General features: G+C 59.4%; 7 protein-coding genes across 16 annotated transcripts in view; 5 read left to right on the top strand and 2 right to left on the bottom strand.

Moving 5' to 3' along the window:
• WNT3A (Wnt family member 3A) overlaps positions 1–36,016 on the top strand; it is a 41,261-nt gene extending 5,245 nt beyond the window's left edge. The window contains exons 2-4 of the mRNA XM_087430259.1: positions 11,665–11,906; positions 30,411–30,676; positions 35,532–36,016. Coding sequence (XP_087286385.1) covers positions 11,665–11,906; positions 30,411–30,676; positions 35,532–36,011 — 988 coding nt within the window. The 3' untranslated portion in view covers positions 36,012–36,016. The remainder of the gene's footprint in view (positions 1–11,664; positions 11,907–30,410; positions 30,677–35,531) is intronic.
• Positions 36,017–53,160: 17,144 nt separating this feature from the next.
• ARF1 (ARF GTPase 1) lies at positions 53,161–70,716 on the top strand. Its single transcript, XM_004420496.3, has 5 exons — positions 53,161–53,267; positions 68,705–68,889; positions 68,961–69,071; positions 69,143–69,267; positions 69,437–70,716. The coding sequence occupies exons 2-5, from the start codon at positions 68,742–68,744 to the stop codon at positions 69,596–69,598; spliced, it is 546 nt and encodes a 181-aa protein (XP_004420553.1). The 5' UTR covers positions 53,161–53,267; positions 68,705–68,741; the 3' UTR covers positions 69,599–70,716.
• Positions 70,717–72,933: 2,217 nt separating this feature from the next.
• Positions 72,934–75,483, bottom strand: C4H1orf35 (chromosome 4 C1orf35 homolog). Of its 7 annotated transcripts, none has more exons than XM_087430251.1 (8): positions 75,320–75,483; positions 75,011–75,161; positions 74,839–74,884; positions 74,659–74,741; positions 74,388–74,460; positions 74,141–74,244; positions 73,378–73,518; positions 73,070–73,296 (listed from the first exon to the last, which is right to left on the bottom strand). In XM_087430251.1, the coding sequence occupies exons 1-8, from the start codon at positions 75,411–75,413 to the stop codon at positions 73,221–73,223; spliced, it is 768 nt and encodes a 255-aa protein (XP_087286377.1). In that variant the 5' UTR covers positions 75,414–75,483; the 3' UTR covers positions 73,070–73,220. The 7 variants fall into 7 exon arrangements, with proteins under 7 accessions (XP_087286378.1, XP_087286379.1, XP_087286380.1 ...); XM_004420557.3 differs by having other exon boundaries at positions 74,141–74,226; XM_087430255.1 differs by lacking the exons at positions 74,659–74,741; positions 74,839–74,884.
• A 2,350-nt stretch (positions 75,484–77,833) lies between these two features.
• Positions 77,834–81,595, bottom strand: MRPL55 (mitochondrial ribosomal protein L55). Of its 3 annotated transcripts, none has more exons than XM_014779806.2 (4): positions 81,433–81,595; positions 80,595–80,685; positions 78,394–78,595; positions 77,834–78,055 (listed from the first exon to the last, which is right to left on the bottom strand). In XM_014779806.2, exons 2-4 carry the CDS (start codon positions 80,618–80,620, stop codon positions 77,906–77,908), a joined length of 378 nt encoding a protein of 125 aa, XP_014635292.2. In that variant the 5' UTR covers positions 80,621–80,685; positions 81,433–81,595; the 3' UTR covers positions 77,834–77,905. The 3 variants fall into 3 exon arrangements, with proteins under 3 accessions (XP_014635292.2, XP_087286384.1, XP_087286383.1); XM_087430258.1 differs by having other exon boundaries at positions 81,429–81,579; XM_087430257.1 differs by lacking the exon at positions 81,433–81,595 and having other exon boundaries at positions 78,394–79,017.
• A 163-nt stretch (positions 81,596–81,758) lies between these two features.
• Positions 81,759–90,332, top strand: GUK1 (guanylate kinase 1). Of its 2 annotated transcripts, none has more exons than XM_004420494.3 (8): positions 81,759–81,909; positions 87,757–87,870; positions 88,100–88,141; positions 88,636–88,732; positions 89,419–89,557; positions 89,628–89,712; positions 89,858–89,943; positions 90,048–90,332. In XM_004420494.3, the coding sequence occupies exons 1-8, from the start codon at positions 81,849–81,851 to the stop codon at positions 90,081–90,083; spliced, it is 660 nt and encodes a 219-aa protein (XP_004420551.1). In that variant the 5' UTR covers positions 81,759–81,848; the 3' UTR covers positions 90,084–90,332. The 2 variants fall into 2 exon arrangements, with proteins under 2 accessions (XP_004420551.1, XP_014635284.1); XM_014779798.2 differs by lacking the exon at positions 81,759–81,909 and adding an exon at positions 82,191–82,359.
• An 8,463-nt stretch (positions 90,333–98,795) lies between these two features.
• On the top strand, positions 98,796–100,441 carry GJC2 (gap junction protein gamma 2). The gene has a single exon (XM_087430250.1). The coding sequence runs from the start codon at positions 98,922–98,924 to the stop codon at positions 100,182–100,184; it is 1,263 nt and encodes a 420-aa protein (XP_087286376.1). The 5' UTR covers positions 98,796–98,921; the 3' UTR covers positions 100,185–100,441.
• A 9,901-nt stretch (positions 100,442–110,342) lies between these two features.
• On the top strand, positions 110,343–120,663 carry IBA57 (iron-sulfur cluster assembly factor IBA57). The gene is made up of 3 exons (XM_004420555.3): positions 110,343–110,698; positions 118,725–119,068; positions 119,459–120,663. The coding sequence occupies exons 1-3, from the start codon at positions 110,358–110,360 to the stop codon at positions 119,848–119,850; spliced, it is 1,077 nt and encodes a 358-aa protein (XP_004420612.2). The 5' UTR covers positions 110,343–110,357; the 3' UTR covers positions 119,851–120,663.
• The last annotated feature ends 14,872 nt before the right edge of the window (positions 120,664–135,535 follow it).

The following is a 135,535-nucleotide window of genomic DNA, read 5'->3' as shown; positions in this document are numbered from 1 at the left end:
CTCCACCAGGCCCAGTTTTGGGTCGTTTGGCTCAATTTTTAGGTTAGACACGCACTGCCCGCGTGGAAGTTCCTGGGCGGAGCCCTGCAGAGAAGGTCCCGCACAGACAACAGGCGGGGACCCACCCAGCATCCTTTGCCCCCCCAGCCCGCCTGCCAGCATGCCCTCCCCACCTCCTCGTGCCCCCTGCATCCCCTCGCGCTCCCCCCAGCCCCGCTCAGCCAGGCCCAGGCTCCCCACTCCTCACCAGGCTGGGGGCTGCCCGCTCCAGGGTGCCCTGCCCTCTGCAGAATTGGCACAAGGACAGCACTGTGTCCCCAGCTGTGAAATCCATGGGCCCCGTCCTCCTTCCCCTTCTCCACCCTTCACCCCCGGCAGCTGCTGGGTGAGACTCTGTTGAACAAACCAATGAACAAATGAAGGAATGAACTAGTGGAATCTTTTCTGTGAAAAACAGAAGCTGTGTTAGGTGCCTGTGCTGGGAACACAGGACATAGCTGACCGTTTCTATACGCCCCTCACTGGGTCCCCAGGACGCATGGGCAGCACTGCCTCGGTCTCCCTCCTGGCCTCCCCAGGTGACACCCTGGAGGTGTCTCGAGCTTTGGCGCTTCCACATTCCTTCCCCGACGAAACGTGCTGCTGCGCCCAGGGAACCGGCAAACGCATGGCCGCGGGCACAGGCCTCTGCCGCCTGCTCGGACTTGCTGAAGTATGTGTCAGTAATCCTGCGCCCGGCGGGCGGGATGGGGCTGGGACGGCTGCAGGCAGGGCGGCGGGGGGGGGGGGGACACACTGGGACCCGGGACCCTCCCCACGGGCCCTCCCAGCTCCTGCGGAGGGGTCTTCCAGGCAGAAGAGAGGGAGAGCGAGGAGGCGTGTGGCCCCTTCCTGGGGACCCCACGGTGGGAGGAAAGAGGAAGCAAGACCTGGACGGCCTGCAGGCAGGTCAGCAGCCCTGGCGGGGCCTCGGCCCATGTGGCTTAAGGACAGCCCGCCCATCAAGCTGGGCCGTCACCCCACAGGGTGACCAGCCTCCCCCGGGACCTGGGGTCTGAGGATGGGAGCCTCGTTCTGGATGGAGAGGCCTATCTCAGAAGACAGCCATTCAGGATGGGCCAGGCCTGCCAGAGGCCTCTCTCGTCACCCATGGGGAGGCTCACAGGACCTACCAGGGTGCCTCTGCAGAGACCCCCCAGGCCTGGAGGGCGGCACAGCTCCCTCGACTCCTCCTTCCCCTGGGCTTGGGCAGAGCTCTGCACCGAAGAAGGACGAGAAGACGTGGCCTTGCCGTCCAGGCCGTGGCACCTTGCGGCCCAGACTGGAATTAGGAGGACGCTGGGCAGGAGGTGCGGCGTCAAGCGGCTCGCAGGCTGGGGGCACAGGGCGCTTCCTGGAGAAGGGGCCCGGGATGACGTGTGGGTAGAACTCGTGCACCGGCCCCGCCACGGTGCTGATGGACCCGCCGTGCCCACTGGCCACCTCCCCTCCAGGAGCCTTGGATTAAAGGTGGTCCCACCACCTCCCTGGACAGACAGGGAAACAGGCCCAGGAGGGGAGGGGCAGAAATGGTGAAACAGGGGAATCATGGGGTCAAGCCCCTGCCCAGAGCCCCTCTGTCCTTGAGAACTGCTGTGAGGCCCCTGCCCCCGAGAGCCCTGCCCACGGTGCACCGGCCCCTCGCATTTGCTGGATTTTACTGCAGAAAGAAACTGAATCAGGACTCAGGAAACCTGAGAGCCTGCCCCCCATCAGGACCCACAGGGAACGGCGTCCAGGCAGGGGAGCAGGGCCCCCTTCGCCCTCAGCCTCCATTCTGGGGAGTGGCTCCCGTCCTCCGGCCCCACTGCACGGTTACAGTCAAATCCACGTGGACGAAGGCCATCTGCCCAGGGGCCCGGAGCTGGGCCAGGCTGGGTCCTGGGCGGCCTCCTTCCCAGCGCGTCACAGCCAGGCCTCCGCTCTAGCCTGGCAAGACGGTCTGGCGAGGCGCCCGGCCTTTCAAAGGGCCCTCCTCAACAGAGCAAGTGAGCGAGGGAGGAGGGAGAAAACCATTAGTGCTGGCGGGCGGCAGGCGTGGCTCACGTGGCCCCAGCCACAGGCTGGAACTGGAGTCTAGGGGCCACTTTCCGAACTGCACGTGGGTGTGTTCTGGGTGGAAGGTGATGCCCCCTTAGAAACAAGTTATTACTAGAAAGTTAGCCGACAGCAGGACTCACAGGCGTCCGGGGACCGGCCGTCGTCTCACGACCTGGTCTAAGCATCTCTGGCTGCAGCTCCTCCAGGCTCACTTACCACCATGGGCACGGTGTTCGAGCAGCCTGTGTTCTGCTTCCTGAGGCTCGAGTTGTCCTCTGCACCTCGGGGGCCTTCTCGACGACGGTGCTGGCAGTTACTCAGGCCCATGGTGTGGACGTGCCGTAATCGGCCCGCCTGACCCTCGGCCCTTTTGCTGTGTGGTCGTCCGTGTCTCAGGGCAGGGGTGCATCCAGTTTGGGCCCCTCTGGTGTTGAGGGGCCTGCGGGACGTCAGGTGTGGCGTCCAGCTGGGCAGTTAAAATTCTAGCTCCCTAGCTGGGCAGCAGCTAAAGGTGGGTGAGGGCTTCTCCTGGGCCATCCTGCACTGAGGGGTGGGCAGAGGAAGGGAGCTGCGGCAAGTTCCTCCTGGGGTGAGTCACGAGGCCAGGTGCAGAGTGAAGGAAACGGATGCGGAGAAGGCAGGCCGGCCTTGGCCTCTCCCTCGGGCTGGGTAGGGCCCTCATGCCCTGCGGTTCCCAGGACCAGCGCCCGGTTTCCCCATCAGGCCAGGGCTGGCCCACCCCTGAGGTATCGTCAGCCAGAACATCCTGCTGTGACGATGGCCCTGAGGAGAGGAGGAGACACATGGTGTCCCTGAGGAGGGGTCATGACCTCCCATGACCCACATAGACAGGACCGGGGGACTGATTATGGGGTCCCCACCCCCAGCACTCCCTGGGCCAAGGGCAGGAGTATGGCCATCGTCGAGCCAGGACACCACCGTCCCTTGTGTGAGTGACCCTAAGTCAGGCCCCTCTGTCCCTGTCTGGACCCCAGCAAGAGGTCAGCGTGAGCTCTTGGGAGTTGATGAGGCCGGGTCCACACTTGCAACCCCTCCAGAGGGCCCCTCTCGGAAATGAAGCACAGAGACCCTGGGTGCCTCCTGGGCCCTGGGAGTGGCAATCAGTACCCTGCCAGGACGTCACCCTTCCCACCACACGGTTTCTGGAGTGTTCACTGTCCCTGCTTCCTTCTCTGTCACTACCTTGCTCTCTTTAGGATCCTCCCCACCTCTGGACGGGAGACGTGGAGTCTGACCACCCGGTGACCTCGCTCATCACTGGCTCCAGGACGCTGGGCTGGGGGAGGCGGGAGGGCCAGCCACCTGGAGACAGATGGGCCAGGGAGGGCGGGGCTCACATCCCGGGCCCCATCCTGACTAGTATCATGAGGACGCCGAGCGTCGCCCTTCCCAGATCCATAACCGAACTCATGTTCTCAAAGGGCAGTGCCAGAAGTTTCCAGAAGCCTTGGGCCCCTGGGAGCAAGAACCAGAGGAAACCCTGACGCCAGACCAAAGGGTTTGGACTTGAAGGAGCCTCAGGTGGCTCCTCGCCAGCAGGGAGCCTTTGAAGTCCCAGGACTCGAAGCCGGATGCACCCTCGGCAATCCCAGAACCGGCGTTCTTCAACAGCACAGCCCCTGCCATGCCTGTCGGAACAGGGTCCTGACTCAGCCGCCCGGGAACCCGCATCTGACTGTCCCTGTGGCACGTGCTGCCTGCCCAGGGCCCCCGGGGAGACCCAGTGCTCACCCAGCCACCTGGCATGTCAACTGGGGAAACCGAGGCACAAAGGATCCCAAAGCAGCGGGAGAAGCTGCCTGGCCAGGGGCAGGTGGGGCCACACGTGCACCCCTCAAGGACCATTCCATGATGGAGATGGGGCCACGTGGGTCCTGTCCTGCTCTGTCTCTGGGTGAGTGGTGGCTGCATGGGTTTTGTGTATTAATGGGGTGTGCATCTTAGGTGTTGTCACGGACTGCATGTCATGTCCCCTGATTCACATGTGGAGGCCCTGACCCCCAGTGTGATGGTCTCAGGAGTGGGGCCTTTGAGAGGTGATGAGGTTTAGATGAGGTCATGAGGGTGGGGCCCCCATGAGGGGGTTAGTGTCCTTATAAGAAGAGGAAGAGGCTGGAGATCACTCTCTCTCTGCCATGGGAGGATCAGTGAGAAAGCGGCCCTCTGCAAGCCAGGGACAGAGCACCTGCCGGCCCCTGATCTTGGAGTTCCAGCCTCCAGATGTGAGAAATAAAAGTCTGTTGGTTAAGCCACCCCATCTGTGGTATTTGTTATGCAGCCCCAGCTCACTGAGACACCCACTCACAAATGCTGTCTTTATGTGCTGGCATTGAATACACTTTGAGGGCTTCGTGGTGTATTGGGAAGGGGCACCGTCATGCCAGAACTCGTCCACGATATTCATGTGCTGACCATGGCAAGAGGTCCCTGGGGCACCACCCATCCAGGTTGTGTGGGGTGGAGGGAGTCACACAGGGGCCAGGCCGGGTCGGGAACAGTCATCGGTAACCCCCACCTGAGGTCACAAGGGTGATGGTGACAGGGCAGGTGGGGCAGGTCAGCGGCTGGACAGTGATCAATGGCAGGCACAGGCCTGAATGAGGCCAGGGACTTGGAAGGGATAAATAACCAGCCTCCCCAAGAGAGAGGCACTGAGACGTGGGGCGGGGGAATGGTGGGGACACAGGCTGGTGGGAGGCAGAGAGCTGTCTGAAGGCCACGGTGACTGGCCAGCAAACATGGCCATGGCTCAGATCCTCAAGCTGCACATGGAGGGGCTACCAGCCCACGGGGTTCGGCCCTCTGGGCCTGAGCAGCTCAGCGGCAGAAGAGAAGAGCCGGTGTGAGCAGAGGAGGGAGTCGGGAATACGTCTGTTTTCTCTGGGCAATGAATGCCCAGGCGTCGTGGCTTCAAACAGCACCTGTTTATTAGCTCACGAGGCTGCAGGTTCCCTGCCCAGGGTCTCGCGAGACCACAATCAAACTGCTGGCCAGTTTGGGGAAGAACGTGCTCCAACCTCACCCAGCTGTCAAACTCAAGTCTTGCGTTAGAGGAGCCAGTTCCCACGTACTTGCAGGCTGTTGGCCGGGACGTTCTCAGCTCCTAGAATCTGCTTTCTGGTCCCGGAACACTTCCCCTCATCTCAGATCCATCATCAAATCCCTGGATGGTCCCGACGTCTGACTTCTGCTGCCAGCTGGAGGCTCTGCTTTGGAAGCACACGTGAGGTTAGATGAACTCGGGCTGGTGGCCCAGATTCATATCTGCCATCCACTGCAAGTCCTGCAGATATTGCCAGCGTGATCCGTCTGCATCACTGTCCCAGGCGGCAGGGTGGGGCCTTGGTGGTGCAACAGGGAGAGCGACCCTTCCCAGGGCGAAGAGCCCTCTGCCACCCTTCCCCCACACCACACATGCCCTCCCGAAAGCGCCCGCACAGCCCGGAGGGCCAGGCCCAAGGGGCAGGGACATGACGTCTTTATTTGCTCCCGCCACTAACTGCGCTCACCTTCAGTGGTGAATGGAGGCGACAGGCTGAAGTGGCATCGCAGTTCCTGATGGCACCAGGAGAACGCGGATTCTTCCATCTCAGGTGACAGTTGCGGAGATGACAAGAGGCCCTTGTCATCTGAGGTGCCCTCAGCCCACGGCGACCTGTTGGCTCAATAAGGAAACCGGCTCCCGAGTCACAAGCCTGTTCGCTGCCGTAACTGCTTCCCTCTCCTCCACTCGGTTTGGGCTGAGACAGGGCCGCAGGCTCCACTCCCCGTGTTCACCTCTTACTACTACCTGGCACGTCTGTTGGCAGAGGGGCCACCCCAGTGCACTGCGATCCTGAGCTTCACCAGCCTCTCCATGGGCGTCCTTCCTCTGTTCCGGGATCTGACTCAGGAGCCCAGGCACCTCTGATGCCTTTGCATTTTCTCGTTCTGAGCACATGGGGATGCGTAGAGGACCAGGGTGAGGACTGGGTGCCCCCGCCCCCCACTCATGCTGCCTCCTGTCCCTTGGAGACCCTCATCAGGCCAGGACGTGGTCCCCCAGGACACTGGGGTTTCTGCCCACTCCCGGTCCAGCCCAGCCCCTGGCCGGAGCGCCCGTCTCCTCCCACAGGCTGGAGGAAGGATTTACAGACAGTGGCTCCCAAGCCTTGGTCGGTGGGGGCGTCTGCCTTCTCCTCGGGTTAACTATCTGGATCCTTGGGGGCGGTCCCTGGCTTTGCTCAGATATGATTGACACGCAGCAGTGTGTGAGCCTCAGGCGTGGGAGGTGACAGTGTGATGTGTGTACACATTGCAAAATGATCCCACGAGGTCAGCAAACAGCGTCCGGACTTTTACATGATTTCTTTAATGACCCAGTTTATCCTTGAAGGCCCAGCTGAAATCCAGGGCCGATGGGCCCCTTTGACCCTTCCCCACCCCTCGTTTCCCGCACACCAGCCCCTCCCCTCATCCGGTGGGAGCCCCCAGCCCTCTGTCCTCCTTGCCCTGGTCAGGGTCTGCATTGCCCATGCCCGCCAGCCAGAGCAATCTAAGGAACTAAGCGGGCCATTGGGTCCAGAGGGGTGAGAGAAGCCCCAGAGGTGAGAGAGGATCCAGCCGGGGCTGGCGGCCGGCACCCTGGCCTCACTCGCTCTTCCAGGAGGTGGCAAGCCGGGGCCTGCCAGGGAGGAGGGCCGGGAGGAGGCGGGGTGGGAGCTGACTCAGCACCCCAGGAGGGAGCTGGGGGGAAGCTGCGAACTTGGGAGTCCCCTGTCTGCCTGCCCTGGAGCCGTGGCCTGGGGGCATGCGGGAGGCAGGGACACTGCGCAGGAAGGGCCGTCAGGAGGCCAGGCGGGCGCAGGTCTGTGCTCTCTGCGGGAGGCCGTGGGGTTCTGGGGTGCCACCTCGTCCCCCCACCCAGAATGAGGGTGGCAAGACCAGCACCTTGGGACTGACGGAGACGGAGAGGCCAAACCTTTTTCCTCCTGCCTGCACTCTGTGGCCCTTTTCTTCTCCACTCGCTCTGAACCTCCGTGCAGACAGGCCCATTCAATCAGTGAAGACAGATCCACTTGGAGTGGATTTTCCTCTCGCAGACCCTCCTCCCCATCCCCACTGGAGCTGGGCTGCTGGCAACAGAAGAGGAGGAGGAGGAGGAGGGGACCCTGTGAGCCTCAGGAGCCAGACCCCCCAGAAACGCTCCGAGGGCAGAGTCATGACCATCACCTGTCCCCAGCATTCCATCAGGAAAATGTTCAGCAGCCAGAAAAGGTGGGGAATGGGGACAGGCACATCTGCACGCCCACAAACCACGGTTCACTCTGCCGGGTTCATCACGTACCCACCGGGCCCTCCTCTGCCCATCTGTGACTCTCACGGTTTGTGAGGCCTCGGCCCGCTTTGCCCGTGACACTCGGTGGCTCATGGTTAACTGGAGTCCACGTCTGTTTAACAGATCACAGCCCACGTGGAGCATCAAAATGAGGACCGGGTGGCCTGAAGCGTCCTGGTTCCTGGGCTGCAGGAGTCGGAGCCTGTCAGGGGAGCCTCACTTTCAGTGACCAGTTGGTCCTGGCTTTCAAACAGAAGCCCCTTCAGTCCCGGGCAAACTAGGACAGTTGGTGCCCAGCCTCACCCCACACACGGGCCTCTGAGGCACCTGCGCTGGGGCTCCCGGGTGCTCCAAGGTGCATGGGTGGAAAACCATAGCCTGGCTCCCACAGTGACCTCCCTGGCCTGGCATGGCCTCCAGGACCGGCCACGGCAGCCCTTTCTGGGTCTGAGGCAGAAGCAGCCTGGTGAGTGACCGGCCAGGCCACCCAGAGGGAGGAGAGAGGTGGCGTCTGAGCTACGGGGGGCGCCTAAGAAGCTGCTGCAGGAGCCCGACCCGGAGCCCCGATTCTGCCCCACCCAGCTCCCGCCGCCCTCACGGGGCCCCCGATACTTGATGCTCGGTTCTCAGGGCCCCCATGCGTCCCTCCACTCCTCACAGACAGTGTCGTGCCAGCTCTCTCACTGCCCGTTCCTGTCACTAGTGCCGATGGGGCGGGGGCAGGTGGCCTCACAGGTGCACCCCTGAGAGGACTTCCTGCTCCCAAAGCCCTTGGCAGAGCCCCTAGCACCTGCTTCTCGCCAGGCACAGGTGGGACGTGGGGACACACGGGGTCACTGGAAGAGGTATCAGGAGGCAGAAACGCACGCCTGGCTCAGCCTGGGACAGGCAGAGCCATCCACACACGGTGCACAAGTCAGCATTGGCTGAGCGGTCACTGGGCCGGGACAGGGGCGTCTTGGTGGGTGGGGGACATAGAAACGGGCTGGGGCGGGTTGGACAGAAGTGGAGGTGACGATGTTCTGAAGAAGTACGGGGATCGGGGGGTTGCTGTCTGTCTTACAGGCGGGAGGCCCTCCGTGCCATCATGGGCAGCATGGGCCAAGAGTGGCAGAGGGGGCACGCAGGCCAGGCATGGCCTGACTCCCCCGTCCTCACTGCCCCTCTCTGTGCTCAGAGAGGCACCCCTGCCCGGTGCATCTCCTCAGCCTGGAGGCCTGGCTTTCGCCCACTGGCTGGGTGCCCCCCAGGCAGAGACTGCTGACCTCGGCCGTGTGTGTGGCTTCCCTCCCATCCTGCCCTCCGTCTGCTTGGCTGGGGCTGGTCCTTTGGGAAGCTGAGCACCAGGTCAATGCAGGGCCCTCCCAGGAGGCAGCCGCTGTGTTCTCCACTCAGAGCCGTCTGTGCAGGGCAGGTGCGGGAGGATGAGACACAGACCACAGGATACCTCCTGCAGAGGAAAGACCACAGGCCGGGTGAGAGCAGACGGCTGGCCCTTCTGGAAACCTTGGGGTCCTGGGCCATGAGGCGGGCATGGGAGAAACCTGGGGAGGTCAGGCCTGGCCGGGCGCTGGCTTTCAGTAGCCTCCACAAGTAGGGAACCGACGAGTGAGCCTGGGGCAAGACCCAGCTGGGGACAAGGGCAGGCCTGCGGTGTCCGGCACAAGGTCGTGGCTGGTTTGTGGCTCATCAAGACTTTCAGTCGGAGGACAGACAGACAGACAGACGGGGGAGCGCGAGGGAGGGGTCAGATACAGGGCGTGGACGGGCGAGGGACCCAGGGGGCAGGGAGTCTGGTCTGGCCGTGTCAGGCCTCCGCCGCGATCAGGGACACAGGGGCTGGCCGCCCATGGGGAGGAGACTCGGCTCCGCTCAGGCGGCAGACAGCAAGGAGGGTGGACACTCCCAGGACGATAGGCCTAACTCTGAGAGATGAGGGATCAGGAGTAGGGGACCAGGAGAGGACAGTGTGACGCTGCACCCCGGAAGGGTGGGAAACACTCAAGTCCGGGACTTCGGAGCTGAAGGCTCCTCCACCCCACCGGCACACACGCTGCAGAGGGGCGGCCGAGCGGGTGACCACAGTGGGGTCGAGGAGGCCGAGATGAGTGGACAGAGCCCCGAGTTGTACAGGGCCTGGTGCAGACAGAGGGCGTGTGCGGGAGGCTGGTGTGGGGGGAGCAGGCTGGACAGGCCCAGAGTCCAACGGAGCCGTGACAAGGAAGCATCTGCCTGCGCCCAGCACGAGGTGCTGCAGGGCGTGGGCCCTGGGCCCCAGGTGAGGTGGCCCCAGAGACCTGGAAACCAAGGAGGGAAGGGCATCGGTGTCCTCTGGTCTGACCTCCAGAGGCATACGGTTTCTCTGAGAGACAGTGGGTCCTGTGTCCTGCCCCTCTCTCGCAGCTGGATGGAGACAGGTTAGACTCAAGTGGGACCTGAACGTCCGTGTCAATGCGGGTGTGTGGGCTGCAGAGGGACACAGAGGTCCCTGTCCTACCTTCTCGGGGTGCTCAGTTCTCCCAGAGGAGAGGAGGTGCTGAACAAGAGGACCCTCTGGGGTTCAGCAGAGGCACCAATAGAGCGGCCATGGCCTCAGTTTCCCCAAACAAGGGAAGGAGACACAAGCTGTCTCTGGACCCCCCGGAGCCAGTCCCCAGAGCAGGGACTTCTTGCCAGGCCTCGAGGCTGGACCCACCGGGAGGCCCAGAGGAAGGAGGGTCCGGGATCCCTGAGAGCGTGTGGGCAGGGCCCGCTCCTCTGTGCTCAGAGGCAGCTGGTCTCCCGGGGCCTGTGCGTTTAGAACCCATGGGCACCCTAGAGCCGCCCCCGAGCTGTGCTCCTGGCTCCGGGGCCTCCACGCCTGCGTCCCCCTGCCCCTCCCAGGCACCTCCAGACCCCTTGTGAGGTCAGTCTTCTGCGCAGAGGCCCGCCCCGGGGTGAGGAGGTGCCAGACGCAGAGGAATTAGGCCGAGTTCTGCCTGCAAGGCCCCCACAGACTCGCGCGCCCCCAGGCGGCAGGGCCCAGCACGCGTGGGCCTGAAGACGCTCTCTCCCCTCTAACGCTAAAGGACCTGGCGGTTCTTCAAAGTCGAGAGGTGATGGCACAGAGAAGCAGACACAGTCAGTCAGTTTGACACATGAACACATGTGCAGCCTGCACCCCATCACACACAGCACCTCTGTCACCCCGGACCATCGAGGCCCCGTGGGACCCTCCACGGTGACCAGAATGTTCCGTAACGCCCAGCATGGCAGCCGGGGCCACGTGTGGCTGGTGTGACTGAGAAACCAAATTTCCCTTTTTGTTGTTATCATTTGGGTTGATTTGCATCTCCTTGGCGTGTGTGGCGCTTGGGAATCCCCGCAGAGCGCAGCCTGAGAGGCGTTCCCTGGGGCCGCCTTCGGGTCTCCCCATCCTCCCATGTGGATGAGGGCACGACTGGCCCGGTTTTGGTGCCCGTCCACGGTGTGGCCTTGGTCTTGGAGGAGTGGTAGGCATGCTGTCAGGCCTCCCCTCCCCCACCGCGGGAGACCCCTGCCCGCCACGTGCACAGTCCGCTCCTCTCTCTTCCCGAGCAGCACCCGCCCCAGTGCCCCTTCTGCTCACTGACCCATGTGACCCTACTGACCCCAGTGACCCACGCCCCCATGGATGTAGACAGGGGTGTCTCTGAGTTTTGCTCTTGCCATCAAGCCCAGTGAGCATTCCTGAGCGTGTCAGGTGGTGGACGCATGTGGTCACGTCTGTGGGTAACTGGCTGCAGCAGGCTGGCACAGCAGGCGGTTCAGCAGTGATTCTGCCCATGTGATCCTGTGGCTGTGTGCCATCTTGCCACCCCAGAAGTATCCTTGTCCCTCCTGCCCCAGACCTGGCAGCCCCTCCTCTGGGCAGCCCCTCGGCAGTGGCACTGTCACACTGTGTCCTCGGGCTCTGTTCTCTGCCGCCCCGACCCTCAGAGCGGGGCGCCCACAGTCTGCAGGAGGCAGCCCCACTCTCCCTGGGTTTATCTTCCATCACTCCGCGTGCACATCTGGCGTTGTGTGCTACATCTCAGTACAGGGTAGGGACAGGCTTCCTCCGCAGTAGAAGCACGGCTCGCCCTGGAAGGCACGAGGGCCCGGAAAGACAGGGCCCGTGTGCGTCCTCCAAGGAAGGCCCGCCCTAGGGCAGGTCCGACTCCTGCTCCTGTTCCACGGGCCGGCGGGCAGCTCCCCACTAACCAGGCCTCCTGGTCCCCCTCTCCCAGGTCCCTGGCGGTTGGGCCGCAGTACTCGTCCCTGGGCACACAGCCCACCCTCTGCGCCAGCATCCCAGGCCTGGTCCCCAAGCAGCTGCGCTTCTGCAGGAACTACGTGGAGATCATGCCCAGCGTGGCAGAGGGCGTCAAGATCAGCATCCAGGAGTGCCAGCACCAGTTCCGTGGCCGCCGATGGAACTGCACCACCGTCAACAACAGCCTGGCCATCTTCGGCCCCGTGCTGGACAAAGGTACAGCCTTCCCGGCGGAGGTGGCAGCCTGTGGGTGCCTTGGGGTCAGAGCCAGCTTCCCCCTTGGCAGGGGCAGGGTGGGCACAAGCCGCTCTCCCGCTTGCCCGGTGTCCCCCTGTGCTCGGGCACCTCCCACAGGTAGGCAGTGCTGCACAGACCTCATTGCCGCCAGCATCTCCCCCCCGGGGGGCCTTTCCCTCACTTGCCCGTCGCGGGGGGAGGGGGGCTCCTGGAGCTTGGGGAGGACATGGGATCACACAGAGAATCCTCCTGCTTCCCCTTTGCCAAAAGGAAAGTGCAGGGTTCCAGGGGGACAAGGTCGACCACCACAGGCCTCCCGCAGGAGCCAGGGCTTGGAGAGAAAATGCAGCAGAACGCAGGAAGGCCGAGGGTCTGGGCAGCAGAGGCACCCCGCGGAGCTCTCCAGGGTCCTGAGCGGGAGGTGGTGGGGAGAGGAGATGAGGAGGCTGGGCATTGGTTAGCTCTAGGTGAACGGCGGATTTTCACGAGCTGTAGTGGTTTAAATGACAATAATCATGTGCAGAACATCTCAGCACCTGCAGATGAGAGAACAGCGCCCGCAGGCAGGGCCAGGCACCGCCTCCTGGCTGGGCCTGTTCTCCGGCATCTGACTGAGAGGCTCGGGAACACTCGAGGTGGCCTCTGCACTTGGCCTGGGCCTGCGGGCAAGTGGCGGGGTGGGGGAGAGGGAGAGGGAGAGGGCTTCTTTCACTCAGCATAATGTTTTCAAGATTCATCTGCAGTGTACTGTCAGCGCTTCATTCCTTTTTAAGGCTGAATCATATTCCACTGTATGGATGACCACACTGTTTTGTCCATTGATCCACTGACGGACGTTTGGGTTGTTTCCACATTTTGGCTGTTGTGAGTAGTGCTGCTATAAACATTTTTGTACAAGTATCTGTTTGAATACCTTTTTCAAATCTTTTGGGGTGTATTCCTAGGAGTGGAATTGCTGCATCATATGATAAGTCTATGTTTAACTTTTTGAGGAATCACCAAACTTTTCCATAGCAGCTGTACCATTTTACATTCCCACCAGGAATGCACAAGGGTTCCAATTTATCCACATCCTCACCAATACTTGCCATATTCTGCCTTTTTTTTTCTTCTAACCATCCCAGTGGATGCAAAGTGGTGTCTCATTGTTTTGATTTGCATTTCCCTGATGGGTGATGATGGTGAGCATCTTTTCATGTGCTTATTGGCCATTTGAATGTCTTATTGGGGGAAATATCTATTCAAATCCTTTGCCTAGTTTTTAATTGGGTTGTTTGTCTTTTTCATGTTGAGTTGTAAAAGTTCTTTATATATTCTGTATATGAGATCTTATCAGATATGATTTACAAATATTTTCTCCCATTGTGTAGGTTGTTTTTTCACTTTTGTGAGGGTCCTTTGATGCACAAAAGTTCCTGGTCTTAGGGGGAAAACGTTTCTGTCTTTCACTTTTGAGTATATAAAGTTAAATGTGGGTTTTTCATAACTGCTCTCTATCAGATTAAGCTCTCTTCTATCCCTGGTCTGTTGAGTGTTTTTATCATGAAAGAGTGTCACGTTACATCAGATGCTTTTTCTGCATCAATGAAGACAATTGCATGGTTCTGCTCCTTCATTCTATTGGTGTGGTGTGTTATTATCTGTTGGTTTTCTCATCTTGAACCACCCTTGCATTTTTGGGATAAATCCCCCTTGGTTGTGGTGTATAATATTTTTAATATGCTGGAGGATTAGGTTTACAAGTATTTTGTTGAAGTTTTCTGCATTGATATTCATAAGGGTCTGTAGTTTCTTTTCCTGTAGTGTCTTTGTCTGGTTTTGGTATCAGAGTAACACTGGCCTCATAGAGTGAGTTAGGAAGTGTTTCCTCCTCTTCAGTTTTTTGGAAGAGTTTGAGAATGATTGGTGTTTATTCTTCTTTAAATGTTTGGTAGAACTCACCCATGAAGATTTTCTTTGTTGGGAGGTTTTAAATTACAGGTTCAATCTCTTTACTTGTTACAAGTCTGTTCAAATTTTCTATTTCTTCTGGAGTCAGTTTTGGTAGTTTGTGTGTTTCTAGGAATTTCTGGATTTCATCTGGGTTCATCCTCCATTTTTAGAGGATAGTTTTGCCAGATGTAGAATTCTTGGTTGACAGTGTTTTCTTTTAGCACCTTGAACACGCCCTCTCACTACCTTCAGGCCTCATTGGCTTCTGACGAGAAACTGGCTGTCAATCTTATTGAGGATCCTTTGTGTGTGATGAGTTGCTTCTTTCTTGCTGTTTCAAGATTCTCTCCTTGTCTCTGTCTTTTGACAATTTGATTAAAATATGTCTTGGTATGGATCTCCCTCTGTTTATCCAACTTGAAGTTTGTTGAACTTCTTGGAAGTGTAGATCCAAGTCTTTTATCAAATTTGGAACTTTTTTGCCATTATTTCTTCAAATATTCTTTCTGCCCCTTTCTCCCTATCCTCTCCTTCTGGGACTCCTCTGATGCGTATGTTGGTACATTTGATGGTGTTCCACAGTTTGTTCAATTTTCTTCATAATTTCAATTGGACTATCTTCAGGTTCACTGATTCTTTCTTCTGCCTGCTCAACTCTGATGTTGAAAGCTTCTAGTAACTATTCCATTTAAGTTTGTGCTTTTCAGCTCCACAATTCTTATTTGGTTGCTTTTTTATAATTTCTTTCTCTTTATTGATATTCTCTCTTTGATGAGACATTGTCCTCCTGGTTTCCTTTATCTCTTTGAGCATGTTTAGGACAGTTGATTCAAAGTCTTTGTCTAGTACATCCAATGTCTGTGCTTCCTCCAGGATAGTTTCTGTTAATTTCCTTTTTCCTATGAATGATCTGTACTTTCTTGTTTCTTTACATGCATTGTAACATTTTGTTGAAATCTGTACCTTTTGAATATTATAATATGGACACTCAGGAAATCAGATTCTTCCTCCTCCTTGGGGTCTATAGTTGCTTATTTGTTTAGTGCCTTTTCTAAACTATTTTTTATGGCTATATTCTTTGTCATGTGTGGTCTCTGGGCCCTCTGTTTCTTTAGCTGGCAGTTTGGCAGAGATTTGCTTAATATCCTGGAACAAAAACTAAAAGCTTCCTACTCTGTGGTTTTGCTGCTGTGCCTGCATGCTGCCTTTGAGACCTAACCTCAGAGGCCATGCAACACCACATTCTGTTGGTCAACACAAAGGCCCACCTGGGTTCTAGGCTGGGGACACAGACCCCTAGAGGGCACATCAAGGTCACCTTGTGAGACGAGCATGAAGGATGGGAAGTGCACTGGTGCAGCCACCTCCAGGGGGTGCCATCCACTCCAGAATGGGCTGGCGGAGACTTGCTGGTTGAGGCAGGGTCCCAGGGACCACAGCTGAACATGAGTCAGCAGCGACAGTAGGCCACAGAGGACCTGGGGAGAAAGTGGTGCCAGAGGAAGGCAGCTCAGGCAAAGACAGGGCGGCTCACGTTAGCAATGTCCCACTGAGGCCTACAGTCCGAGGGGTGTTGGTGATAGGATGGCCAAGGCCATGCATCTCTCCCACACACCTGCTTCCCTGTCGTGTCACGGGCAACCCTGTCCTTCTGTTACCTGGGGCGCCCATGACATCTCCCCATCATAAGTCTCATCGGCAATACCTTCAGTGTCAATGCTGAATCCAGCCACCCCCACCAAGCCCAGCCGTCCTGACACCCTGCATGATCACAGTGGCTCCTATGCACCTGCTCAATGCCATTCCTGGTGTCCCTGCGGCCAGGAGAGCCGTGTCAGACCACGTCCCTCCTTCACTCGGCCCCTCCGGGGCTCCCAGCTCTCTCGAATCCTTTGGCCTTGCTGCCTCATTTTCTTCTTCCTCTCCATCATCCCTGTGCTCCTCTCCTGCCCCACTGGCCTCCTGGCTGCTTCCCAAATACCGAGCGCAGCTTCATCCTCAATCCTTTGTCATCACGTCCCTGAGCCTCCCTGTGAGCCCTGCGAGGCCACGCTGCTTGCCCTGTCTGCCTTGCTGGCATGTGGTCAGTGCCAACGGTAAGAACTAATGGCCTTGCTCAGACCCAGCAGCTGCAACACAGAGGAAGGAAGGAGAACAACGGAGCCTGGGAGGAAGACGCACTGCTGCCTGCATGTGGTCCCAAGGGCAGCTGAGCATTACACTAAGGGATAGTGGGGACTGATGGCGTTTGTTCAAGGGCCTGGGGCTCCCGGAGATCAGACGGTCCTCGCCACCATCCCCAGGTGGGCCCATGTTCTCGGTGGGGTGGGGAGGTCATGCCGTGTGATCTTGACCTGCAAGTCACCTTGCTTCCTGGAGCGTCAGCATTCCCTGTCTATAAAATGGGAGAATAAGTGTCACTTGACCAACATCACAGAGCTGCTGGTTGGGGTAATTACATAGCAAATCCCCACGGGGATGGCTGTGCTGTGTGCGGGAGGAGTCAGGTCAACAGGGGCATGTGGCACACTGGGCAAGTGTATGTGAGTGTGTGAGCATGTGTGTGTGTGAGAGTGTGTATGCATACATGTGTGTGCATGTACCTGTGTGTACACACAGGTGTGTGCATGTGTGTATGTGCATGCATGTGTGTGTGCGCATGAGTGAGCATGTTGTGGTACACGCATGTGTGTGGTGCAGTTGCTGCCCCCACGGATCCTGTGCTGTGTCATGGCTGGTGGTATCATGGGCCAGGGAGGTGTGTTCAGTCCTTGCACGGTGGCCCAGGCCATCTAGATTCCTGGTTCCAGAGCCCAGATGGGGGTGCTTAGGAATCCCACTCCCCCAGGGGAGAAGGAAATGGCAAGATTTCAGGAAGAAGGCGGGAACCTGTCCCACCTGGAGAGGCCGCCATCCAGGTGGTGGAGGAAGGCTGTCTTGGGCCCCGCCTGGAAGCCAGGGAGAGAAGCGTGGGTTTACTTCTGGGCTCTATTCTACCCACTGGGCCACACGTCTGTCTGTGCCCGGGGCCGTGCCGTCCTGATTACCGCGGCTCTGTAGTAAGTTTGGAATCAGGAAATGTGAGTCCTCCACTTTGTTCTGCTCTTCCAAGATTGTTTAGCTGTTCAGGGCCCCTTAGGATTCCATATGAATTTTAGCATCAGTTCATCAATTTCTGCAAAAAGACTTGGATTTTTAGGGATTGCGTTGAATCTGCAGATTAATTTGGGGAGTGTTGCCATCTTAACAATGTGAAGTCTTCTGATCCATGAACACAGGATCATTTATTTAGGTCTTCTTTAATTTCTTTCAATGACACTTTGTAGTTTTCAGTGTACAGATCTTGCATTTCTCTTGTTAAATTTATTCCTAAGTATTTTATTCTTTTTGATGCTATTGTAAGTGGAATTGTTTTCTTAATCTGACGTTTGCATGTTCACTGCTGAAGTATAGAAACATGGTTGAGTTTTAGTGTTGATCTCATACTCTGTAAACTTGCTGAAGGTTCGTCAGTTCTAATAGGTTTCTATGCATTCCTTAGGATTTCATGTCATTTGCTAACAGAGACGGTTTTACGTCTTCCTTCCAACCTGGACACCCTTCATTTCTTTTTCTTGCTCGGTTGCCCTGGCTGGGGCCTCCAGGACGATGTTGAAGGGCAGTGGGCAGAGCGGGCACCGCGATTTCCTCCTGGTCTTAGGGGAACAGCCTTCAGTCTTTCACCACTGGCTGCAGTGTTCGCTGAGGGCCTGTCCTGTTCTCAGGTTTTACAGATCTAGATGTGAGGATCCTCATTCGCATCAATAAATAGATAATGTGCGAGAGTTTTGATATAATGTGTCTCTCGATTCTTTGAATTTTTTCTGAGTTATTTGTGCCAAAATCAAAGAGTGACCGTCAAAAAGTTATGAAAACCTGTCAGCTTGTGACTCAGCCGCGCTCTCTTTTGTTCTGTGGGAACGAGGAGTGGAAGCACTGGATGGGCACAGGGCTTGCTGGCCCAGTTGTTACAGATGACCCCAGGGCTAGACCCGCACCAGGAGAATGGGTGGTCGAGTGGGAGGCGAGTGGTCCTGGAAGGGCAGGCAAGAAAGGAGACGAGGGTGCTTGGAACCACCGCGCCGTCTAAGGGCCCGGCCTGTCTGTGTGTCCCCTAGGGACGCGTGGACCCACCTTGGAGACCCCTTGGACGCAGTGTCATCTTCCCTGGCTGCGGGCCCCTGCCTTTCTCTTCATGTTCATACATGTGTCCCCTCATCCTCGGCTCCAGACCCTCAATCCTGCAGCCCTGCTGAGTCCCGAGAGCACCTCCATCAGGCAGCCGCAAGGTCTGCCCTGCGGCCTCTGTGCCCACTCCCTGCCACTCTGCTCTTCTTCTGTGTCACGCCCCCCCAGCAGCCAGGCCCTCTCCCCAGGGCGGGTCCTACTCCCAGAGCTGCCGCCCCCACCCCCTCCCTGCCCCTCAGCCTGACACCATCAGTCTCTGCGGCCCTCATCCTCTCCAGCTCCTTCAGCTCTTAGCCACAGGTCCCACCTGGGGGACGGCTCTGCTTCCCGGCTCTGTCCGCATCTGCAAGTGTCATCACTCTCCCGGGCTCTGCGGGGCGCTCATGGGTCTGTGTGGGGCCCCGCCACGCGCAGCACATATGCACGGCGGGCACACGGGCAGCACCAAGGTGTGGGTGCTTTGTGAGGAGGTGCTGAGGGGGAGACTGGAAGACGAGCGAATGCGTGGGGCTCTGAGGGCGGACACCCTGGGGGAGGTGCCCCTGAGCTGGATCTCGAAGGGTTTTCTCTTTCTTTAGAACATGTACACGCTGTGTTCCAGGCCTCCTGCTGTGTCCTACACACAGCAGCAAATCCAATCCTAACACTTATCCCACGAGCCGGAGCTCCGGTTACAAGTGAGGAGACGGGCACAGTGGAGGGCCGCCTAAGACTCCTGAGGATGCCCCAGCCTGCAAGGGGTCTGCAGGGCTCTGCAGGGGAGAGTGGGCCCTGCAGGTGCCCAGGGCCTGCCCTGAGGAGCAGACAAGCTGCTGCCTTCAGGGCTGGGGCCCTGGGGAGCCCCCTCCCCCTCTGCACCCGCTCGCTTCCTCGAAAGCCTCTCAGGGGAGGTCTGGGCTCCAGCAGGCCCCTGGCACTCTTGTGCAGCCTAAAAGTTCAGCCCCCTGTCCCCCAGGTCCATACCCCCGTGCCACTCCCCCATGTCCTCCCCTTTGTCCACCCTACCCCATGTCCACTCCCCATGTCCACCCCTGTGCCCACTCCCCCATGTTAACTCCCCATGTCTACCCCCGTGTCCACTCCCCATGTCCACCTACATATCCTCTCACCCCCATGTCCACTCCCCATGTCCACCTCTGTGTCCCCTCCCCCATGTCCACTCCCGTGTCCACTCACCATGTCCACCCTCATGTCCACTTGCGTGTCCACTCCACATGTCCACCCCGGTGTCCACTCCACATGTCCACCTCCATATCCCCTCTCCCCCATGTCCACTCCCCATGTCCACCCCCGTGTCCACTCCGCATGCCCACCCCCATATCCACTCTCCTCCATGTCCACTATCCTATCTCTGCCCCTTGCTCCCTTGGGCCCTCGCCTCCGTCTCTCCCTCCCCCTCTCACAATCCTGCAGCCTCGGCCCCCACACCCTCACCACTTGGTCTGAATGGGGAGGAGGAAGCCCCCTCCCCCTCTCACGCCACCGGGGCTGAGAAATGGCCGGATTCATTGTGGCCACAGAGCTGAATGGCCCGGGAGGAAAGAGCCTGCCAGGTGCCCCAGAGAGAGGCCAGCCCCGGGAGGCCATTGTGGAGGCTCCCGCCTGCCCCCCGGCCTCGCTCAGCGTAATCAATCTGATTGGATTAGGGTTGGGCGACCCTAATCGTGTCAGAGGTCACCCGGGCTTTGTGGTGGGGTCCACGGGGAGCCTGGCCACCCCTGCTGAGGTGGCCTCGTTGAACAGAGCTTATCACCGCCCAGCCGGCTGAGATGAGGGGCCAGCCCTGTGTGTGCGTGTGCGAGTGTGTGTGTGTGTGTGCGGGGTGTGTGAGGATCCGAGGGACAGGGTGTGCTCACACCTCCTGCTTCCAGCATCCACGCACACACAAACGTGCACTCCACACCCTCTGCCTGGCCTGGGTTGGCCGGGTGGACCCCTGAGAAGCTGCCCTTGCGGAAGGAGGGGCTGGGCGCCTGGGGTGAGCTGCCCACTGCTGCTCCAGAGGCAGCAGGACCATGTAGCCTGTGGTTGTGGGGCAGAAAGCATTTGAAGAATTTTGAGTGCACGAGGCTGGTGCACGATTGCCGCTTATCTGTCCCGTCCCGCCCCCCACACACAGGCCCCTGGCACCTGAAGGGCTTGCTTTCCCCAAGGGCTGCCCAACACCCACTCTTGACCCCTGTGAGGTGACGGGGTGGGGAGGCCACAGAGTGGGGAAGGCGGGTCACAGTTCAGTGCCAGCGGACAGGCCTGGAGGAGGCCCTGCCCCGGCCGTGCCCCTGGGGAGCTTGGTGGACGTGGCAGGCCCCGGGTCCAGGCCGGTGGGCTTTCTGGTGGCTCGTGGCTTTGTGGGGAGCTGGGATCTCAGCTGGGTGGGGCGTCTCACCTCAGAGAAGTGGAAAGGGCCCTGAAGGGTGTGTCGCCCAGTGTGGAGCCGGCCCTAGTGCCTCTCCGCTGGTACCCCAGCACGTCAAGGTGAGCGGGCAGGGCGTGGCTCCCAACTTCGTTGTCAATGGCCCCAGACACTGGGCCCTGCCCGCGTCTGTCCATTAGCTCAGTGCCCTCAGTGTGGGCCAGGAGCTCTGGGCAGCAGTGGCTTGTCCCAGGACCCCAAGCCTGGGCCCCAGTGGCTTCCCTCACGAGGAGACTCAGCCCAGCCTCTGATCCCAGCACATGAGCCACTGCGGCTCCCCATGGGGTCCCCAGGCCCAGAGGACCCAGGACCTGCCCCTGTCTGGGGTGTCCCCAGCGGCCCCAGGGAGCTGGATGCCAGTAGAGGTGGGCCAGCCCTCACCACGGGGTCTGCACCTGGACCTCACCCTCTGGGCAGCTGAGTTGCCCAGACTGACACCCTCAAAGCACGTTATGTCAGAGTCCCAGCTAGTTCCCTAAGACCCCATGAGCCCCTCGAGGCAGGGTCCAGGGTGTCAGTCAAGTTCTCAGCAGTGTAAGCTGGGTGCTGGAGGCCTCTCCATCCCCCTGCCCCTGCAGGTCAGCCCTGGGACTAGCCTCACATCTTCCATGTTCTCTCTGGGGAGCTGGGCTGGGGAGGAGCAGGAGAGGGACACACAGCCGTCCCCTCCCAGGCTGAGCCCCTTCCCGCGTCCAGGCTCCAGGGGGTGGTCTGCCAGCCTCCCTGTGTGTCCACCCAGCCTGCGGAGGGGCCGGCTGCAGGCACGGGGCTGGGGCAGGCTGGCCAGGACGGCACAAGCCACAGGGCTCAGGAGGGGCTCCTGAGGGAACTGGCGTTGCGGAATCCAGGTTGCGACCCCTGACCCCCATCGGAAAGTGTTTCGGTTCACGGTGGCTGGGGGCTCGGCGGGCTCCGTGGCCTCCCCCGTATATCATTAACTCTCCCCAGTGGGAGGGGGTGTAAGGGGCCAGGAGAACCGGGACACCCCACTGCGCCTGGCTCAGAATACAATGTCCCCGCGACGACGACAAGATTAAGCACAAGAGAGAAGTGAAATGCTGCTGGCGATTCACACGCCCTTGGAGCGCGAGTTAAAGCGTGTGAATGGCGCGCTCCCCTCGCGCCGCCGGCCCCTCGGCCGCGCATACCTCCCGGTTGCTATGACTGGCTTGCTATGGCCTAATCGCCGACGAGGGGGAAATTCATATAAAATATCGCGGGCCATTGTGGGCCTAACGCGGCGTGACAGTGGCTCACAAAGCCGGATTCATTAGCCCCAGCAGGTAATCAGGACGCTGGCCGCGCTGCCAGCCAGGCGGTGTCAGGGGCCGCAGCCGCAGAGGGGCGCGGGCGCATTCCGCTCTCAGGTGGCTCCCTCCTTGGTGCGGGACGGGCCACAGGATTACCACTTGCCGTCGCGACTGCCCCTCCCAACCTCGCTCCAGGACCAGGGAAGGTGGGCGCCATGGGAGGGGTACCTGCCAGCCGAGGGCTCTGGCCAGTCCTCCGTCCGTCCAGCGGCACCCAGCAGGGCCGCGGTTTCCCCCTTGTATTGGGGCTTCGGTCGGGGAAGAGATACCAACCCACCGAACCCTCTAGAAGAGCCCTTGGGCCCTCACCTGCCAGGCAGGCAGAGCCAGGAGCAGCCGGGGAGGGTGGGAGGCAACCGGGAGGAGGCACCACTGCTGTGCTCCCCTGGGCCTTGAGGGTGTGCTGGGGGGTATGGCGTGGGCGAGGGCACCCAGCAGTCTCTATGACCCATGGCGATGCTCTGTGGGGGCGGGGCAGAGAGAGGCCCCACGGAGGCTCAGCACCGTGGGAGCCGTTTGCCCACCCTGGGCTCTCCGCAGGCCCGCTCTGCCATCATGGCTGCTGCCATGAGAACTCGCTCTGGGAGGGCCCAGGCCAGGTGGTCCAGCAGTGGAAGGGGGTTCACCTGCACACCTGGAGAGAGGAGCTGCGGTAGGCGAGCTCAGGGAGCTTCGCTGGGGGCGTGGGGTGGGGGCGCTGGGAGCCGGGACCTCCTGCCCCAGGCAGGCCACTGTGGTTGTAGCCGTGGTTCCGGGGGCTCCTCGGAGGCAGGGGACCCTGCCCCCAGCTGCACCCCTCTGCTGACGTGTGGGCAGCACCACCCCCAGCACCATGGGCTGTCCGGTGCCAAAGTCAGCACTGCCCGGAGGAGAGACGGAGTGCGGGGGAAGCCCAGGGGAGGCACGCCCAGGGGAGGGAGTGCGTCCTGCGGGCCACAGGTCAGCCAGGGGAGGCTCTAACAGTCAGGCCCTGCAGCTCCCAAGGAGGTCGCTCCCCATCCTGTTCCAGGCTGAGTCCCTGCCTGGCCACCAACTGACAGCAGCCAGGACCCTGAGTCCCAGGGGCCAGTGGCCGAGGGCCTGGCTTCACAGAGGGGCCAGGCCAAATGCGTGACCCACCATGGGGGTGGGGGGTGTCAGAGTGTCTGAAACCCCCCAAGTTAGCCCTGTTCTTGTCAGTCTAATAGGGGAGTGTATCAGAGACCACCCCCCCAATGGTGAGCCCCAGGGACCCCCCTCCCACACACCTGCTGGGTCTGGCCACTGCCCAGAAGAGGGGCCTGGGTTGATCTGGGCCCTAAGGGGGCTCAGCCCGGGATGCGTCAGAATCATCTGGGACCCTTTACAGATATAGATGCCCCCCACCCCCAGGACTGTGGCCCCAGGTCCACTGGTGGGCCTGCAGTTATGCACTGCCCGGGGTGACCCCTGCTGGGGCAGCCCCCAGGCCTGGTTCCCTGCAGAGCTTCCCGAGGGGCCTACCTGGGTAGACCCCACAGACAGAACGTCCCAGGAGCTTGATCTCACTGTTCAGTGATCCCCTTCCAGAAACTTCCACTGCCTGGGGTCACCCTTGTGAAAAAAGGCCACTCCAATGCCTCCTGCTCAGCCAGTGTCAGCCTCCACAGCCCTCTCCTCCCAGGAGAGGACAGGCTAGCATCACCCCTCAGCCATAGGGCAGCTCAGGTCTCTGCTGCCTCGAGGCTGCAGCCACAGAGACAACCTGGTAGAGTCTCAGGACCTCTAGCTGGGGGTGCAGGAGCCTCTCCCAGGAACCCCGTCTGGGCTCAGCACTTGCTGCTGTGCAGCCTCGGGCCAGTGGCTGGTGGGCTCTGAGCCTCCACACATCACTGGGGCTGAGAGGGCCCATGATGGTGGCTCAGCAGAGAATAGCGCCCCTCTTCCTGTCTGGGCTGGTTCTCTCAGCGGTGATAAAAGGATTTGCCTCTGGGAGGTGATCTCCCTTCCGTTCCTGTTGAAGCAGCCTCCTGGGTCATCTCCCCACGGACAGGTGAGCCCTGGGACAGAGACTGCAGCCAGCTTGTCCATTTAGAACATGGTCCGTGCTCAATAAATAGTTAACCGACCAGCTTCATGAGGGAACATGAAAGACGAGGCCCTTGGAATGACGTTCTTGAACTTTCTTCAACATATGGGACTTTGGAAATATAGCCTTCTTTTCTGAAGTTAAAAGGTCCTTTTCTGAAATTATGATAGCTATTTTTTATATCATATAGGCATATTTTATATGTCTTACCCTCTCACAACAAAGTAACAGCACTTGACAATCCTCTTTCAGACCAAATGATCGCTGGTACTTGACAAGCCCGTGAAATCTAAATCTGGAAACAAAGGAGTTGTTAATATCCTTTCGTTCTAAGTTCTGAGACCCACGGAGGCCAAGTAACCCCCAAAGCCCATCTCACAGGTAACACTCCACTCCCCGTATCTAGGGCTGCACTGGCCTTGGCTATGATGGGGTCCTGCCAGGTGGCTCTTCCTGCCCTCCTCCAGATGCCCAGCTCTCACCACACAGGACTCCCTCACATGCCCCATCCTCAATATAGATGGATGGATGGATGGATAAATGGATGGATGGGTAGGTGGGTGGATGGATGGATAGGGGATGGATAGATGGTGGATGGATGGTAGATGGATAGATGGATGGATGGATGGATGGATGGATGGTGGATGGTGGATGGATGGATGGATGGATGGTGGATGGATGGAAGGTGGATGGATGGTGGATGGATGGTGGATGGTAAATGGATGGTGGATGGATGGATGGATGAAGGATGGATGGATGGGTGTGGACAAAAAGATAGATGGTAGATGGATGGAAGGAAGGATAGATCATTGATAGTTTGCATGGACTCAATAAATAATTGCTAATGAGACAACAGCAAGTTTCTGGGAACATGGTTTCCCCAGTCTAAGATGCTTGTCTTATACAATGAATCTGTCACTCAATTCCCTTTCTTCTTCCTTTCCCAACCCCTGAATGCAGTGTGGGAATAAGAGTCCTGGGCCTGAGCAGATCAGGCCTGAGGTAGCTCAAAAGGTTTATGCAGGCCCCCTTCAGTGATGTGGTGAACTGGCAATGTTGGTCTTAAGCACCCCTCCCAGTAGCCCGCATCCCCTCCTCCTCTCTTGACCTCCCACAGCCCGTTCGCAAGAAGGCATTTTGCTGGTGATGGAGGTGTTTCCAGTCTCATCTCCAAGATGCGATTCCCTTCCCAGGGCAGGATGGCTCCCCCCACCAGCTGCCTCTATTGTGTCAACAGAAGCAGGAACCTCTGACAGAGAGCCCAGTCTCCCTCCTTGTAAACTGAGGCTGCTTACCAGGGGTCACGACCTTGTTCAAACTCCGGGGAAATTTGATAAAAGCAATAGGCTCTCTATCCAGAGAGATGCATTAGTTTTGAGTCGCACCCTGTCATTCATGCTCACCGTGTGGGGAGGGTTATGAACCCTTGAAGCCCCCTCCCCCATGGGGTGTCGCCTGGGCATTTTGGGGTCTTCCTTCTGCATGGTCTCAGGATGCGTTTTAACTTTTTCTTTGGAAATCATCATAGACTTAGAGATGCATTGCAGGAGAGGCAGCGAGAGTCTGGGTATCCTCCAGGCCTCCCCAGGGTGATGTAGCACGAGCCCAGCTGTGTCCGTCTAAACTGGGTTCCATCACTATTCACCAAAATCTAGACTTTGCCTAGATTTCACCCGTTTCTCCACCACTGTCCCTGTCTGCCCATGGCCCGCGCGTGTCCGTTGGGCTCCTCGCCCAGCCGCGCTCTTGTGCCCTGGAGACCGGGAGGAGCCCGGTCAGGGTTTGTCTGATGTATGATGCAGGTCTTTGGATAGAATGTCCTGGAGCTTCCTGTCCGGAGGCACGTCGTGTCCATCTATCTGTCCCGTTGCTGGTGCCGGCTGCCCCGATCCCTCAGTGAGGCGGGTCTGCCAGGTTCTCCAGTGCAAAGTTACCCTGTTTCCCTCTGGGGTCTGTCAGGACCTCGGGGAGCTGCTCAAAGACCTGTGTCTTCAGTTTTAAAAGGGACTTTCTTTGCCAGAACAAACCGTCTCCCGTTTTTCTGACAGCGGCCTTGTGGCCTCTTCGTGGAGGCTTCTTTTCTCCGTGAGCAAATTGAAGGCTGCTCCAGGCATCCTCAGCTGTCAGGACATCACCTGTGAGGAGCCGCCCTCCTCATCTGGCAGAAGGGGAAACTGAGGCCCACAGGCGAGGGACTTGCGCAAGGTCGCACAGCTGGCTGGTGACAGAGCTGGGCAGGAATGAGTTCTTTTTCCTCCAAGTTCAAGGGGGAGCCCCCCCCCCCCCCACTGCTCTCCCTCTCAAGTGTGTCTGGCAGCCCTGGGCTCGATAAGCAGTGATGTCCAAGCCCTTGCTCACAGCGGGGTGAGGCCCCCGGCTCAGCTTGCTCTTGCCTTATCTCAGAAGCCGGAGGGGGTGGGGGCAGAGCTGAGCCAGGCTCCTCTTGCAGGAGCCGGCCCTGAGCCCGGGGAGGGCAGGTTGGGCCGGGGCTGGGGGAGGGTACTCAGGCCCTGGAGAATCCAAGCCTTGAGAAGGGCCACCAGAGAGGGTGCCGTGGGGAAGGCACCAGGAGTGCCCGGGACATAGTGGAAGCTGGGAAAACCCCATCCACAGCCCCTAAGCCAGGCTCACTGCACTGCCACCCCCCACCCCCCAAGGGGAGGGGCAGCGTGAGTCCTTGAGAAGATAAAAAAAGGGCGGGGGCTCTGCTGAGTGGAGGGCTAGGAGGGGAAGGGGTCTGCATCCAGCACATGCTGGCCTGTATTCACTCGGCACCTTGGGCCAGCAGAAGGCCACTCCAGGCCTGCCTGTGAACTGACGGGTTATATCATGAAAGAAAAATGGGGCGTCTTGGGGAGGCAGCTGCCTGGCTGGTCTTTGGGAAAGGGGATGGTGAGGGGAGCTGTCCTGGATCTCTGCAAGGATGAGCTGAGCCGGGAGGGGCAGAGAGCCGGCACCGTGGGGAGGGCCTGCCCAGGTGGCTCAGACTCTGCGGCCTCCCTGCCATCTCCTCCGACCAGGCCCTCGCTTCCCAACAATCATCTGTGGGATGGGCCTGGGGCCCTGGATTGGAAACAAAGGGTGACCCAGACACAGTCGCACCTCGGGGAGCTTCCAGGCCGGGATGAGTCTGGGGGCAGCCAAGCCGAGCGGGTGTGGGAGGGAGCCCCGAGGGCTGCGTGGGGCCAGGCGTGGATCGCGCCCCGACTGCGTGGCCAGGACCCTGGCCTGTGCCCCACAGATCGGGAAGGGGGACACGGCAGGTGCTGCACCAGCAGAAGAGCAGCTGGAAAGAACCTGTGGAAGGACAAGTGTGGCTGGAGGCCAGGGAGTGACCAACAGGACTGGGAGGGCAGTAGGTGGGGCAGGAGGCGGCAGTGTAGGGGTCAAGCAAGGGCACCTGGGAAAGAACTCGAGAAGAGGCTGGGCAGGGCCAGGTGGGCGTCAGACAAAGCACCCTGCCTATGGCGTGCAAGCATGCGTGTGTGTGTCTGTATGTGCATGCATGTGTGTGTGTGTGTGAAAGTATGTGTGTCTGTGTGTGTGGCGCACATGTGTGGATAGCAGGGAGGAGGCTGGAGGCTAGGGGTAGGGGTCCCAACAGGAACCTCTTCTGCTGCAGGAGGGAGATGCTGAGGGCCGGGCTGGACTCACAGGGAAGGGCCGGGATGGACAGGGGGTCACCGCGGGAGGCCAGAGCCACCTTCAGGCTTGGGCAGTCCCCGACAGAGCAGGTGGTAGGAGGTGGAGACGGAAGAAATGGGGGGTCCCTTTCTGCGTTTGTGGCTGGGTAACATGGCCCCGGAGCTTCCGGCAAGCAGTGAGAATCCACGCCTGCTCTGGGCAGAGCTCAGAGAGGACACAGGTGGCCAAGGCCTGCAGAGGGCCGTCAGGAACTGTTGGAAAATCCACGGAAAGAGTCTCCAAAAGCAGGTGTGCTTGCTGCTGGGTGGAGCCAGAGGGGCACGGAGGCCAGTGTGGAGGGCACTTCCTCAACACATTCCTCTCTGTGTATTCTTGGTATTGAAGTAAATGTGCTTTTCTCGGTGACAGGAGTGTGTGGATGTGAAAGAAGCTGTGTGGGTGAGTCTGAGTGTGTGCACGCTGCCAGCTGGAACCCCATCTCTCCATTCCCCTGCCTCTGCCTGCCTGGGCTTTAGGGCACCCATGCTCAGCTGCAAACCTGGGAGCAGGTGAGCTCATGCAGCTGGAGGAAGTGTGGGGAGCAGCCCCCAGCCTCTGCTCACTCCCCAGGGTGGAGCCCACCTGCCCATCCCCCTCCCAGGACGAGAGCCCCCTGGCATTGATGTGAGGTAAGGAGGCGGCAGCCCCCCAGGATGACTGTCCTGAAGCCCCACGGGGGCCGCTGGGAGCCCCAGCATGGTCCAGACCTGCCGAGGAGCCTCTGCCCAGGAGGAGCTCAGGGACACACAGGGCACAGGTCCCTCACCCAGCACAGAAGGCCCCTGTGGGTCCTGTTCACACATCTTTCCTGCTCCCCTCTCCCTCCTGCCAGTTCTGGGCCTAAGGAGAGACAGGAGTCAGAGCCAGGAAAGGTGGGGTGCATGGCCCCACATGACGGCAGTAGAGATGCCCCAGGGTACACCAGCTATCAGAGCCACACCAGGGTTCAGCCCCAGGCCTCCTGGGCTCCAAAGCCGGTGGCATTTTTGCCCAGATTTTTAAAATTCCTGCCAATCAGGGGCCAGCCCGGTGGCGTAGTGGTTAAGTTCACACACACCATTTCAGAGGCCCGTGGTTCACAGGTTTGGATCCTGGGTGTGGACCTACACACCGTTCATCAAGCCATGGTGTGGCAGCATGCAGTATACAAAATAGAGGAAGATTGGCACAGGTGTTAGCTCGGGACCATCTTCCTGAAGAAAAGAGGAGGATTGGCAAGAGATGTTAGCTCAGGGCCAATCTTTCTCACTAAAAAAAAAAAAAAAAATTCCTGCCAATCAGCAGGTAAGCTCCAAGAGGTCAACTTGCGCATCTTGCTCCCTGCTCTTTCTCGGCAGGACTTGGCAAACAGCAGGCGCCGCATACACGCATGTGGAACGGTGAGTGGAAGAGGGAGAGTTCCATCAGCCCTGTGCCCTCGTCCTCCACCCAGAGTGGAATATCTGCCCACTGCTTTCCCTCCGTCAGCTTCCTGCCTGTCCTTGAGACTAGCCACTCCAGGCTTCTGTCTACCAGGGTCAGGCTAGCCCCCGACAAGCACCCCCGGGCGGCCTCTCCAAGGCCCCACACCCCTTGTATGATCCTGGTCGGATCACCTTCTTCTTCCTAAGCTCCAGCCCTCCCCCACTCCCCTTCTTGACTCACTTTCCCATGTGTGGAAGGAGGAGGCTGCATGCAGGGGCCCAGGCAGCTCCAATACCAGCCTTCGGGGTCAGTGGTGGCCTGGAGGCTGCTCTCCAGCAGGCACCCTGCAGCCCCTAGCATCTCCAGGCCCAGGCGCATGGGGCCAGCACAGGGCGGGTGCTCGCTGGAGGCCCCTGGTCTGTAGAAGGGTCCAGAGGAGGCAGCCCTTCAGCTGGGCCCGCTGGTGCCTGGTGTCCAGGGTGGAGGAGGGCAAGGTGTGCAGGCAGAACAAGCAGCACAGGTGGGCAGCATGCAGACCAGGAGCCACACTCTGGGTGGGGCCGTCAGGCTGCTGGAAGCTTCCAGCAGCACACCTGGGCCAGGGACCTCCACCTCGGCTGTCAGGGCACTGGGAGGAGGCTGTTTCATCTGCCTGTTTCCAGTCAACATAATTATTTTGAGATTCACCCGTGCTCTTTTTCCTGTTATTGCTAAATAGAATTCCACTTTATGGCTACATCACCTTTTTAATTGAGCTATAACTGACATATAACATTGTATTAGTTTCAGATATACAACATAATGACTTGATACATGTATATACTGTGAAACCATCACCAGAAAAAGTCTGGTTAACATCCATCCCCTCACAATTACAATTTTTTTTCTTGTGATGAGAATGTTTAAGATCCACTCTGTGGGCGACTTTCAAATCTACAAGACAGTCCCATGACCCACAGTCCATGCCCCACATCACGTCCTGGGCTCGGGGGTCACCCCAGTTTCACCTTGATGACACTTGGGAGCACCAGTACAGCTGTGACATCTGCTTGCTGGTCCTGCGTGGCCGCGGGGTCTCCTCCGGGGTAAATACGGAGGACACGAGCGGCCGGGTCACACGGGTGGTGTCTGTCTTTAAGAAGCAGCCACACGGCTCTCCCAGAGGCGGCGCCCGTTTCTTTCCAGCCAGGAGGTGCGGGGTTCGATTCCCGCATCCTCGCCAGCACTTGCTCTGATCTGACCTTCTGCGTACAGCCGTCCCTGCGGGTCCCCACGAGAGCGATGTCCGGCATCTTTTCCTGGGCTCCGCGGGTCCTCGCTGGGGGACGCGCACCCTCTCCCCCGCAGCCCTGCCTCTCGCCTCGATGACCTGTGAGCCCAGGTGGGGACCCAGGCCTCAGCGCAGGGAGAGGCGGCGCAGGCCCGGCCCGCCACCCCGACCGCCAACCTGTGGCCTCTCCCCGCAGCCACCCGGGAGTCCGCCTTCGTGCACGCCATCGCCGCGGCCGGGGTGGCCTTCGCCGTGACGCGCGCGTGCGCCGAGGGCGCGGCCGCCATCTGCGGCTGCAGCGGCCGCCAGCAGGGCTCGCCGGGCGAGGGCTGGAAGTGGGGCGGCTGCAGCGAGGACATCGAGTTCGGCGGGATGGTGTCCCGGGAGTTCGCGGACGCGCGGGAGAACCGGCCGGACGCCCGCTCCGCGATGAACCGCCACAACAACGAGGCGGGGCGCCAGGTAGGTCCGCGGCCCCCCTACCCCGTGACCCTGTCCCGCGCGTCCTGGGGGTGCCCCGGGAGACCCCTCTGACCACGGCCCTGCGTGTCCTGGAGTGTGCACAGCCACAAGGGGCCCCAGGCACAGCGGAGGGGCCAGCCCAGGCTGGAGGGGCGGTGAGCGCAGACCTGGTGCTTATCCAGGTTGGGGCAGCCCAGAGGTGAAAGACTGTACACAGACCAGTCTGGGTAGAAAACGGAGAACAGAGGAAGAAAGAGAAACTGGGGGATGGATCGGCTGGCAGGGACCAAGCTATGAAGGGCTTTGTGAGCCCTGCTGGGAAGGACGAGGTCAGAAGCTGAGGGGGACGCTCGAGGCCTGACTGCTGAGGGGAAGCGGTGGGTGTAGGGATGGAGAGGCGGCGTGCGGGAGACTCAGCACAGAGATGGCGCCAGTGGAACCCCGGGGGTTGCAGACGGCTGAAGGGTGGACAGGGACCTTCAGCTGACAACAACAAGGAACTAAGTGCCTCGGACCGATCTTCCTGAAGACAAGGACGGACACAGAATGAGACAGAAGCCCTGATGAAGTAGGGAACAGTCCCTCTGTACAGTCACCTGACTCATCATGGAGCATGCAGTGCAGTAAGAGCAGGAAATGGTCCCTCAATAAATGCTGCTCAGTTGATTGGGGTCACAATATGGAAAAAAAATTAACTTTGACCCCTGCCTCACACCATATATACAATCAATTACAAACCCAAATGGGAAAGATAAAACAAAAAACGTTTAGAAGAAAACATAGCAGAACATCTCTGTGACCTTGGAGTAGGCAGAGATTTCTTAGGCCAAAAAAGCACTCAAATGAAAGAAAAATGTAATGATGTGAACTATATTAAAGTAAGAACATCTGTTCTTACTTTATCACTCCTCAGTTTAGGCTGGGACCCTGAGGAGTAAAGGAAAACCAGAAGTAGACCAGCCCCTGTGCACATGTGCAGGCTAAAAAAACCACAAGACCTAATTGCTGGTATCCCCACACACCTGAAAAAAGCAGATAGCTCCTCTCTGGAGGATGATAACCTCATGCAAGGCTGAAAAATTATTCTACAAATGATTTTTCAAACACAATGTCCAACACATAATCAAATAAAACCTGTCACATGAGCTGATGACACAGTGAGTGGTAATCAGCAAGAACGACACAAACAAGACTGCAGATACTGGAATTATTAGACAGATTATGAGAAAAAATATGCTTACTTATGTTCACAAAGTTGAAATGCAAGCTTGAACATTTCAGCAGGGAACTGGAAGCTATAAAAATAATACAATAGATTTGGGAAAGAATCACTTAGAAATTGTAGAACTGAAGAATGAAGGGGGACTTCCAGTGAAAGACAACAAACCAAACACAACCATTTCCCTCTGCACCTCCTGGGTGCTGGTAATATAGTGGTGAGCAGAGCCGCCTTCTTCTGCACCTCCTAGAGCCCTCTAAAATGATAAGGAATGAATTTTAAAATAAATAAATAACTCTTGAGGACATGGAAAACAAAAGAGGTGACAGTGGCAACAGAACTGAAAGCTAAAGCAGATAGATGAACACCTGGGTCTTAGTAAACCCAAGACAGCTGTGTCTTAAGCCAGTCGAGGAGAAATCTGAGAACCAACCCAGGAATTACTAGTATCAGGAATCTTGAGAAATAAAGGTAAATATGAGACTGAAAACAGGAAGATTGGTTGAAACTCTGTCTTCGAAGCACTTTATAACCCACCAGCTCTTCTGTCCAACTCCCTGAATCCAGACAGCACCTCTCCTCCAGCACGGCAGAAGTCTGGAGCCTTCTGCTCTAGAAGGGTGAAGCAGCGAGTGTCGGGACTGAGGGACACTGCGCAGGCCTCACAGAGGGTGAGGCTGCCCAGGTGGAAGCGTCTGTCTACAGACACATTTCTCTTCCTAATATCCTAACGCCACAGTGAAGCTCCATTACCCTCTGGACGGAAGAATGGAAGATTCTCCCCTGGGAATCAGACGAACCCAAGAGAAGAGACTTAAAGACACTGACCTCAAGGAAACAGAGTGGCCAGGTCACTCTGTGGTGAGGGCCCACGTTGACCAGTCTGTCCTGTGCATAGGATATCCCAGGTGTCCCACTGTTAAATATTGGCAGACAGGCAAGGAGCACAGACATCTGAGGATGGCCTCCAGCAACCACAAGGTAAAGATCAAAACAGAACTTGTGGGAAGACAGGTTGCAAAGAGATGAAAACTTCAAAAACTATCACCATCCCCAGAGAGAGAAACACTGTATCCATGAAATTGGAACAGGACGTTAATTTAAAAGAGCATTCAGAGAAAATAAAAAGAGCTCTTAGAAATTAACAATAGGACAGCAGAGGGGCCAGCCTGGTATAGTGGTTAAGTTTGAGTGCTCTGCTTCAGCAGCCTGGGGTTCACGGGTTCAGATCCCGGCACGGACCTATGCACCACTTATCAAGCCATGCTGTGGCAGGTGTCCCACATAAAATAGAGGAAGATGGGCACAGATGTTAGGTCAGGGCTAATCTTCCTCAGCAAAAACGGGAGGATTGGCAACAGATGTTGGCTCAGGGATAATCTTCCTCACCAAAACAAAAAAAAAGACAGAAAAATAGGACAGCAGAAACAAAACTCTGAGCATAAAAGTTGGAAGATAGTTGAGACACCCTTCCCTTAAATTAGAGGAAAAGAGACCAAGAGATGGAAAATAGGAAAAAGTAGAAAATATGGAGGGTGTGTCCTAAACAGACAATGATGAATCCTAAAGAGACAATGATGAACAGAGACAAGGAAGTTGGCAAAGAAATAAGGCAGGAAGGTTCCCAGGACTGAAGATCGTGGGTTCTAGACCAAACAGGCCCAGTAAGTGACTAGTACAGCAAAGGGAAGGCAGATCCAGACATGCCAAGAAGTCCACAGCCTGCCCCATGGAGAGACCCTCCAGCTTCCCAGGAGAAGGCTTGGGTTTCACACAAAGGATCAGGAATCAAAATGGCATCAGAATTTCCAAGAACAATGGAGGCTAGAATGAAATGGAGTGACGCCCTCAGAACTCTGAGGGGAAAAAATGCTTTAAGCCAAGAATTTTATACCCAGCTAAACCATCTTTTCAACTTTTCAAGAAGAAAAGATTCATTTTTAGACATGCAAATTTTGCAAAATTTACCAAAAGCCTCTGAAAAAGATGTCTCCAAGAAGATGAAAGCTTCTTAGAACACCTGGTGTGTCTGAACGTCTTGAGGATATTTAGACAATTAAGGGAGAATCTGAGGCTGAATCCATGATAAGTAAAGACAGCAACAACAAAACGTTTTGTGGGAAAGGAAAAATAATCATATCACATGGCACAGCTGAGCGTGACATTTAACAGTTTCAACACCATCAGCACCGAATATTGATTTAACTGGACTTACGATGTAGTTTTTAGGGTGCAAGAAGTGTGCATCAGAGTAGTGACATGGTGAGGGCTGTAGACCATGCGCAACACTCAAAATGGAGAAGTAGCAAGACGAACATTTCACCGGAGGTCTCAGAGAGGCAAGGTGCTGCCCTGGGTGGTCCGGAAAGTGCTCAGAGTGTGGGGGCAGAAATCCTGTTTTCTCAGCAGGTCTTGGGAACTCTTGGACTCTTTAAAGTGGGTGCACGTGTGACTTTGATCAAAGTAAAACTAACAGACTGAGGAGGCACAGGTGGGATGCCGCACGCCTCTTGGAAAAAAGAGAATGGAGGTGAGACAGAACATGATGGGGGGTGACAGATGCCATGGGAAAGGGACAGTTCGAGAGGGAAGGGTTGAAGAAACCGCAGGGAGAGGGGGCAGGGTGGAGGCAGCCTCTGGGTGTAGAGCCCACTGAAGCCTTAGACCTGCACTGTCCAACAGGAGTGTAATAGGAGCCACACACGTCATTAAAATTTTTCTACTAGTCACATTTAACAAGGAAACAGGTGAAATTCGTTTTAATACTAAATTTTATTTAACCCAATGTATCCAGCCTATCACCATCGCAATGATGCAATCAGCACCAAAATGGTGGCTGAGATCCTGCACACCCTCTTCTGGTGTGGAGTCCAGGAACTCAGTGAGACGCGCGTGTGGTTTGCTCTCACACCCCTTCTCAGTTTGGACCAGCCCCATCTCAGGGGCTCACGGGGCTGCTGCCCACCACCCGCTGCCTGCCACAGCCTTAAACTGTTCTCATTAAGTCACCCCACCTTCCCCCAAAGAGATAAGGAAAGAGAACCTGCAGCTCTCCGATGCCACGGGGAGAAACACACACACTCCTCGCCAGGCCCTGCCCCTTGTTCACCCTCGGGCCCCCAAGGCCCACAGCCTTGTCCCCCAGCACTGCCTCTCTTCTCCTTCTCCCGCTCCCTTACAGTCCCGGGCTTCCTGGGCCCTGAAGGTGCCCCGCTCAAGCCACTCCCATTACCCGCGCTCGGGTCAGCCTCCAGCCTTGCCCCTAGCCCGTGTCCTACGAGCAGTATTGGGCTCTCCTGGTCAGAATGGACGTCTTCCTGCCTGCGGGCCGGCACTTAGACCGCACGTGTCACAGCCCCTTCCTGCCTTCCCTCAGCCATAGATGCTGTGCTCCCCAGAGATCTCGGGTCGGCGGGGGTAGGCACACCACACGAAAGGAGTGGCGCTGGGGGCCCACGGAGAGGGCACCTGCTCCGCCTGGGAGCCGGGCGCTTTCTGGAGCAGGCAGGTGGGCTGGGTTTGCCAGGCGAGCTTCGGGGGACTGCAGGCAAGGAGCACCGTCAGGGGAGACCGGCCCCGCGCAGACGGACCGGGGCCCCGGCCGGCCTGACACCCCTCGCCCGCGCGCTCCTGCAGGCCATCGCCAGCCACATGCACCTTAAGTGCAAGTGCCACGGGCTGTCGGGCAGCTGCGAGGTGAAGACCTGCTGGTGGTCGCAGCCCGACTTCCGCGCCATCGGCGACTTCCTCAAGGACAAGTACGACAGCGCCTCGGAGATGGTGGTGGAGAAGCATCGCGAGTCGCGCGGCTGGGTGGAGACGCTACGGCCGCGCTACACCTACTTCAAGGTGCCCACGGAGCGCGACCTGGTCTACTACGAGGCCTCGCCCAACTTCTGCGAGCCCAACCCCGAGACGGGCTCCTTCGGCACGCGCGACCGCACCTGCAACGTGAGCTCGCCCGGCATCGACGGCTGTGACCTGCTGTGCTGCGGCCGCGGCCACAACGCGCGCACCGAGCGGCGCCGGGAGAAGTGCCGCTGCGTCTTCCACTGGTGCTGCTACGTGAGCTGCCAGGAGTGCGCGCGCGTCTACGACGTGCACACCTGCAAGTAGCGGGCGCGGCGGGGCGGGCGGGGTCCTCCTGGGGGCGGGCTCCTCCCTAGATGGGGCTCCAGGGTCCTCCCTGGGCGGGGCTCCTCCCTAGATGGGGCTCCGGGGTGGGGGCGGGCTCCTCCCTAGATGGGGCTCCGGGGTGGGGGCGGGGTCCTCCTGGGGGCGGGCTCCTCCCTAGATGGGGCTCCGGGGTGGGGGCGGGGCAGGAATTCCCGAGTCCTGCGGGAGTCGGGGGCGAGTGGGGCTCCTCCGTGGGGCGCGGGTTCCTGGGCAGGACCGGGCTCCTCGGTGGGGCGGGGTCCTGGAGGGGCAGGGCTCCTGGGCTGGGGACTCTGCCCACCGTCCCCCTCTTCCCCAGCGTGCCTGGTTCCATCCCCCCACCTCGTCTGTGTAGAGCGGCTCTCCTGGTGGAAACAGCCGCGGAAACCCCGTGGGGTGGCGTCCGGTCCCCTGCCTCCTCTGGGTCTGGGGGCCAGCCTCCAAATCCGGCGCTCTGGAACGTTTCGGGCGCCAGGAGGCCTGTGGCACTCCTCCCTGCGCCTGGGGTCGGCCAACGCTCCGATCAGGAGCCCTGTGGGGAGAGCCTTCGTCCTGCAGAGCCCCACCAACCCAAGCGGCTCGATCTGGGGGAGGAGATGGAGCCTGGCAGCGGGAGGCCAAGGAGGGGCATGGGCCCTGAGACCTGGCTCTGCCCTGGCTGCCTGTGCCCTGGCATTAGACATCTGGGCCCTCTTCCCAGTGACTGCTCCTACTGTCGCCCAAGCCCCAGCCAGGGCTCTCTCGGCCTGATCAGCTGTGCCCTCTACTTTGTAGCTGATGGAAAGTCCCACCACCTGACCCGCCCTCCTCCCTTCCTAACATCTCCCACCTGCGCCCCAGCCCGTACACGGAGAGAAGCCAAGCCTGCTGTCCCTGCCCTGCCCTTGCCTCTTTCTTGGCCTCAGCACCTCCCTCAGTTGCCCTCATCCACAGCCCCTTGTAAGGGAAAGGCAGGAAGGGGGCCAGACTGCTGGGCTGCCCAGAGACACTGGCTGTGCGGCTGTCCCTTCCCCCAGCTCCTTCAGTCTGCCTTGGAGGCTCACTTGGGGTTGGGTAGAGTTGTTTGGAAGTTTTGAGAGGATGAGTCCATAACCGTCCTGCAGAGAGAGGACCCACAGCCCCTCATGGCCAGAACTGACACCCAGGTCCTGCTGCTATGGCTCTGGTGTGCCAGATCTGTGTGCCACTGGCCATTGTCCTGGAGCCTGTAGCTGGCTGCTGGGCCCTCCTCACCTGACTTGTCCACCTGGCCTGGGAACAAGAGAGGTGGCAGAACCCCTATGCCGATGCCCGCAGGGACTTCCCACCACGTGCTCTTCGCTCAGCCTCTGCCACTGTGAAACGTCCCCACCCCCGCCCCCCGAGGGCCCCCTCCAGGCAGAAGACAAGTGAGGCAGGGCTGACCTTCCTCTGCCTGGAATTTTGCATTTTTGGTTTTAATTTTATTTCTGATGCTGCTATATCCACCATACACTGGAGCTAGACAAACAGATGTGTTGTTGTTTTTTTCCTTTTCTTTCTATGAAAGAAATTATTTTAGTCATAGCTTGTGAGTTTCAAACAATGGGGAAACTAAAAAACAAAACAAAACAAACAAGAAGAAACAACCAAACAAGCCTTGTGGACTGTGCTGGATTTTTGGTGGTGGGTCTCTGGCGCAGGGGCTGGATGGGCGATGCCATGGGCCAGGATGGGAGCAGGTGGCAGCTCGAGTAGCTCGGAGACTCCTGGGGACTCCGTGGTGGCCTCCAGAGCTGGAATTCCAAGGGAAGGAAGAGGGTGACACAAAGGGAAGGAGGAAGCAGCCGGTGGCCCGAGGTCTGGGGATAGACTAGAGACCCAGCAGAAGGCTCCGATGAGGGGCAGAGAAAGGGCAGCCGCCTGCCTGCTGCAGGGGCAAAGCTGAGGCCCAGCATGTCAGTGGTGCAGCAAGATGTGCGCCAAGCCAGACACGAACCACTTCCCCAACCATCCACGTTCAACGCAGAGCTTCACTCAGCCGACAGCCAAGCGCCGACTACATGGCTGTGCTCTCTGGGCTTGGGGATGTGGCCCCGGAGTGGGGTCTCCATCTCGGCCCACCACGGGGCACCCCGGAAGCCCCCTGTGGCTGGGAGACAAGACACGCTCCCTCAATGGAGGATCACGCACCTGGAGGCTGGGAACCAGGCAGGCACTCTCCTGGGCCTGACCTCCTCCTGCCTCCTGCAAAGGCCAACTCAGTCACAACTCCTAGGGCTGGAATCCAGCTTGGAGGCCATGAGGACATCCCCACTGGCAGAGAGCCGCTGCCCGAGGCCAAGACCCCCAAGGGCTCCCGGCCTGCCCCTGTCCCTCTCAGGCCAGGGGCCAAAGCTGCCCTGAACCCCCGACCTCCCGCACCGCAGGGCATAGCTCAGGCGTGCGAGGCTTGACAGGGGTCAATGGCCTCTAAGGGTAGAGCCGTCCGCATCTCAGCACCACACTCAGGACCTCAGGGTGGGGACAGGGTGGCCCTGTCTTTGGGAGACCCTGCCTGCCTTCCCAGGCCAGGCAGGGAGAGCCCCCAGGACAAGGAGCCTCACGGGGCCGCTCCCTGTGTGTCCACCCTCACTCCACGTTCTTGGGGGCAGTGCTGGATGGGGCCTCCGGAAACTGGGGGAGCTTTCCCAAGGCCACATCCTCACCTCTCCTAGCTCCTCTCCCTGCTGTCTGTGCCCCACCGTCCTGGCCTCTGAACCCTGCCCTGATATCCAGTCAGACCACAGGGAGGGAGAAAGCTGAGGTACAGGCTAGGATGGGGGAGGAAAGGGGGTGAGGGCAGGAGGCCCAGCGCCCACCCTGTCAAAGGGCAGGCCCAGCACAGCCACCCAGCTCGGGCTTTTGCTGGAAGGGAGGGGCCCGGGGTGGGGCAGGAGGAGGCCGAGCCAGGAGCCCCTCACTGGGAGGCCCGTGCTGGCCAAAGGTGGAAGGAGGGAACTCCAATGCAGCCGCATTGGGGCATCTGTGTGGCTATGAGTGTTGAGGGGGCACACAGGAAGCTCCAGACACCCTCGGGGACTGACAGGGGCAGGCTCAGCCCACGCAGCTCACTGCCACCCCAGCTTCCTCCAAGGAGACCCAGAAGGAGCCCCCAGGTCTTGGGTTGGGGCCAGCCCCCTGCTCTGGTGGCATGCACCCAGGATCCCCTGTGCCCCCACCCCACTCAGCCCCTCAGCTCTGCTGTCCACTGCCTGTGCTCACCACCACCTCTCTTGGGCATAGATGCCAACCTGGCCCCCACCTCGGTGCCCACACCTGCCCTGGGTCAGCTCTGTGCCCAACACACACATTTGACCAGGGGCTCCCTGGACACAGTGCTCCTGCAGCTGGAGCATCAGGGCCACACGGCATCCCCAAGGGGACAGAACAAAGGACTACCCTCTACCAACAGAGAACCATGGCTGGCTGGATAGGCATCCTGGTCAGGGGGGTGAGACCCAGGGAGGTCAGGGTGTCCTAGACAGGGGGTGCACGCTGAGAGTGGGGGGTCCTGGACAGGGGGTGCACGTGGAGAGTGGGGGTCCTGGACAGGGGGTGCACGTGGAGAGCAGGGGTCCTGGATGGGGACGTGCACCCAGAGAGTGGGAGTCCTGGAAGGGGATGTGCACCCGGAGAGTGGGGGTCCTGGACAGGGGGTGCCAACCCAGGGCAAGGGGACCTGGAGACCCAGGGAGGTCAGGGGTATCCAATCCCTAGCCCTGGCTGGGAGAGAGGGTGGCAGGGTGTGGGGAGCGTCCTGTCGGCTGGAGAGCAATGTGTGTGCCCATCTAGGGAGAGAGGGAGTGAGAGAAGCCTGGTGGTGGAAGGTCATGGCCTTGTCCCTCAAGACAGGGCCTGGGGTCCCCCCAGCCTCCCCTCCATCCCCTACCAGCCACACCGGTCTTTGCTGGAGGCTCCAGGCCACTGAAGACAGAGCTAGAGGGGGCCCAGCGGGGCAAAAGGACAGGCACAGACCCAGGGCTCTGGACTCCCAGCGTCCCTCAGCCCAGCGGAAATCCTCTGTCAGCTCCCACAGCCTCGTGGGCTGACTCTGCACGTCCCACCCCAAGCCCATGGCCTCGTGCTGGCTGCTCCCCTACCAGGCCCATTGCGGGCTGGGTCACCCACTGCTCTGGCGCTGCAGCTGACCACTAGGGATTCAACTGAGGCCCCAAGCGGTTAGCCCAGGCCAGACGGGCTGCAGGCGGACACTTTATAAAGAGGGAGCTGGTGATTAAGTGCACAGGGCAGTGACCGAGGCCAGAGAACAGGCAGGCGATTTCCCCCACAGGGGTGAGTCACCAGCGGGGGGGACCCTGAGCCCGAACAGCCCTCCAGGCCATCCTGGTACATAGAGCCAGATTGGACACTCCCTACAGGGATCAAGCCTGGAGGTGGGGGTGCCCCACCTGAGACACCCGTGGGCCCTGTCCAGGCACAGAGACAGCACTGCGGAGAGCACCTCTGAATCGGGGCCAGGCGGGAGCTGCCCTCATTGGCACCTGCTGGGAACGGGGTGCTGGGGGCTCCACAGATGAAAGGTCTGGAGAGATGGGCTGGTGGGATGGGGGCGTGAGCACAACGACAGGGTCACAGGGGCCCAGGGCCGGGTTTGTGAGGGGAACGGAGCCTAGACACCTGGGGACAAGATGGGGCCACCCTGGGGGTCGACACAGAGGTGGGTTCTGCCTGTCCAGCCCCCACACCTCTGAGTCACAGGACTGCAAACCCCCAGGCTTTGTCTGGCCAGGGCCCAGAGAGGGGCCGGCACTGCCCTGAGGACACACAGCATGTCAGGGACCCACTCTGGCCTGTGGGTGCCGGGCCTGAGGCCCCCCTGCAGGCCAGGAGCAGGTCCATGGCGGAGACGGCCCCAGGTCTCTGGAGGTGAGGCTCCAGGCCGGTGCTGACCTGGGGGGCAGGGCCCCCACCCCCACTGCCGAGGCTCCAGGGCAGAGAGGGGCAGAACCCCATGGCAGAGGGCCCATGGGGCCACAGGACAGGCCCCAGTGTATGGACGGGGGGCTGGGAAGAGCCTGCGTGAGTGAAGAGGTGAAAGGCTCACATCTCCGCTGGCCAGGAGCAAGCCTCGCCCCTCTCCGGCCCTCAGTTTCCCTCCCCTGCAAGAGGAAGTGGTGTGAGGGTCTCCCCAGGGCGTCTCTCCTCCGGCCCTTTGCTGACGTGGGATGTTCCATCCGGAGCCCCCTCTGGAGCCTGCCTGGCCCCCCAGCCACCCCTTACCCCCACTCAGAGGGAGGGCAGAGTCGGGGCAGCCCACAGGCCTCAGAGGCCGCCTCTCGCCTCTCGGGCGTTTACAGCCCCGCCCGCCGCCCTGGAGAGGGAGGAAGTGGGCCTGGCAGGCCTGTTCGCAGGTAGTTGAGACAGGAGAGGAATAACCATATTAAAGGCCCGGAGGTGGTGGGGCCTCGCCCACCAGGGCCCCCGCGCCCAGCCCCCTGCAAATCTCACACTCCCAGGGTAGCAGCTTTGAAGTCCTGGAGGGGGTGTGGCCAGCCCCCTCCTCCAGGCCTCACAGCCCTCCCTCCCCCGGAATCCCACTCTCTGGGTTCAGGGGCCTCAGTTTCCTCCCTTCAGGGACTCAGAGTCCCCCAATGCTGGGCCAGAACCTCCTGGGCTGGGACCACCAGGGCAGCAGGTGCAGGGCCAGCTCCAGGTCTCCAGGCCTGGCGCAGAGGGCTGAGGACGCCCACACGGTGGCCCGGGCCCCACATGGTGATGCCCCCCATCCCCCACTCCTCCCACAGCAGGGCCTGGGCTAAGTGGGCTCCAAGGCGCCACTGGCCTGGCCTTTGCCCCTGCCCTGGGGTCTGGTCTGGGGACACAGCACTGCCCTGGGGTCTGGTCAGTGGACACAGCCCTAGCCTGGGGTCTGGTCTGGGGACACGGCCCTGCCTTCAGGTCTCTCCTGAAGGCTCGGCTCACCCTACTGCAGCTCCACCCCCAGGCACCCACTCTCCTGAAGCTGCTGGGTCCTTTTGCCTGCTGCCCATTTCCTGTTGTGACCCCATTTCCCTTCATGACACCTTCTGGTGGAGACGCCCAAGGACAGGGCATTCTGAGGCTCGGCCTGGCGGTCAGCAGCCTCCTCTCCAGCAGCGCTTTGACCTCTTGGCCGGAGCAGGATCTAGGCGCCTGACCCACCCACACTGCCCTCCAGCCCCACATAGGTGGGCGCTGCCCAGAGTCCAACCTTGGTCTGGACGGTGCACAACCTCCCAGGGTGACGTCCAAGGCTGGGGGGAGGAGACGACCTCCCTCCCACCCCACCTGGCAGGGACGCTGGCAGCTCTCCAGTTCACAGGCACCAGCGGGTAAACGGAGGCCTGCTGGATGAGGCTGCTCGCCCCAGCATGAGCTCCTGAAGGTGAGGCCATCCCATTTCCTCCCTCCCTGTCCTACATAAAGTAGGGGGTGGGGAGCCCCACCCCTTACCCCACCAGGCGACCTTGGCCCCCGACAGTTGGGCCCCCTGACCGCCTGGGAGGGCTTCCAGGAGGAGGTGAGCATGGGGTGCAGTTTCTACGGCTCCGACATCCTTGGCCCAGGCCCCTTAGGCCTCCTATACCTCTGACCGTCCCTGAGGATGCCAGGACCAGACAAGGCGTCCACGGTCCCAGGGAAGCCCTGGGGGGCCCCAGCCTGGGACTGCAACTGCTCCCTGGCAGCCGGGACAGAAGCTAGTCAGGAGGTGCTAATTGATGTTTAGCTCCAGGCTGGCTTCTCCTCACGTCCTTCTCTCTTTTTATTTGAGTCTCTGAGCTCACCGTAAACAGTCATTTGGCTCTCAAGGCCCTGCAAATTGGTGTTTATGGTGTAAGGACCAGGGCTCGTCCACCCAAACACGGCCCTGGGAGGGAGGCACTGGGCTGGCAGGGAGGCCCCGCTCTGGGGGAGCCTTCCTCCAATCTAGAGGAGCAGGCCGGCCCGCTCCCCGAAGCCCCTGCTGCCCGCAGCCCCATCTGAGGCAAGGGCCTGGCTGGTTCACTCACCAGCACTGGGCTGGTCTGGCAGGAGTCCTGCTGGCAGGGTGCTTGTGTGGTTGGAGGTGACCAACACTTGGGACATTGCAGTTAATCCAGGAGGGCTTCTAGGAGGAGGTGAGGCTCCATGGCAGAGAGGCCCCTCAAAGGGAGCTCTGAAGGCTCCCTCCATACCCTCTGGCCCCCCAGGGGGGCTCTGCATCCAATTCCAGCTCCTGTGACCTCCCAGGCCTCTAAGTCCCAATGGCAGAAGTCAGGAGCCTCTACACACACACCCTTCCCCACCCCAGCGGCCACCTGCAGAAACTGCAGGCAGGAATGTGGGGAGGCCCAGGCCTTACTGCAGGAGGGCGAACGGTGGAATTCTAGGCACGGGCAGACAGCTGTGGGGAGGTCTTGCGGGAGAAGGGGACGTCCCCACCTGTCTGCCCCTCGCCTGACAACAGGGCCTGGAGAGGCAGGCAGGCCCATGCAGAACCTCCACTGTGGCTCGCTGGCCCTCTCAGGCTCCTCAGCTCCCTCTGCTGCCTACAGTTCGTGGGGGTTCATCGTCTCTACCTCTCCTGACTCAGCCCAGCTTGCCAACCTGCAGCCCTAGAGAGACAAGGCCAGGCGCCCTGGGGACGGCCAGCCGCCTCTCTGGGGCCTGCAGATGGCACCAGGGCTGCAGAAGAGGAGCTGCGTGTATGTGCATGTGTGTGGAAGGGCTCTGGTGCCAAGCCCCCACCCCAGCCCATCCCAGGGGCTGCAGGCCAGAGCCTCCACAGGGGCCCTGCCTGGCTCCTGGGGCCCAGCTCTCTCCCCACCTCCTGACCAGCTCCCGGCAGATCCACCTTCCCCAGCCCCAGCACTCAGGCAGGCCAGTCAGAGTGAGTCAAATTAGCACCCCCTAGAGCCCTTCTCTGGGGAGAGATTTGGGAGTGATGGGGGCACCTGCGATGGGCCACCCCTGCAAGCTATGGTCTCTGCATCAGCTGGCCTTGTAGCCATGCCAGGGGCCCTGTGCACATGCCCACCGAGGACCCGCGCTCCAGCGTCCCCAGGAGGTGGCGTGAGGAAGGGCGCCGGGGGTCTCAGGATGACAGCACAGAGGGCGGTCAAATTACAAACAGGGAAACTGAGGCTGGGAGAGCAGAGTTAGCAGCACATTGAGGACAGGGTTTGTGTGCTGGGTCTCTCCTGCCCTGGGAGTCCACTGGGGAGGGGCTGTGTCCAGGGAGGACAGGTGCCGCCTGGGACAGGATCAGGGTCAGCCTGAGGTCAGAGGTCAGCCTGGCAGGTCAGGGCATGAGGACACGCCTGTACCCTGGGACAGAACCAGTGGCCTACCGGGGTTCCCCTGCAGGACAAACCTGGCCTGGCCCAACACCAGTGGGCAGCAGGCCTGGCCCGGCCAACACCACACCCAACAGGCCCCCAGCATGGCCAGCAGCCTCCAGCTCCAGGTCTGTTCCACTGTCGGTGTTTTCTTGAGATTTTTCTTGCCCAGTTAATAAGGGATCTTTTCTCTCCAGGACAGAAGCAACCCAAAATGCTGGCTGCGCCCAGCCTCCTCACGCCACCTGCTTGGGCTCCCCGCCCTCAGGCAGCCCCAACCCACGCTCTCCCCTTCCCTTTGACCAATGATCCGGGGAGCAAGGCCCACTTTTGTCAGGGACTCGGCCCTTCTCGGCCTGCCTGTGTCTCCCTCTGTCTCTCGCTTCCTCCCACTGCCACCTCCCTCCCTGCAGCCAGGCCCAGGGACATGAGAGTTGAAGGTTCGCTCCAGACCCCTACGCCCCTGGCCTCTCCCTCGAGAGGTTCTAATGGGGCGGTGGGAGGCGGCAGCCTGAGCAGGAAGAAGGGGGCTCCCCAGGTTTGGGTGCCCTGCTGGGCCTACAGGCGGAGGGCGGGGGGTGGAGAGGGCAGGGCCCGCCCACCATGGCCTGGGAGCCAGAAGCAGCACCTGCCCCCCACCCCCGGGACCCAGCGCAGGCCAGACGTGCCGCTGGAGCCAGCCCCCCCGCCCCCTCCCCCGGTGGTGACAGTGAGCTTTGTCAGAACGTCAGGATCCCTGCAGGATGTGCACCTCCTGGGAGAGACCAGAGTCGGGAGGCTGTCCTAGGACACAGCTCAGGGCATGGACCCGGAGGGGTGACAGGCGAGGGGGTAGCCCTCTGGCGCTCCGGCGGGCGCACGCAGGCGGGCACTGGCGGCAGATGCCGGGACACCACGATGCCTTCAGCTGGGCTTTCTAATTAACCTCGGCTGCTCTGAAGGACCCCAATTAAGTGGAGAATGTGATGGCGGAGTGGGGTCAAGCAGAGGGGCGGGTTTTAATTAAAGCGCCAGGTTCCCAGCCAAGGCAGCGGTGGCCCAGGAGCGCCCCCGCCCGACTGCCTCTGCTCGGATCCTGCTCCAAAGGGCGGTGGTGCTCCTCCGACGCGACAGGGAGCCAGGGCCCCCCTCATCCAGGCTGAGACACAGCCCGGACCCAGCAGGGCCTGAGGCTTCTGTCCAGCTGTGTGGCCCCAAGCCAGGCAGCCCCTCTCTGAGTCACCGTCCCTGCTGGCTGCCCCCTGAGACCTGCCCTGCTCTCCTGTCATCTGTGCTGGAAAAATCGATAAGCATTTAGTGAGCGTCTGTGCTGTGTCCACTCCAAAGGCCCTGCTGGGCGGCAGGGGACAGACAAGAACAATGAAACGAGTAAATGCATCAAATGTGTGGCTGTGCAATGGAGGAGAGCAGGCTGAGGGGCAGAGAGAAGCAGGCAGAGCTGTTTTGGGGGGCAGAGGGGGAGCACAGGCTGAGGGAGAAAGAGGGCAGCCAGTACAAAGGCCCTGGGACAGGAGCCCGGGCACCATGAGGAGCTGAGGGGGCCGGCATGCCAGAGCCTGTGAGCTAGGATGAGGCGGGCCGGAGGGCAGAGGGCCGTGGGCACAGGGGCTTCCTTGGGGGGCTGCTCAGGGTTACTTGCTAGGTGCCTGAGCCCCGTGACCCAGACCCCACTCTGCTTGTTGTCCAGGAGGAGGGTCTACACCTGGGCTTGGGCCTGGGACTCGCTGGGGGAGGGGCCGGCAGGCGGCCCGTGAGTCCTGCCCCACAGCTGCCCGTCTTTCTTCAAGGCGGTTTTGCAATAACCGCCACTGCAGGGCCGACATTCTCCACGCCTGGCTTCCTCCAGACACGGGGCTCTGGGGCGATGAGTGAGGGAAACGGGGTGAGGGGTGTCCTCCAGCACCAGCTCAGGCTGCCATCAGTCCCTCCCCTGGTCCTGCTGGGGGTGCAGGCAGGGGCCACCCAGGAGGGGCTGGTCTGACCCCAAGAGCCATAGCCGCTACAACGGGTGGGGGTCATTGCCGGGCGGCCCTGAGCCTCATAGCCGACCGACCACCTCAACCAACTGCCCAGCGGCAGGCAAACCCAGCTCGGCAGGCCAAGCAGCCACTTGTGAGAAGTGGGCCACCCTGAGGCCACTATGTGCAGACACCACCCGGAGAGGCACAGAGAGCAGAGACAGGGGTCTGAGGGACCCCCATCCTTTCAGTCCGGGCACCAACTGAGTAAGTGAAGCCTGCACAAGTTCCTGGGGTGGCCAGAACACACGACCACAAATGGGGGCCTTAAAATACTAGGAATTGGTTCTCTCCAGGTCTGGGGGCCAGAGGTCAGAGACCAGGGTGTGGGCAGGGCCTCACTCCCTCCAGAGGCTCCAGGGGAGGGTCCTTCCTGCTTCTCCCAGCTGCTGGTGCCCCCAGCATTCCTGGGCTTGTGGCCACGTCACCCCAATCTCTGCCTCTGTCATTGCGTGGCAGTGTCCCTGTGCCTCGTGTCTCAAATCTCCCTCTTTTCTCTTATAAGGGCACCTGTCATTGGGTTCAGGGCCCACCCTAATCCAGGGTCATCCCATCTCAATCCTTACCTTGATTACAGTGCCCAAGACCCCATTTCCACGTAAGGTCACATTCTGAGGTTCCAGGCAGACATGAATGTGGGGGACATAGCTCCACCTGCTGCAAAGCCCGGGGGGCAAACCCAGGCACTGCTGCCGTTGGGTGCACCTCATTCGAGAACTCAGGCCCGTACACGCCGCCGAGACGCCCTCGGTCCTGGCCCCCTAACCGCGAGATCTCATACGTGAGGACCATCGTTTTGAGCCACTGAGGCTTGCAGAATTTGTCACAGAACAACCACAAAAGAAGGACCAACTGCCCCCTCTCCCGGGGTTTCCAGAACCCCAAGTGTGCTCGATGCCCCCCACCCAGGCAGGGTCCCTCCCCCCAAGTCTGTTCGGTGCCCCCCCCACCAGGCGGGGTCCCTGCCCTCAAGTCTGCTTGGTGCCCCCCCAGCCCAGGCGGGGTCCCTCCCCCACTAAATGTGCTCGATGCCCCCCCACCCAGGCGGGGTCCCTCCCCCCAAGTGTGCTCAGTGCCCCCCCAGCCCAGGTGGGGTCCCTCCCCCCAAGTGTGCTCGATGCCCCCCAGCCCAGGCAGCATCCCTCCCCCACTAAACGTGCTCGATACCTCCCCACCCAGGCAGGGTCCCTTCCTCCCCCTGTCCTCTGTCTGGGGCTGAGATGGGCAGAAGCCCCCTCAAACCGGGGGTGGGTCCCAAGAGAACAGCTTTGTCCAAGTGGAGCCTGGAGCTGCACCCCTCACATTCCGTGTCCTCCTCAGACCCAGGGGGCCCAACCCCTTCCTCCCTCCCACCCACCACCTCGCTGGGTGCCGTGGCTCCACGCCCTGGTCAGCCTGGTCCTGGTAGCCTCCTCCTGCTGGCCCTCCAGCCTCCAGCCCCTCCCCAGCCACTGGCAAGGACCACCAGGGCAAGTCCCCGAGTCCCTGGGGCTCCTCCTGCCCCAACTTCTCTGTGGCCCCACTGTCCCCAGCCTGCCCTCACAATGTCTCCACGTGGGGGCTCTCTTCTACCCCGACTGGCCTTACCCAGACAAGACCCCTGCCCCTTGGCCTACAGGGCTCCCCCAAACAGGGCACACCCAGCGGTTCTGCAAGGACAAAAGGAAGCCCTTCCCCTCCACTATCCTCATCAACACATGCCTCTCCCATGTGATATCCTGCCACACTAGAAACAATGGCATCAGCTCTAGCTCATCTTGAGCAAGCCTTACCTGATGCCACACCCTGTGTCAAAAGTCTGTTTAGCCTCCTCTTACATGCCACAAGCAACCACAGCTCACCCACACAGTCCCCACATGCACAGCTGTTTCCTGCTCAGTGCTGGCCCTTCGCTGGCCTGGCTGCACCCCCAGCCCTTGGGCACTCCCAGACAGCGCTGAGCCGAGCACTCCCCAGTGCAGCCCCCCAGGATGGAGCAGCTGTAAGCCCTCAGCCCTGTCCCCTGATGGGGCAGCCCACGGCTGGCCAGTTCCCAGGAGCACTGAGTTCAGACGCAGGCCCTGCAGGTGGCCCAGGGACCACACCGCAGGTGTCCCAGACAGGCCCCAGCTGAGGGTCCAGTTGGTCCCTTTGCAGGATCCGAGGGAGAATTTTTTCAGACTTCCAAAGGTCCCAACAGGTAGACGTTTGGCCTGGAAGGAGAAGGGACGTTCCCCTGGGCCCCCGAGGAGGGGGCGGGCTCAGCGCTCAGGGCTCTATTGCAGGTGAGAGTGGCCCAAACGTCCACGTCTGGCAGGAAGCAGCGGCAACCAGGGTGTAGCTGCACAAGGGCACCGGCCGGGGGTGGAGACGTTGTGTCCTTGTTGGGGTGTGGGTTCTACTGCATGCACAGACGGATCCGTCCTAAAGCTCATCGAATTGCACCCGGAATAGATGTGCATTTCACTCACGTGAACTATGCTTCCATTTAAAAAGGAAAACCCCAGAGGGTGCCAGGACCAGGCTGCCCACTCACCACGTCCAGTCCCGGAGCCCGCCACTGGTCACAGCCTGTCCTGTCCTCAGGCCTCCGTTTCCTCCTTGGCCAGGGTGGGTGGGTCCTAGGATTCTAGGACAGGCCAGTAGTCCCCAACAGACCACAAGCAAGGACTGGTCTCTCCTGGGACCTGGGCTCATGGGTGAAGTGGGGCAGGAGGCTGGGTGCCAAGCAGAGGGGCACCCAGAGGCCTGGGACAGAGGGAGGTGACAAGGCTGAACTCTGACCACTCTCCATAGGTGGGGCCAGAGGCTGGGTTGATTACCCCCTCCATCTCCGGGCTGGCTGCCCCGGTCTTTCCCGCCCCATGCCACCCACCCCCAGCCTCTCCCCAGAAGGGGCTCCAGGGCCAGGGGAGTCTGATTCACAGGGACCTGTCAGAAATGCAGATTCTCGGGCCCATACTCCAGCCCTGCTGAGATGCTTAATTTCGTGTGTCAACTGGGCTGGTTCAGCATTATTTCTGAGTGTATCTATGAGGGTGTTTCCGGACTAGATTAGCATTTGAATTGGTGGACTGAGTGAAGGAGATCGCCCTCCCAGGGTGGGTGAGCCTCACCAATCCACTGGGGGCCTGTGTAGGACAAAAAGGCTGAGGAAGGGCTCTGCCTGTATCAAGACGTCCGTTTTCCCCTGCCCTCGGACCTCCGCTCCTGGTTCTCGGGCCCTGGGACTGGACTGAATCACACCACACCTCGGATCTCCTGGCCCCCTAACCACGTGAACCAATGCCCACAGTAAACCTCGTCCCTACATCTCTGTGTATCCTACCGGTTCTGTCTCTGGAGAGCCCTGACAATACACCCGAGGCACAGGAGTTCGGGTGTGGGGCCGGCTCAGCAACCCACAGCGGACTCGGCTGAGTTGCAGCTCGGGACCCACAGCGATCAGAAACAGCTCCCCCAGGCCCCACTTCGCAGTGGGTGAAGGAAACGGTCTTTCATCCGGTGGATCTAAATCTTTCTGGATCTGGCCCCTTTCCAGCAGCTGGGCAGATCAGCTGTTTAACCCATTGGACACACTTGGAGGGGGCCGGGGCCAGCTGGGCCCCAGAGAGCTCATCCCAACCACCATAGTACGGTGCAGGCAGACTACTTGCTGAGGTCCCACGGGCAGAAGGGGGCACCTGAGGCCCACCCGGTGTCGGTGGCACTGTCAGGGTCCAGAGCAGGGAGGCCGTGTGTGCGCCAGGGACCCCCGACAGGCCCATGAACCCTGAGGGCCCCTTCTCAGACGAGGTCTTCCTGCTGCCTGAGATAAGTGAGGCACCACGTCAAGAGAAACAGTGAAGCTTCAAGTCTCCCGGGCATGTGACTTCAGGGTGACAGTTTCCACGACCTTGACCGGGAGATGCCCAAGAGGTACTAAGGGCAGTCAGACCTTCCTAGGTGGCCGACCTCCAACGCACCTACTGACTGCACTCCACCTGTACTCCCCAGAGCCAGGAGACACGGAAGTGAGGCCCTGCGCAGAGGGGTCCAGGACGCGGTGATGTCACGTCATCCTCCGGTACCACCACCAGGGGTGACGAGGCTGGAGGCGGCTGATGGCCTGGGTTTCAGGTGAGTGGGAGCGGAGCACTATTTTATGGCTCCTCCAACAGCTGTGATGTGACATGAAAATGTCTGAGTTTCTGTCTGCATGAACTGATGTTCTGGAATGTCACCTAATTCAAAATGGGAAATGTTCAACGTCAGTCAGAGGGTCCTAAAGGCAAAGACGTCTTTTCAGCACCCCGACGCGAGGCCTGGCGAGTGGGGCGCCCTGTACTCACCTCGCCTGCTGTCCGCGCAGGCCTGGGGCGACAAGAACCAACCAGGGAACAGTCCTGGCCCCATGGAGCTGGCCTTCCGGAGAGGGCTGCCATGCCAGGACAGAGGGAGCAAGGCCCCGGGTCAGAACCGTCCTGGCCTTCTCAGGACAGGAAGGAGCCCCATGAGCTGGGCCAGGGTGAGGGGCCACTGTCAGGATGCAGGCAAGGGAGGAGCTGGCACAAGATGGGGAAACTGAGGCAGGAGCAGGTGTGGAATAAACGGTGAGGCTCAGAGGCCCGGAGATGAGAGGAACTAGGCTGTGGTTCCCATGCTGCCCCTCAGCTGCTGTGTGGCCTGGACAAGCCCACCCCCTGCTGGCCATGGGAGCAGCAGGAGTCAAGGCCAGCTGGGCCACAGACCCCAGCCCAGGCTGAGGCCGAAGGGCAGGGCTGCCCTGGGTGTGGGCACAGCCATAACCATTCCTGCAGCACGCACCAGGAGGGACCTGTGGGGGGGGGCTGTGGGGGTGGGCCTGGAAGAGAAGGGAGTGGGCAGAACAGAGGGAGGGGTGGGGCCCTGTCTGGACAGAAACCTCTGGGCTCAGGGCATCTGTGGAGGCCAGCCCAATGGAGCTGAGCCGGGAGCAGGCAGGGGACCGAAGGGAGCTGGAGTGCCCCTTTCCCCCCACCATCCAGGGAAGTCTTTAAGGGGATAAGGCTTCTTGCAACTCGGAGCTGGATGCTGAGTGCCTTAACTAAGTAGCGAGCTCCTCGTCACTATAGGAGTCCGAGATAACGTTACAGCCCACAGAGGCCCTGAAGCTGGTGTCCTGAGGCAGGACAGGGCTGAGGGAAGAGCGAAGGTGCTGGCGACAGGCACACTGGGGGCCGAGTTCCAGGGGCTCAATCCTAGCTGTGTGACCGTGAGTGGGCTTGCAACCTCTCTGAGCAACCTCAGCCTGGTGCAAACACTGCCCACCTCACAGGCGTGGCACACAGAAGCTGCAAGAGGTGCCTGAGAGGCCGGGGGTCCTGGAGGAAGCCACATCTCCTCCTCCTCCTCTCTCCTGCCTCTGCCTCTTTGCTCCCCCCGGGGCTTCTGTCCCTCTGGCCACCTTGCCTGGGGCCTTCCTGTTCAGCATCCCTGTGTCTGACCCGGGCCTTGGGCTCAGGGACCCGCAGAGTAGGGAAGCTCGAGCCCAGACCCCAGCCAGGCCGGCCCATGGTCAGGCTGGAGGTGAGGATCTGGACTGGGGGATTCAGCCTGACGGCAGAGGCGGCTCTGGACGGGCGGACCCTCTCGCCGGCTCACCGCGCCCCCTCCTGGCAGAAGCAGGGCAGGCGCCTCCCCGGGTCTGTCCCCAGCCACCACAGGGAAGAGAGACAGAGAGGTCCTGGCCCCCTGAGTAAGGCGAGCACCAGGGCGTCAGCTTCCCCAGGTAACTGTCCGGCACTGCGCGGCCCCCTGGCGGACTCCTTCCTCTGCTGTCCTACCCCGGGTCCCGGACCCGGCTGGCCTGAAGATGCTCCTCTTCCCTAGGGTAGGAAGGTAAACTCGGAGGCGGGGTGGGGGCGGGTGGGGGGGTGGTAATGGCCCTGCTCTGCGCCCTCCACACGCAGGGCACGGGGCTGAGGAACCCCCAGCAATGTCGCCTAAGCCTTTTGATGGGACCCCTCGCAGCGGCACGAGGGTGGGGGGCTGGAGCCCAGATAGCAGAAAGGGTGGGGGGCCGGGGTGGGCAGGAGGCCAGAGTGAGGTCCCAAGTGGGGGCCACAGCCAGGCCCCGAGCCTGGAGAAGGTGGAGAGGGGTCGCAACGGTCCTCCCCTCCCTTCTGATCAGCTCGGGGAAGCCTCCCAGAGGAGGGGCTCCCCCTCCCTGTCACCTGGACCCCGGCTCCGCGGCCACCTCGGGGGCAGCGCTGCCCCTGCCCGGCTTTGGCTCTCTGCTCGCCCTGCGCTACTGGACGGCTCTCTATGCGGCCTGCGGCTGCTCGCCCGGGTCGGCTCTGGGGCGCGGGGCTGCGCGCGTCACTGCGGTCACCGGGCCGGGGTAGCGGCGGGCGCCCCTGAGATCCGCAGTGGCCGCCTGCTGGTGGCAATGGAACACTCTACCGGGTGTCTGACGCCCGGAGAGGCTCTCACGTGGCCCTGCCAGGACTCGCGGCGACAGCCCGGAAGAGAACGGGGCTGGCACCCCGGGCCGCCGCTCCTCGCCGCTCCGGGCCTGTCCGGACCTCAATCTCCGCATCTGCGAGACCGGCGCGTGGTGCCCACACGGCCCTTCCCCGGAGACGCGCAGCGCAGGCGCAGACGGACTCCGCTCTGGCGAGGGAGGGGTGCGCACGCGCGGCAGTGGGCGGGGCGCGTCCCGGGGCGTGGCCTCGTCGGATTCCCGCGCGCCCCCCACCGGCTCCACCCCCCCACCCTAAGTCTGCGCGTGCGCGCCGTGGCGGGGAGGGGGCGGGGCCGCGGGCGTTCCCCAGCGTCCCTCGCGGCGGCAGGCACTGACGTGGCCGCCGTCAGAGCCGCCATCTTGTGGGAGCGAAACCAACGCCTGGCTCGGAGCAGCAGAAGCGCGGCGGCCGCCGAGGGTGAGGCGGGCCGAGCCGGGGCGCGGGGGGCCGGGGCGCGGGCCGGCCTGGGCTGCGCGAGGCCCCGCGCACGGCAGCGGCGGGGCGGTGAGGGCCGAGGCGAGGGCCGAGGCGAGGCCGGGCCGGGAGGGGTCGGGGCGGGCGGAGGCCGGGCCTGGGGCCGGCGCAGGGGTCGGGATCGCCGGGGCCGTGCCCACCGCGGCGACGGGGTGTGAGGCTGGGGCGGCGGGCGCCGGGGCGTCCAGGCGAGGTCGGGCCGGGGGTCGGCGCGGGAGGCCGCGCCGTGGTCGGTCGCGCCGTCGGCCCCGGAGTCCCCGACGCGGCCCGCGCCCCGAGCCGCGGGGCTGGCGCCGGAAGTCCGGCCGGGCCGCGGCGGCCCCGGAAGCCCCGCTTCCTGCTGCCCCGCCGGGCCTCCCGCCTCGGGGTCTCGCGAGCCAGGAAACCGAGGCCCGCGGCCGGGACGCGGCCAAGGTCACGCGAGGGCCGGGGTGTGAGCCAGTTCCTATTGGCCCCGGGGACGGGGCGGGGCCGGCCGCCCGGGCCCGGGTCCGAGCGGGGGCGCCCGCGGCGGCAGCCCTGCGACCCTTTGTCGGTGCCGCCGCGCCCACGGTGCTTCCTGGTCCGCTGGCGCGGGCGGGAGCGCCTCCGGGCGGGCGAACCTTGGACCCGCCAGTGCAGCGGCCTGCCCGGGTCGGGGCCGCCTCCCTAGCCGAGCGCCCTGGCGCCTTCTCGTTGCACAACCCCGGTGGTTCCGGAGGGCGAACCTGTGGCTTTGTTAGTGCAGCCTGCCGACGACAATGTGCTTAAGATGTCACCTGGCTCCCTCGGACCGCGCCTCCGAGCGGGCGGCCCTCTCCCATTCCCTGAAGATACCGAGTTGCTGTTTCGAAGGAATGGTGCAGGATTGCACACGAAGTCGTCGGCGGAAGAGGGAGGGGGTTCGGACGCCTTGGGCTGGTCCGGGAAGGCAGCGTTGAGAGCTGTGGAGTTAGTGCCGCGGCGGTGTTGGAAAGGTCAGCTCTAGTTCTTGTTTCAGAATTAGTGGTCAGCGCTTTTTCGTGCCGGCTGTTGGCGTGGTGGGTCCTGCACTTCCGGCACAGTGTGTGTGTGTGTGTGTGTGTTGTGTGTTGTGTGTTGTGTGTGTGTGTCTGGAGGGCGGTGAGAGGCCGGGTGCTCTGTGGCCCTCCGCCGTGGTAGCTCCCGGTGGCTGACACGGGACCGCGTGTGTGGTGTCCTCGCTTAGTTTTCAGCAGCCGCCGTGAGTAGCCAAAACGGTAAGAACTTGAAATGCGTGGTGTTACTAGCTCGCTCCAAAGTTAGGGGGAACCGAGTGTGTACGTGTTAATCACAAATTTGGCCACTGGTTCAAGTGTGCCGTCTTCCCACGAGGGTTTTCGCCTGTCGATGGGCAGAGGTAGGTGCGCCTCCTCGCGGGTGTCGCTGTCCTCAGGAACGTGCTGTTGGAGATAAATCCTTATCACCTGGTGTAGAAACGTGCGATTTCTTGTAAGGGCCATCTTCAGTTAAAGAGGCACAGAATTGCACTTCAAAAAGATTTGAAATAGTTGGTTTGGACAATAGCTGACTCACATGCTGTGCACTCATTGAAAGAAAGTAGAAAGCAAAAACTGGTTCTGTGTTGCTCGCAGTTCTGGTTTCTAAATCATGTGGTCTGGCTCTTTGCTTTGCCTCTTGCACAATGTAAAGAGGACGTTCAGACCTGCTGAGCCGCCTCTGCCAAAGGCCAGACCCGTCGGGCTTGAACCACAGGAAGATAGGCTTGGCTTTTCTGTTGATGTGCATGGCGTCCAGTGTGGACCGCCAGTCGCTGAGGGGCTCTCCAGAGTCAGATGATGAGAGAAAGAAACCTGCCCCGGGGGGAAAACCCTCTGCAAGTTCACGAATAATAAATTAACTTGGTTTGTGAGAGTTGAATTAGTTTTCTTCGGATTCTCGAAATCGAACGTTGCCTAGGTGTGTGAGTTTAAATCTGCCCATGGTCACAGCTCAGGCTCGCCTGGCATTTCTGTAGCCTTCCTGAGGGCTGTGATTGTTTACTGAGCAGGTGTCGAGACCTCAACTCGCCTGGGCTTGCCGTACCATTCATGGCTGTCCCTGTGCACGTTGTCCCATAGGTAGTCTCCTGTTGGACCTTCCACCCTTCATGGGATTAGGAGAGTGAAAGGAAACAAAATGCATACTTGTGAGGTGATTAGGAGAGAGACTTGAAAAATTCTCTTCGGTTGGGATCCTGAGATCCATACGACCTTATCTCTTTTGTGCTCTGTGCACTGCATTGGCGTGGACAGTGCTGGAGACATCTTCCCAGCACAATGTGAAGTGGTTTTTGGATATGATTTTGACATAATAGTGGGTTGGGTGTAACCCTTCCTACTGGCAGGTAAAGGATGGCTTGGGGGGCTGTGAGTGTGAGAGTGTGGGGGGTTGATTCCAGGTCACACACAACACCTCAGCTCATTTTCTTCATCTCAGGTTCTTGTCCTCTTGTGATTGTTATAAACTCTTTAAAATGTAGTTGCACCACATCTTACAGCTATACAGCTGTATCACAATTCTGGAAGGCAGTTCAGCATTCTCAGATAGATCACGTGGGCTGATTAGCTGAAAAAAATGTGGCAGAATTGAACACAGACACATCAAAACTCCTCCTCCTTCCTAGGGGAGTCTCTTAGGCCCTCATCCCAAATCCTATCACCCCAGCTTCCTTACGTGAGTTGGAGAGAAGGGCGAGGCTGTCAGTTGCAGGGACCTGACGTCTATTCCAAACAGACCCTGGTTTCCTAGTTTTTGCACACAGTGGCAGCAGGAGCTTGGCAGCCTGTCTTGGGCAAACAGAAAGGGAAGAGGTGGGGCTCCTCGATGGTCCTGACTAAAGGGAAGAGACAGAAAAGCATACTAGGCAGGCAGATTTTACACACAGCGATTGGGAGTGGTTCTGTTCAGGAGGCAAACGTTTTTACACATCTCTAATGCCATGGAGGCGGTGACTGAACATGCAGCATAAATTAGTGGGAAGCCCAGTTATGATCCATGCACATTTTCAGAAGTTAGAAGCATGTAGTATATTTTGGAAGCATTAATTAATGTTTAATCAGAATTTACTAAGTTTTGCTTCTCAGAGGGATGCAGCAAGCTAGAAGGATTTGTTTCCAAAGGGCAGTTTATATATAAAATAGCTGATGTCTTTTAGTTTGTATTATACATCAAGTTATTTTTGCAGTGCCGTATATGGGAGCTAAATAGGAAACTTAGTGGTTCTGGTTCTCTAAGATCTTGAAAATTTTTAACGTGAAGTTCTTTGAGTATCCTGTCATTTTTACCTAGGTGCAAATGGCCAAAAAAATGATTTCAAGATTCTGTGGAGACTCATTCATGAAGAGTAGGAATGAAGGCGGAATTAGGTGTGCCAGCATTTTGGTCACAAGATTCATAACAAAAGATGTCTTTAAAAATTGCTGTTAAGGGCCAGCCCCATGGCATAGCGGTTAAGTGCGCGCACTCCGCTACTGGCGGCCTGGGTTCGGATCCCGGGCGCGCACCAACGCACCGCTTGTCAGGCCGTGCTGTGACAGCGTCCCACATAAAGTGGAGGAAGATGGGCACAGATCTTAGCTCAGGGCTCATCTTCCTCACACACACACAAAAAATTGCTATTAACTGTGTTTTCTGTGGAGTTTTCTTTCGTCTGTAGATGAGTGTACAGTTCCTGATTAACTGATCAAATCCATGATTTATATTTAAAATACATCTTGTGTTGATTTTTGTGGTGAAATTTTGCTTAAGATAATTACAGCTCTTAGCATTTCTCTTGTGTCACAGTAATATAAGAACTTGCCAATTCCTGGGGAGATCCATGAAGATGTATCCTAGTCATCAGTTGCAGGTACCTGAGGGCAGGTTTAGGAGGCAGAGTGCACACACACCCCCATGGTGTTGGACGTGGCTGAGGCGCACACGTCTGCTCCGAGTAGTTAACAGAGTCTACAGCCCTGGTTTCCCCCCTGGAGTGTCCAAAGAATGACATGCACACTGCGGCACACTCACATAGCATTTTAAACCGGCATGAAATTCATTGTTACCTTAATATGTGTTTCCCGATAGACTGACTTTTAGGAAAAGCGTATTTGTAGACACGTGTGATTAACCTTTTTGCTTTTTAATTCCTAAGGGCCCTGATAAATGTTCTTTTACAGTTCTTCTCTCCTCTCCGAATGGCGAATCCCTTGGGTGCCCAGCAGAGGAAGATGGGTGGAGGTGGGGAGGAAGGCGAGTTCTGGGCAGGGGAGGCCACTCTGGCAGACTGGGAGGCCGGGTGGAGATGCAGGGCTGTGGCAGGAAGCAGAACGGGAAGGCAGGCCAACAGCACACACAGGAATAGGGGTGGGCGCTGAGTGCCCTGAGTGAGACCTGTCAGGAGGATGGGGGGAGGCATGCCATTTGAGCAGAGGTGTGATATGTGGGCTTCTCCCAGGCTGGGGAGCAGGAAGTGCAGAGGCCCTGGGGTAGGAGTGCACTTGGTAGTTTTGGAGGCCTGCCAGGAGCAGGGTGGGTGAGGAGGTGAAGGAAGCCTGCTGGTTGTGCCAGTGGTCCTTGGAGAGGCAAGCCCCCCAGAGACGGTATTTTGGGAGCATTTTCAGCTCTGTCAAAGGTGGGAGGCAGTACTGGCATTTAGTGGCAGCGGCAAGAATGCATTCTGTGTGACTTTGACGTAGGTAGGTAAGAATCTGTTTATATCTTAAATCTAATTCTGTTTTATGTACAGAAACAACACTTCTTTTTTTGCTTGGGTTTACTAGATGTTTTGAATTTTCCAGGAATGCGGCTACCTTATAAATCAAGGGTGATTGTATTTTATTCTTTGCAGAACCTTACCAAGAGTTGTTTTCTGTTTCTAGGGAAAAAAAGAACTGCTTCATGGACACAAGGGTCCCTGAGCATCTGAGCTGCCGCATGTGTAGGCAGCAGTGTCCATTAGCTGGTTCTCTGACCAGGCAGGGCTTGTAGGGTGGTCATGCCCAGTATTGAAGCACATGCTTTATTGTAAGTCGCTGTCCTTCATTTCCCTGTTACGTTAGAGTTGGGGCAACGTCATGGTCTCCTGTGGACACCAGTCTTGCTGTCGGTGTGCGCGTTGGTTGTGTTGTCTGCCAGCACTGTGAAAGGCCATGGGGGCGTCGGCTCTGACCTTTGTAAGGACCCTGACTTGGCATATGGTCATCGTTCTGTCATCTGACTTTTCCTGACAGGCCCCTCTCACTGGCCTTGAGAACACGTTGTTGGGTGGAAGCTACATGCTGTTTTTGGGATGCCAGAAGGGAGATAAGGGGCCCAGGGCACAGGCGGGTCATGGTGGGGATGCACTTGTGAAAGGAAGAGATGATGGGACTTGCTGGTAAAGCAGGCAGGTGTGGGGATGAGAGGGACAGAGAGAGGAGTCGTGGGTGTCTCTGGGGTTTGGGTCTGAGGAAGCGGGAGGACGTTGCTGGTGTTAAAGTGGGGAAGGCCGGGCCCTTTATGTTTGAAGGTGAGATTTCGGTGGGAGAACTGTGTTGAGGGGGTGTTAAGAGAGGAGTCTGGAGGTGGGAGGAGGGTCTAGCTGGGAATAGGAGCGTGGGGGTCCTGTGTAGGGGCTGCACTCCTCTGGGAGTGAGTGGCTGGAGAGGGCTCAAGTGTGAACGTGGGAGACACTGAGTGTGATTGGATCTCTGGTCACCTGAAGGCGGCAGGAGGGACTGCTGGGAGGCTGCAAGCAGAGGGTGGCGTGAGCAGGTGTGTGAATGAGATCTCCCTGGCCCCAGGGCTGCTGGGGTCTGAAGTGTGACCAGAAGTAGGAAGAGGCTTCTTGAGAGGTTGCTGTGGCTATCTAGGCTGGACCTGAGAAGGTCCCGAGAGGACAGTGGCCCAGGGCAAGACCAGTTTCTTGGAGGGCGAGGCAGAGTGTGTCCCAGGCCCCTGCTGAGGGCTCCATGCTGGCGCTGGCTGCCCCCTGCCACCCTGGGAAGGGTCGCAGAGGAGGGGCAGGTCTGGGCAGATGGGGGGGTGCCCCGAAGGTGGAGGGATCTAACAGCAGAGGCTCTCAACCCCCGCTGCACTTTCCTTTTCTGTGTCCACTGGAAGCCCATCTCTCAGAAAAAGAGATGGGCTCAATTCTTTGTTTTGTTTTCACACTGAAAGTTCCCTGAAGGGGAAAGTCAGGTTCTGGAGATTGGCTTCCTCACTCACCAAGCCCCTGTGCTGAGAAAGCCTTGGGGGCTTCCCGCCCCTCTGAGAGGTTTGAGAAGAAGCTCATGGTTGCATTTCCCTTTTCCTCGAGATGGGGAGGGGGTCTCAGTGACCTCGCTCCCCCAGAGCCCCACCCTTGTGTTGGGAGAGGGCCCTGCATGTGCACAGGGGCCTCTTTGAGAAGCTGCGGGAACAGAAGCTGCAGAGGCTTTAGCACATCATTTGTAGTGACCACACAATTAAAGACGAGTGACAAAAACAGAGGAGTGTGATTCACCTCACGACAGAAATCAGAATCCTGAATCTCCTGCACTTTGTCTTCTCACTTAGAATCCTGAATCTCCTGCACTTTGTCTTCTCACTTAGAGAACTGAGACACGCGACCCTGCGCCTGCCCTTCTGTTGTGGGGACGGAGACGTGAGCAGCCAGAGGGATGTGGGTGTGCTTGTGTCTGCATGCTGAAGCGTCTTGCTGCATTGAGAGGGGCACAGTGTCACTGTGGATCCGTCTCTGTGCTGCCTGACCCAGGGGCCTCTCAGAACTGGGTGACTGCTAGGCGCGGTGACAGGTGGGCACTGTCCTCCTGCACTGCAGTTTCGTCATCTGGCAGTGGGGTCACTGAGTGCTGTAGGACCTCTGTGTCCTCATCATGTGTGGTGACTGTTAGCCCCACGGTGTGTCACGGGCGTGCTGAGAAGAAGAAAGAGGAAAACGGACCGGCTCTTGTGGAAGGGGCATGTGAGCCTGGCTTCAGAGTTGAGTGAAGGGCTCAGTGGGCACAGCATGGAGACTTGGGTGTGGGGAGGGGACTGGGAGCCCGGTCCCAGCGACTTGCTGAGGAGCTCCACAGTGATCCCAGACTGTAGGTCCTCTGGTTCCCACTGGGTTGGATTGAAATACAATTCTGATCCACTTCCCGAGGACCACTAACTGATAACCTGCAAAATTAGCAAGGAGTTGGTGGTAGCACACTTTTCAGGGCGTGTGGTGGTTTAGAGTTGCCTGTGGTTTCTTAAATCCTGCTTTGCATTTAAATTACTTTAGTTTCCTCCTTTTTCAGTTTACTTTGTTGTGCATTTTAATGTTTTGGATTGATGCAAATTTGTATTTTTGGTGTTTGATTTTTTCCTGTAACAAGTCCTTCAGACTTAATTGCATTTGGGGTCAGATACAGGATAACTGTGCCCTTACTGCCGGGGTAGAGGTGCTCATTAGGGTCCAGGGTGCTGGCTGCTCCACAGTGGGGGTCCTAGGTGCTCCTGCCAGGCCTGCAGGACCTGGAAGCCTTTCTTTCATTGTCACCCCATCCCGTGGGCTAGAATACTGAGATGGGCCTGCATGGCTGCAGGGGGCCAGGAATGTCAGTTTATTCTGGAAGGCCTCGTGCCCAGGCACAAGTCAGGGAGAAGATAAAACGGAGGAGCAGCCAGTGTCTGCCACAAGGACAAGTGCGCAGAGAGCTGTAAGACCCGCTGCTGGTAGCATTGGAGCGAGGCCTCGACTTGTGTGTCTCCTCCATCCTGTTTCACTCCAGCTGGAGGCCATGTGATGGTCTGTTCAGTGGCCGCACCTGGACTGTTTTCATTTGGGCTAGCCCGTCTGGTTATTTGCTCCCCCCATAGATTTTAGAAAGACGTGTGTTTTGTGAAGTGCTTTGAGACAGTTATGTTAAAAAATAGTAAGTAAAACTTGAAGACTGGATAAGGAGGAACTACAAAACATAAATATGTTCATTGATTAAATGCTTCGGTTTTTGCAGTTAGTGGTGAGGAGGATTAATTGCAGCGACACTGCTCCCACGTCTGCCCTGTGATTGCTGTGCTTGGTCCATTAGACAATGCACAGCGGCTCTTGGGCATTCGTGTTAACTGTAGATGAGAGCTGTATTCATGAATGAAACTCATTTCCAGCTGTTGGTTTAAGGATTTCATCTTGAATCTTAAGCTGGCAAAGAGGGATCTAAATTGAATTTCACTGGTTGCTCCTCCTAAGAATCAGACCTGACAGGTAACACTTTCCTCCTTGGCTGTGGGAGGCACCGTGCAAAGCAATTATTTGTTAAGAGACCAGCCCCCCGGGTTTCTGGGGTTCATCCTCCTTCCTTGCGGGGGTGAGATCTCTGTATAGAGGCCAGCCCTAATGCCTAAAGGATTCCTGCAAAACATCCTGCAAGTTTTGTTCTGAAAAAACAGTCTCTCATTGGAACTCGCCTTTAGATGCAGACCAGAATGAAACAGTTCTAGAATGTTTTTGCATGTTCTTTCCTTTATTCTTTTTCTTCCTGTTGAAAGTTCAGGGTGGGGGTGGGGGAAATGGGTGAAGGTGGTCAAAAGGTACAAACTTTAGTCATAAGATAAATAAGTCATGGGGATGTGATGTACAGCATGGCGACTGTAGGTCACCGTACTGTCTTACATATTTGAAAGTTACTGAGAGAGTAGATCTTAAGTTCTCATCACAAGAAAAAAAATTGTAACTATGTGAGGGGATGGATGTTAACTAGACTTTTTGTGGTGATCATTTCACAGTATATACAAGTATCAAGTCATTGTGGTATACATCTGAAACTAATACATATGTTAATTATATCTGAGTAGAACTGAGGGGAGAAAAGAAAGTCAACTTCATGATACCCACTGAATGTGTCAAGCTGAATACTCTTTCTTCTGAGCAAGTTGTCAATTCATCTTTGTCACAGTGTGTCAGGCCTGTGAGGTGTATCTGCTTATTACTAGTGTTGGCATGTTCAGTTTCCTCTTACACAAATTTTTATAAAATAGTGACAAAATGTGATGCCCTCCTCACTTGCAGAGAATTGTCAGCTATGGAAATGGAATGTTGGGCTAACAGGCAGGTAATGGATTGACGCGTAATGTAATCTGTGGAGTCCTGAGCCGTGTACAGAGAGCTGTTTGCAGCAGATTGCAGTCTGTGACCGCATCGCCCGTGGGAGTAGAGGACCCCCTTTAAATTGAATCCTACGTGCCAGGGATGAACTAGGCTCTCGAGGGACTGTAATCTAAGCACATATGTGACTGCTAGAAGGTAGTTGCTCATTAATGAAACCCTTAAGGAAAATGTTTTATAATGTATATCAGTTTCTCAAGAAAATCTTCACTTTTCAATTTTTCTCAAAGAAGATATTAAAACTGAGATTATGAATTATTGAGCTGTACATTTTACTGTGTGTAACTTATACTTCAATAAACTTGACTTTAAAAAAGGCAAAAAGAAAAAAGCTCTCATGTCAGCCAGCTTTTCATTCAAGTAGGGGATTCATCTGTCTGAACCCCCATTTACAGAGGAGACCAGAGCAGCCCATTGCATCTGCAGCCCAGGATGGATCCCAAACCTTTGATTTTTGCCTCCCTAGGTCACATTTTCGTTTCCCAAGCCGTGGTCCGGGTTGGTGATTTCTTCCTGGTGCTTCCCGACAGTTCAGGTTATCTTGAAATTTGTTGTTACAGAGATTCTGTTAAATAAACCAGCTCCACTGGTATCAGAAAAGGTGGTAAACTCTCCTGCAGAGGCAAGCTGTACAACTCTGAATGTAGTCGAGGGCTGTCCCTTGCCTACCCGGAAACCTCTGAGGCTCCTTAGGAGACACAGAGGGCGCAGGTAGAGGTCATGGGTACATTTATTTCTCTTCAGCTAAACCAGTCACGTTGGGTTCATTTATTGGCATGGATGGGTATGAACTCACAAGGGCTCACTGGCTTCCCCAGGGAGGCCCCATTGTTGGCCTTGGCCTGTAGCTGGGTACATCTTGGCATGTGGGAACATAGCCCACCAAGTTGTGTCTTGTTCTTTGCTTTAATGCGAATGCCACCTGTTGTTTCTGGTCTTAGCCAGAGGAAAAAAATCGTTCCTGGAGGGCCACATCTGGTCAGAGCTCTCCATTTCAGGAAAGAGAAGTACCCTTGTTATGCTACATCTTCTAGACTGGTCAGGAGCCAGCGCAAACTTAAGGGGGACAGTCTTCTGAGAAAGTCAGTGTCTTTACTGCTCATTAATACACAGGATCATTACGATGAACCTGAGAAACAGGTTTTGACTCGAGTGCAAGAGATTCTGGTGGGGGAAAGGGTGAAATAGTGCCTGGGCTGGGCATCCTCCAGGTGAGAGCCTGTGCCTAGAGGCCACGCACGGCATGACTCTAGTAGTCACTGTGGAACCTTTCTGCTATGACAGCTGTTGTGTTAGGTCTGGACCTCTGACAAAGCAGTGGACGCTGGAGGGGACAGGCCAGAGCCGCCAGGGTCCCTGGACCAGGTGCAGGGCCAGTACAGATGCTTGTAGCGGGGATAGACCAAGTGCTGTGTGTGGTAGCCTCTTAAACCGAAGACTTGGTGCTCTTCCCTGTCCTGGTTCTGCCGCAAGTGTGTGGGCCCTTCCCCTTTTCTTGAGAAACCGCATGGTGAGGACAGGGACCAGACTGGTAACAGGGCTCAGCAGAGGCAGAGGCCTGCAGAGGCAGGCCAGGAACATCGCAGGCAAACGGGCTGGGCTTTGCGGAACTGACAGGGGCAGTCTCGAGGAGGAGACCCATGACTGCCCAGTGCCACGACCAGCTGCTTGCTGAGGCCAACACCCAGGGCATGGGCCTCCTGCAGCCCCAGTTTACCTGAGTCTGTCCGCCCTGTGGAGCTGGGAAGAGGACAGACTTTCACCCCTCAGTGGCCAGGTTTTTGTGTCACTTTGTGTGAACAGGATACTTGAACGCTAAAACAAGTGTAAATAGCAGCCCTCCATCCTGCCTCCCAGGGACAGTCCTGTCATCGCCTCAGTTAGCTCTATTTCTAAGTGGGGTTGTTGGCTCTATTTCTAAGTGGGGTTGTTGGCTTTGGACAGTGCGAGTTGGCCCTTGACACCACCACTTCTGCCCTCAGCTCCCCGATGCCCAAGCAATAACAGTAACAGTGTCATGACTGTGTAAATATTGTTTGCTGCTGAGCCAAGTAGTGACTGGCTTATCATTTCCCACAGGAAATCTTATAATGATCTCTTTGTTTTTCATCCTTGGGTTTTTCTATGTACTTGCCATTTTTTCCCCAATTCACCTAGAATTGCCAATCCCCAAGTTTAAACCGTGTGGATAATGTGTCCCCATTTCCTGGAGCTCTCCACCTTCCTGCTCCAGCCTGGGCTGGCTACTCTGCAGCCTGCCTATGTCCCCCGTCCCCTCGCAGCCTCAAGAGGAAGGCATGCACGAGGCCCTGCATTTCTGCCCTCACCATGTCCATACTTGGGCTGGCACAGGGCTGCAGGTGAAAGAGAGCGCTGCCTGCGCCTCATCTCGGGCACCTTGGGGGTGCTTTGGCCCTACTGTTCTCCAAGTGGATCTGTTCCGTCCTTGTGTTTGTACTCAGTCTGGAGATTTCTGTCTCCCATTCTGGAACATTTAAGAATTTCTTCCCCGTAATTTCCTGTGTTAGTTTTTGGAGTTTCTATTATATTGATTCTTTTAAAAGAATTTTTGTGCTTTCTTTTTTTGAAGAAAAGACTTTTTTTAGAGCAGTTTTAGGTGCGCACTATAATTGAGAAGGCGCAGAGATTTCTCACGCACACACAGCCTCCCCCAGTATCCACACCCCAACAGAGTAGTGCATTTGTACAGTTGATGAACCGACACGGGCACCTCATCATCAAGTCCATAGTGCACAGTAGGGTTCATGCTTGGTGTTGTGCATTCTGTGGGTTTGAACAAACGTACAGTGATGTGGATCCACCATCGCAGTATCATACAGTGTAGTTTCACTGTCCTGAAAATCCTCTGTGCTCCTCCCACTTACCCCTCCCTCCCCTAACCCCTGACTACCACTGAAAGGATCTCTCCCGGTCTCCAGAGTTCTGCCTTTTCCAGAATGCCATATGGTTGGAATCATACAGTATGGAGCCGTTTCAGGTTGGCTTATTTCACTTAGTCATATGCACTTAAGGATCCTCCGTGTCTTTTCGTGGCTTGATAGCTCATTTCTTTATCATGCTGAAGAACAGTCCACTGTCTTCAGTGGCTGTCCCACGGTTTCCTTATGTATCCATTCGCCTACTGAAGGACACTTCGGTGGCTTCTGAAGGACACCTTGGTTGCTTCCAAGTTTTGGCAGTTATGAACAAAGCTGCTGTAAACATCCGTGTGCAGGTTTTTGTGTGGACATAAGTTTTTAGCTCCTTTGGGTAAATGCGAAAGGGCATGATTGCTGGGATATATGGTGAGAATATGTTTAGTTTTGTAAAAAACTGCCAAACTGTCTTCCGGAGTAGTTGCAGCCTTTTGCATTTCCAGCATCAGTGAAGGCGAGTTCTGTTGCTCTGCATCCTTGCCAGCATTTGGTGTTTTGGGCCATTCTAGTAGGTGTGTGGTGGTGGCTTGTTTCAGTCTGTGTTTCCCTGAGGACAAGTGATGTGGAGCATCTTTTCCTGTGCTCATTCACCATCTTGTATAATTTGCATAACTCCTTTATCAGCCATGTCTCTTGCGAATATTTTTTCCCAGACTGTGGCTTGTCTTCTCATTCTCTTGACAGTATCTTTCCCAGAGTAGAAGTTGTTAATTTTAGTCAAATCCAGCTTATCAATTCTTTCTTTCACAGATCATGTCTTTGGTGTTGTATCTAAAAGTCGCCGCCATACCCAAGGTGGATGTTGGACTCTGGCTGTCAGGTCTGCGCTGTCCTCTGTGTCTTAGCACCCTGTTCTTGTTTTGTGGGCGCCGGATCCCCACCTTGTTGATGCTGGGGCTGTGCGTGGGTTGGAAGTTTTGTTTGTTCGTTTTTTATTGTTTCCTTTAGATAGTCTGTGTTTTGCTTCCCTCCAGTTTCCTTGTTTTGGTCTCTCCCGTTATGGGCTTCTTAAAGGGAGGTGGGGCATGGCGGTTTGGGGGCCTCCAGATGTAAGAATCCATAAGTCCTTGCTTTAAGGCCTCTGGGTCTCATCTGTGAGGCAGCATGCCTCCCTGTCGACGTCTCTGCATCCCTCTGTTTCCAGCACTGCGCACTGGTTCAGGTGCTCCAAGAAGGTCCCTTCCCTCTCCTGCAGGGCTGAGGACAAGCATGCAGTCAGACCCGTCCCGTGTGCTGTGTTAGCTTCTGGGTTTGTCTCCTCCTTTTCTCTTTGTCCTTCTGGGTTAGGCACCACTTTTTTTTTTTTTTTTAGTGATTTTTATTTTAGTAGTGATTTGACGAGTGAACTGAGGTAAATGTGTGTTCAGTCCATTCTGTGTTCCATAATTTTTCATCCTCTATATTTAGGAAAATTGGCTGTCTGCAGAAAAGGACACATTATAGTAAAGATCTTCTAAAATTTTAATATTTAATTTTTTGAATAGGTAATATTGTTGAAAACCAGAAAGAATGAAAACATGTCAAAAGCACACTGAACTCAGCAGGAAGGGGCTCCACTGGGCATATCTGGGACCATTGGAACATCTAATTTGCAATGGGGTGGCTGGTTCTGACCCACTGAGTGGAGGAGGAACGTATGAGCTCGCGCCCAGCCTTACAGTAGAATGCTCACCAACAGCTAGAAGGAATGACCACGTAGAAAATCACCGTTTGACCGTCATCATGGTGGTAGTTCAGCCAGGAAATATCGGGGTGAACCTAGAGGGCGGAAGTTTGATGAGGAACAACGGGATGTAGTCACCCAGTGCTCACTGATGGCTGAGGTGGAAAGTAACTTACCGTGGAGACCTGGCGACTCCACCTGAGCCCATCTTCAGAGGCAACCGGGTGGGAGGTCTAGGGCGCGCTCCCCCAGGCAGGGTGCGGTGAGGCGTGCCTGCACCGGGCCCATATCGAAGTCCTCCAGGAACTGGCCTGTAATCCCAGCAGTGTCTGTCCAAAGTCCAAAGGTGAGAGCTTGTGGTTACTTCTGCAGGCAGGTGTGCAGGGCAAGGCTCCTTCTGGCCTGGACAGCGGCTCCTGCCAACGCCCTCTCCGATGGTCAGGTGCAAGTACCTTGTGCCCCACCTGCTTGGAGCACGCACTCTGTGGCTTGGTCAGTTTCTTGTCAACACTCACAGTTTTCTCTGTTTGAAGGCAGCTTAGGTGCTAAAAATCCAGATTCCTAACAATGAGCATTTGTGAAAGTGACCGTTTTTCCCTAAGGCCTTGATTGGAAATAAAAGAGTTGAAGAATGAAAGCACAGCTTGGAGGAGCTGGGCCTGGGTAGCTCCAGTGCCTTGGGGGCTGTCTGGGACAGGAGACCCCTCCACGAGCCCCACTCTCCCGCGGCCGTAGTCGCCTGTCCCCCCCTGCTGGTCTGCAGCCATGCTCTGACCTTGGGTCCCAGCTGGCTCAGTGATCTCCGCGTTTCTGCTCTGAGTGAGGGAGCTTGGGGTGAGAGTGCAGCCTGGACATGGCACGCATGTTCTCGTGCGAGCATGTTGCCACACCATGCAGGCCTGCTCCTCTCTGGGGTGGCAGTGACCGCAGCTGGCAGGAAAGTGCCCCTGACAGCTCTCCTGGGGCCATTGCTGTGGTCTCACTCTGGATTTAATGTCCTAGCGTGCTGCCTGCGAGCCCAGGTGTTCTCCATCTGCAGTCCTTCCTGCAGGGTCAGTGCTGGGCTCTCAGCATGTTAATGAGGTCAGCCTCTGGTCTGTGCTGGGCGGGGGACGCCTAGCTTCACGTGCGTTATCGTCTTGAGCTTGGGCTATGTTTCACCGGGACTTGGGCGGGGGCAGTTGGGAGACACGGTGGGTCCTTAGGGTGGTTGTTTCTGGTCCCTTGAAAAGCTCTTTGTTAGACTGTAGAGGATCTAGCATTTATTTGAAAGCCACAGCTATTGGGTGGTAAACATCCCTTCTTCCCGAATGTTGGACATTGTGCCCCACAGCGGAAACGTGAGTGGGACCGAGGGGCAAGTTGCAGTGTAGCCTTGGGCATCACTTCCTGAGGCGGCAGCAGCTGCCTCCATTGCAGTCAGTCCTGTTCCTGAGATTCCCAGACTCTCCATTCTGCGGGTGATTTGGGGGCTCAAGAGGCCAGGCGGGCAGGACCCTTTCTGTTGCTTGGAAACTGGAATTTCATCAGCTCCTGCCCTGTGAACTTTCAGGAGGAGGTGGCAGGGCGCGTGGCCATCCGTTTGTCCGTGGGTGGGAGAGTAGGAGGCAGGGTGGTCTCTGAGTTGCTCCTGTGGTGCTGGCCCTGGGCAGCACAGAAAGAGACCCAGGACTCCTTGTCTCTGCAGGTTTCTCTGGCCAGTGTTGCTCCCACCTGTCTGCAGCATGGGGAATATCTTTGCGAACCTCTTCAAGGGCCTTTTTGGCAAAAAAGAAATGCGCATTCTCATGGTGGGCCTGGATGCTGCGGGGAAGACCACCATCCTGTATAAACTGAAGCTGGGGGAGATTGTGACCACCATCCCCACCATAGGTGAGAGGCTGGGCCGCTGGGGCTGGCGGGCAGCCCTGGGGTGGGGCTTCACTCTGGGTGTGTCCCTGCAGGCTTCAACGTGGAGACCGTGGAGTACAAGAACATCAGCTTCACTGTGTGGGACGTGGGCGGCCAGGACAAGATCCGGCCTCTGTGGCGCCACTACTTCCAGAACACACAAGGTGAGGGTGGGCCGTGGCCTGTGGGAGAGGGCAGGTGTCTGGCGCTGGCACTGATGCCTGCTGCCCCACAGGCCTCATCTTTGTGGTGGACAGCAATGACCGAGAACGTGTGAATGAGGCCCGAGAGGAGCTCATGAGGATGCTGGCGGAGGACGAGCTCAGGGACGCCGTCCTGCTCGTGTTCGCTAACAAGCAGGTACGCACGCATGCACCCACGCGTGACCCAGCCACCTCGTGTGCGGGCAGTGGGCGCACATCGGGCACATGGCCTCGAGGGGCTGCGGGGTCTGAGGGCGTCACGGGTCGAGTGGGGATGGGTCCACGCTTCCCACTGACCCACGACTGCTCTCCACCCCTCCCAACAGGACCTCCCCAACGCCATGAATGCGGCCGAGATCACAGACAAGCTGGGCCTGCATTCTCTGCGCCACAGGAACTGGTACATTCAGGCCACCTGTGCCACCAGTGGGGACGGGCTCTATGAGGGACTGGACTGGCTGTCCAATCAGCTGCGGAACCAGAAGTGAGCCCACTCCTTTCTCCTCCCTCTCACTCCCTCCTCCTGCCCTCGCTTTACTCTCATGTGGTGTGAGTGCCCGAAGCTGTCTCCATGGTCGGTCACAGTGTGCTTCACCATGCTGTACATGTGCAGACGCAGCCTGCAACCGGGGTTTTATTTAATGTAAATAGTTTTGTTTCCAGTGAGGCAGTTTCTGGTACTCCTATGCAATATTACTCAGCTTTTTTTATTGTAAAAAGAGAATCAACCCACTGTTTAGTACTGAGAAGGGATTTTAGGCACACGGGGCCTCCAGGAGTCGCTGTGTCAGACAAGCCCGACGCTCCTCCTCTGGGCTTTAGATCTGTGTTGAGATCCATTTTGGTGGTTGGTTTTTAACCCGAACTCAGTGCATTTTTTAAAATAGTTACAAATACAAGACAAGGAGAACACGAGCACACAGAGGAGAGACGTGCCTGGTGGAGGTTCTGCAGGAACAGCCGGGTCCAGTCCACCCCTGGTCTGTCCCCGTGGGAACATGAGCCGGCAGAACCAGCCACGATGCACATGCATGGACACAGTAGGGCCCCTGCAATTCGCTGTCTCGGGTCATCCCGCATCCCTAGCGTTTGTGCTTGTGCTTACATGGCTGCCCAGGGGACGGGCTGGGCGCTGCGGCCGCCGCACATGGACCCGTTGGAGGGACCTGGCCTTCCCTTGGGTCAGTGTGGGCGCTCCGGTTGGAGCACTCTGGCCGGAGCAGGAGCCCTGTGGTCACCGTGCACGCTCCGGGCCGTCTGGGGTCTCTCCAGCAGGAGCGTGGGCGAGCCGGTCATCCTCGAGCCCAGCCCCTCAGAGCCCCCATCTACACGTGCTTTCACCCCTCAGCCTGCAAGGGTCAGATCTGCCACCGAAACGACGACCTCTACTTTTTTCTTTTGTATTTTGATAAAACACTGAAGAAGCTGAGCTGTTAAACTTTATCTTGGGGAAAACCTCAGAACTGGTTGATTTGGTGTCGTGGAACCTCTTACTGCTTTCAATACACGATTAGTAATCAACTGTTTTGTATACTTGTTTTCAGTTTTCATTTCGACAAACAAGCACTGTAATTATAGCAATTAGAATAAAATCTCTTAACTATTACACGGCTCACCAGTGCTTGGTGCCACTGACCTGCAGCTGCCTCCTGACACGTGGGTGTGACGTGGGTGGGGACAGTCGTGCTGTCATGGCTTGGGCAGTGCAGCTGATCCATGCCCTGCCCCATTCCCTCTTTCTGCCCGCCCCCCCCCCCCCCCCCCCAGTGCGGGAGGACCCCTCCCAGGCCCGTCCTGGCTGTGGGCAGGTGTGTCCCAGAGCCCTTGTGGGGACCCCCCATTGGTCTCCCCATTGGCTGTCCAGGCCCTGGTTCTGGTCCCCATCTTGGTGGTGCCAGGCTGTGAGGGACAGCAGGGTTACCACGTGAGGTGTGCCCAGGAGGCCAGGGCCAGGGCTTGTGTGTGGAGGCCCCCCCGCCCTTCCTCACATCCATGTGTCCACCCTCTCGCTGTGACACCTCCAGCCCAGACACCTGTGCCCAGAAAGGGCAGGAACCCGTGGCTGAGCTCCATGTCACTGCCTCAGGAGCCTTTAGTGCAGTGCTGGCCCTGTCCCCTGCTGGGTGCTTTGCGCCTGCAAAGAGTTCCTAGACTCAATTCCGGTATACGTGGGGAGGGGCTGGGGGGCTTCAACACACCAACAACCAGTTGTTGGACATCAGCAGGGTGTCTGAGAATGCAACTCAATTCTGACACTACCCACCTGTTTGATAGAATCAGATCACACCAGTAAAGGGCTCAGTTCCACAAGACCACCCTCCGACTCAGGACGCCAGTCACAAGTCCAGGTTGTCTCTTGTGCTTCTGAGTGACTGCCTATAAATCGGAGATTCACACAACTCCCCTTTGGGTTCAGTTAATTTGCTAGAGCAGCTCACAGAACTGAGAAACACTACCAGTTTACTAAAGGATATGGTAAAAGATATACACAAACAACTGGATAGAAGAGACGCATAGGGCAGGTCTGGGGAAAGGGCGCCCAGCTTCCATGCCCTCTCCAGGCACACCACTCTGCCAGCACCTCCATGTGTTCACCAACTTAGAAGCCCTCTGAAAAAGAGGACCAAGTAGCCATCTTTTTGGGTTTTCTGGAGGCTTCATTACAGTCATAATTGACTGAGTCATTGGCCATTGACAACTGATTAAACCTCAAGCCCCGAGAACTCAGGGTGGGACTGAAAGTTCCAATTCTCTGATCACGTGACTGGTTCTCCTGGCAACCAGCCCCCACCCTTGGATGGGGTTCAACAGTCACCTTCCTTAACAAACACAAGAAATTCCAAGGGTTTTGGGAGCTGTGAGCCAAAAACTGGACAAAGACCACATGTTGATGAGACATGTTTTGGTCGCCTGAATGAACAAATACATATTACTTACAAATTGCAGGATCACAGCGCCCCCTCTGCTCTTGGCCCCCTCCCAGTCCTTGAAAGCCGTCCCTCTGACCTGGGGCCCTTCTGGGTGCCCCTGCTCCTAGGTGGCGTGGCCATCACAGGCAGGGCCAAGGTTCAGGTCTCTCCTTCCCCAAGGAGGCGTCCCCCTGCCCTGGCCCAGGCCCAGGCCAGCCCTGCCCAAGGCAACTTGCCTCCATTAACAAGTTGAAGACCAGTGCCAGGATGCTTAAGACAGAGATGTCTTCTGTGTTTTCATTTCTTTTAAAATCAGAAGCAAAAAAGGAATATACTTAGTAATAACGAATCTAGCCTGGGCTTTGTTTTTACTCCAATTCAGCTGTAAGATTCAGTTTTCATTTCTTGTGTGGACAGGACTGTGAGGGACCACACGGATGCCTCCTGGCAGAGCAAACAAACAGGAGACCAGGTGGAGGGGGCTCGCCCGGCCCTGCCGGGGAGAAGCAGAATGAATTCAGCAGGCAGATGGCAGAGCTGTGGGACAGTGGGCAGGAGGTCCCTTGGTGGCCTTGTGGGGACAAGGGTCGTTCCGGGTACAAGTCCACCCCCCACCATGATCTAAAGGCCCAGCCTAGCCATCCACTCCTCTCTCCGTGCTCGCCCACCTGCAGCTGGGTACCTTCTGGCTCCTATGACCTCCCTGCTGGCCACACATGATGACCCAGGGCTCCCAGTGTGCCTGAAGTCACTTTCAGGGCCAGGCCCACATGAGGTCCGGGATGCCAACCACCAGGACAGTTCCCCCTCCCAATGGGGGCATCAGATGTCTCACTGGAACCCAAGACAATCTCCACGTTTTCACACCGCCTTCTACTGTGACACATGACAATGACCTTCCCTTAAATACAAGATGCTTTCTCCTTAAAATAAGTTTATTTAAGTACAAAGAGTAAGTCAACAGAAAGAAAAATAGAAATGTAGCTGTGTTTAGCTACAACTAAGCATCTCAGGGGTCTTGGACAGCTGGACCTCCCAGGCAGGCACGTCCTCCCCTGCTGGGTCTGGGCCCCTCTCAGCTCCCAGCAGGGCCCCTGCATGCCAGCCCTCCAGCTCCTGGGCCGGGAAGCTTCGCTGAGGGTGGGCCTCTGGGCAGGGCCCACAGAGCAGCGTGGTGGGGCAGGGCCCCAGCCGCTGGGCCTCAGTCACCGTCTTGCCGTCGCCGCCTCTTGCAGCACGGTGAGGAAGAGTCGGAGTCATGCCTGCGGTGCCGGGGCCTGGGGAGACGAGGTGACGCCCACAGGTCTGAGGGCCGCCTGCCCCACCCTGCCCGCCCACCGAGGCAGAGCTTTGCCTACCGGGTGGGAGTTGGGGGTGGCGAGGAGGCCGCCTCCGCTCTGCGTTGCTCTTCTTTTCTCCTTTTCTCTTTCTTGTGCTTCTTCTTTTCCTTCTTTTTCTTCTTCTTCTTCTCTTTCCTCCTCTTTCTGTGGCTCTCGGGGCTGTGGGGAGTACAGAGTGCCGGGAGCCACTGCGCCTTTGGAGCTCACCGGGGGGGCAGGGCCCAGAGCTTCATGTCAGTCTTCAGGACAGCCACTGACCACGTGTGCTTATGTCACTCAGGTCAGTATGTGAAGCTCCTCAGTATGACCTGCGCCAATGGCTGCCGTGATGGGCGGTGCAGATACGGGCATCCCGTCATGGCAGAGGGTTCTGCCCAGCAGCACCAACCCAATGGTCTCACGGCCCCTTCCAGCCCTCCCTCCCACGGAGCTTGCCCACACCCTCCCAGCCAGGCAGTGAGCCCCGCCCTGCACCGCATGCAGCTCCTGCGGCCGACAGAACAGCAGGAGGCGGTGGTGGGCCCATGAGGCCTGACTACAACGTCCCCTGTCTGGCTGCCCTCCTCCATGGCCCTCTGCCTTGCTGCCCTGGCAGCTCTCACACAGTGTGGCTGCCTGACCCCTGCTGTGTGCTGGAGGACAGTCATGGAACCATTCCCAACTCCCGACCCGAAGGGGCTCTCCAGAAGGAAAAAGAGACCAGAGCTAGGTACCTCACTGACAGAAGAGGCAGCCAAGTGCAGAGAGAACCCTGCATTCTGTTCCCCAGGGAGGTCCTTACCCCGGCTCCGTCTTCTCCTCTGATCGAGGTTTCTTCCGGGCCGAGGCCGGGGAGGCCCCTGGCCCACTGCTCTCCACGCGGTGGTGCTGCCGAGGGAAGCCACTCTGGGGGTGTGCAAGGCACTGAGATGCCGACCGCGGAGAACCAGCCCCGGTTTTCAGAGCCAGGAAGCCGGGAGGCCGCCCCCTACCCTCAACAAGAAGGACCCAGATCCCCTCCGGGATCGCGGGTGTTTGGGGGTGATTACCGTGAACACGGACAGCCCCAGCTTAGCAGCCTCCTTGTCTTCTCGGGACAGTGCCACTCGGCCTGCAGAGCCACTACAGGGACACGAGTGAGACCCGCCCCCAAGGTGAGACCCCCTCACGGTGAGAATGCACCCAGAGTGAGACATCCGCCCCCCAAAGTGAGAACGACCCCAGGGTGAAACACACACACACACCCCGCCACCCGCAACGGTGAGACCCACAGGCCTCCGCTGCGCTTCCTGGGGCCCCAGAGGACCCCTGGCCCCGCACCTGGAGCTTCCCAGGCCTAAGAGCCGGTCCACTCCCTTCTCCTCGGGGTCACCTCCTTCCCGCTTACAGACCTCGACAAAGTCCTGTGGGGAGTGAGGGAGCGCGGGCGGCAGGACTAGAAGCAGCGCGGGGTCAGCCCCACCCCCTCCCGCACCGTCTCCCAGAGGACCCAACCCTCACCTCCTTACTCAGGCCCGTGGGCTGCTTCCTCACGTTCCTGTAGCCTCTGCGGGGGCCGCGCGCGAGCTTCAGGGAGCGGTGGGCCTCACCTCGGCCCCCGCCCCCCCATGGCCCCGCAACCACCCTCCCTAGCCGCCCGCCCGAGGTCCCCCCTCACCCCGGGCGCACTCACAGCGCCGCCATGAGCGCCTCCTGCTCCGCCTGCCTCACGGCAGCCAGCTCCTGCTCCCGGCTCAGCCCCGCGCCGTCCGCCCGGCCCTTGGCGTACCAGGTGAGGTCGCGGCCCTTCTGCCAGCGGCCCACCGGGGCCATCAGCGAGTTGCCTGCGGGACGGAGCGCCGAGGACTCGGCCCGCGGGTCGGCGCGCCCCTAGGCCCCGCGCCCCCCACCCGCGCGCCCACGGCCCCCGCGCCCACGACCCCGGAGTCCCGGCGCCCACAGCCCCCGCGTCCCCGCCCCCACGGCCCCGCGCCTCGCTCACCCAGGTAGTTCTCCCTTTGCTTGTCGGTCTTCACATCCTCCCAGCTGAACTGGTCCTGCCCGCCGCGCACGCCGCCCCGGCTGGAGCCGAACATGGTGCGGAGCCGCCCGCCACCCTCAGGGCTCCCGGTCCCCGGGCTTCTCCGCCCCCGGCAGCGCCCGTTCCCGCTCCCGCGTCGCGCGCCGTGACGTCACGCCCGCGCCAGCCCTGCGCGCCTGCGTACTGCCCCGCCCCGGCCCCGGACCACGCGCAGAGATGCGGAAGCGGGAGCCGAGCGCCTCGCCGGCGGGACGGCTGTTGTGGGAAGTCAAGCATGTGGGTGCCCGGGCGGTGCCAAGAAGGGCGGTGTCGCCCGGTTCCTCGCTGCCGTCACCGAGGACCCGGCGCGTCCCGGCGATAACGGCCCGGGAAACCTCGGCAGGGCTGCGGCCCGCGGGACGCCGGGCAGGGTCTCCGAGGGACCGGGACAGGGTGTCGCACGGCTGTCACCCGCACGCCCCGAGCACGCGCACACTCGCTGCCTTGGCGTTGCCCGGGCAGTGGCGAGGGAAGTGAGAACAGGCCGTCCGCCCGGCTCTCCTCTGACCCCGCCTTCTCGGACTCCCTCGCCTGCATTTTGGGGGCTCTGGGGCTCCCAACGTGTGTCATGCCCTACCACTGAGTCCTCTCGGTGGGGAAAGGCTTCCACGTGCGGCCCGGAGAGCACAGCCTCGCCTGGGTGGGCGTCCACAGTGGGTGCTCCAGGTTTGCCCCTGCTCCCGCTTAAGGGCCCGCAGCATGGGACAGCAGGTCCAAAGCCACAGGCGTGCCTTCTGCGGGGTCCCAGCTCAGGCAGACTCATCACCGAGTCCCTTAGCGGGAGGAAGGAGCCTGGCGTGGCAGGAGGGTGTGGGGCACGGCGTGATGGCGGCCGGGATGGGCGAGGCAGGCTCGGGAGGCAGCCCTGCGATGTTCGACGAGGACTAGATGCTGGGAGGAGCAGGGTGCCGTCAGTGGCCGGGATTTGCACACTGGGGGTCCTCAGCGCAGACAGCATTTGAACTCCCTAAAGCGGGTGGGGTGACCAGGGACGAGAGCAGATGGAGGAAGCCTCGGAGGGGCTGGGGGTCGCATCAGGAGGCCCCCACGACCTAGAAGGAGCTGGCACAGATGGGATTCTCTTTGAGTGCTCTGTTCTGGCTCCCCGGAGCCCTCCAACCAGGCCTTGGGCTCTGGGTCCATTTCTGCCTCCCCCGGCTTCCAGCAAGAACCCTGCTGTCAGCTTACCCAGAATCCTCACCCTTGGTATCTCATCAGCTTCCTCGTCCCCCTTGGACAAATGATCACCCAGCCTGGTTTCAGCAACAATCCCCTTACATGGGTTTACCCAGAACCACCCCCCATCCAAATGAGTCCCCTTAGTAATTTCCCATCGCCAACCCCACCCTGCCCCTGGGCTACAAATCCGTACTGTCCCTGCTGTACTCCATCTCTCCCACTGCTAGATGCCCGCAGTGGCCCCTGCACCCATGGCTGTGCCCCAACCCTGAGCAAAGGGGGGGGGGGGGCTCCAAGAAGGCTTTCCAGGTGGGAATGAGGCAAGAACTGCAGGGGAGACGTCCCTGAGCAGGCAAGAGGGCAGCAACTGGAGGGCACAGACACAGGTGCAGCTGCACCTGGCCGCTGCTCGCAGTGGACCAGCGAGTGAGGGCTGCAGGAGTCCAGAGGTGGGTGCTCAGCCCAGCATCTTTCCCCACCAGCCGCAGTCAGATGCAGTGACCCCCCCATAGGCTGCCAGCTCCTGCCTCCCTGGTCATGCCTGGAACGCTGGCCCCCATCCGTATGGGGTGGTCTGCAATGGGCTCTCAGATTTATGAGAAAAAGCCTGACAGCCAGGGTCCCACAACACCCCAGAGCCCGAGGCCCCAGGACAGGATGAGGAGCAACCCCAGGCCTGGGCCCGGGCAGCTGCACTTACAAAGGTCGGGCATTGCCCCCTTGGGTCTTGCAGGAAGCCTGGCCAGGGTGAAACCAACCCCTGGAACACAAAAGTGTTAGTGGACTGTGGAAGGCCTGGCTCACTGCAGCTGCAGTGGGCTGCAAACCAAGGGCAGTTAGCCACAGAGATTGGGCGCTTCCCCTGGCCCCTCTGTTCTCGCTGTGTCAGGTAGGGCTGAGGTAGCCCAGGGAGGGACAGGCAGGCCTGCTGCAGGCTTCGCAGGGTGTCCTTGGATCCCAGGTACCCGTCTCCTCCCACCCACTTCCCACAGCCACCGTGCCCCGAGGCTGAGGGCAGCACTGGGGGCAAGGGGGCTCCAGGCTCCAAGGGGCCAACTCGGGTGGTGGGCGCTTCCCACACAGGAAGGAGCACCCATAACCTCGGTCTCATTTCTCCCGTGTGGATGGCTTACATGCCCTGTGGACCTCGTCCTAAAACACAAATTGACCCAATTCTAAGCATTCTAGTTGCCTGAGTCGCAGAGAACCCCCTCACGGCTGGGGGTGGGGCAGACAACAAGGAAAGAGAGGCAGAAGTGGCTTCATGAACACATGATTTAAAGACACGTCCCCCACAGTGTCCCAGGCCTGGGCAGCTTGCAGGCACGGTCACTTTTTGGTCCAAAACCGCTTGTACCGCTCCACGTCAAAGTCATCAGCAAGCTCTGGCTGCTCCTCCTCCTCTCTGAGCTGGGCCTTCTGTTTCCGGAACCTCGCCCGCCTCTCCGCTGGGGACAGGGCATCCAAGTCCAGAGGCATCTGCAGGGAGGGAGGGCACTGGGATGTGCTCACGCTTCCTGTTCTCCTCCACTGCACAGGTCAGGGTTAGGCAGCTTATGGCATTCTCTCCCTCTGGAACTTTGACTCCTTTAAGAACCTTTTGGTGCTTATGCTCCCAGGACTTGGTTCTTTTTAAACCCACAGCTCCCTGCTGCTGTGTGATCTCGGTGCATGGAGTGAGCCCCGGGTTCGCCTCCTCCCCATCCTGGTTCACACAACAATCCTGCTCCGTGGCTCATCCTCCCTCCCCATGCAGCTGTGGGGTTCCTAGCCCACTAGGACCTGCACCTCAAGGAGCGCTAGGGAGAGAAGCTTACCACCAGCATCCGTCGAGGCTCCCGGTATCGGATGTGGATGGTGGAGCCGTCCTGCTTGACCAGGAGCACAGGATAGAGGCGTGCATAGGCCTGCCGATGCACGCGCGTGAGCCAGGCTCTGCTGCTGTCAGCCCTCCGGGAGGACATGTGCAGGCGGCGGCCCGCGGGGGTGGCCCCCATCACCACACACTGCCGCAGCAGGCTGCAGACACACACGCGCTGGTCAGCGGCTGGTGCTGGGACCAGAGTGCCCATGTGGCCCAGGCTGGCCAGCTCCTATAGGGGCAACCGGCAACCCAGGCCAGGCCAGGATGTGGTCAGAGCAAGTCCTCCACCACGTCCAGGAAGAGGCCATGGGGGTGAGCGCACAAGGCTCCCAGATGGCTAAGAACAGAGATCAACAGCCGTCTCTAATGAGGCTTGGCCATGCAGCTCAGGTGCTGCATACAGGCATCGGGAAGGAAGCTGACTTCTGGGAGAACAAAGACCCAGTGTTATGGGCTGAACATTTGTGTCCCCCAAATTCACATGTCAAAGCCGTAAGCCCCAATGAGATGGCATCCATCAGGAGTGGGGCTTTGGGAGATGATGAGGATTAGATGAGGTCATAAGTACGGGGCCCCCCTGTAAGAAAACAGAGAGACCAGAACTTGTTCTTTCTAACATGTGAAAATACAAAAAACCAGCTGTCTATGAACCAGAAAGACAACCGTCACCTGAACCCGACCCTGCTGGCACCCTGGGCTGGGATCTCCAGCCTCTAGTATTGTGGAAAATAAACCACCTGGTTTGCGGCATTCTCTTGGGACAGCCTGAGCAGACCAAGACACCTGGAGTCCCCTTGGCTTCTGAATGTGGCAGACACTCGTCCTCCAAAGAGACAGGAAAGGGCAAGGCTAGGCCCCATTCACACTGCTCTATCTGGACGTGTGACCCCACACCTGTCTCTCACCCACTTGGAGCCTCGTCCCAGCCTTGCCCTGTGACCCCCAAATCCCTTGCAGCCCGGCTTTCATGCATTGGACTCACACCCCAAGCTGTGCCACAGGCCGGGTTGGAGAATGAATGCGTCTGAAAGACTGCCAGAACTTTCTGGAATTGGTGGGCACTCCAGAAGTGGCCATGTTCTCCCGGTGTTCTTCTGGACACCCACAGTGGGAAGATGTCCTGAATACTTGCCACAAGCCTCCCCTCACACCACCCCCCCACCTCCGCCACCCCCTCACCACGTGGGCAGTCTAGTCCAGCCCAGACCATCCCAATGGCCTGCCTGGTCCCCACTGCCACTCTAGTCGAGTTCCTGTACTCTGCGGGTGGTGATTCTAAAAACTTGCTGCTCACGTCACTCAGTAGCTCCCACCCAGCTTTCGGGACCTCTCCCTCCACAGGCCAGCCCACCTGAGCACAGAGCCCCTGCCTTGGGGGGAGTTCCTGCCACCCCTGCACTTCCCAAACCACACCTTGGACTGAGGGCTGATCTCCTCCACTAGACTCTGATGGCCTCAGCGCAAAAAACTGCTTGAAGTCCCAGAGCCCTAGCTGATAAATTTTGGCAGAATGAATCCAGTCCCTGCCTTCAGAAATGGGAGAAAAAACCCGCACCTGAGCAGTGCCAGAGAGCCTGGGGTCAGTGGGTTGGGGAGGCTTCCAGAAGGGGCTAAAACCAGTCCCTGGGGAGATGGTGGATGCTCTCCCACCATAAAAGCGGTTCCACGTGCACCTTTCCCAGGACGAGGCCCTTCCGGTCTTCATGCTAACCGTGGCTTTAGGAGCTGCATCCCTCTCCCCGGTTCCACAGAAACAAGGCGAAGTCTGCACCCCTTCTTTCTCCTGGCCACACTGCACTTCTCATTTTGGGGAAGCCAAGAGGTGAGGAGAATGAGCAGATGGGGAGGCAGTTATGGTGGGAAGAGCAGGAAGGCTGTGGCTTTCTCCAGGGATCCAGAGCCCACTGAGCTGCAGGTCCTGAGGAGGTGGCGACCACCACCACCACCGTCGTCTTTGCACTACGTACAAGTCATTTCTGTTCTTCCCTCCACACCCTGTGACGGCGTCTATACGTACACACTTGTCTGTATTCTCCAAATGCAGACACTGACTCAGGCAGCTTCCCTGAAGCAGCACAGCCTAAAACTCCCAAGTCAGCATTCCCATGGGTGCCCCCATGACAGCGACCCCAAAGAGCCCAGAAGTCTGCTTACCCCAGCAGGCTGCCCATGGTCGCCATTCCTCCTGAGAGCCCCTGCGGCACACGGACGTCCAGGATCAGTCACTGGCCTGGTGTGTGACCTCCTGGGCAACAAAACAAGACGTCTTCTCAAAACACAGACTTTCTATCTAATTGGTCCTCATCAAACCCCAGCCATGACCAAAGCCACACACCCAAGCACATCCCCAGCAGGCGTGTCACCGCGTCACCGCCGGTTCCTCCCAGTAACGTGTTAGGCTATCAGCCCCGACACGGCATTAGAATCACCTGTGGGAGGTTTCTGAACAGCAGACACCCAGGCCCTAACCCCAGACTCCGACTCAGGAGACTTGCGGCAGGCCCGAGCCCACTGGGGCGGGTCACCGAGTCAGGGAAACCGCTCTAAGGGTGACACGCCCGCCAACGGCGGAGACCGGCTCCTACTTTGTTCACAAAGTCATTCAATTCTCACGAAATCTAGGCAGCTAACGACCACACAAGGGGAGCCGAGGCCCAGGCTACTCTTACTAGGCGCTGACTGCGAAGGAAGCGTCAGTACCGCTGTCCCCGGTGACAGGAGGAGGTTCTCAGGTCTCGGACACTGACACCCAGGGAAGCCAGCCCTCCCGGCCGACACCGGCAAGCCTGCCCGGGGACCCCTCTGTCGGGGCAGGGCGCCTGCAGGCCTCCCTCCGCCGCAGCAGGCGGCTCGGCCGGAAGACGAAACGCTGCGTCCCTCCCACGCGGATGCCGGCCCACCCTCTCACCCTCCGGGTCGGCGGCGGGGCCCGACCCTCCCTCGGGGGAGCCCTCGCCGCCCGCGCGACGGCGCCTTCCCGGCACCGACCTACCACGCTCACTGAGCTCCGGAGCGCCCGAGAGGACCAGCGGCCCGGCCACCACGGGCGAGCGGGAGCGAGACTGGCCGGCGCCGCGCACACGGTCACCACGAACTCAACGCCCCGTGGTCCTGTAGCATCGCCGCGTCGTCATCCGTGGGCGCAGCGTCGCGCGACGCTGTCGTAGGCCCTGAGGGGCGGGGCGAGGCCGGCGCGGCGTGGCGTATGCCCTCAGGGGAAGGGCGGGGCCGGCGGGATCGGAGCGGCGCTGACGTACGTCCTTGCGGGAGGAAGCCAGCCGGCGCGGCGGTGACGTAAGCCCCGCAGGCGGAAGTGGTGTGGCGCGGTGCTGTGTCGTGCGGCCTGCGGGCGGAGGACGGCGTGCGCGGCGCAATGACGTATGTCCCCGCGGGCGGCGGCGGCCCTTCATGCTGCGGCGCCCGCTGGCCGGGCTGGCAGCGGCCACCCTAGGCCGGGCTGCCTCCGACGGTGAGTGGCGGCCCTGCCGGCGTGGGCGGGGCTCCGGGCTCGCGGGCCGGATGGGGGCCTAGCGGCGGGCACCGCCACCTGTGCCGAGCGCCCGGGGTCTGGTGGGGTCGCGCGCGCGTTCCTGCGCTCTGCTCGCCGGGACAGTGCCCCTGCGTGCCCGGGTTCCCGGAGCCCCGTCCCGGAGCAGAGCGGGAACGAGGCGGCCCAGCGAGTGTCCGCAGAGGGGCGTGACCGCGCGGAGGTCCCCTCGTGTGCGGTCGTGCGCCGTCTGTGCGTCATTGTGTCGGGGTCGCCTGTGTCGGTCCTCGAAACGTAGGAAGTCCTCGTGGCACGGGGAGCTCCAGACAGCCCGTAAACCGCGCAGCCTGAGGGCTCCATGCCGCATGCCCTTGTGCATTCTGCAGGGTGCGGAGGAGCAGAGAGCGGAGCAGCCTGGCGCCCCTCCCCAAGGTCGGCCACACCGCAGAGCCAGAAACCTGGGGGATCGGGGTTCCAAAGGCCGTTAGGTGGCCGCCTGAGGAGCCTGGTGTGGCAGAGTCCCCGCGGTGCCGGCCAGCTCGTGGGGCCTGTGGAAACGTGTGGTGTTTTCCCCGAGCTCAAGGGGGGCAGCAGAGATAGCAGTTGGGAAAACTTCTCGGTGGTGCAGCTCTTGTGTCAGCTTTGGTCCCCACTGCAGATTGCAAACCCACCGGGGTCCTGGGTGGGTGGCGCTGGCTGCTCCGAGGGCCCCGGGGCCTGCTGCGGATTCCTGGCCTGCCTGCGGCCCAGTGCTGCGAGCCGTGCTGACGCGGGTACGCGCCTAACAGCGGTTGTTGGTGGCAGGCCTGCCTGACTCGGGGGTGTGGTGGTTGATGTTCAGCTTCCCTCAGGCCCAGAGACGTCAGTCTCGAGTTGCTGGAGCTGCGCGTCTGCTGCTGTTAGACGTCGTCCTGCAGCAGCGAGGGGGAGGGAGCCTCTTTCACCTGGGATTGATTTGAGGGGAAGCAGGTGGGGCATGCCCCTCACCTGTTACCGCTGTGGTTTTACACTGGGAGATAAGGGTGGAAGCGAAGGTGGTAGTCGGCCAGCATGAGGTGGGGCCCCCAGGTCAGGAGGAGGGAGGCAAGAGTTGCCCCTGTGGTCAGCCTCTGTGCATCACCTGGGCAGCATGTCCCCCGGAGTCAGACTTCCCCAGACCATGGCTTGTGATGAGGGACCTGGAACTTTCTCCATCCCTGGGGGTGATCCGGGATGGGTGTGGTTTCCTGTCTGACCACTGACAAGCGGCATTTCCTGCCAGCTGAGCCCCCACTCTGTCCCTGCTGGTAAGAACTCCACGCACCTGCCTGAACACACACGCCCACTCACGACCCAGGTCAGTGCCACACTTGTGAGAGGTGCAGTTTGCCTGGGCGTTCCTTTAGTTCCAGGTTTGTATGGACTTCGCCCTTGATCTTTGGTGTGACTGGTGGGATGAGCAGCTTCCTGGAGCAGCCGATTCTGGGCTTCTTACGGGACACATGGTTTCTCTTCAGCCACACCCAAACTCTTTTTTGTGTTTTTTAACGCATGAAGTGTTAACCTTTGTCATTTGTGGTACCTTCAGGGGTAACCCAGAAACGTGTTGAGACGATGTGAGGTAAATCAGAAAGGAAGGGGGCTTGTGATGTAGTTAACGGTGGAAGGAGGCGACTCCAGCCCTGGAGGAGGAAAGGGAGAGCAATGAGGGTGAGCCACTGGCGGCACTGGCGAGGAGCAGCGCCACTGCAGTGGGGCTCCAGGTCCCTGCCTGTGCCAGGCCTCAGTTTTCCCCTGAGTCCCTCCCTGGTCCCTGCCTGTGCCGGGCCTTGGTCCCCCCCCGCCCCCCGAGTCCCTCCCTGGTCCCTGCCTGTGCCGGGCCTCGGTTTCCCCCGAGTCCCTCCCTCGTCTCTGTGTGCCGGGCCTCGGTTTCTCTTTTCTGTGGCAGTGAGGCTGACCATCGTTAGGGGTCTGGACTCCTTCCTACCCTGTGGCTCTCCTGCCTGGGCCCCCTTCTTCTCATGCTCTCTGCCCTCTCCCATGGGGTTGGATCAGAGGGTCTCCCACAAGACTGACTCCCAGTCCTCCGTGACGGGAAAGATGCAGACAGAGCCATGCAGCACCGGGGCAGGCCTGAGTTCTCCACGGTGTGGCTTCGTGCCGTGCTCTGGAGGCCCTGCTTCCTCTCGAGGACGGCCGGGTCCCTGCCCCAGTGGGGGGAGAGGAAGTGAGAAGGGAATTGCTGGCTTCTTTTTGGCTGTCCCACGTCAAGCCAGGCTCCCAAGGCTAAATGGTTTCTCAGGGTCACTTGGCCAGGACGTGTCCCACACACTGAGCCCTGTGACCAGGGCCAGTGTGTTCCTCCTGCCCCACCTGGCCTGTTGGGGGTGGGGCACAACTGGCCATCCTGGCCCAGGTCTGCCCGTGGCTTGTGGTTCGTGCTGTACAGGAGGCTGGCGGGACTTGCCTCCTCCTCATGTGTCCTCAGCGGCTGCGCCTTGTCTTGCTGTCTGGTGGAGGAATGGGTACAGAGTTGAGGGTGGTGGCAGCGCCTGGCTTTCAGGACAGGGTAGGACAGTAGGTGGAAGCTGGAAGGAAGAGATTCCACCCGCAGAACTGCATGGGGAGCTCCTTGTCAGGGGTTCCAGCAGAGAGCGTTCTGGAACAAGTGGGCTCACCCCGGCAACTCCTACGGAAAGGGTCTGCATCCCCGATCCTTACTGCAGTCTCTGGGAGCTTTCCAATTTCTTGTCAGGCAGCTGGGGTTTGGGATCGTGGAATAGTTAAGGAGTAGAGGATACAGGAGGTTCCTGGCTGAATGCCCATTCTGACATGCACGTTCAGGTCAGTTCTGCTAGGTGCTGAGGCCAAGCTCAGCAGTGTCCAGCACACTCGAGGATCACTGGGGCCACGAGGCCCAGAACTCTGTCACATACTAAGAGTGCTGTCGAAGGTGGCTTTAGTGCGTGCTGTGTCTCCGTGGTCGCTGGCCAGAGCCCTGTCCCCAGCGGCTCCCCAGGTGCCTTCCATGGGGCCAGGCCGCCCCGGTGTGGGCTGTGTGGTGCGGGCCCTTGTGCTAGGGCGCGCCAACCTCAGAGAGGGAACTCCGCTCGAGGTCCGCATTGGGGCAGGACTCGGCGCAGACGCCTTTGGTGGGGTCCAAGCCGACTGGGCCCCACCCCTGTGAGACAGCACTGCTGGGCAGGTGTCCCCACCTCACGTCAGCCCTGATGTAGTTCTTGAGCGGGGGCTAGCACTGAGGAGGCCTGGGGCCTGGGCTCAAGTGACAGGTCGGGGCCCAGCGGGACACCCCGTGGAAGCAGGCTGGGGGGTGCTGGGCCATCAGCTGATCCCGTGCGTGCACACCTGCTCCTCCCTGCAGCCGGTGCAGGTGGGGGTGGGATGGAAACCAGCGCTGAAACGCAGGGTTACGAGTGGGACCCGCGCTGCACGCCCTCTGATACCGTCAGGTGCTGGGACTCCCGTGTGGCGTTTGGTCCCAAGCAAAGGCGTGTCTTCCCTGCGTAGGTGTGCATTCTCATCAGAGCTGCAGCGAGGAGGTCTGGCCAAGCCTGCAGTGGGGGGACCGGGCAAGGACCACCAGGGAAGCATGTTGGGGCCAACTTGTGCTGGCCTGGGGGTAGTCTTGGGAAAGGAGCGCTCGGTCCTTCTGGTGCATTTACAGTTGAGGGCTGCATGGTGCTCATTGCGGTGTGGGGGTGCCAGGGAGGGGTGCCCACCAGCAGCAAGCACACGGAGAAGGAGCAGAGCATTCCTGAGGGGCTTCTGCACAGGCCCCAGCAGGGATGTCCTTGGCAGAGGTGCCTCCCCCTGTGGTCCCTGATGGGGATCCCTTCGGATCTTCTCCTCTCTAGAGGTGGACACCCCAATTGGGTTCAGGGGCCTCACCTGCACCCACTGGGTTGAGGGTGTGCTCCATGAGCAAGGCCCAGGCAGGCCTCCTGGTCCATCTCCCTGTGTCCACTCGGGGCCGTGCCTGCCCTGGAGGAGCTCACGTTCCTGCAGTGCCAGCACACTGCCGGGGCCTGGGGGATCTAGGTGCCTCGCACGTTGGGCGGGGAGGGATGCATGTGCCTTGGTGACTTGGCACCATCTGGTGGTGGGCGGACGCCTGTGTCCTCAGCCTTTCTCTTTGCAGGGGCCCTCTAGGAACAGCAGCCTTGCTTGGGGACCTGGTGGCCCACAGCCTGTCCTCTGCCCTTCTGCGTCCTTTTCTCCACCTCACGCAGCTCTCCCCGTCCCCGGTCACTCGGCACCTGGGCAGTCAGGACAGACTGAGGGGAGTGGGCAGGGTCCCGCAGATTTCAGTCCCGCGAGAGAAGAGGATTCAGGAAGGGCGACAGCACGGGAGAGACAGGGCCTCGGGGAGGGAGGGGCTGCGCTCTGCTGGCAGGCACTGGCCGTGGGCTTGGGGCTGGGTGCAGGTGTATGCAGGTGCGTGCACGCATGTATGTGCATACGTGTACGTGTGGTGCATGCACCAGCGCATGGGGCGTGTGTGCTGTGTGCATGTCCGTGTGTCTAGGGGGGAAGCCGGGACACCAGAGTGCAGGTGGGTGCCCAGGACGGTGGCTGGGTTCAGACCACGTGCTCTGGTGACGGGAAGGGTGGGAGAGGCAGGCAAGGGAGCTCAGAGTCGGCCACGTGGAGGTCACAAGAGTTGGATCCCTCTGGGGCCCTTCCTCCTGGTCTCTTCAGCAGGGTGCGACATCTGTTCCTGGGGTGTGTGTGTGTGGCGTGATGGCCCCAGAATAGCGGTGCTTTAGCGAGATTATCCAGGTTGGCCTACATTGAGGATTAGGAAAGCGTGCCTGCTGGGGGCCCTGCTGGAGAGCTGCCCCGGGCCGGGGGTGTGGGCATCCCTCCTGGGCTTCACTGCCGGTCTGCTGGCTGCCGACTGCACCTTCAAGGCCTCCTCACCATATCAGGCAGCCCCAGACAGCCCTGTAGGACCTGACTGGCCTGGGAGCCACTCCAGCTCACCATACGCTCTCCCGAGCTCTTCCTCTGGGACAGGGTGCCCCCCAGCACAGCGTCCGTCTCGATTCCCACTTGCTGAGGCTCACGGCACCCGGCCCCAGAGTCTGCACTTGGCCTTCCTCGGCCATCTGCTCGTGTGGCTGGGTCTCAAGCGGGGACGCTGAGTGGGTGGGGCTGGCCGCCCCGGAGGATTTAGTGCTCACAGGCAAGAGCAGGCAGGGATTACCACCCACCCCAGCTCATCCAGAGCAGCTCTGAGCTGACCACAGAGGTGGGTCCCATGTGTGGAGCGCTGGGAGTGGTCGGGCGGGCGCAAAGCGGATGCCCCCGAGCTCCCCGGCTCCCCCAACCTCGGTGTCATCTCCGGGCAGGCATCTGGGCCCTGTGTTCTGGGCAGGGGGGCGGTCCCCGCTGCCCTCCTGCTGGCTTCCCAGGGCCCAAGTATCAGAGAGGGGTCAGGAAGCTGTGGCCCCTCAAGGTCGACCGCCTGCTTCCTCATGGAAGTTCCCAGAACAGGGTTTGGGTTCCTCTGACCTTGTCCAAGACTGCCTCTGGGGCGTGGTGCCAGGAGACACAGGATGGGGACCTGGACATGCTCCTCCCAGGGCCTCCCCACAGGGTGGAGTGGAAGTGGACAGTGGGCACGGTCAGTGGCGGTTGGCGCGTGTGTGAGCAGATAGCGTGCCCCGAGGGAGGCGCAGCCAGGGCTTGAGCACAGCTCTGAGTTGACTGCCCCCAGCTCTGCCCAGCTCCCGGGGTGTGTCTGTGGGGGTAGGGGTGGGTGCAGGCCCCACCCCCACAGGGAGCGGGTTTCTCCAGCCCGCTGATGCCTGTTCCTCTCATCCACAGGGATGTCGGGACCGAGGCCCGTGGTCCTGAGCGGACCGTCGGGGGCCGGGAAGAGCACCCTGCTGAAGAGGCTCCTGCAGGAGCACGGCAGCATCTTTGGCTTCAGCGTGTCCCGTGAGGCCCCGGGGGTGGGGAGCAGGGCCCTGGAGGGTCTCAGGGGTGCTGGGGGTGGGGGCCGGGCCACTCTGCTGACCCGCCCTGGAGGCCCTCACACCCCACACGGGGGCCAGGAGCCCCTCTGCTGACTCTTACCCGGGCTGAGCCAGGCCTGACGGGGAGGGCCTGGGGATGGGTTGCGTGGGGCTCCCGGTGTCTCATGTGGGTCACGGGTGCTTGTTCCTAGACACCACGAGGGACCCGCGGCCGGGAGAGGAGAACGGCAAAGGTGAGCTCGCCCGGCGGCCCCAGTGCCCTGCACAGGCCCGGAGCCGCCCCACCTGTCAGCAGTGGGGTGTTCGAGGCCTCAGTCTCCCCCACTGATGGATGGGCCCCTCCGCCAGGGTGGGGGGCTTCATCAGGTGATAGGCGTCAAAGCATGTGTTGGTGCCCGTGTCCACGTGAGAGGCCAGGCAGGGTCACTGATACCGCTCGAGGAGGCCGCAGGCGCTCTTCCTCACGTGTGCGCCGCCCTGCGCAAGGTCGCGTGGTTGGAACCATAGCCATGCGTGGTTTGGGGCTCTTTCATCACCAGCATCTTCTCTAGTCTCAGTGGGGCTTTTGTTCCTGCCTGACACATAGCACGGAAGTCCCCCCGACCCGCCCCGTGGAAGCCAGTGGTTTCCAGGCCCCCCGACACCCCTGTGGAAGCCGGTGGTCTCTGGTGGTGGTGGCCTGGCTGTGGACAACCTCGAATAGCTCTTACGTCTTCCTTCTTTGTAGATTACCACTTCGTGACCAGGGAGGTGATGCAGCGGGACATTGCTGCGGGCGACTTCATCGAGCATGCTGAGTTCTCAGGAAACCTGTATGGGACCAGGTGGGCCGCGCCCCAGTCCTCCTCCCTCCAGGCCTCCCGGGGACCTGGAGTCAGAGGCCCAGGTCTCCCCATGCCTGGGTCCTGGACAGGGCTTCTCTGCCCGCCTGGTGTGGAGTGAGGACTCAGGGACCTGGGCCTTGCGGGTCTGCAGGCCACACTGCAGCCCTCCCCCAGAGCCGGGCCTTTGCCAGCTGCCCCACCTGGCTGTGAGGCCCAGAGTGGTGCCCAGCACAGACGGGCCTGGGCACGCCTCTGTGTGCAGCCTGTCCTTGAGCCGCCGGCAGGGTCCAGGCAGGGACCCCACGGGACCCATCGTGGTCTGCCCGGTTGCAACTGGGAAGGGTGGTGGGCCCCCGAAGGCCGTCAGTGGGGCTTCTGCTCCCCTTAGTCGATGGGTGCCCAGGAGCCCTGGGCTGCACAGGGACAGCCAGGCCCTCCTGCTCTTCCTCGCCAGTGCCCCCCACCCAGCAGGGGGCTCCACGTTCACGGTCACTTGGGGAGTGCTTTCGGAAAGGGGCAGCAGATGCTGGGGCCAGCATGGTCCCCTGCAGGCACCCCCAGCCGGGCCCAGAGCAAGGGGCTGGGGAGGCAGGACCCCAGGAACAGTGACGGTTCTGCTGAGGCTTTTTGAGGCCATGAAGGCCCAAGGAGCCCCCACTGAGAAGCCCCCTCGTGCCATCCCCCAGCAAAGCAGCCGTGCGGGCCGTGCAGGCCACGAACCGCATCTGTGTGCTGGACGTGGACCTGCAGGGTGTGCGCAACATCAAGAAGACAGACCTGTGGCCCATCTACATCTCTGTGCAGCCGCCGTCGCTGGAAGTCCTGGTGGGGGCCGGGGCGTGGGGGCTGGAGGGGGGGCGGGGGGGCAGGCTCTGACCCCCATCCTGTGGCTCAGGAGCAGCGGCTGCGGCAGAGGGACACTGAGACAGAGGAGAGCCTGGCCAAACGGCTGGCTGCCGCCCGCGCCGACATGGAGAGCAGTGAGCACACGCCGGGGTCCCGGGCCCTCCTCCCCCACATCCCATGGGTCCCCCCGCCATGGGAGAGGGAGGGCAGGGCGGGTCCCTGTGGAGGGTCCCCAGGCCCTGTCACCCAAGCCTCCAGTGACCCTGCCTCCACCCCCAGGCAAGGAGCCCGGCCTCTTTGACTTGGTCATCGTCAACAACAGCCTGGACGAGGCCTACCGGGCCCTGAGGGAGGCACTCTCTGAGGTGGGCTCCCCGGGGGCTCAGACTGTCTGCACCCACTTGGAGGAGCAGGCTGGAATGGGACATGGTGGCCCCAGGCCCGGACAGACCATCATTTCTCCCGGCAGGAAATCAAGAAGGCCCAAGGGACTGGCCGCTCCTGAAGAGGCGAAATTCCCGGCTGTGTGCTCCCGGGCGGGCCTGGGATCTGGCGCCCACCCCCTGGCAGGCCAGGGTTCCCAGGTGGTGCTCTGCTTGCATCAGCTGGCGCCTGGGGCGGGGGTGCTGCCCATCAAATTCGCTCCCTTGCTGCGGTTGGAGGACCCTAGCTTCCCCTGTCCTGCCCCCGGCCCAGTCCCCCTCCTGTGGGGCCTGGGCTGATGTCCTAATAAAGAGCTGCTGGTTGGAGTGTCCGTGAGCCCCTGGATTGTGGTGCTGGGTGGGGGCGCCGCGGGGGACTCCTCCACACCAGACCCCTGCTCCTGACAGCCCCACTCCTCATCGGCCAGCCCCCAGCTTCATGTCAGGGAGAGCAGTGGGGGCTGCCCTGCCTGGTCACAGGGTCGTTCCCCCAGGGCTGGGCTGCTTCCTGCCCTGAGGCCCAGGTGGGCACAGGGAGCAGGTGGGGCTGCCAGGCCTCTGCCCCCACTGTCTCACTGAGGTGCCCTGCAGCTGGGGGAGAGAGGTCTGGGGCCGTGTCCTGCGTGGCTGCCCCCATCCTGGTCCTTGAGCTGGCCTGGGAGGGGACTAAGACTTCAGAGAGTGGGCACTCTGCTCGGCCATATGCATGGCCCCACCCCGCTGCTCCAGGAAGGGCCAGCCCGGGGAGGACACCTGGGGGCCTCGAGTCAGAGAGGATGGGGCTGTGGCCCTGGGTTGGGAGGTTGTGGGGGTCCCTAAGGAGGCGCCTCTAGGGTTCCACGCAGCCACCCATCCTTCCTGCAGGCATCCCAGTGGCATGCGGTGCCCAGGGGGCTCGCATTCCTGGGCTCGCAGGATGGCCCTGGGCCTAGACTGAGGTGCCCTATGTGCTGGGAGCCCAGCCTGCTCCTCTGCCTCCTGCCTCCTTTTGTGCCTTTCTGAAGCCGCTGTCCGGGGCCAGATGGGTGGGCTGTGGAGTGGTGGGCAGGGAGGCAGGGGACGTCTGCCCAGCCCTGGTCTGCGTCCTGCTCTGGAACTCCAGGACGGTGGGTGCAGACAGGAAGCAGGCGGCCCGGGCGGAAATAGTTGGGGCAGCTGGGCTCTGTCCGATAGTCCAGATGCACCAGGGAGGCTAAGCTGGAGCTAGGCCTGGATGCGGGACGGTGGCAGAGGGGTGCTGGGCAACCCTACACACACACACACCCGGCCCAAGTGCAGGTGAGGTAGGGCCCAGCTGCCTCTGACCTGCTGTGCGGCCCGGGGGAGGCACCTTCCCTCTCTGGGCCCTGTCCAGCGCCAGGGACAATCAGGGATTCAGACCCCGAGCCTCAGGGGAACAATGGAGCCCTTGAAGGCCCTCCCCCCACATTGTGCTTGGTGGTGAGAGGTGGCCCAGGGTCAGGCCCTGGACTCAGCTGTGCGCACACCCTCGGGAGGGCCACTGTCCAGCCGGCAGGTGTAAGGGCTCAGAGACTCGCATTTCCTGGCCTGGAAAAGGTAGAGTGCCCTGTGGGGACCCAGGGGCAGGGCCCTTTGGGGCCGAGCGTCCACCCTCCCCTCTCCGGGCCTGGGCTCCCAGCTGTCCAGGCTCGCCTCGCCTGATATGGCCGACCCTGGCAGATGACAGGTGCTGGGCCTGGCCAGGCCACCCTCCGTTCTGGCGGTCTGTGCATCTCAAGCCCACCGTCCTTGTGGACAGGGCCTGACGGCTGGGTGTTTTGGGGCGACAAGACCCGAGGGAGGAGAAGGAGGCAGAAGTCTGGGCCCCCCAGCCACAGGGGCTGCTCAGGCTAGTGGTGAGCGGGGGAAGGGGGGTCTGCCCAGCACCTCCCCCAGCAGCTGGGGCCCCTCAGGCCATGTGGGACCGCCCAGCCCACGCCAGCTAGGCAGCTGCAGTGTGTCCAGAGGCTGGGGCCTTGGGCTGTTCAGGCCTGTGGAGAGGCTGGGGAGCCCCACTTCCTTCGCGTGGGCCAACGGCCTGGGTGGGCACACCTGCCCACCATCCACAACGCTCCTGAACCGGCCCGGCTGGCCACAGCATGTCCTGGGCTTCATTTCCTTAAACGCTCACGGGCGACAGCTAGGATCTCGGTCGTCAGGCCTGGACCCCAGAAGTCAGCAGAGCAGAGCAAGCCCTTGTTCTCCGGGAGGGGCCCCCAATGTGCCACAGCCGTGAGTGAAGGGTCTGGGAGGGGGTTGCTGGCAGTGGCCGGGCACAGGTGGGGAGTAGAAGGGGCAGGGCTCCAGTGGTGGCCGGGTCCCGGCATGGGGGGGGCAGGTGCCTGTCCATGCCCGCGGTGCTGTGGGGGAGTAGGGGGGCACGGCAGGGGGTCCCGGGGCCGCGACAGAGAAGGGGGCGTGACGCTGTGCCACGCGCTGAGAAACACAGGGAGGGCCAGCCACAGCGGCTTTGCTGAGGGCAGTCTTGGCAGCGTCAGTGATGGGGATCTAGGAGAAATCGGGTTGGGGGGGCAGCGCCTGTGGAGGTCCTGGAGGGCACGGAGCCCGGGTGGGTCCTGGTGTGGCCTCGCCCCTCGCTTCCCCCACCCCCAGTCCAGTCCCCGCCCCCAGGCCCAGCTGCAGGAACTGTCCAGGCTGTGCCCCAGGATCCAGCCCCCCAGGCCCGGCCTACCATCCTCTCCACCCCCCCATCCCCCACCCCGGGTGGGACCACCCCTCACTTCCTGGGTTCCGGGCTGGGGCGCAGCACAGAGGGGCCCCTGGATCTTCACCAGGTTCTCCGCCCCCTCGAGTCCCCTGGGCATGCAGCCCAAAGCCACCATGGCCACAGAGGGACGCACTTGCCCGTCCATCCATCTGCACTTCTGGGACCGGGAGGGGGGCTGCCCACCCTGGGTTCACCCCACCCTCCCCAGAGCTGGGCCGCAGCGCTCAGGTCCCTTCATCCCCGAGTTTGCTGAGCAGTCGTGGGCCGGGGCTGCTCACCCAGGAGGCCCCGAGGGAGCTTCCCAGAGGGAGGCCCTGCAGGGTCCCAGGAGGGAGGAAGGGAACGCGTGTGTGCGTGCACATGAGTGTGAGAGGGAGGGAGTCTAGGCGTGGACAGGCCACTCTGGGGTGGGTGGAGAAGATCAGGAAGGCCCCAAGGAGCCTGTGAGGATGGCGGCTGTTCTGAGAGCGAGGGCTCCCTGGGACCCCACCTAGAAATGTTAGGACCCTGCATGGGCTGCCTACATGGGGAGGGTCTGGGGGAGCCTGGGGATGGGGCCTGGAGGCTGGCGGTTGGAGGCTGGCGGTTGGAGGCTGGCCGGTGTCCACCCTGAGTGGGAGGCCGTCGTGTACTCTGGGGCTGTGGGGCAGAGGGTCCCCAGGCTGGGGTGAGGGTCCTGGGTGGCCGGAGTGCACACCCCCACTGGACCAGGGGGTCCAGGCAGAACACAACTGGGGCATGCAGCATGGGGTCCAGAGCCCGTGGAGGACAAAACCCCATAGAACCAGCCGACAAAGAAGAGGCCGTGGCCTCGGTCTCAGGGACATGGGGATGTGGAGGGACATGAAGGGCAGAACCCCATAGAACCAGCTGACGAAGAAGAGACCGTGGCCTTGGTCTCTGGGCCTGGGCCGTGGTGGGTGAAGAAATGGCGTGTCTCTGGGCATGGGCAAGTGCTGCGACCCCACCCTCTGAGTGAGAACTGTCCCCTACACAGCCCCTTGGCGGGAGGGAGGAGCCCTGGGTGAGAGGACCTTGGCTGGGTGGGGTGCAGGGGCAGGTGCCAGCTCTGAGCTGAGGCCCCAGCCTCCCAGGGCTGAGCCAGCCTTGACTCCTGGGTGCTCATGTGTGGATGGGGGGGCCACCCAGTGCCAGGTGCCTGCGGGCGTCCCTGTGTCCTCGAGGAGGGGAGAGGCTGCCCAAAGCTTCCTGAGGAAGGGTCCCCCAGGCCCGCTGGGTGAGCTGAGCACTCTGGGGGGCCCACTGGGCAGCCCCCCTCAGCCAGAGGAAGCCCGCTGGCAAGAGGGGGCACGTGGGAGGAAGCAGGGCCAGGATGGGAAGGAAATGGCTGGGCAGGCCCTGGCCTGGCTGTGTTGTGGGAGGAGGCGCTGGACCGTCCCTGGCTCTCAGCCCCTGACCCCCAGGACCTTTGTTCTGACCCAGGGGTGAGAGGGACTTGAAGGGGGAGAGCATGGCTGCCCAGCCCTGCAGAGGCCCCTCTGCCAGTGCCAGGACCGGGTGTGGTGGGCCCAGCTCACCCCAGGATGGCCCATCCTGGCGCCCGCTGGAGCCCACGGTGTCTGCCCACCACCCTCCTCCCAGTCAGTTGCCTCCCTGGGCGGTTCTGGGCGGGGATGACCCAGCACACACACCCCCCACACCCCCCACCCCCCACCCCGGTCATGGAGAGCCCCCATGTGTGCCTGGCCCCAGGCCGTCACCTGTCCCGCCCCCAACTCTACACCCTTTGCTGACTGCTCCTAGGCCTTCTCCTCCCAGACCCTGACCTGCAGACCTCGTCCTGGATCCCACCTGAGTGGCCCCCACCCACAGTTGCTCTGACATGGCTGTGGGTGAGATTCCTCTGAACAAAGGTCCCTGCAAAAGCCAGCACGGCCTCCCCTCCCACCGGCCCTGCCGAGCCCTGGCGAGCCACCTCTTCCAGCAGCACTGGACAGCCATGGGGTCAGCCTGCACCTCTCCTGCACCATGTCTGTGTTGGGGTCCTCCCTGCGCCCCAAGGGTCCTGGACAGGTCACCAGCTGAAGTTCCTGCTCCATGCTTGCAGGCTCCAGACACACAAATGTGTGCCAGGCAGGGGGACAAGACAGGGAGGGGGCTCGGAGCCCCAGGGCAGAAACTACTCCAAATCAGGTTTTCGTCTTACAATATTGTGTGTACAGAGAAGTTGTGGAGATCTGGGAGAGTCCCGGGGGCCCCCAGGCACCCCCACGCCCCGGTCCCTGTGGCTCGCTGCTCACAGCGCACCGGTATTGAAGCAGTCAGTCCCCAGAGCCCACACTTCACTCAGTTCCCTCGCTCTTCCCGTGTCCTTCTGTCCCAGGGTCCCCTCCAGGTACCGCGGGGTACGTCTCCTTGACGACTCTTGGCCGTGGCGTCTCTCAGACTTCCCTTGTCTGTTGCCCTTGGCAGTCTTGATGGTCGGGTATTTTGTAGGAACCCCTCCTGGACCACGTCTCCTGTTGTCCTTCTATTGCTGGGGCGAGGGTTTGGGAGGAAGGCTGTTCTCCTCACGTCCCCACTTGGCTCCCCTGGGGCGGGGAGGTTCTACTCTCCCTGCCTCCTGCTGCACTCGGAGCCGCTGCCCCTGAGGAGTGGGAGTCACGCTCCCCTGCTCGAGGGTGCAGTGGCTGCAGAAATCATTCAGAATTTCCTTCTCCCCCATTTAGGTCCGTATTCAGTTGCTTATATCAGCGTGGACTCACATGTGTTTTATACCTTGGGTAACCTAACCTGCAATACTACTTTATTCACTCAGTTGCCCATATCGATCCAGCTTCGGACACCGGGGAGCTCCTTCCGTGGGCTCCCGTGTCTCTCCGACATGCCCGTCAGTGTGCGTGTGCGCGCGTGCGAGCATGTGTGCACACCGTGTGCTACCCCTTCCTGACTCTGGCACCGCGAGATGCTGCAGGCGCCGTTCTTGCCACCGGACCCACTGCTTCTGGAGAGCGGGGCCAAGGTGTGCTCATTGTGTGGAGCGTCTTCCCGCTTAGGGCCTCTCACTGACAGCGGGGGAGACACACCCACGTGTGCACATGAATATGCTCATGTCTACACCGTTCTCTGGGAAACCATCTGTGTCCAGACTAAACTGCACGCAGGTTCAGACTCAGGGCTCCGACATTAACCCATGACCACGCGGGGCATTCTGGCCCCTCCCCTCAGCTGTCTGTAACCCCCACGCCCTGAGAACCTAGGCCACCTCCCATCCCGAGGTGGCTCAGTAAGACTGCATGGACAGAGGGTAGCGGGTAGTGGGTATCGGACTGTGGGGGGAGCCTCTGACGCAGGTTGGAGGAGGCTCTGGCAGGGGTGGGCTCAGCCTGCGTGGGAGCGGAATGGGGTGCAGGTTACCTGCCACTGGGGCCAGGCAGCTTGGGATGTTACTCCAGACTCGGGGGGAGTCCCGTGGGGAGGCGGATTGATGGGCTCCCTAAGGTGCCTGGAGCTGAGCGACGGAGGGAGGCAGCAGTGAAGGGGCCAGGCCCCGGAAAGGCAGACCCATCGGGGTCCAGTCCAGGGTTTACTGATGGCACCGAGGGGGTGCCGGCCAGACAGCCATCCCCAAGAGGCCCCGGTGCTGGAAGCTGCTTTGGAGGGAGGTTTTGGGGATCGGTCCTCGGCAGTTTGTGGTGCCTGCTACGTCCACGTGCTGGTGTCAGGAGCAGCACCCGCTAGAGGTGAGGATTGGTGGACCGCCACGCAGGGCTGGGGCTCTTCCAGGCCAGAGCTGGTCAGCGACAGCCCCCCGACCACAGAACGACCGTGCCCTGACTGCGTGCATGATGCAGGCCCTGCACACACGTGTACACAGTGCGCAGGCATGGGCCCCGGGGTCTGAAGAGCCAGAGCCTCTGCCCCCCCCCCACCCCTAGGCCGCCTGAGCTTCTCCATGGCGCTGGAGAAGCAACAGAGGAGGCTTGCTCCCTCCCCACCCCTACCACCCAGACCGACCCCCAGAGCTGACCACCTGGAGGGCCTGCTCTGACCCGCCCTCTCTTCTTCCCGCACATCTCATCTCTGGGGCTCTGATTATACCTGGGTGGCCCTCGCAGGGCAAAGCCCCGTCCCTCACACCCCAGGGCAGGGTCCACCCAGGGCCATGCTAAAGCTGGTCTTCAGAGCCCTCTGCGTGTCTCCTCGAGTTGGTCAAGGGCGTGTGGGAGCATTTACACCACAGGAATTGGCACACACCACAACCAGGACCACCTCCACGGCACCCGAGCCAGTTGTTAAACCTGACTGCAGACCACCCTCAGCTCCACTGGCACCTGAGATGACGACTCCCCCATTTCTCCACTGGCTCTGTTTGGGGAGGGAGAGAAGGGGGGCGCTCTGCCATCGTTTTTTGGGGTTCTTTGTGGCGGGACCGTGGGCCTCATTGGCCTGTGATGGGGGGTGTCAAGGTCCTGGAAGAAAGTTGGGGTTAGACCCGAGGAAGGACAGCCAGCCCCGGCTGTAAGGGAGTCAGAGCCACTCCCGAGAGGACGTCAGGCCCCTTCATGTGTCCGTGCCTGAGGCAGAGGGATGGAGAAGGCAGCGCTGGAGGGCTAGGTGTGCAGCAGTCTGTGCACCTGTGAGTGTGCACGTGTACACCTGCACGCACGTGTGTACTTGACTGCACGTGTGGTGACTGTGTGTGTGCACGGGTGTGTTTATAAGTGTGTGTGCCTATGAGTGTGCATGTGTCCGTGAGTGTGTTTATACACCTGCATGTGTGTGTCTGGGTGTTTGCATGTGTGTGGTGACTGTGTGCATGGGTGTGTTTATAAGTGTGTGTGCCTGAGTGTGCACGTGTGTCTGTAACCGCATGCGTACACCTGCATGCGTGTGTCTAGGTGAACATGTGGGTGTGCATCTGTGAGTGTTTGCACGTGTGTGGCTCTGAGGGGGCGCTGCACACAGATGTGAGGAAGTGGGGTCACTTCCCCAGGAACCCCGGCTACCCCCTCTTCCTGCCCCCCCAGGGGAGAGGCCCAAGCTACATAAAGAGGGCCTGGAGCCCGCCTGTCTCTGCTGCTCCATCCCACACCTGCCAAGGCTGCCTCCCAGGCCTGTTCCAGGAGGGAGGGTGCTAGACGCATTGGGAACTCAGGGGTCTCCTGCCCCAAACTACCCAGGAGCAGGTACCGGCCTTGGCCGTGGAGGAGGGGGAGGGTGGGTGATGGAAGGCTGCAGCCTCCTCCCTGGAGACGCAGGGGGATGAGGGGGCACATGGCGCTGCCTGCAGAGCCCCTTCTCCTGGGCAAAGGCCCATCCGGGACTCAGCTGGTCTGGACGTGGTGAGTGGTGCTGTGGCTGTCCCTGAGTGTCCCAGGTGCCTTACAGTGTCTGTGTGCCTCGCTGGACACAGTCCTGCCCTGGACAGACACCCAGCTTCACCCTGCCCCCCAGCCGGACATCTTGGCTGGCTGCAGAGGACAGGAGGGTACCCGGAGGAGAAGGAGGAGCTGCTCGGTGCGGTCTGGCAGAAGCCCCTGGTGCAGTTAGACCCGGGAGCGGGGCGAAGCAGTGTAGCAATCCTTTGTGGAGGCGGAGGGACCAGAGCCCCTGTGTAGAGTGTGGAGGGAAGGGGGGAGGGCGCAGTGCTGGTGAGCCTGGGGCTGGTGGGGCTGTAGGGTCTAGGGGAGTGGGGGTTGATGGGGCACTGGAATGGCTGAGGAGCTGGGGGACGGGGAGGGCTTGTGGGGCTGGGCAGGTTGGGGGCCCCTGGGATGCTGGGAACTGAATTCCATGGGATCCTTTCCAGTGACCTGGGCACTGAGGCTTCGCAGCCTCCAGACTCTGAGTGAGGCTGACCTCGGTTTCCTTGTCTGCCCCACTAGGATGGCTCACGGAGTCGATTCCCTGTGGTTCTCAGGGCCTGGGGTGGGGTCCCCGCAGCGGGGGAAGGGGAGTGGCTTTCCTGGGGGTCCGGGAGAGGGCAGGGGAGGCCGGGTCCGCTCCAGGCCGCGGGGTCTGGGTCATGTCTGGGGGCGGGGCAGCCTGTCGTTCCTCCAAGCGGGGTCTGTCTTCTGCCGGAGAGCCCTCGGCCTCTCCCTGTAACCACCCCACCGGCAGGGTCCGGAACCGGGTGGGGCGCTCTCTTGGAGGCGGCGAGCTCCCCGCGGGGCCCTCTCCCGCCCCGGTTGAGCTCCTCGTGGCCCTGCAGGTCCCGCCCCCTGCCCCTATGACCAACATGAGCTGGAGCTTCCTGACGCGGCTGCTGGAGGAGATCCACAACCACTCCACGTTCGTGGGCAAGGTGTGGCTCACGGTGCTGGTGGTCTTCCGAATCGTGCTCACGGCCGTGGGCGGCGAGTCCATCTACTCGGACGAGCAGACCAAGTTCACGTGCAACACGCGGCAGCCGGGCTGCGACAACGTGTGCTACGACGCCTTCGCGCCCCTGTCCCACGTGCGCTTCTGGGTCTTCCAGATCGTGGTCATCTCCACGCCCTCCGTCATGTACCTGGGCTACGCCGTGCACCGCCTGGCCCGCGCCTCGCAGCTTGAGCGCCGCAGCGCCCCTCGCCGCCGCACGCCCCAGCCGCCACCCCCGCCACCCCACCCTGGCTGGCCCGAGCCCGCCGGCCTGGCCGAGGAGGATCCCATGCTGGGCCTGGGCGAGGAGGACGAGGAGCCGGGGGCGGCCGAGGGCCTGGGCGACGAGGACCAGGCGGAAGACGTGGGCGCGGCCAAGGGCGCGGGCGGGGACGCCAAGGGCGCGGGGGCCCCGGGCCCGGCCGGGCAGCACGACGGGCGGCGGCGCATCCAGCGCGAGGGCCTGATGCGCGTGTACGTGGCCCAGCTGGTGGCGCGCGCCGCCTTCGAGGTGGCCTTCCTGGTGGGCCAGTACCTGTTGTACGGCTTCGAGGTGCGGCCTTTCTTCCGATGCAGCCGGCAGCCCTGCCCGCACGTGGTCGACTGCTTCGTGTCGCGGCCCACCGAGAAGACGGTCTTCCTGCTGGTCATGTACGTGGTCAGCTGCCTCTGCCTGCTGCTCAACCTCTGCGAGATGGCGCACCTGGGCCTGGGCAGCGCGCAGGACGCGGTGCGCGCCCGCCGCCCGCCACCCGCCGCCTCCGGCCTCGCGCCGCGTCCGCCGCCCTGCGCGCTGCCCGCCGCGCCCGGCCTGGCCTGCCCGCCGGACTACAGCCTGGTGGTGCGCGCGGCCGAGCGCGCGCGCGCCCACGACCAGGACCTGACCAGCCTGGCGCTGCAGGCGCTGCGGGGCGGGCGCGCGCTCGGGGACCGCGACAGCCCGCCATGCCCCGGCCTCTCCGCAGCCGCCCGGGGGCCCCCGAGGGCCGGCGGCCCCGCCTCCGGGTCGGGTAGTGCCACTTCGGGGGGCACGGGCGGGGGCCAGGGCCGGTCGGGCGCCAAGCCCAGGGCAGTCTCCGAGAAGGGCAGTGCCAGCAGCAGGGAGGGGAGGCCCACCGTGTGGATCTGAGGTCCCGTCCCCGCTGCTCTCGTCCTCCCTCCAAGCCAGGGCTCCGGGTAGGGTCCCTGGGGAAAGGCTGGAGGCTGGACGCGCTGGGCGCAGAGCACAACCTGCCCTCCTCCCCCTCGGGAGGGAAGGCCACCCCTGCTCTGCATCACTGCTCCCCTCCTCATACCCCAACCCAAGCCCTCTCTGCCAGCGCATGATGGGGAGGAGGGGCCTGGGAAGCACGAAGGGTCTCTAGCTCTGATTCGTAACCCGAGGGATGGGCGGGACTGTGGCTGGGGCACTGCCCACCCCCCTTCCCTCGAGCCTCGCTGGGGCCCCTGCCGCCGCCTCAGAACAAGGCGTCTGGCCAGGTGGGCCTCCCCGCCCGTCCCCTGCTTCCCGGCAGCAGCCCCTGTGTGATGCCCAGGGGTGTCTGGCTCGGGCATTGGGAAGTTCCGTGCTTGTCCCCACCCCCTGCAGCAGCAAATGGGGCTTCTCCCCAGCACTCACCCCCACCCGCAGTCTGGTTACTGCGGAGCTGGAGGCGGTCCCAGGTCTTCCTCCTACAGAAGAAAAACGAAGCCGGGGAGGCGGAGCCCCATGTGCCCAGCCCCGGTCTGCCCTCCTCCCGCCTCGCTCCCCTGGGCCCAGAGCCGAGCTGCCTCGTCCTCCTCCGTTCCCTGCCCAGACAGAGCTGGGGCGAGGCGCTGGAGGGCCTGAGGTGGACGGGACCACGCCCTCTCAAGCGTCCGCGCGGCCTGGGGCAGCCCCTTCCTCGGGGACACACTTGAAGTTCCACCGAGACGTCGGCCGCCTTGCGGGATATGGTCAGGGTCTGCGGCCCTGCGGTGCTGGGGGAAGGGGCTCCGTGGCTGCCGCCCAAGGCCTCTCTGCCCTCCAGCCCCCTCCCTAATTCAGACACAGCCTCCAAAGCAAAGTAAAATAAAACTAACTTGTTTACAACCGTGTGCGCGCGTGTGCATACGTTTGTATGTGTGCATGTGGTGTGTGTGCATGCATGTGTGTGCATGCACATGTGTGTTCGTGTGGTGTGTATGCACACGTGTATGTGTGTCCATCACTGGCCTCCGAGGACACACGGCTCAGCTTCGGGCTGGCGACGAGAGCAAGGCTGCAGCCCCTGCAGCTCCTCAGACACACGGGTGCAGCTCAGTGCCAGGCAGTAGGTGGGAGGGGCAGGCCTGGCACACAGATGGTGAGAACAAAGAACACAGCCAGGCTCACACGCAGAGCCCAAGCTCAGCCTCTAGCTCAGAGGATGGAGGGGCAGTGCAGTCTCAGGCCCTGGCATTATCTGGACGCTGGCCAGAGCCTACAGCGTGAGAGACAGAGGTGGGCGTGGGCAGGAGATCAGCTGCTGTCAGAAAGGAGCCATGTTGGTCTAGACTTGGACTTCGATGACCCCGGCTGTGTCCCAGCCTCCCTCAGGCCCAGGGCAGGCCCTGACCACCTCTCCCAGCCTGTAGACCCTCTCTGGTGTCCCCCCAGTCCAGCCCCAACCCTGGGCTGAGTCCCACCCTAAAATCAGCCTTCTGGTCAGATGCCAACTGCCTGCTGAGTCCCTCTCCTCTGTGGGGCCCGACTAGCTGAGCCCTGCCCCCAGGTGAGCGCTGCCCCAGGTGAGCCCTGCCCCCAGGTGAACCCTGATCTCAGGTGAACCCTGCCCCAGGAGTGCCCTGACCCAGGTGAGTGCTGATCAAGGTGAGCCCTGCCCACAGGTGAACTCTGATCCCAAGTGAGCCCTGCCCCAGGTGAGTGCTGACCCAGGTGAGCCCTGCCCCCAGGTGAACCCTGATCCCAGGTGAACCCTGTCCCAGGTGAGCCCTGACCCCAGGTGAACCTTGATCCCAGGTGAGCCCTGACCCAGGAGTGCCCTAACCCAGGTGAGTGCTGATCCAGGTGAGCCCTGCCCCCAGGTGAACTCTGATCCCAGGTGAGCCCTGACCCAGGTGAGCACTGATTCCAGGTGAGCCCTGACACAGGTGAGCCCTGACCCCAGGTGAGCGCTGAACCCAGGTGAGCCCTGACCCCAGGTGAGCCCTGACCCAGGTGAGCCCTGACCCCAGGTGAGCCTTGACCCAGGAGAACACTGACCCCAGGTGAGCCCCACTCCCACGTGAGCCCTGCCCCCATGAAGTCCTGGACAGCGATGCTGGAGCAGAGCTTCAAAGGGAAAGTCAATCCGGAACTAGAGCAGGGACTCATTGCTCACCTCTCCAGGAGACGAAAGTCCATGAATCTGCCAGCCCCAGATTTGGGACTGTGCTGCTGGTGGTATCATCATGGGTGAGGCTGGGTCCCTGCAGTGGGGACCATGCTGTCCAGGCATGCCTGGCCCCCATCGATGCCACTGGGCCGTGCGTGGCGGAGCTGGTGATGGACAACTGCAAGTCACCACACCCTCCACAGCCTCCCTGCCCCTCACTTCTCCAGGTCGGCCTCCTGCAGCCGAGGCTTTTCTTGGTGGAGGCCCTGGAGGACATCAGGACCTCAGGGAGGTCCAGACAGGGGGGCAACCCGGGTGGGGAATGGCGGGAGACTGCAGGATTCAGAATCACCCTAGTGGTTGGAGAGGCGCTGACGAGGATGGCAGGTGCCCACTCCCAGGAGGCCTGGAGGCTGGCCTCCATCTGAAGGTCAGCTTCCCACATTTAGGGCCATGACACAGCCCTGATGGTGACAGGGTCCATGAGGAGGGGGACATGGGGTGCGGCCTCCCCAGCATCTGCCTGAAAATAAGCCAGGAAGCCAGCTGACGGGGAGGTGCTGGGCAGGTTTGTGTTTGGGGAAGAATGTTCTGGATTCTCGGACACTGTCCACTCAGACAGTGTCCAGGGCAGGCTCACCCCAGCCATGGAGAGGGAACTTTAGGTCAAGCTCAAGGGGTCAGAACCTTGTTCCCTTGGCCCTTTGCGAACAAAGCAACATTAGGATCACACCTTCTCTGGCTGAGCCTCCCGTGCAGTCATAGCCTGGGGTGTCTGGGGCTGGGGCAGCTCAGAGACTTCCTCACTCACTGAGCTGGGGGTCGTGCGGTGGCCCAAGAGGATCCGGCAAAGGCCAACTGAACCTCATCTGCAGCCCTGGAGTTGCACTGCTCCACAGCAGGCACAGGCCAGCAGGGTCCCTCCCCACGGGCCAGTGCCACTCTAAGAAGAGCATGTGGGACATGGAGTCTTATTGTGGCCTCTTGGAGACACCCCAGCCATGTGGACCCTGTGAGCCTTGGTCAGGTAGACCCCGTGGCCTCACATGAAGCCTCCCAGCCCCCTTGCCCTGGGGCCTCTGCAGCCACTGCTCTCTCTCTTTTTTTTTTTTTTTAATTTTTTAGGGGAAGATTCGCCCTAAGCTAACATCTGTTGCCAATCTTCCTCCTTTGTTTTCTTTCCCCCCTCGAAGCCCCAGTACATAGTTGTAAATTCTTCTAGTTCTTCTTTGTGAGCTGCCGCCACAACATGGCTACTAACAGACGGGTGGTGTGGTTCTGTGCCTGGGGACCTAACCCAGGCCACCAAGGTGGAGTGCGCCGAACTTTAACCACCGGGCCATCAGGGCTGGCTCACTGCCGCCTTCTTTCACCACAGTCTGATGTCAACCTGTAATTCCATCCAGCGTGCAGCCTGCCGAGTGTCTATCCTCTCAGTCTCCCACTCCTAACTGGGTTAGATACAATCGGGGGCAGTTTGGGTCAGAGAGAGGAGTATTCTGCCTGGCGACAGCTAGGAAAGCTGGTTTGCTGCCCGTCCCTGAACACGAAGTCAGATGTGGGCCAGGTTGTGAGTGTCTGTGCTCAGTGGTTTGGTCTGACATCAGTCTAGATGTCACAATGAAGGTGTGTTTTTACATGAGATTAACACTGATAATCTGCAGATTTGAAAGAGATTGCCCTCCCCAGTGTGGGTGGGCCTCATCCAATCAGGTGACAGCCTCAAGAGCAAAGACTGAGGTTCCCAAAGCAGCAGTTCTGCCTCCAGACTGCTGGTGATGGTTAATCGTATGTGTCAACCTGACTGGGCCCTGGGGCACCCAGATTCAATAAGATCCTGGGTATGTCTGTGAGGGTGCTTCTGGATGAGATTCACAGTGAATCCGCAGACTGAGTAAAGTAGATTGCTCTCCCCAGTGTGGGTGGGCCTCGTCCAATCAGCTGAAGGCTTGAATAGACCAAAAAGGCAGATGAAGAGGGAACTGCTCCTGCCTGACTGTTTGAGCTGGGACATCAGTCTCCTGTTCTCAGACACGGGCTCTAACGACATTGGCTCTCCCAGGGCTTGGGCTTACAGACCGCAAATCTTGGGGCTTCTCAGCCTCCAAACAGTGGGAGCCAATTCCTTATACTAAATCTCTCTGTCTGTGTCGCTCTCCATCTCTCAGACTTGCTGGCCCCATGATCACATGAGCCAATTCCTTAACATAAATCTCTTTCTCTCTATAAACATCCTATTGGGCCTGTTTCTCTGTAGAACCCCATCTAACACACATCCCCTCAGCCAGGGCTTGTTAAAAGGGATCCAGCTGTGAGGGAAGCTACAAACGAGGCTCCTTTCTGGACGGTGTCTCAGTCAGCTCGGGCTGCCTAACAAAGACCACAGCCTGGGGGCTCAAACCACAGACAATCATTCTCTCCCAGTCTGGAGGCTGGAAGTCAGAGATCCAGGTGTGGGCAGGGCTGGTTCCTCCTGAGGCCTCTCTCCTTGGTGTGTAGATGGCCGTCTTCTCCCTGTGTCCTCACGTGGTCATCCCTCTGAGTGTCTGTGTCCTCATCTCCTCTTCTCATACGGACACAGTCATGTGGGATCAGGGCCCACCCCAGTGACTCATTTCACCTTCATCACCTCCTAAAGGCCCCGTCTCCACATACAGTCACATTCTGAGGCCCTGGGGGTTGTGGCTCCAGCACATGAGTTTGGAGGACATGGCCCCTCCTAGAAGGCAGAGGCCCCATGAAAAGCTGGGTCACCATGGGAGAAGGGAACCTAAGGACTGAGGGCCTGGATGCGTTCCCAAGATCCTATCAGCTTTGCAAGCTTTCGATGGTGGGGACTGAGGTTCTGATGTCACATCCTCCCAACCAATGTCACTGGCCATCCCAGACCTGGGGAACTAACCTCTGTGTCATCCATGGTCCTACCTCTGAGACCAACTCCTTGATGTTTTGGACATGACCACCATCTCGTGCCTGAGCCCCGACACCCTGACAGGGCGGCCATCTCCCACGTGGGACACGGCAGTTAACTCCCAGAGATGGAACCCACCCAGTCACTAAACCTTCATCAATGCTCGCTTAGCTACTTAAGAAACAACGACCTCTCGGTGCCTCGGTTTCCCCATCCACCTGGGATGGCCGTGATGGTGGAGGGCTGAACCTGGGGCACAGAACCATCCCCCACCCGTCCACTGTCTTCTGGGCTTGGGAGCAGGCCAGCGGCCGGAGCCCAGGCTCCCTGCCCCTGCCCCTGTGCCTGGTGGGTCCCCAGGCTGTGTGGGGCCCACCCAGGTCTGCACTGGGCAGGGCCAGGCCGGGGAGCGGCTGGTGCAGCATCAGACGGAATGGGCTTCTCGTCTCCTTCTCATCCGTTTCCACAGCTGGAGCCAACCGTCTGGCTGCTCAGGGAGATGGCTGAGGGCTGTGTGTGGGGGTGCTCTGATACCCCCAGAATGGGGGCAGCTTCCTCTCCTGCCTCTGTGAAGGGAGGAGGCCTCGGGGAGAGAATAACAGGAAGGCACTCCTGGCCCCCAGCGGCTGGGAAGCAGGGTCCGGGACCCCCACGCCCACCGCTTTTCCAGCTCTCAGCTCCCCACCCCTCCCAACAGCTCCAGGGCTGTGGCCTCAGAGGGAGGAGACCTCACACTGGGTCCAGCTGCAGCCGTGGCCTCCACCCGCCCCAGGTCACTGAGTAGGGTTCCTGGGAGCCTCCTGAGGCCAGGCCACAGACCCCCTAGTTGTGGGCATGAGAGCAGCAGTGGCGGGACCTGAGAACGGGTAGCAGCCGGGCCGCGCCCACGTGCAGCGGTTCCCCATGTCCAGGCTAGCACAGAGACCCAGGAGGAGGTGCCTGGAGCAGTACAGGCGGCGGAGGCAGCCAATGGCCATGTGGCTCTGGGCACTTCATTGCAAGATGAAGTTTCATTTGACTTCATCTGAGCTAATGTGCATGTAAACAGCCCCAGGTGGCGGCGGCTGCTGTGCTGGACAGCGCCCAGCAGGCTGGGCTTGGCACAAGATTGGTAAGGCCGGGGTGGGGAAGGTTCCCGGTGGCCCGGGTCGGCCTGCTGGCCCTTCCTGCGGCCGTGCTGAGGGGAAGCAGGTTCCTCTGCTGGCCGAGGGACAGGCTGACGTGAGGCTGCAGGAACGCGAGGCCCACCCCACGGTGTCCTCACAGGGCTGGCAGGGAGGTGCCGGTCACCCGCAGAACGCCAGCCTGGGCAGAGGAAGACCTTCATCCGCGGAGGGCAAGTGGCCAGTGGCCAAAGGAGCCGCATTCCAGGCCTGGCTGGTCACAACCAGGAAACGGGCCAGGAGGGGGACTGGGGGCCTGGGGACCCTAGGGGCCTCCGGGTGGTTGGCCTGGTTGGGAAAGCCGGGACCTCGCAGGGTTTGGGCAGAAGCCGGAGGCGTGAGGAGGGTTGGGCAGAGGAGGGCGGGGCGGGGCGGGGGTGGGGTGGGGGGAGGGTTGGGTGAGGCTGGGCCGAGTTCAGACATGCGCGTAGTCGAGATCAGCCTGGACGGTGATGCGTGTGTTTGACCACCGTGATCTGCATCGCGTTGTGTGCTGGGCCCTGGCGGTGCCGCAGGGAGCTGCACGGGGCCCGGATCACAGAGCAGGGACCAACAAATAGCGAGTGTTGAGGGCTCAGAAGGAGGCGAGGGCTGAGCAGGGCGGGGTGGGCGGTGCTCCCAGCCTGCATCCTCCGGTGTGGTCACTGAACTCAGTCTGGGCAGAGCCACTCATCAGGGGGCCGGCCTGCGCTCTGGCATTGTCAGCGCCACGGCGGGGGGCACCCTCCTACACCCGAAGAAACTGACCACCCTGCGCGTCGCAGGACGCTGGCGCAGACCGGGCCTGACCAAGGGGCAGTTACCAAGGATGCGGCTGGGAACCTCAGAGGTGACGCACCCGGTGCGGTGCGTGAACTGATGCGGGAGGCGGAGCGCCGTGGGAGGGGAGGAGCTCGGGGACCGAGGGCCCCGCCGTCTGCAACAGAGTTCCCATGGTGCAGCAAGAAAGACACAGACAGACGGACAGACAGATTAGGTCAATCAACAGATGGATGGATGGACAGATTAGATAGATAGATCAATAGTGAGTGAGACAGATGGATGATAGGCGACAAGCAGGTAGGTAGTAAGTAGACAGATCAATAAACAGTTCCACAGATGGAAGGATCCATAGATCAGTAGATACTAGACACATCAACAGGTAGGCAGGTAGACAGACAGACGGCAGAATGTGGACAATTGGTGAACCCAGGGGAAGGTGACCCGTGGTTTATTCTCTTACACTTTCTGTAGGTTGAAACCTCCAAATACAAGGTTGAGGGACGCTTACACGGTGCTCAGAGCCGCTTTGCCGGGAGGCAGCATCTGGGCCCATCTTGAGGAGGAGGGGCCAGTCACGTGGCTGCTGGGGGTCTGCTGGGTAGAGGCCAGGAGAGGGGCAGAACTGACTGGTGGGATGGGAGGGGGCAGTCCAGGTGACACAGGGACAACGAGGCCTGGCCTGCGCCTGCCGGGCTGTGTGCTGAGCAAAGGACAGGTGAGCACCGGGACCCGAGGGGCTCTGGGGAGACTGGAGGTCACGCTTGTACACGAAGTGTGAGGTATCGGACACGCGAGGGGAGTGCCTGACAGGACTTGGGGGTCTGAGATCGGAGGAAATGCCTGGGTTGGAGACATCAATTTGCAGCGTTGGCTTGTGAACAGTCCAGAAAGTCGTGCAGGTGGGGGAGGCTGGTGCGGGAGTGAGCGGTGGAGCAGGGACCCATGGAGCCTCGCCCCTCACCTGGTTCCATGCAGCACTGCTACGAAGGGCTCCGACGGGTAGACTGGGCAGGTGTGACAGCGGGCGACTCGGAGCCCAGGCCAGAGAGACCAGGCAGGCAGGAAACAGGCCTCGATACAGATGCAGGAGGGGCTGTAGGAGGCTGGGGCCAGCTTTAATCTGCCGCCTCAGCCACCGCTGGGGTGAGTGGGTGTGGGTTTAAGAGACAGCACACAGGTTCTCAGGGTTCTTCTGACGGAGGAAAAATTGGGGACAGTAGCTGATGGGGGAGCAGGACTCTAGAGCTATGCCTGGCATCATGGGCTGTGTCCCCAACATCCATATGGGGAAGCCCTCAGCCCCAGCTGACTGTATCTGGAGATGGGCCTTTAGGAGGTGATTAAGGTTAAATGAGGTCATAAGGGTGCGTCCCTGATCCCATAGGACCGATGTCCCTATAAGAAGAGAAAGAGACACCAAAACTGAGAAGGCGTCGTCCTCTCGCCAAGGAGAGACCTCACCAGAAACTGACACTGATCTTGGACTTCCAGCCTCCAGAATTTGAAGAAACACATCTGCTATTTAAGCTACCTGGTCTGTAGTACTTGTTATGCAGCCTGAGCCGACTGATACACTTAGGAAAACAGCATGGAGGTTCCTCCAAAAATTAAACATAGAATTACCATATGACCCAGCAATTCCACTTTGGGTATATACCTGTGATACTGTGATTTATAATAAATATATATTTGGGCTTGTCCCGTTCCTGGCACAGAGTTCCCAAAGCCCTTGGAATTTCCTGTGATGAGAGCCATAAAGGTGTCTTGATGTTCACAATAAGCCACTGTCAACCACACCCGATTTATGTTAATGAGGTGACTCTGGAAAGCCCCTAAGGATGGGGCTGGTCACCAGGGGAACCAAGCCTGTGTTCAGAGGGCTGGAACATCCAGTCCCACCCCTGACCTCCAGGGAGGGGAGAGGGCTGGAGGGTCAATCAATCACCAGTGGCCAGTGATTTCATCAGTCACACCTGTGTAATGAGGCCTCCAGAAAACCCAACAGGACGCGGTTCCGAGAGCTTCTGGGCTGGTGGACGCGTGGAGGTGCTGGGAGGAGTGGCTGCCCTGGAGAGGGCGTGGAAGCTCCTGCCCTTTCCCCAGACCTGCCCTCTGCGTCTCTTCATCTGGCTGTTCCTGAGTTATATCCTTTCCTGGTAAACCAGGGATCCAGTAAGTGAAATGTTTCCTGAGTTCTGTGAGCCGCTCCAGCGAATTAATCCACCTGAGGAGGGGCCCTGGGAACCTCCTGATCTAGAGCCGGTCGGTCAGAAGCACAGGGGACACCTGGACTTGTGATTGGCGTCTGAAGTGGGGTGGTCTTGTGGGACTGCGCCCTGTACCTGGGGGGGTGTGACGTCGCCTCCAGGCAGACGGTGTCAGGATGGAGTTGAACTGGGGGACCCCCGGCGGGAGGCGCAGAAGTGCATGGTGTGGGGCCCCCAGACACACACGTATGGAGATCATCTGTCAGAGCGAAAGCGAGTGGTCTCCTTGCACAACACCCCAAGGGACCGGAAGCAGAGTCTCCGAGGGACCCCCAAGCCCCGGTGCTCACGGCAGCACCACGCACAACAGCCGGGGGGAAGCACACGAGCGCCACGGGGCGGACAGGCAGCTGGTCCACCCGCACTACGGGACGTCACTCATCCTCACGAGGAGGTGACACGGGCCGCCCATGGAAGCGCAGCCGCCGCCGGAGTCCAGCGCTCGAGCCCTGGAGGAGCCGGGTTCTCGGGCAGAGGGGCCGCGGGCCGGGCCGGGGCCGGGATCGGCGTCCGGCGGGCGAGCAGCCTGACTGTGGGAAGACGAGACGTTGCGGACACTGGGGACGCGGCAAACGACGTGAAGGCGCTGCACGCCCTGCACTGTGCGCTGGAGACGGTCAGACCGGGCAGTCCGCGTGACGTGCACTCAGCCGGCGTGGCAGGCAGAAGCCGCGCCCCGGCCCGCAGGGGGACCGCCGGCCAGCCGGGCCGGGGCGGGCGGGCGGGCGGCTGACGGACGGCCCGATGCCTCGCCCCCGCCCCGCCCCGCCCCGCCCCGCCCGCCGCCAGGGGCCGCTGTGGCAGGTGCCCGCCCCTGCGCCGCCGCTCGGGCCGCGCCTTCCCGTCGCCTTACTCGTGCCCAAGATGGCGGCCGCGGTGCTGCTCCGGGGCACGGCTGCGGGACGCGGCGGCCCGGCCTGGCGCTGGCGGCTGCGCGCGGCCCCGAGACGCCGCCTGGCCCACGGCTCCAGCCTCCACGACGGCGACGCCGCGGGCGGCGTGGCCTGGGCCTGTTTCCTGCTGGGGGAGCGCGCCCTGGTGCGCGTGCGCGGGCCCGACTCGGCGCCCTTCCTCCTGGGGCTGCTGACCAATGAGCTGCCGCTTCCGGGTCCCGCGGACGGCGCAGGCCCGCCCGCGGCGCGTGCGGGCTACGCCCACTTCCTCAACGTCCAGGGTCGCACGCTCTATGACGTCATTCTTTACGGGTGAGGGCGGGCGGGGAGGAGCGGGGGGCACCCGGGGGAGGGCATGGGGGGAGCCCAGGGGGAGGGGGGCATCCGGGGAAGGGGTGGCACCCGGGGGGAGGGGAGGACACCCGGTGGAGGGGGGCACCCAGGGGAGGGATACTCAGGGGAGGGGCGCACCCGGGAGAGGGCGTGCACCTGGGGTAGGGGAGGACACCCAGGGAGAGAGGGGGACATCTGGGACAGGGCAGGCACCAGGGGGGAAGAGAGGACACCCGGGGGGGGCACTCAGAGGAAGGGGCACCCCGGGGGAGGGGCCGACCCCCGGGGGAGGGGCACCTGGGCGGGGCGGTCATAGGTGGGCCAGAGTGGTCCCCAGGGACGGGCCATGGACTCGCACTCTCGCGCGCACCCTCCGCTCCTGCTCAGCCCTGCCCAGGTCACCCTCTCCCCAGTGCATGGAAAAGGGGTCCGTGGCACCTGGTCCACGACTCAGAGAACTGCCTCTGTGTGACCAGCTGTGCCACGCCCTCCCTGGTTCTCCGTGTAAGCCGCATTTCCCCCACATGTCCCGGTGCCCAGCGATAGCGGTGTTCCGTGCGGATGCCATCATGGCTGTACTTGGTGGTCGTTGCACCGGGTTCCCTGTCGCCCTCTGCAGTTCCAGGCAGTCGTGTGTCGGGAAGCCACATGCTAGGCTCCCCTCTGACCTGACCATCCCTCTCCCCCCTGCGCCCGCCTGAGAACACGGCCGCCCTCTCCTGTCGTGGGTCCCTCTCCGTCGTGGGTCCGCCCGCCTCTTCCGCAGTTTACTCCGTCTTCTGGAAGAGCGCGTTCTTTAGTGGCTCGTTGGGAAGTGGGATACTTCAGGTGCGCCTTTGACTCGTTGCATCTCTGCAAATGGTTCTACCTGCCAGCGGGGCTGGGCATCAAACTCTGGGCTGGAAACTGTCCCCGAGAAGTTGAAGCTGATACCTGACTGCCCTGCTCCGCTCTGTCTCTTTTGAGCGGTCTGGTGCCTCCCTGCCGGCCTTTGTGTGTGCTGCTTTTTCCCTGGAAGCTCTTGTGGGGGGGTCTTCATCTTGGTGGGCTGGTGCCTCATGATGCTGTGTCGAGTTCTGGGTCGTCTGAGTTTTGTGGCCGCGCACTTGGTGGGCTCTATGACTCTGGAACAGGCTCCATAAAGTTTGGCCTCGGGCAGATCCAGCCCGATGCCTGTTTTCATAAATGTAGTTTTGCTGGAACGCTGCCAGGGCCGTTTGCATACTGTCCAGCGCAACTTTGCCTCGCTCGCAGAACTGATAGGGACCGTGTGGCCCAAGCCTAAATCATTGACTGGCCCTCTGCAGAAAATCTTTGTGACCCCTGCTGTGTCCTGTTTCCAAGATGCTGTCATCATCGTCTGTCTCACGTATGGATTCCCTTCCCTCCGGTGCTGTAGTGTCTTTGTCTTACAAACTGCGTTCTCTGAATATCTTGAACTTTCTGTCAGTAATTTTCAGTAGCATCTGTTCTGATCATTACTGGTTTGAATTTATCGGCATTGTAATGATGCTGTTTTGATCCTCAAATTTCTTTCCTTGTGTCTACAATCTGCCTTTACATCTTTTTGCCTTTTCATTCTTGTTATAATAAGTTTATATTCTCGTAAATTTTCCTTAACTGTAAAAAAAACCAGCCAGTTATCTTACCAGCAAAATGAGTTTATTCAGCAGTAGCCGAAGAATTCCAGTTCAGGACGTGCAGGCTGTGGCAGACCATAGGCAAATCCAACAAATTATTTTACAGGGAAAAAGGAGAAAGTTGGGAGGGGTTGTTTTGAACAGAAGTCCATTGGAGAAAAGCAAGAGTTCAGGGTGGTGATGGTTTCTCATGGGCTGAGTTGCTGGGGTCGTTTGGGATGCAATGTACATTTCTTCCTCTAATCGACTGTCTTTCTTATGGATGACTTTCTGTTGGGGTCTGTAATTGACCTCGAGCAGTATGGCGTGGGAGCTCCCCCTTCTGGCCTCCTGGCTCCATTTTTTTTTTTTATTGTGAAGATCAGCCCTGAGCTAACATCCATGCCCATCTTCCTCCACTTTCTATGGGACGCCGCCACAGCATGGCCTGACAAGTGGTGCGTCGGTGCGCGCCCGGCATCCGAACCCGGGCCGCCAGCAGGAGCTCAGGCACTTAACCTATACGCTACCGGGCCGGCCCCTCCTGACTCCATTTTAAATGAGGTTTCCCTTTATTAATTTTTATTTCGCTCTCCAGCATAAGGCAATTTCTTTTTGTTTTTTGGTTTTTTCCTCCTTGTGCTTTCCCTCTGGTCCGGAGCATCTGCCTGGCTGCTAGGCTACAGTTCGTGTCCCCATGCATGCTCTTGACAGCCCTTTCCAGACGTGGCGTGGGCCCTGATGTGTCCTGGAGAGGAGTTGTTTTTCTCGCCAGCTGATTCCTGAGAACGGGGAACCGTGGTGCCACTCGCTGTTCAGTGTGCTGAGAGAATGGGGGGCCACCAAGGGTGACGCCCCCTGACCGCAGTCTCCCTGCTGAGATTCCAACTCAAAGTTGTGTGCGGGGAGCACTGCCCGGAGGGATGGGGTGTCATTCCGCCAGAGAGAGACGTCCCCGAGTTAGAGGCCCCACTTCTCCTGAGCAGGGAGGAGGGAGGAGGGCAGGACACCCCCTCGGATGGCTGTTCCCTGGCCTGGGCGATTGGTGGCCCTGGGGGGGTTGGTGGGCGGCGTCCAGATCTCTCCCAGTTCTGCTCTGTGGCGTGGGGTGCTGGGGGCCGAGCCTGCTGGCCTTCCACACCGTCCGAGCCCCTTTTCTGGCCTGACGCCTCGGTTAGTTCATGGGCGCACTCTTGCCCTGCCTGCTTGCTGTTGGCTGTTTTCTTATGTCTGATCTCACAGAGTCCCATGCTCTGGGGAGCGGCCGGCCGCCTGCCTGGAAGCCTGGCCTTCCTGCTTTCTGCCGGCTCCCTCCCTGTGGGCGTCTTCTCCGCAGGCTCTCTCTCTGGGATCTTTTAGTTCAACTCTCGTGCTCCTGGTTTCCCATCTTCGAGTTGTTTCTTCCTCAAGGCACCCTCTTCTCGTTTCGTGGATGCAGCACCTTCTCTCAGAGGAAGCTTTAGTTGTTTGTTTTTAGAGTAGACTTTTTGAAGCAGTTTTAGGTGCCCAGCATAATTGACGGGAAGGCACAGAGATTTCTCACGCACCCACAGCCTCCCCCAGTATCCACACCCCACCAGAGTGGTGCATTTGTACAGTTGATGAACCGACACGGGCACCTCATCATCCAGAGTCCATAGTGGGGAGTCCATAGTAGGGTTCACACTTGGTGTTGTGCATTCTGTGGGTATGAACAAACGTACAGTGACATGGATCCACCATCGCAGTATCATACAGTGTAGTTTCACTGTCCTGAAAATCCTCTGTGCTCCTCCCACTTACCCCTCCCTCCCCTAACCCCTGACTATCACTGAAAGGATCTCTCCCGGTCTCCAGAGTTCTGCCTTTTCCAGAATGCCATATGGTTGGAATCATACAGTATGGAGCTGTTTCAGGTTGGCTTATTTCACTTAGTCATATGCACTTAAGGATCCTCCGTGTCTTTTCGTGGCTTGATAGCTCATTTCTTTATCATGCTGAAGAACAGTCCACTGTCTTCAGTGGCTGTCCCACAGTTTATGTACATATCCATTCGCCTACTGAAGGACACTTCGGTGGCTTCTGAAGGACACCTTGGTTGCTTCCAAGTTTTGGCAGTTATGAACAAAGCTGCTGTAAACATCCGTGTGCGGGTTTTTGTGTGGACATAAGTTTTTAGCTCCTTTGGGTAAATGCGAAAGGGCATGATTGCTGGGATATATGGTGAGAATATGTTTAGTTTTGTAAAAAACTGCCAAACTGTCTTCCGGAGTAGTTGCAGCCTTTTGCATTTCCAGCATCAGTGAAGGCGAGTTCTGTTGCTCTGCATCCTTGCCAGCATTTGGTGTTTTGGGCCATTCTAGTAGGTGTGTGGTGGTGGCTTGTTGTTTCAGTCTGCGTTTCCCTGAGGACAAGTGATGTGGAGCATCTTTTCATGTGCTCATTCGCCATCTGTGTATTTTCTTTGGTGAGGTGTCTGTTAAAATCGTGGCCCATTTTTTAATCGGATTGTTTGTTACCTTGTTGTTGAGTTTTAGGTGGTCTTGGTCTGTTTTGGATGACGGTGTTTTGTTCATGTGTCTGAAGTCTTTTCTCCCTTCCCTGGCTTGTCTTTTCATCCCCTCAGACTGTAGTTTTTGAAAGTCTTTTGTCACTCTGACCACGTGTTTCCTGGGCCTCTGTCTTCACACTGCAGACCTTCCTCACGTGCTGGCGCTGAAGCAGATGCTTCGGTTCTGGTCCTGGCTGCGCTGCCTTCTGTGGGGTGCCCTCAAGTCTGCATCTGCTGGTCTCTGGGGGCCGTCCCACTGGGGCTGCCCCCCGAGGATGGGATGGTCCACTGCTCCCTTGTTTCCAGGCGGGGTGCACACCCTTGCCTCCATGTCTGGTTCCCTTGGCACAGGCCGCCATGGTCCCTAGGCACCCCCAGCAGAGGGAGGGTGGGGAGTGGGGCTGGGTGTGCTTCTGCCCAGGACCGTGCTCAGCTGCTGTCTGACCTGAATCTCCCCCATGCTCCTGCCGTGGCTGACTGCTTCCAGCCTCGTGGGAGCGTGCAGGGGCTGCGTCCTGAGTCCCCCACAGGCACCCTGCAGGCTGCTCTCCCGGGGCACTCGGAGCATAGCAGCCTGACGGGAGGCTGCTGGGATCTTCCTCGTATCATCCTGCAGCCCAGTGCCCTGGCGAGTGCCCCCACTCCTCGGCAGGGTGTGCGCGTCTGTCTCCGGGCACCTGTGTCCTGAGCCTGCCCACGCCTGGCACTGCCCAGGTCCTCCTGGGCCTGTTTATTTCTGAAGTCCCTGGCCCCAGGCAGAGCAGGGTCCAGGGCTGCACTTGGGAGAGGCGTCCCTGCGCATATGGGGGTGGTGGATTCCAGGATGGCAGGCACTCCTGGAGGAGGGTGCTTTATGCTTCCAGGTGAGGGGTTGGGTGGGCTTGAACCTCCCTTTATGGGTTTTCACACAGCTTGCACCCTGGACTGGAGGGTGGGTGAGGGTGGACGCCTGGGGTCACTCTGCTGCCACGTGTTGCATCCAGGTCCTGCCTGGCCAGGCCGGCTGGTGAGGCCACAGCTGCCTCTCGACCTCCCTCTTCCTGTGGCTACCGTTGTGCCCCCAGGAGGGGCCGCCGGGCTTAACAGAGAGAAGGCAGGATACCCAGGTCAGTCTCAGACCGGCAGTGGCTTTTTAGGGAAGGATGTCCTGCACAGTGTTTGGGAAATGCTTACACTAAAAACATTATCTGCTGTTTATCTGAAATTCAGATTTGGCTGGGCATCCTGTAGTTTATCTGGCAGCCCTGCCAAGGGGCCCTGGGCAACATCTGGGGACATTTGTGGTTGTCACTCGGGGGTTGGGGATGTGGCTGCTCCTGGCATTGAGTGGGCCAGGCCCAGGGGTGCTCTTGGCTCCCTTCAGCGCCCAGGACGGCCCCACGGAGAATGCTAGGCCCAAACGTCGGCTGTGCCAGGCCAAGAAAGCTGCCCTGGGCACAGGCTCACCCTGACTCACCCCTTTGGCTGACCTGTGCCCCGTTACTCAGCTGTGGCAGGGGTTGGGGGGACAGGGGTGCACTGCAGCCCTGTCAGTCCCGAGGGGTTGCCAAGCGCGGGCACACATGGCTCAGAAAGTGCCTGCGCCCAGCACCTGGCCCTGTCTACCCCAGCCTGCCTCAAACCCTGTGGAACATCCACCTGGCAAGTGAGACAGGTGTCAGCCCGGGCCCAACCACCATGCACTCTGGTGGCCTCTTCACCAGCCCTTCCTGGGGCCTGTCCCCTGGCTGGGTCACCTCCCTCCCTGGCCAGGACCCTCTGATGTTCGCTCTCCCCCGTGACCTCACATTCTGCACCCCCATGCCCGACTCTTCCCTCGCCAGTATTTCATGCTGTTTTTGCTGTCTCTACCGAAGTCTTAAGAAATAAAAGTATACCTGCACGTGGTTTAAAAACCCGACAATATTAAAAGGTTTATGATGGAAAATGACCGTCTTGCCTCCCTTCTCACTGGCATGGACGCATCCTACCCAGAGGCAGCTCCTTTTTTCTAATTAACTTTTTATTTTGAAATAATGATGGATTCACAGGAAGCTGCGAAAAAAATGAACAGGGAGGTCCCAGGGACCCTCACCCAGTTCCCCACACTCGGGGGATGGACACTGGCCACCCAGGGAGTGGATGCAGGTACCTCCAGACTCCAGGTGCTCACGGGCCTGTGTGCGTGCATCAGTGCGGCTGATCACGCGTGTGGACCTGTGTCACCCCATCAGGACAGTTGTGCCATCACACCAGGCCCCCTGTGCTCCACAGGCCACGAGCCTGCTCTCCCTCGTCTCCGTCGTGTCACTTGGGGAATGTTGACAAACGAGTCTGAGATGGGGTGTTTCACTCCCCTTGATGCCCTTCAGACCATCCGCTGGCGGTGGTCCTTCCCCTGCCGCGTGGTGTCCCATCGGGACGGCCACAGCTTGCTCTCGTGCTTCGGCCGTTAGGAATGTGCCCTCTGGCGCTGGAGGTCGGGTCCTCGTGGACGTGTTGGCCTCTCTCTGGGAGTGAGGCCGGGAGCGCGGGTGCTGTGTCACATGGTGGCCACGCTGGGGTTTTATGAGGAACCATTTCTACCCCCTCCGAGACGCTGAGTGACCAGCCTCCGAGGCCTTGCTGTGTCCACTCCCACCCTGGTGCAGCAGTGCTGTCTCATAGCTGCTGTCATTGTGTTTGCCCCTGACAAACGGTGCTCACTTGCCACGGCGCCTTTGAACCCTTCCAGCCGTGTCTTCTAGCATGGGAACCCATCTCTGTGACGGTCATGCCCACCCCTCGGCCTCATCTGTGACATTCTGCGGGGACTGGAATGTGAGGAGCCGGCCTGCTCCTCCCCTCTCCTTACACCTTGTTCCGGTCCTGAGGACACAGGGCTGCTGATGATGTAGCCAGGGAGTGGACAACAGGTGCACGCTCCAGGGTGAGCCCACACACACGGCACACTCATCGTGCCTCCACAGCTCTTTCCTCTGGGGTTGGGGGTGGCGCTGGCTGACGGGCCCCTGGAGTGAGGGGGGGACACTGGCTGATGGGCTCTTGGGATGAAGTGGGGACATCGGCTGGCAGGCTTTCTCTCCTGGACCTCTTCCTGGAGGGTCTTACTTCGCTGTCTCAACCCGCACCATCTCGGGTTCTCAATCCACATGTACAACCAGGACTGGCACCATGTACTCGTGTGGGTCCTGGAGGTCCCCACTTAGTCCCCCTTTCACGTCTAACCCTGCAGCGGCCTCTTCTCTGTCTCTTCTGTGCTCATCTCTCCGTAAGGGCCCGGACGGCCATCTGGTCACTACACCAGGATCCCAGGTCATCTGGCCTGCGGGTTAGGATGGTCTGGGGCTCTGGTCGGTTCTGGGGCTCACCTTGGGGAGGAGGTGGGTGGTGGGCATGGCCAGGGTGTGGCCTTATTGCGTCCCTCATCTCTGGCATATCTGCTGTCCCCCCAGCTCCTCCCACCCACATCCCTCCTGAAATCTGCATGCGCCCGGCCTTAGGACTCTTGGTTTCCCGGGTCCTTAGTGTGGCCGTCCGCACCTTTCCGCCTCACCTGGAGCGAAGGACACCACTGTGGGCACCCCCAGCCTGCTCCCCACGTGCCGTGCGGCGGCCACTCTTCCACCGAGCGGACTACCCCGTGTGGTTTCTGCCCGGCTGGCGTGACGCCCCTGTCACGCGCGTGGTTCTGCTTGCGCCCCGGCGGGAGGGTCCTGCGGAGCCCACTGCGTCTCCAGCGCTCCGTGCTGCGCAGCGGTTCCGGTGGTCCGGGGGCGGTGCGTCCCTGTAGCGGTGGTTCGGCTCAGCGCACTGGCCCCAGTGGTGCGCCCAGTCCGCACCCACGCGTCCCACGCGCCCCTGCCTCTCCCCGCAGGCTCCTGGAGCGCACGGACCAGGCGCCCGCCTTCCTCCTGGAGTGCGACAGCTCGGTGCTGGGCGCGCTGCAGAGGCACCTGGCACTGCACAGGATCCGGCGGAAGGTCACTGTGGAGCCGTGCCCCGAGCTGCGCGTGTGGGCCGTGCTGCCCCACGCCCCGGAGGAGGCGGGCGGGGCCGCGCCGCTGCAGGAGCAGGCCCGGGGCGCCGCCATCCTCGCCCGCGACCCCCGGACCGCCCGCATGGGTTGGCGGCTCCTCGCCCAGGACGAGGGCCCGGCCTTGGTGCCCGGGGGCCGGCTTGGGGACCTCCGGGATTATCACCGGCACCGGTACCGGCAAGGTATGGGAGCAGGGCTGGTCTGGGCGGTGCTGGACTTGCGGAGAGGGGCAGGGAGGGAGGGGCGGGCATGTGGGGGCTGGACCGTGGCTGGGGGGGCCAGTGAGGGGGCAGGGCAGGACTACAGCCCTGGGGAAGCCGCGTGGTGGGCCAGGCGCGGGAGGAGCGAAGAGATCAGGGGTCGGGGCGAGGGGTCATCTCCTCTACTGTCTACGGCAAGGCCGGACCGAGGTGCTCACCCGGGGACCAGAGGATGGGGGGCCCGGAAAATGGGGGCGAAGGATGGGGCTCCCACCTGCGGCGGGAGGGGCTCCACACCCAGCACCCCGGTTGAGTGCTTCGGCTCTGGAGAACACCTCAGCTCTCACTGAGCCTCCCCTCCCGCCCCGACAGGCGTTCCCGAGGGCGTCCATGACCTGCCCCCAGGAGTGGCCCTGCCCCTGGAGTCCAACCTGGCCTTCATGAATGGCGTCAGCTTCACGAAGGGCTGCTACATCGGCCAGGAGCTGACGGCGCGTACCCACCACATGGGCGTCGTGCGCAAGCGCCTCTTCCCGGTGCGGCTCTCGGGGCCCCTCCCTGCGGGCGGCATCGCCCCCGGCACCTCCGTGCTTACCCAGTCGGGGCAGGCCGCCGGCAAGTACAGGGCGGGCCAGGGGGACGTGGGGCTGGCCCTGCTGCGGTCGGAGAAAATCAGGGGCCCTCTGCACATCAGAACGGCCGAGAGTGGCCGGGTGGCTCTCACCGCGTCTGTGCCGGACTGGTGGCCCACAGCCACCAAGTAGCCCTGGACGTCCCTGCGCTCCCGCAGGCCCCAGAGGGTCTCTGCCTGTCCGCCTCGCCCTGTAGACCGGCCCCCACTTCCCAGAGTGACCCGGCTGAACACACACCCCTCTGGGAGGTCCCAAGTGTACGTGGGCTCCCGGGCTGCAGGGGCGCGGGCACCTGCTGCGGCCGAGCGTTCCCAGCCCGCGTCCTTCCTGCGGAGGGCCCAACGCTCAGCGTGGGCGGCCCTGTGCCGGGGGCGGGAGAAGCAGGCTCCGTGCCCACCTCTGTGCTGAGCTGAGCCCCAGCTTCCCCCAGACCCTGGACGACGTTCCAAACTGGGTCAGTCTGGATGGTGTTCGTCTGTCAGCGAGGACAGGACGCTCCAGGGCCTTGCTCCGGACTGCCCGCAGCCCCTCGGCCGGCTCCCAGTCTGGGATTGGGCTGCGGAGGGGACTCTGGGAATTGTCTTAAGCGTTGGCTGGGCGGCACTGCCGCCGGAGGGAACCGTGTGGGACTGGGTGGGCTGGCAGCCTCTGTGTGTGGAGGAGGCCCATCCCCTGGACCCCCAGTGCCTGAGTCCTCCAGGGGCACCTCTGCACTCAGGGGTGCTGGCTGTGGGAACCCAGACACCACGTCTCTGCAGCTTGGGCCCCCCCCACCCCCGTGGCTTCAGCAGCCCCTTCTCCTCCCAGGCCAGTGCGAGCGCAGGGACGGCTGGTTTCCTCCTTTCAACTGCTGATTTTTGTTGTCTCGCTGCAGTGTGGGTCTCGTGGTTGTGGGGCATCCTGCTGATGCCCCAGAGTGACTATTAAAGTGTGACCCCAAGCGGCTCCCGTGGACTCTGGCTTCATTTTGGGTGGAAGGAGCTAGGCTGGTTCTGAGTGGACTAGATACATCGAGAAGCTCTGCCTCAGACACGAGAGCACACAGATAGAATATGTTAGCAGAGTACTTGGGTTTGCGGACCGATGAGAAGGGAAGAGGCCTCAGAGGCCAGGACAGTGAGTGAGCGTTGAGTCCAGAGGAGATTGGGGCGTTGGGGGCTCTGAGCCATGGTTTGTGGGCCCAGGGCAAGAGGCGGCCAGGCCATTGGAGCGGGGCCCACGGAACCGGGAGGGGAGGGCTGAGCGGGGAGGGAGCCATCCTGATGCCAGGCAGATCTAGTAGGACCTCTACGAGAACTTGCAGTCAGATGCAGCCTGGAGTCGCCCCAGGAGGAGGTGGGGGGGGGCGCTGGGCACCAGGGGGAGAGGGAGGCTCGGGGGTGGCAGTGGGGAGGGCCCGCCGGCCCGACAAGGCGAGGCTCCTCCTCAGGCCAGCAGAAACCGGGCACTTCTGACCCCCATTACTGAGAGCATCTGGTCAGGCCGGGCACCGTCCTGGGCGTGTCTCCTGGGGTGAACAGAGTTAAGAAAGCAGGTCAGCCTCTGACCCGCAGGAATGGCGTGGTCCTCACGACACGGAAGGACGCAGGAGCCCCTTGCTGACGGTGCTGCGGTCACCACCTGCTCCGGGGAGGGGGTCTCGGAGCCAAGGCCAGAGCAGCCACCCGTGTCTCGGCTCTGCCCGTGGCGCCCTCGTTCACGTTTGTTTCTTTAACCGACCATCGATGGGGTGGTGTGGAAGTGAGTGTCCGTCCCTCAGCCTGTGGGATGGTCCAGGGGCTCCAGAGTGTGCCGGAGCGTCACCTCCCTTTCCAGCTGCAGGCTGGGCCGTGCTCCTCCGGCTGTGACCAGAGCCCAGGAGCCAGCCTGCAGCATGGCGGTCCCTCGGAAGTGGGACCTGCTGCCCTGTGAGTTAACAACGCCCAGGGCTGCTCACTGTGGCCCCGGGCCGGGAGCCCGACGTCCTCTCCGGGCAGCGGTGCGGGCGCCGGGCTGTCTGCAGCAGCAGCTCTGGTGGCATGCAGCCTCGGAGGTGCCGTGTGCCACATGTGTCCTTGGTTCTCCAGGTTCCTGGGACCCTCCTGTATTTGGTTCAGGTCTGAAGAAAGCACATTCCTGTCCTACCTCAGTGCTTCCAGGAGGAAGGTGCCACGCCGCACAGCTCCCTTCGTCGGACAAACCCAGGAGGTTTCCACAGAAGCACCAGTGCTTCAGAAATCTCTGGCTTTGAGGAGCTCTGCGTGGGGCACCTGGAGCAGGCGGCAGAGGGGCACTCAGAGTTTCCCTTTACACTCACCTCCAGTTTCATAGACCGGGTCTTTGGAACTGCTGCAGGTACTTGTGAAGCTCTTTGCTAGTTTTCATAGATGCTTCAGTTTGTTTTGTAAAAAGTATAAAGTTCTGAAAAATAAGCTTCAGAGTGAAAAAAAAAAAAAAGTAAGCCCAGTGGTAGTATTTCCAGGAGCCTGGCATGTGCCCTCGTCCAGCTCAGGCCTTGGTTCCAAGGAATATGCCTTCGTTGTTAAAAAACTGAAAATCCCAGAAACACTCATTTAACCCCCAAAGAAACAAGAGTCAGCAGAAAAACAGTGAAATCAAACCCACAAATTTTCAGATACTGGAATAACCAGACACATAAAGTAAGTATATTTAATGTATTTTAAGAAGTAAAATAAAGAATTTAAAAATTATTAAGAAGGAAGAGACTATAAAAATGAACAAGCAGAGAACTTCTAGAAATAAAAATATTTAAAAAAAAATGCATGGATATATTTTCTGAAGAATTGGGAAACGTTCCATCTGAAGAAAGATCCAGGAATGAAGAGATGGTCCTGGAATGTAGGCAGCAGTGATACTTAATCTCAAGTTCAGGTGTCTGATGCGCAGCAAGCCAAACACTGAGACATCGTGCTCGGAGATGGAGGAAGGCCCCATTCGAGTTGGCCAAGACGAGAAGGTGGGAGCCTGGGTTTGCTCAAATCCGCCTCCACCACAGCAAAAGGCAGGGGGTTTATAGAGCTAAGGGGCTTGGCAGGAGGAGCTTCGGAGAAACAAAGGGGTCGCTCCCGCTAAGCCCCTGTGCAGTCTGATTTCTGGGCTGCAGCGGCTGCTGGGGGCAGGCCATCCAGTGATCACAACCTCCCAAAGGCTTTCTCTTTCTTCTGCAAAACAAGCTCACAAACCCTCGAGACCCGAGTCACCCCTCAAGTTAAACCAGAAAACAGCAAATTGACAAGATTCATCTATGTCTGTGCTGGGAACAAGGTCGAAAGGCAACTGTGTTCTCATTGAACATCTACAGTAACTCTCAGGTCCCTGCTTCAGAAGGACAAAGAGATGGAAATAGGTTAGGAGATGGGAGAAGGGAGAGGTTTAATGTCACGTAGTGATTTAAGTGGAGTTGCAGAGGGAGAGGCGAGAACATGGGCCAGAGGCAATTTTCAAAGAAATAATGGCTGAAAACTTTCCAGAATTGATGAAAGTCGTCAGTTGTTAGGTTCAGGAAGCCCAATGGGTCCCCAGCAGCGTGAATAAAAAGTTCTACCCTGCACATCTTAGTGAAAGTGCAGAACCAGAGACAGGAAGATCTTAAAAGTAGGCAGAGAGAAAAAAAATTTTTTTTTTAATCTGGCTTATCAAAAGCAACAGTTGTGGGGGGGCCGGCCCGGTGGCACAAGCGGTTAAGTACACGCTCTGCTGTGGCGGCCCGGGGTTTGCCGGTTCAGATCCCGGGTGCGCACCGATGCACTGCTTGGCAAGCCATGCTGTGGCGGCGTCCCATATAAAGTGGAGGAAGATGGGCATGGATGTTAGCCCAGGGCCAGTCTTCCTCAGCAAAAAGAGAAGGATTGGCAGATGTTAGCACAGGACTGATCTTCCTCACACACACACACAAAAAAAGCAACAATGGGAGCCAGAAGGAAAGTGAATAATATCTTAAATGTACTGAGAGAAAAATTAACAGCCGAAAATTGTATACCAGCAAAACTGTCATTCTGAAATAAGACATTCTGATACTATGATATTGTGATTTATAATAAGAAACACATATTCAGTCTTGTCCTGTTCCTAGCACAGAGCTCCTTAAAACCCTTGGCATTTCCTGTGATGAGAGTGATAAAGGTGTCTTTTTTTTTTTTTTTTTGGTGAGGAAGATTGGCCCTGAGCTAACATCTGTAGCCAATCTTCCTCTTTTTGCTTGAGAAAGAGTCATGCTGAGCTAACATCTGTGCCAGTCCCCCTCTACTTTGTATCTGGGACACTGCTACAGCATGACTTGATGAGCTGTGTGTTGCTCCATGCCCAGGATTCGAGCCTTCGAACCCCAAGGCAGCCGAAGTGGAGCACATGAACTTAACCACTACGCCACCAGGCTGGCCCTAATGATTTCTTGATATTCACAAGCCCCTGTCAGCCACACCAGATTTATGTTAATGAGGTGACTCTGGAAAGCCCCTAAGGATGGGGCTGGTCACCAGGGGAATCTACCTTGTGATTAGAGGGCTGGAACGTTCAGTCCCACCCCCTGATCTCCGGAGAGGGGAGAGGGGCTGGAGGGTCAACCAATCACCAGTGGCCAGTGACTTCATCAGTCACACCTGTGTAATGAGGCCTCCAGAAAACCCAACAGGACGGGGTTCCAAGAGCTTCCAGGCTGGTGGACGCGTGGAGGTGCTGGGAGGGGTGGCTCCCCTGGAGAGGGTGTGGAAGCTCCTGCCCTTTCCCCAGACCTGCCCTCTGCGTCTCTTCATCTGACTGTTCCTGAGTTATATGCTTTCACGGTAAACCAGGGATCCAGTAAGTGAAATGTTTCCTGAGTTCTGTGAACCGCTCCAGCGAATTAATCCAACGCTAGGAGGGGCCCTGGGAACCTTCTGATCTAGAGCCAGTCGGTCACAAGCACAGGGGACACCTGGACTTGGGATTGGTGTCTGAAGTGGGGTGGTCTTGTGGGACTGCGCCCTGTATCTGTGGGGTCTGACGCTGCCTCCAGGCAGACGGTGTCAGAATGGAGTTGAACTGTGGGACCCCCAGTGGGAGGCGCAGAATTGTTTGGTGTGGAGAAAGAACCCTCACATCAGAATTGGGTGTAGAATTGTACAGACAAAAAGTTTGCAACCAGCAGAGCCTAACTTAAAATTTAAAAAATTCTAAAGGATGACTAAGCAGAAGGAAAGTCCCATAGCAAAAATCCCATAAGAGAAAGTCTAAAAGGCGAGATTAGAATGAATAGGGAAAGAAAAGGTAAATGTATGGGTAAATCTTATGCTGAATGTGTAGGTTGACATTTATAATGCCTATTTAGGAGTGCGTTTATGCCAATGAGGTGGCTCAGGTCACCAGGAAGGACAGGTGATGAGAGGGTGGGAACTCTCAGCCCCACCCCCGACCTCCAGGGAGGGAGAGGCTGGAGATCCAGCTGCACAAAAGCTCCTGAACCAGGAGAGGTGATGAGCTTCCAGGTCGGAGCCCATGGAGGTGCTGGGGGCAGTGCCTGGGGTGGGGGCTTGGGGCTGCACGAACCACACCCCACACTCGCCCTGCGTGGCTCTCCCTTTTGGGTGGTCCTGACTCGCATCCTTTATAATAAACCAGTAAACCTGAGTGTTTGCAGAGCTCTGTGAGTCCTTCCAGCCAATTATCAAATCGGAGGAGGGGGTTCTGGGAACTCCCAAATTTCTAGCCAAGTTGGACAGCAGTGTTGGTGGCTGGGCACCCTGTAGTGACTGGCATCTGAAGTGGAGGCAGTCTTGTGGGCCGAGCCCTCGAATCTGTGGGGTCTGCGCCAACTCCGGGAACTTACTGTGGAAACTGAGTTGGGTTGTTGGACACCTGGTTGGTGTCAGAGCATTGGAGAGTTGGGTGATGCTGGAAAAGACGCCACATATTTGGTGTCAGAGAACAAACCACAGATACATCCTCTGTCATCATTAATTGGTAAATCAAGTCAACAGAAGTCAACAAAGACAAGATAGCAGAATTGAGAAGGTCGATCTAAAGCGTCTGTGAGCCATGGCACTGGTGATTGGAGAATACACATTCCAATCAAACACGTGGAATATGTGTGAAAATTAACCTGGTTCTCAGCCCTGAAGTTTCCACAATTTTCAAGGTATTGGTTTTATGGGGACCATATCCTTTGATCACAGTTCTAGTAAAAAAGATACCAATGACAGAAAGGTAACTAAAAATCCTTCACACACTTGAAAGTTAAGGAATTCATTGTAAATACCTCATGGGTCAAAGAAAAAATCATAAATTATCAGCTACTTAGAAATGAATGGCAATGAAAATGCAACAAAATCTGGTTGTGGGTGTAAATTTATTGGGGGTAATTTTATAGAGTTAGTCATATTATTAAAAAAGACTAGAAATTAATCAGCTATGCCTTCGACCGAAGAAGTTAGCAAAATAACAGAATAGGCTCAAAGAAAGTAAACACAAGGAAATAATTAACAGAAATGAAAGAAATGATGGGGCAGGAGAGGGTTCGGGGGCTCCTTGCCCTCAGGTGGACTGCTGCGTCACTCCAACCCCGGCCCGGTGGCGCTGCGGGTCACTGGGTTTTCCAAGAGCGCTGGTTTAAACATACACAGCTGTTGGGTTTTCATCGGGTCTGCCTGTGCCTTCTTTCTCCGAGGAGCTGGGTCTCACTGTCCAGTAGTTCACAGTGTCATGTCCTGCGTTTTCCCGAATTGGGAGCACGTTCCCTGTCATCATGCAGGTTTTGGTGACGTCTAGTGTCTGCACATCACCCGGTTCCCTCAGCGGGGCCCCCATGGACGTGCAGCTCCCTCCCTCTGTTCTGTTGTCTTGTTTTGCTGAAATGAACGGCGCTTTGGTGCATGTCTCCCAAATAAGTCCTGTGGGACGATTTCCTCTGGACTGTTTGCTGGCATCAGGTGACTTGGTCCACCTCGGGCACAGGCCGGATGCTGACCCCCTAACACCGTGGCACGCGGCCAGTTGTGCTGTGTTCTTTACCTGGCCCTGGTGCAAGGAGTATTTATCAATAGGTTTGAGGCAGATTCGGGTAGGAAAGCTGAGACTGAGTGGGAGAGAGATCCCATTTTAAGAGGCTGGTCCTGGGAACTTGTGCCCCGATGCCCCGAGTGTGTCTGAGTGGAGGCCGGCGGGCAGCAGGCGCCAGGGTCTGGGGTCACTGGCCCTGCTGGGGGGTCCCCAGTTATGATCCTTGTGTAGAGGCGCCCCTCCCGCGTGTGATTATGAGAAGTCCACCACAGAAAGGGAGAGCTGTGCGGTTCACACCCATGGACCCGCTGACTCCCTGTGAGCTGCTGGCCTGGCTCCTTCAGGCATCAGTCGCTACCCGGTCCTCCAGGCCCCCTCTGCCCTTCTTATTTCTTGATGCATTTCCAAGCCAGTGGCAGACCTCAGCCCCCTCGGCCATAACACCTTCATCACCGTCCATTTGTGGTTCTTTTTTTACCCTTGGAGGTAAAATTAACATGCAATAAAATTGTGCACACAGTGAAATGCACACTTTCCGCTGTTTGATGGATCCTGAGGGAGCATACAACTGTGCTACCCAGACCTGGGAAAGTCTGGAACGTTCGGTCACTGGGCAGCTCTCCCTGCCCTTCCAGTCAGTGCCGGCGCCCCGACCACCACAGGCGCTGAAGCTGCACACGGTGCCCGCGTTTCCCACGCAGAGCGCCGCTGAGCCCCCCGCGGGCTGTGCGTCCAGAGTGCCGTCCTTGCGTCGCCGACGCCGCTGTCGCGCAGATGGACACAGCTTCTCCTCGTCGTGGCCCGAGGGCTGCAGCTTGTCCTCAGGAAAGCAGCCCTGAGCACACGGACGGTGTCCGGACCGTCTGAAAATGGGACTCTGACCCACAACCTGCGGCCCCCTGCCAGGAAGCCCACCCGCCGTCTCCCCAGCTGGCCCAGGAGCCAGCCTGCTGTCAGTCCGACCTGTAGGATGTGGCTGCGTGTCCAGCCACGGTCCAGGCCCCCAGCGACCCCTGCACGTGGCCAGTACCCGACGCTTCCCACTCAGGCCCAGCAGAGCCAGCACGCGGCTCCCTGCCCGCCCCTCAGGACGCCCACCCTGCACACGGCTCAGGCAGCGCGTCTCCTGTGCGCGGGGCTCTGCTGCCCCGCCGCGCCCCGCCCCCGCGCCGCGGCAGCTCTGCCCCTTCCTCGGGGTCTGCCCAGAGCTCCACCTGGGCGCAGGCTTTCCGCCCCTTCAGGTCGGGCCGCGCAGGAGGAGCCGGGTGTGAGGTGCTGCGCGGCCTCTGTGCCTTTTCGCTCCCACCAACGGCCCAACCTCCACCAGGTGGAGCCCCCAGCCTCGCTCATTTCCTTTTGGGGGTTTGGGGTTTAAATCTTGGGCGGATGCCTGTGTGTGCATAAGGGAGCGTGGGTGCGTCAGCCCCGGGGGGCGGGGGTGTCCCTGCCCACTCTGGTCTGGACACCTGACCCACACACTGTCTGTGTCCTCAGTTTCTTTTCCAACGATGTTGATTCCTTTGGTCACGGTGTTTGTGGGGACGAATTATTTCTGAATAAACGTGCTTTTATGTCGCAGAGCTCTGGAAGTGAGCCGTTGGTCAGGGGAAGTAAGGGGGGCAGGGCCCTGCTGGGAAGACCAGACGGCTTCCTCCTCCCTTCCTTCTGCGGTGACCAGTGCCTCAGACCACACAAGTGAGCACAGAGCCTGTAGGATCGGACACCATGCTGGGGACAGAGCAGGGACCGAGGCAGGGTGTGCGAGATGGACATGGGGGGACGGCGCTCATGTGGGGATGGGGTCAGGGGCTGTACATGATGGGTGTGTCCAGGCGGAGGACACTGTGGGGGCTTGGCCCTGAGCCAGATGCATGTCTGGAAACTTCTTCAAACAGTGCCCTTGGGGCCAGGCCGCTGGGGGACAGCAGGCAGGACGATGAGCGGTAACCAGAGGCCCCTCTGCCCCCGGGGACGGGCTCTGCACCGGGCCTGGCACCATCCCAGGGGAGTGGGGCCGAGGGCGAGCCCCTGGCCCCGTGGGGGGGGGGCGGCCTGGGGGTCACGAGCACCTCGAGTGCGGCGGATGCAGGGAGTGCTGGGGGACAGGGCTGTGCAGACGCCTGGCCTGGGCCTCCAGCCTGCGGCGGCCTCTCCTGATGCACCTGGGACCCCTGGCACCTTGTGCTGCACTGTCGTGACTGTTTAATGGAAGTTTTACCGAGGTCCTTGCCCTCGTAGGAATTGATGCAGAGAGGCCCCCCAGGGTAACTTTTGTCAAAACTGAGCCACAGCATCACTCGGGGATATGGACCCTGCTGCCGCCCGCTGTCCTCATGATATTCGTTTTGTTTGTTCTCATTTGTGTGGTGCGAGTTCTGTGCAGTTTTCTCACAAAGGGAGGTCAGTGCATCTCACTCTAGTCAAGACACAGAACATTGCCATCCCGCAGGGTCCCTGCTGACCCTTTCGACCACCGAACAGTCCCCCACCCCTAACCAGTCTGCCCTCCATTCCTATTCTGTCATTTAAAAACGTGACGTAAGTGGTTTCGGATGGTGACCTCCAGGTGCCTTCCCCACTCAGCGTGACCCCTGGAGGTCTGCCTGGTCGGGCTCTGTCAACAGCTGACTCCTCTCCAGCGCTCAGTGCGCTGGGTGTGGGTCACCAGTCTGCTCAGGCGTCCGCCTGGGTGAGGACACTGGGCTCCTCCAGTTAGGTGTTCTTACACGTGAACTGCAGTTCGTGTGGACACGCGTTCGTTTCTCTGGGACTGATGGCCGGAGAGCAGTGGCTGGGTCGAAGGGCAGTTGTCTGTTTAGTTTATGAGGAACTGCAGACTCTTCCAGCATGGCTGCACCACGTAGCATTCCCACCGTCAGCGTCCCAGAGACCCAGTTTCTCTGCATCTTCACCAGCACTGGGGTGTCGCTGTTTTGAACCCGGCCGCAGTGGCGTCTCCCTGAGGGCTAGTGGTGTCCACCCTCTTCTCACGGCTCATTTGCCACCTGTGTGTCCTCCCTGGTGACATGTCTTTTCGTGACATTTGTCCGTTTTCTAGTTGGGTTGTTTGTTTTATTTTCACTCTTGAGTACATATTTCAATCCTAGTCCTTTGTCGCATGTGGTGGATTCTCATTGTTTGAGGTTGTTCTGTCTATAAAATCACCGCCGACTCTGCATTAGTGAATCCTGAACCACCGCCCCTGGGGAAGAATGGAGTGAGGGTCCCACCAGCCCTGGGCACAGCCTTTTTGTCAACCAATCAGTAGGTAACCTTATTTGATGTGTGTTTCTGTGTAAAGATGCCTTGTCTCACGTGTACTGTTGACAGGTTCACATCGGACTCAGCCAACTGCACCAGGATTCCTGCCTGGAGGAAGCTCTCTAAGACACGCATTCCCTGTGAGGCGCGTCCCAGCCTTCTTGAGCTCAGCAACACTAGACAGCACTTCAGCTTTATGCTTGGGGGCCGTTTAAAGAGCGAAATTGCCAACAAAAAGTACAAAAATGCAAAAAACGTGGCACTAAATAGACCGTGAGAAGGACGCTCGTTGACAGTCTGAGCGCTGGAAGGAGGAGGCAGACCGAGGCCTTGTTGCACCGGCTGGGAGCGTGGGCCTTGGAACAGTCGGCCTTGGGAGAGTTGAGCTTTGGAAGCTCTGAGCACGTCCCCCAGGACCTCGAAAGCACCTTGAATGCTGATTTTGGGGTTACAGGTAAACTTAGTGAGCAGGTGAATTCACAAGTGCAGAATCCACGAGTAATGAGGATCACCTGGTTTGCAAATATTGTCTTCCACTCTGTAGCTTGTCTTTTCATCCTCATCACGAGGGCTTTTGCCAAGCAAAAGCTTTACATCTTCATGAGGTCAAGTTACCAGTGTTTCCTTTCATGAACCATGCTGTAGGTGTCAAGTGCAGGCACTCTTTGCCCAGCCCCAGATTCTGAAGGTTTTCTCCTGTTTTTCCTAAAAGCTTTATAGTTTTCTGTGGTATATTTAAGTCCATGAATTGATTTTCACAGAAGGGGTGAGCCTTGGCTCGAGGTCCATTTTCCCTGGATGTCCCGCTGCTCCAGCACCGCTTGTTAAAGGTTCTCCTTCCTCCGTTGAATCTCCTTTTCTCCCGTCACAGATCAGTTGAGCAGGTTCGTGTGGGTCTGTTCCCGGGTCTCTGCTCTGTTCATCCGTGAGTCTGTCCCTCTGCGATACCCGCTGCCCTGATTGCTGAGGCCGAGCAAGGCTTAACGTTGGGTAGAGTGATTCTTCCCACTTTATTCTTTTTCTTCAAGACTGTTTTAGCTGTTCTAGGGCCTGCGCCTTTCCACGTAAATTTTAGAAGAAGCTTGTCTGTGCCTACAAGAAGCCTTGCTGGGTTTTTTACTTTTATTGAGAGCATGATAGTTTATTGTGCAAAAGAAGATTATGAATTCCTGTACTTACGCTAACAAATAAATTCTCTTTTTCTGTTTTATTTTTGGCATTTGAATTGACAACATGAACATCAGTTTATTTAATTAATTTTACAAATATATTAAGAACCTCCTTGTGGTGGATGCTAGAAATCTAGTAGTGAAAAATGTTGACATACTTCAGAAGTTCTCAGCATGCATACTGCGTGTTTGAAATAAACTCTACATGTTGATAGAACTGTAGAACTGATCAATTTGGCACTACTTTATTTGTTATTAATTGAATATTCAAAATTAAGAGGCTTGTCCAGTATCAATAAGAATTTGTGTTAGAACGCATCACCTCGACACATGATTTGATATTCTCACCTAAGACACTGGAAATGTCACTGAGGAGGACAGAGTCTGAAGTGTCTGAGAGACCAGAGTATAGATGTAGCAAAATACTGGACTGGCAAAACGTAATTGTAAATAATATTTTCCAGTATATAGTGGAGAAGACAATGGATTAAGTGTTTCAGCTTAGACTTTTCTCCAGAGGAACATATCTGTTCGTTTTAAATGAAGCTCAAAGGAAAATTGTGATTCATTTTCCAGAAATTTGCTTTATGGCCAACTGCTTGAGAGTAAGATGGGCAGTGGGCAATGCAGAGAGTAACTGCAGATGGAGAAGGTGAGACGGGGCACACGGCAAGTCAGTGCTCGTAGACTTTTAAAATGCAGGAAGGGAACAAACAGGAAGGAGAGAAATGGCTGCAGCAAACCCTCAGCTCAGCTGGGATCTGTCCAGTGGCAGATGACCAGGGACAGAGCCACAGATCTAGAGCCAGCATGGACACATAATCCTTATCGGGAGAGTAGAGTCAGTTGCAAGGGCTAAGTTCTGTGAATAAAATGCTGTGCTGTGGGGAGAGGGAGAGAGAGAGAAAGAGAGAGGGAGAGAGAGGGAGGGAGAGAGAGAGGGAGAGAAAGAGAGAGGGAGAGAGACAGAGAGAGGGAGAGAGAGGGAAGGAGAGAGAGAGACGGAGGGAGAGAGAGAGGAGAAAGATGGAGAGGGAGAGAGAGAGAGGGAGGGAGAGGGAGATGGAGAGAGAGAGAGGGAGAGAGAGGGAGGGAGAGAGAGAGAGGGAGGGAGAGAGAGAGGAGAAAGATGGAGAGGGAGAGAGAGAGAGGGAGGGAGGGAGAGGGAGAGAGATGGAGATGGAGAGGGAGAGAGAGAGAGAGAGAGAGGGAGAGGGAGATGGAGAGAGAGAGAGGGAGAGGGAGGAGAGAGAGGGAGGTGGAGATGGAAAAGGAGGGGGATGGAGAGGGAGCGGGAGAGACGTGGAGAGGGAGAGAGAGAGAGGGAGAGGGAGGGAGAGAGAGAGAGGTGGAGGTGGAGAAGGAGGGGGGGGATGGAGAGGGAGCGGGAGAGACGTGGAGAGGGAGAGAGAGTGAAGAGAGACGGAGAGGGAGAGAAGATCCAGCAGAGCTGGACTAAGCAAGTGGCAGGGTCACAGCAGCACCGTGGGCAGGGAGTGTGTGTGTGTGGTGGGAAGGGATCCCAGCCGGGCTCAGGTGCTCAGGGGGGCGGTAGGCAGTGTCAGGCTGCACACAGCTGCAGGTCAGGGATCCGGCAGCAGCAGCTGTTCTGCAAACCTTGCAGGTTTCCCGACTTCATGGAGCTCGAGCTTTCAAGATTATGGCTGATCTCTCTTTTGCTGGGACTTGGATAGGAGTTGCATCGGACTTACAGAGCTGTCTGGGGAGAACTGACGTGTTCTGTGGAGCAGGGTGATGGTGGTGACGCTCTGGGTCCTGCGTGGCCTTGGTGCGCCCCCGATCCACCCCAGGGTGCACCTTACATTCTTAGGGCCCCTGTCCTTCAAGTGATACCGGATAGGCAGGCCTCGTGGGTGATTCTTTGCCAACACAGCATTGGTCTCAGTTTTGCTGACTTTCAGTAAGGTGATGACACCACGTGGGCCAGCTGAGCAGCGGCTGTCGCCAGCGGCCTCCACGGCTCCCAGGATGTGTGTCCCCCCTGCCCAGTGTCCTGGCCACATACTCTGGCACCGCCCCGCGTGCCTTGATGGCCCTGTTCCCGTGTCTGTGCAGGAACACACAGCTGGGGCTGCGCCTACCCAGGAGGGCTGGGGGGTGCGCACTCCAGCACTGGGAGGAGGCTTGGTGCATGCTTGGCGCTCAGGCTGTCAGCTGCTCTGGGGCTGGGGAGCAGCCGAGCAGGTGTGTGCCAGCTGTCTTCAGACCACCTGGAGGAGAGTGAACACACTGCCCCTGGGAGGGAGGCGGTCAGGGGAGGGCCTGTGGGCAGCGCGCAGCGTGCAGGTCACTGAGACAACCAGTGGTCCTGGGCCGGGGTCCAGCAGCAGGATGGGGCTCCCAGCGGCTCCAGGTGACCCCACTGCCTGCCCCCCAGGTCAGAAGTCGTGTCTGCTTCCCATGTTCGTTTGCTCTGATGCAACTAAGCTGGGTCCCCGGTTGGGTTAGGTAAGGGTCCCAGAGACAGCGGCCTGTTCCGGGGGGTTGGGGGGCAGGGACTGGGGGGGCAGGAGGGAGCATTGGAGTGGGAGCGGGTGTTTAGGGGCGGGGGTGGAATTGGGGGGATGGGAGGGGGTTCAGGGGTGGAATTGAACATTTGGGGGCGGAAGGGGAAGCCCGTGGGTGGGGGCGGGTGGGGGCCGTTCCAAGCATGCTCCCTGGGAACAGCCGTGCCCTGGGCAATCCAGGAGTGAGCCCAGGTGTGTGGGCTCAGCTCTCAGGCTGCCCGCAGGTGGAGTCCCTTCAGGAGACATGGGTATGACCTGGCAGTGTGCAGACAGCTGGAGAGTGGCCTGAGGCTGGGAACAGGAGGAGGAAGTTCTAGGAATCCATGAAATATGGCAATCTAGTTTTTTAAAAAATGTTTACATTTTAAAATTGTGGTGAAATATACATAATATAAAAATTTTTAACCATTTTTAGGTGTAGATTCCATGTCATTAAGCACATTCACATTGTTGTGCAGCCATCACCACTGTCCATCTGCAGAACTCTCTCATCTTCCCAAACTGAGACCCTGTCCCGTGAAACACTCACTCCCCACCCCCTCCACCAGCCCCTGGCGCCCACCATTCTACTTCCTGTCTCTGTGAATTTGACTCCTCTAGGGACCTCATGTGAGCGGAATCATACAGTCTGTCCCTGACTGGTGTATTTCACTTATGTAATGTCCTCAAGCTTCATCCATGTTGTAGCGTGTTTCAGAATTTCCTTTTCAAGGCTGAATAATATTCCATTGTATGTATAACCGCATTTTGTTAATCCATTCATCCCTCCATGGATACTTGGGTTGCTTCCACCTTTTGGCTGTTGTGAATAATTGGGCTATGCACATGGTTGTACAAATATGGGAATGCAGTCTTCAAACACAATCTTCGACAGCATCCCATTTGACCCCATCTCCCATAGGAGAGGTGGGAATAATCAGTGCAGAATGGACCCCACCCCAGGTGAGGACACAGGGCACAGTGGGATGGGAGTAGTGTGTAGAGACCGTCCTTAGAGAAAGACAGTGCATGCTTTTGCTCCTCCGGGCCACAGCGAGCGTTGCCCTGGGGTGCATGCAGGGACGTGTGGGTCCATAGGGTGTGCGCACCTCACCTCGAGGGAGTTCTGAGTCGGGGGCTGGCGGCCAGAGGCGCTGTTTCTTGGGAATGGTATTGCTCGTCCTCTGCCTGTCAGCCACTGCTGTCTCTTTTCTGTCCAGGGCCTCGAATCCTTTGTCCATCCTCCCTAAGGGCCTCTCTCTTCTCGTGGATTTTGTAGGAGTTATTTGTGAATTCCCAATACTACTGCCTCTTTACTCATATGCCGTGCAGATATTCCCTCCCAGTATGGGGCTTGTCTCTTGCTTCCTTTTTGTTTTTCTTACTTTTTTTCCTAATTAGTAACATAGAAACATGTGAAAACATAACACACTGGTAAAGGTAAGTGTATCAGTATATAGTCACATTCAGAATCCTCCAGCACTGTGATATGGTGTCATGTTAGCCACTTAACTCAGAATAAAGGCGAAAGGACAGAAGTATTAAAAATAACCAGAGCTACAATAGGTTGTTAATGGATACACAATATAAAAAGATGTAAATCGTGACATGAGAAACATAAAATATGGTGGGGGGTTTAAAAGGATAGTTTTTGTGTGTGACCGAAATTAAGTTATCAGCTTAAAATAGACTGTTATAGCTCTAAGATGTCTTATGTAAGCCTCATGGTAATCACAAAACAAAACCTACAGTAGATTCACAAAAGATAAAGAGAAGAGGATCAATGCATACCACTATGGAGAATCATCAGTTCACAAAGGCAGCAAGTGGGGGGAGAAAGAAACAAGGGGCCACAAAACAGCCCAAACAATTAACAAGATGGCAGTAGGGGGTCCTTACCTGTCAATG

This window comes from Ceratotherium simum, chromosome 4, assembly GCF_057802395.1.
Source record: "Ceratotherium simum simum isolate JZ-2026a chromosome 4, ASM5780239v1, whole genome shotgun sequence".
NCBI lineage: Eukaryota > Metazoa > Chordata > Mammalia > Perissodactyla > Rhinocerotidae > Ceratotherium > Ceratotherium simum.
Note: the sequence above shows the minus strand (reverse complement) of the source record. Positions and strands in the feature narration are given on the sequence as shown.

Coding starts and splice junctions, on each gene's coding strand:
- MRPL55 (XM_087430257.1), bottom strand. CDS start 78,648: ATGGGCACTCTGGTCCCAGCACCAGCCGCTGACCAGCGCGTGTGTGTC. Junction 78,056..78,393: donor AGCCTCGACGGATGCTGGTG/GTAAGCTTCTCT, acceptor CCCTCCCTGCAG/ATGCCTCTGGACTTGGATGC.
- GJC2 (XM_087430250.1), top strand. CDS start 98,922: ATGACCAACATGAGCTGGAGCTTCCTGACGCGGCTGCTGGAGGAGATC.
- C4H1orf35 (XM_087430251.1), bottom strand. CDS start 75,413: ATGTTCGGCTCCAGCCGGGGCGGCGTGCGCGGCGGGCAGGACCAGTTC. Junction 74,742..74,838: donor CCACGGGCCTGAGTAAGGAG/GTGAGGGTTGGG, acceptor CACTCCCCACAG/GACTTTGTCGAGGTCTGTAA. Junction 74,461..74,658: donor TTAGGCCTGGGAAGCTCCAG/GTGCGGGGCCAG, acceptor GTGTCCCTGTAG/TGGCTCTGCAGGCCGAGTGG.
- IBA57 (XM_004420555.3), top strand. CDS start 110,358: ATGGCGGCCGCGGTGCTGCTCCGGGGCACGGCTGCGGGACGCGGCGGC. Junction 110,699..118,724: donor TATGACGTCATTCTTTACGG/GTGAGGGCGGGC, acceptor CTCTCCCCGCAG/GCTCCTGGAGCGCACGGACC. Junction 119,069..119,458: donor CCGGCACCGGTACCGGCAAG/GTATGGGAGCAG, acceptor CCGCCCCGACAG/GCGTTCCCGAGGGCGTCCAT.
- ARF1 (XM_004420496.3), top strand. CDS start 68,742: ATGGGGAATATCTTTGCGAACCTCTTCAAGGGCCTTTTTGGCAAAAAA. Junction 69,072..69,142: donor CTACTTCCAGAACACACAAG/GTGAGGGTGGGC, acceptor GCTGCCCCACAG/GCCTCATCTTTGTGGTGGAC. Junction 69,268..69,436: donor TCGTGTTCGCTAACAAGCAG/GTACGCACGCAT, acceptor CCCTCCCAACAG/GACCTCCCCAACGCCATGAA.
- GUK1 (XM_014779798.2), top strand. CDS start 82,293: ATGCCCTTGTGCATTCTGCAGGGTGCGGAGGAGCAGAGAGCGGAGCAG. Junction 89,558..89,627: donor CGCCGTCGCTGGAAGTCCTG/GTGGGGGCCGGG, acceptor CCTGTGGCTCAG/GAGCAGCGGCTGCGGCAGAG. Junction 89,944..90,047: donor TGAGGGAGGCACTCTCTGAG/GTGGGCTCCCCG, acceptor TTCTCCCGGCAG/GAAATCAAGAAGGCCCAAGG.